At 45.8% G+C, this 130,782-nt stretch overlaps 1 protein-coding gene across 3 annotated transcripts; it reads left to right on the top strand.

Annotated features, from left to right (window-relative positions):
- The first annotated feature begins 15,418 nt into the window (after positions 1-15,418).
- Positions 15,419-123,341, top strand: TDRD5 (tudor domain containing 5). 3 transcript variants are annotated; one of them, XM_077277672.1, is made up of 16 exons: positions 15,419-15,546; positions 28,391-28,621; positions 53,615-54,019; positions 54,098-54,510; positions 55,532-55,615; positions 58,492-58,548; positions 59,937-60,105; positions 76,523-76,635; positions 99,248-99,459; positions 101,622-101,834; positions 102,808-102,874; positions 102,952-103,152; positions 114,530-114,670; positions 118,516-118,683; positions 118,778-118,928; positions 122,780-123,341. In XM_077277672.1, the coding sequence occupies exons 2-16, from the start codon at positions 28,393-28,395 to the stop codon at positions 122,974-122,976; spliced, it is 2,820 nt and encodes a 939-aa protein (XP_077133787.1). In that variant the 5' UTR covers positions 15,419-15,546; positions 28,391-28,392; the 3' UTR covers positions 122,977-123,341. The 3 variants fall into 3 exon arrangements, with proteins under 3 accessions (XP_077133787.1, XP_077133786.1, XP_077133785.1); XM_077277671.1 differs by lacking the exon at positions 15,419-15,546 and adding an exon at positions 15,771-15,920; XM_077277670.1 differs by lacking the exon at positions 15,419-15,546 and adding an exon at positions 15,775-16,046.
- The last annotated feature ends 7,441 nt before the right edge of the window (positions 123,342-130,782 follow it).

Raw genomic sequence — 130,782 nt, 5'->3', positions numbered from 1 at the left:
GTTTTATTTCGTAACGAGCTGCAGTTTTTATTGGATGAACAAAAATTTGGTATCTCCATGTCTAATCTATCAAAATATAAAATGAAATAAACCTACACTGTAAATGCCGTAATAAGGGGAAAAAAAATTGAAATGCAATACTCTCAGGGCCGTATTTGCCACTGCGCACTTGAGGGCACGTGCCTAGGGCGGGACGATGCGGGGGGGGGGGGGGCGGCACCTGAGCAAGTTTTTTGTTCTGTTTTTTTTTTTTTTTTAAATTTAAGTCCGGGGTCTCCTCACCTACTCCAGCGATGCCTGGTCTCAGCGCCTGCAGCTCGTCCTGTGTAAGCGGTCACGTGGTACCGCTCATTAAGGTGATGAATATGGACGCATATTCATCACCTTAATGAGGGGTACCACGTGACTGCTCACGCAGGAAGAAGCTGCCGCGCTGGGACAGAGCTGGATTCTGCGCGTTGTGGACAGGTGAGTATGACAGCCAGGGAGGACGGGGGTGGGGTAAGAATGAAGGAAGGCGGAGGAAGGATGGGGGAGCGAGCCATGCGTGCAAGATGGGAGCAGGAGCCGGGGAAAGCTGAGCCATTCATACAAGGGGGGGGGGGGAGAGCTGAGCCATTCATACAAGGGGAGGAAACTGAGCCATTTATACAAGGGGAGGAAACTGAGCCATTCATACAAGGGGGAGGAATGAAAGCTGGGCCATTCATACAAGGGGGAGGAAACTGAGCCATTCATACAAGGGGGGGGGGGAACTGAGTCATTCATACAAGAGGGGGGACGAAAGCTGGGCCATTCATACAAGGGGGAGGAAACTGAGCCATTCATACAAGGGGGGGGAACTGAGCCATTCATACAAGAGGGGGGACGAACGCGGGGCCATTCATACAATGGGGAGGAAACTAAGCCATTCATACAATGGGGAGGAAACTGAGCCATTCATGCAAGGGGGGTGACAAAAGCTGGGGCATTCATACAAGGGGGAGGAAACTGAGCCATTCATACAAGGGGGGAACACTGAGCCATTCATACAAGGGGGGGACGAAAGCTGGGCCATTCATACAAGGGGGAGGAAACTAAGCCATTCATACAAGGGGGAGGAAACAGCCATTTATACAAGGGGGAGGAAACTGAACCATTTATTCAAGGGGCTCGGAAACTGAGCCATTCATACAAGGGGGAGGAAACTTAGCCATTCTTACAAGGGGGAGGAAACTGAGCCATTCATACAGGGGGGGCTGAGCCATTCATACAAGAGGCGGGGACGAAAGCTGGGCCATTCATACAAGGGGGAGGAAACTAAGCCATTCATACAAGGGGGAGGAAACAGCCATTTATACAAGGGGGAGGAAACTGAACCATTTATACAAGGGGCTCGGAAACTGAGCCATTCATACAAGGGGGAGGAAACTTAGCCATTCTTACAAGGGGGAGGAAACTTAGCCATTCTTACAAGGGGGAGGAAAGCTGAGCCATTCATACAAGGGGGGAAGCTGAGCCATTCATATGAGAGGGGGGGACGAAAGCTGGGCCATTCATACAAGGGGGAGGACACTAACCCATTCATACAAGGGGGAGGAAAATGAGCCATTCATACAAGGGGGATGAAAGCTGGGCCATTCATACAAGGGGGACGAAACTGAGCCATTCATACAAGGGGGGGGGGGGGAAACTGAGACATTCATACAAGAGGGGGGAACGAAAGCTGGGCCATTCATACAAGGGGGAGGAAACTAAGCCATTCATACAAGGGGGAGGAAAATGAGCCATTCATACAAGGGGGAGGAAAATAAGCCATTCATACTAGGGGGAGGAAACTGAGCCATTCATACAAGGGGGGGGGGACGAAAGCTGGGCCATTCATACAAGGGGGAGGAAACTGAGCCATTCATACAAGGGGGAGGAAACAACCATTATTACAAGGGGGAGGACACTGCCGTTCATACAAGGTGGAGGAAACTGGGCCATTCATACAAGGGGGAGGAAACTGAGCCATTCATACAAGGGGGAGGAAACTAAGCCATTCATACAAGGGGGAGGAAACTGAGCCATTCATACAAGGGGGAGGAAACTGAGCCATTCATACAGGGGGGGGGGCGAAAGCTGGGCCATTCATACAAGGGGGAGGAAACTAAGCCATTCATACAAGGGGGAGGAAACTGAGCCATTCATACAAGGGTGAGGAAACTGAGCCATTCTTACAAGGGGGAGGAAACTGAGCCATTCATACAAGGGGGAAGGCTGGGCCATTCATACAAGGGGGGAAAGCTGAGCCATTCATACAAGGGGGAGGAAAGCTGAGCCATTCCTACAAGGGGGGGAAGCTGGGCCATTCATACAAGGGGGGAAGCTGAGCCATTCATACAAGAGGGAGGAAAGCTGAGCCATTCATACAAGGGGGGGGGGGGGGAAGCTGAGCCATTCATACAAGATGGGAGGGGGGAAGCTGAGCCATTCATACAAGATGGGAGGGGGGAACAATTTGAGTGGGGATGGGGGATTTATTATGTGGGTGGTGAGTTTGAGTGGGGATGAGGGGATTTATTATGTGTGGGGACAATTGGAGTGGGGATGGAGGGATTTATTGTGTGTGGGGACAATTTGAGTGAGGATAGGGGGATTTATGATGTGTGGGGAGAATTGGAGTGGGGATGGGGGATTTAATGTGTGGGGGGATATTTGAGGACACAAAATGAAGAGCAAAGGGGGAGATGGGGAAACAGTATGGGGGAATAGGGGGCATGTATGAGGAAACAGTACGGGGGGCATGTATGAGAAAACAGTACTAGGCAATGGGGGCATGTATGAGGAAACAGTATGGGGGAATGGGGGCATGTATGAGGAAACAGTAGTGGGGAATGGGGGGCATGTATGGACAATGGGGCGCATGTATGAGGAAACAGTACGGGGGATGGGTGCAGACAGTATGGGGAGCGAACTGGGGAATGTATGCGGGCACAGTATGAGTAGCGATGTGAAAAATGTATGTGCTCAGAGGACGGGGAGTGAGGGTGATGGGATGTGTGTAGACACAGTATGGGGAGTCAGGTGCACAGGCAGTATAGAAAGCGAGGGGGTAAATATATGAGGAGACAGTATGGTGAACAGGAGGGATGTGAGAGGAGACAGTGTGAGGAGGGAGGGGAATAGTGTGATGAGACAGTATGGGGGGAGAAAAGTGAGTGGGCACAGAATAGAAACTGAGTAGTGGGTTCGCAGCATGTGGGACAGTGTAAGGGCACAGCCAGGAGCGGACAGTATACCAAGGAGGGGGAGAGTGATGAGAGAGTACAGTATAAATACTGGGCCCTATAGGGGGACACAGTATGAGAGGACAGTGTGAAGAGGGGGCCGGTATGGAAAGGAGAGGTCAGTGTGAAGGGCATGTACCATAAGAGGGACAGTGTGGGGGTCATGTTTTGTGTAGACAATATAGTGAGGGGCAATTTTTAATTCAGGAGCATTATAATGACACTTGCATCTTTAAGGGCATCATGTGGAGATTTTCTGCAAATGAGCGGAGAAGATGGAAGTCTGCAGAGACGGCTGTGGATGAGAAAACTCATCATGGGGTCTGGACAAGATGAAGAAAAGAAGGAGAACGGCTCTAGAGGAGACGTCATCTATCAGGTACCTGGATGTAAATGTTATTTGTGATACTAACTCTCATGTTTTATGTTAGGAGCATTAAAGGGGATGTCCAGGTTTGTAATGAGTCTGCAGACATTCTGCACGCTGTCAGGATTCTCTCGTGCCGGCGATTTACATACATGCGGTCACGTGATGACTAGACATGTGTTTCCTCACTCTATGAAAATGAACTGAGCGAGGCCGGGAACGTCTAGTCGGAATGTGGTCAGAAGTATACAAATCACATGCTTGTGCTGACATGACTTTCCACCGGCAAGGGAGAATCCTAAAAGTGTGCAGTGCATTAGTTGTGAGAATTCAGAAGCTGCGATGTCAGGATTCAGCTCTGCAGGTTCCAGTAGTCGTCACATGGACACTTCACTCACATGCGACTTTTACACTTATGGTCCTGTGACAACGAGCTTCTCTTCTGCTTCTCTCTGTTTTTCACTGAACATTGAGAGTATTAGGAAGAGAAGCTCGTGGGTACATGACTAAGTGTGCAAATCGCATGTGTGCTGGGGCGGGAACCAAACTCAATTCTTTCCCCGGGTGCCAGAAACCTTAGATACACCTCTGCCGGTATGCCACTGCGAGCGGTGATTACCGGGTCCGGTGGAGGGATGTCTGTGCACAGGCAGTGAGGCAGGGACTGAGGGTGTGCTCAGAGAGAATGGAGACCCGGAGACTGCCCGTCCCAGTCTTCGCCGTAGCCTGGAGCCCTCATTATCAGAGGAACATGTCAGTTAATAAATTGTTTTTCTAAAACTTTATAGTGTAGTTTTAGGTCAGAGAGGGATGGTTAGGGATGAGCTAGCAAGGTGCAGGAACAGGTAGTGATGTCCATTTGCGGACATGTGTGGCACTTGCGGTTTTGCACTTGCGGTGAGACAAAGAAACACTGCTACCAGCATTTTTTTTCCATTGCTGCAAGTACCGCATTTGCCGGATCGCTGCAAAACCGCAAGTGCCGCACATGTCCGCAAGTTCCATAGGGAATTAATGAGGCCAAACGCAGTGTTGCCGTTAAGTGATCCGTTACGCGGCAGTTGCGGAAAAACTGCTAGATCTGCTGCAAATGGCGACTTTCACATCAGCGATTTTTGCCAAAGTCACTGCCGATAGTGTCATACTCACCCATGGGGGAGGCAGCACTAAAAGTGCCTAGGGCAGCAGAAACTCTAAATATGGCCCTGAATACTCTGTATAGTAATATGAATTGTGTCAAAACTGCAACTACAAATATGCCTGCAGAAGGCTATGTTGGCAGAAAGATAAAATAGGGGTAAAAAAAAAAACAAAACAAAACAAAAAAACCTCATAATGCAATAAATACACATTTATTTCCCTACAATATTTATTCGTCCCACAAGCGGACATGAACACATTATCTTTTGATTGCATAGAAAATAAAATACACTGCACTATTTGTGTAGTGCAGCTCGTGTAGTGCATGCCAATTGCTGTCCACACGTTCCATCTTCAGAAAAGTACCACTCTCATTCTCCAGGCAGCTTCATTTTGAAACTGCCCCCTCTATAAAGTTGAAAAACCAAGATAACGGTATGTTGGCAGCGGAGCCACCGGAAATAACAACAGCAAGTTTAGTCAGCAAAGCCACTTCAGGAAAAAGACGGCCGGCTTATTACTGAAGTGGCTTCGCCCAGAAAAGCCCAGATTGCTTATCTGACAGTGAGGGTAGGTTCACACGAGCGTATAAAATAATCGTTCAACATTTCATCAAGAAAACTGGGATGGTTTTTTTTCTCACTTATTATCGTGTACAACTTTTCTTCTTTTTTTTTTTTATTTACAGTTGAATCCATTAATCATTTATAGGACCTTTTACAATTTCCTATTTTCCAGTATTGCAATGTATCCGTAAATATTGTTTTTTATAAATTTTGCTCTGTGTGTAATCCTATTTTTTTTAATGCCAGCTCATATACCTGAACAAAAGAGAATCATCCGATTTACAGGACAAACTAGTGCATGCGAGTGCAGCCAGTAAAAACTAAAAATCGTTCATCTGCATTAAGCCATTGAACAATATGGTTGCGTGAACAAGCCCTATAGATGCCGCATCACCACTGATGCACTGGGTTAATCTAATTGCACAAGAGTCATCATTACTGCAGGTGCTGACCGTGCACTATGTTAGTCCTTCTGTGTGGGAAGGACTGTAGGGGAGAGCAGGGAAGAAATTGCTAAATTACATCTCTACTCCTCCATTCTAAATGGAAGGACAGTTTTACAGCATCTACATTATTTATATTATTAGCATTCACTCCCAACTTCTCGGATATCAGGGCCAAGGGGTCACCGCCGATCACCAAAAATGGAGCTACTGTCCACAGAATACTTAGTAAGCTCTCCTGCTCAGGGACCGCTCGTTAATTTGTTTGGATCATTTGTCACTAAACTTGTTTTACTACTCCCCGAATTATAAAGAGCTACAGAATCCATAAGCGCTATACAACTGTAGATTATTATGAGGCTGCACTCACATCCTGTTACTATCTGAGACGAAACAGAGACCATTTTACCAATTTCTTTTTTTTTCAGGCGTCATCTCAGTTTCATTCATTTTTTTCAATGTCTGAAAATTTTGAGTCCAGTTAACCCCTTAAGCCCCGAGGGTGGTTTGCACGTTAATGACCGGGCCAATTTTTACATTTCTGACCACTATTCCTTTATGAGGTTATAACTCTGGAACGCTTCAACGGATCTTGGCGATTCTGACATTGTTTTCTCGTGACATATTGTACTTCACGTTAGTGGTAAAATTTATTCGATATAACTTATGTTTATTTGTGAAAAAAATGGAAATTTGGCAAAAATTTTGAAAATTTCACAATTTTTGCAACTTTGAATTTTTATGTCCTTAAATCACAGAGATACGTCACGCAAAATACTTAATAAGTAACATTTGCCACATGTCTACTTTACATCAGCACAATTTTGGAACCAAAATTTTTTCTTGTTAGGGAGTTATAAGGGTTAAAATTTGACCAGCAATTTCTCATTTTTACAACACCATTTTTTTTTTTAGGGACCACATCTCATTTGAAGTCATTTTGAGGGGTCTATATGATAGAAAATAACCAAGTGTGACACCATTCTAAAAACTGCACCCCTCAAGGTGCTCAAAACCACATTCAAGAAGTTTATTAACCTTTCAGGTGTTTCACATGAATTTTTGGAATGTTTAAATAAAAATGAACATTTAACTTTTTTTCACACAAAATTTACTTCAGCTCCAATTTGTTTTATTTTACCAAGGGTAACATGAGAAAATGGACCCCAAAAGATGTTGTACAATTTGTCCTGAGTACGCCGATACCCCATATGTGGGGGTAAACCACTTTTTGGGCACATGACAGAGCTCGGAAGCGAAGGAGCGCCATTTGACTTTTCAATGCAAAATTGACTGGAATTGAGATGGGACGCCATGTTGCGTTTGGAGAGCCCCTGATGTGCCTAAACATTGAAACCCCCCACAAGTGACACCATTTTGGAAAGTAGACCCCTTGAGGAACTTATCTAGATGTGTGGTGAGCACTTTGACCCACCAAGTGCTTCACAGAAGTTTATAATGCAGAGCCGTAAAAATAAAAAATAATATTTTTTCACAAAAATGAACTTTTCGCCCGCAATTTTTTATTTTCCCAAGGGTAAGAGAAGAAATTGGACCCCAAAAATTGTTGTGCAATTTGTCCTGAGTACGCTGATACCCCATATGTGGGTGTAAACCATTGTTTGGGTACATGGCAGAGCTCGGAAGGGAAGGAGCGCCATTTGACTTTTCAATGCAAAATAAACTGGAATTGAGATGGGACACAATGTCGCGTTTGGAGAGCCCCTGATGTGCCTAAACATTACAACCCCCCACAAGTGACACCATTTTGGAAAGTAGACCCCCTAAGGAACTTATCTTGATGTGTTTTGAGAGCTTTGAACCCCCAAGTGTTTCACTACAGTTTATAACGCAGAGCCGTGAAAATAAAAATTCTTTTTTTTTTTCAGAAAAATGATTATTTTAGCCCCCAGGTTTGTATTTTCACAAGGGTAACAGGATAAATTGGACTCCAAAAGTTGTTGTCCAATTTGTCCTGAGTACGCTGATACCCCATATGTGGGGGGGAACCACTGTTTGGGCGCATGGCAGAGCTCGGAAGGGAAGGAGCGCCATTTGGAATGCAGACTTAGATGGATTGGTCTGCAAGCGTCATGTTGCATTTGCAGAGCCCCTGATGTACCCAAACAGTATAAACCCCCATAAGTGACCCCATATTGGAAACTAGACCTCCCAAGGAACTTATCTAGATGTGTTGTGAGAACTTTGAACCCCCAAGTGTTTCACTACAATTTACAACGCAGAGCCGTGAAAATAAAAAATCATTTTTTTCCCACAAAAATGATTTTTAGCCCCCCAAATTTTTATTTTCCCAGAGATAACAAGAGAACTTGGACACCAAAAGTTGTTGTCCAATTTGTCCCGAGTACGCTGATGCCCCATATGTTGGGGTAAACCCCTGTTTGGGCGCACGGGAGAGCTCGGAAGGGAAGGAGCACTGTTTTACTTTTTCAACGCAGAATTGTCTGGAATTGAGATCGGACGCCATGTCGCGTTTGGAGAGCCCCTGATGTGCCTGAACAGTGGAAACTCCCCAATTCTACCTGAAACTAATCCAAACACACCCCTAACCCTAATCCCAACTGTAACCCTAACCACACCCCTAACCCTGACACACCCCTAATTCTAATCCCAACCCTAATCCCAACCGTAAATGTAATCCAAACCCTAACCCTAACTTTAGCCCCAACCCTAACCCTAACTATATCCCCAACCCTAACTTTATCCCCAACCCTATCCCTAACTTTAGCCCCACCCTAACTTTAGCTCCAACCCTAGCCCCAACCCTAACCCTAGCCCTAACCCTAGCCCTAATGGGAAAATGGAAATAAATACATTTTTTTAATTTTATTATTTTTCCCTAACTAAGGGGGTGATGAAAGGGGGTTTGATTTACTTTTATAGCGTTTTTTATATCGGATTTTTATGATTGGCAGCTGTCACACACTAAAAGACGCTTTTTATAGCAAAAAAGTTTTTGCGTCTCCACATTTTGAGACCTATAATTTTTACGTATTTTGGTCCACAGAGTCATGTGAGGTTTTGTTTTTTTGCGGGACGAGTTGACGTTTTTATTGGTAACATTTTCGGACATGTGACCGTTTTTGATCACTTTTTATTCCGATTTTTGTGAGGCAGAATGACCAAAAACCAGCTATTCATGAATTTCTTTTGGGGGAGGCGTTTATACCGTTCCACGTTTGGTAAAATTGATAAAGCAGTTTTATTCGTCGGGTCAGTACGATTACAGCTATACCTCATTTATATCATTTTTTTATGTTTTGGCGCTTTTATACGATAAAAGCTATTTTATAGAAAAAATAATTATTTTGGCATCTCTTTATTCTGAGGACTATAACTTTTTTATTTTTTTGGTTATGATGACATATGGCAGCTCGTTTTTTGCGGGACAAGATGACGTTTTCAGCGGTACCATGGTTATTTATATGTCTTTTTGATCGCGTGTTATTTCACTTTTTGTTCGGCGGTATGATAATAAAGCGTTGTTTTTTGGCTCGTTTTTTTTTCTTATGGTGTTCACTGAAGGGGTTAACTAGTGGGACAGTTTTATAGGTTGGGTCGTTACGGACGCGGCGATACTAAATATGTGTACTTTTATTATTTTTTTTTTTAGATAAAGAAATGTATTTATGGGAATAATATTTTTTTTTTCTTCTTTATTTAGGAATATATATATATATATTTTTTTTTTTACACATGTGGAATTTTTTTTTTCTACTTTTTTACTTTGTCCCAGGGGGGACATCACAGATCGCCGATCTGATAGTTTGCATAGCACTCTATCAGATCGGCGATCTCACTCACCTCGCTGCAGGCTGCAGCTTTCATCTGCAGCCTGCTCCGGACCCGGAAGTACTCCCTGCAGGACCCGGATGCAGCCCCGCGGCCATTTTGGATCCGGGGCCTGCAGGGAGGAGACGCTCGGTACAAGGTGTGTACATTCCCTTGTACCGATCGTCTCAGGGAAGGCCGCAGGGAGCCCCCTCCCTGCGCGATGCTTCCCTGTACCTCCGGTACACCGTGATCATGTTTGATCGCGGTGTGCCGGGGGTTAATGTGCCGGGGGCGGTCCGTGACAGCTCCTGGCACATAGTGCCGGATGTCAGCTGCGATAGGCAGCTGACACCTGGCCGCAATCGGCCGCGCTCCCCCCGTGAGCGCGGCGGATCGGCTATGATGTACTATCCCGTCACTGGGAATTAAGTCCCAGGTCACCTTGACGGGATAGTACGTCATATGGGATTAAGGGGTTAAGGAGGACCTCTCAGCAGGATACTCAACACCTAATTACAAGTGTGAGAGTAAAGTATCTTTGAGGTCAAGTTCACACGTTCAGTATTTTCCATCAGTATTTGTAAGCCAAAACCAGATGAGGAACAATCAGAGGAAAAGTATAATAGAAACAGGTCACCACTTCTGCCTGTATATTTGATCCACTCCTTGACTTACAAATACTGACCAGATACTGAAGGTATGCACGCTGACGAAAGCTTATTACATTAATACCTTGCTTGGATAATAATAATGACAATAATAATAATAATAGGAGCAATTTTGGGAAATCTATTCTTGAAGTTTTATTCTCAAGTGAAGGAGAGCAGGCACTTCACTGCTTGGCTACGCTATACTTCGCCACCCAGGTTTCCTTTAAAGTGAACCTGTGAGCAGGATTGTGCTCAGTAAAGCCAGGTTCATACTGCGTTAATGCAGCCAGTTCAACGCATAGCGTTGACGGGCTGCGTTACCACTATAGGATACACGCCATTGTGTTATGCTATACCACTAGCGCAGATGATTCGTCTGTGCTAGCGGTGACGGAGCCTCAGACGCTGCAGCCCGCGTCCTTGGCTCCGTCACTGAATGACGGCACATAGCTAGCGCATGCCGATTATGGCATGTGTTGGCGATGCGCCTGATAATAGGAGTTAATGGCAGCGTTAACGGACTGTCATAACGCAGTGTGACCCTAGCCTAGCCTTAGACAGTGTCAGGTCGGCGTCCTTATACTGATTACAATGATACCTGGGTAATGAAATCTGTTTTGTGGTTGACCTGCCCACTATTTTACATAATGAATATTATAGATATATCTTGGAAAAAAAATCCCCTTCTGCAGGCAGGTGCCGGCGATGGCGCCAGTGCTGCAGAATGACCGCATCTATGTGTACGTAATTAATTTGTTTGATGTTATCCATAAATTCATAAAAATTAGTTTAAATATGGCGCCGCCTGCACAGGAGCAGCTATCCATGATCGATGATAGCTGCTACTTTTTTTTCCTGTAGCAAGTTGGCGTCGCCGGCGCCTGTACAATAGCAGCTATCGGATGCTACTGTACATGTGCCATTTTTAAACTGATTTTTTTTTTTCTTATGAATTTATGGATAACATTAAACAAATTAAACACATAAACATTTATAGATGCGATCATGCAATTTGAAAATGGTGCCGACTGCGCAGTAGAAGCTATTGGCACCATTTCATTGAAGGATCAGTGACCTGTCAGAAGTCACACACATGAATACCTAAGCAGAGGACTACATGAAGAATCCCCCACAGGCCGCCTCGGAACACGAGCATATCATTAACTAGAAACTGAAAATAAAGATTAAACAACAACCACAAGACAGATTTCACCAACCAAGGTGTCATTGTAATCAGTATAACGGCGCCAACCTGACACTGTAGGTTACTGTGCACAATCCTGCTGACAGGTTCACTTTAACGCTTAAAAGGGTTGTCTACTACTAGGACAACCCCTTCTTGATTAAAATGTTTTTTGACCCCAATAAAATAATAAAGCTTATACTCGCCTCCCATGCCAGTGTCGACAGTCGCTCTCCCCGGGGGCTCCCGTGTTGTGACACGTGAAATCGGTGCAAAATCAGCCCTGGCGTCACTGTCTTCGGACAATCGATCATGAAGAGGAAGTGTGGGCTGCAGCTGATCTCGGACTTCCTTTCATGTTCGATTAATCCAAAGGCAGGGACAGGGATGCCCGCACTGATTGGCCGCCAGCGTCAAAACAACTGCACGTGAGCCACGGGGAAAGCAAGTGCCAAAACCGTGGAAATGGCGCCAGCCCGGGAGCCGAGTATAGGCTTTACTATTTTAAACTTCTTTAAAAGGGTTTTCCGACCTCAGGGTAAAAATCTACTGACTTGTGCTGTGAGGATTCCCTGACCCCAGCATTGGAGCGGAAAAACAAAAATAACAAAAGCCCTTACAGGGCACACAATACTAATGAATTCTATTGCCTCCATTAGGATCCATCCGATTTCCATCATGGTGCCCAGCATTTTTGTCCTGATCTTCGATACCATTCTCAGTGCAAGACGCAGATGCAGGGCTGCCACTAGGAATTTCGGGGCCCCATACTGGCAAAATTTTCGTGGCCCCCTTGAGACTCCGCCCAAGCTCCACCCCAGCCCTGCTTCCACCCCTCGAACTGTCCACAGTCCCACCACTCTCTCTTGGAAAAAGTTCACTTCTCACCAATCACACACTAACAGTTCCCATCACCAGATCACACACATAGCCAGCAGCTTTTGTTTCGGCCAAAAGATCTTTCTAATCTGCCACCACGACAAGGTATGCCCTACTCTAACCTAGTAAAAAATTTGTTAAAATATGCAATACAATTTAGGTATATTTTTATTTATTTTTCAATTTTTAAAATGACCAATTATATCACATCCAAAGGGACAAATATCACAACACCATGACCAGACACTAAATTACCACCACATAGTAACCTATACCACATACAAGGAACAAATACTGCCACACCATGACCAGACCACATATTACCACCACATGGTGACCAATAGTACCACATACAGGGAACAAATACTGCCACACCATGACCATACCACATATTCCCACCACAGTGACCGAAAAATAGCACATACAGTACAGACCAAAAGTTTGGACACACCTTCTCATTTAAAGATTTTTCTGTATTTTCATGACTATGAAAATTGTAAATTCACACTGAAAAAAAACTATGAATTAACACATGTGGAATTATATACTTAACAAAAAAGTGTGAAACAACTGAAAATATGTCTTATATTCTAGGTTCTTCAAAGTAGCCACCTTTTGCTTTGATGACTGCTTTGCACACTCTTGATGAGCTTCAAGAGGTAGTCAACGGAAATGGTTTTCACTTCACAGGTGTGCCCTGTCAGGTTTAATAAGTGGGATTTCTTGCCTTATAAATGGGGTTGGGACCATCAGTTGTGTTGAGCAGAAGTCTGGTGGGTACACAGCTGATAGTCCTACTGAAAAGAAACAACACAGTCATCTAGAGCTCCGCTTGCAGATCACATTACTTAATTTTTTCCTAACTTCTACACTACACCAGATGAAGAAAAAAAGGCAACATAGTGTGGCTCTGCACAGTAACAAGACCGCCCCCATTTAAAACAGTATCTTCAAAAAATAAAATAAATACATCACTGCAGTAATAATATCCCTTAATTAGCCCCTGTGGTAATAATATTCCCCATCCTGGCCCCATGTATCTCATTAATGGCTCCAGCCATATGTTCTCCCATCCTGCCCTGATGAGTATCCATTCTGCCCCATATGATCTCCCCATTCTGCCCTATGATCCTGCCCATCTGTCCCATGATCCTGCCGCCCCATGTGTCTCCATCATATCCATCCTGCCCCATGTGTCTCCATCCTGTACCATGATCCTGCCCCATCTCTCTCCATCCTGCCCCTTCTGTCTCTATGCCCCATCTGTCTCCATCCTGACCCACGTCTCCATCCTGACCCATTTGTCTCCATCCTGCCCCACTGTGTCTCACGTCCTGCCCCGTGTCTCACATTCTGCCCCCGTGTCTCACATCCTGTCCCCGTGTCTCACATCCTGCCCCCTGTGTCTCACATCCTGTCCCCGTGTCTCACATCCTGCCCCGTGTCTCACATCCTGCCCCGTGTCTCACATTCTGCCCCCGTGTCTCACATCCTGTCCCCGTGTCTCACATCCTGTCCCCGTGTCTCACATCCTGCCCCGTGTCTCACATTCTGCCCCGTGTCTCACATCCTGCCCCCTGTGTCTCACATCCTGCCCCCTGTGTCTCACATCCTGCCCCCTGTGTCTCACATCCTGCCCCCTGTGTCTCACATCCTGCCCCCTGTGTCTCACATCCTGCCCCCTGTGTCTCACATTCTGCCCCGTGTCTCACATTCTGCCCCCTGTGTCTCACATCCTGCCCCCTGTGTCTCACATCCTGCCCCGTGTCTCACATCCTGCCCCCTGTGTCTCACATCCTGCCCCCTGTGTCTCACATCCTGCCCCCTGTGTCTCACATTCTGCCCCGTGTCTCACATCCTGCCCCGTGTCTCACATCCTGTCCCCGTGTCTCACATCCTGTCCCCGTGTCTCACATCCTGCCCCGTGTCTCACATTCTGCCCCCTGTGTCTCACATCCTGCCCCCTGTGTCTCACATCCTGCCCCCTGTGTCTCACATCCTGCCCCCTGTGTCTCACATCCTGCCCCCTGTGTCTCACATCCTGCCCCGTGTCTCACATCCTGCCCCGTGTCTCACATCCTGCCCCGTGTCTCACATTCTGCCCCCTGTGTCTCACATCCTGCCCCCTGTGTCTCACATCCTGCCCCCTGTGTCTCACATCCTGCCCCGTGTCTCACATCCTGCCCCGTGTCTCACATCCTGTCCCCATGTCTCACATCCTGCCCCCTGTGTCTCACATCCTGCCCCGTGTCTCACATTCTGCCCCCTGTGTCTCACATCCTGCCCCGTGTCTCACATCCTGCCCCGTGTCTCACATCCTGTCCCCGTGTCTCACATCCTGCCCCCTGTGTCTCACATCCTGCCCCCTGTGTCTCACATCCTGCCCCGTGTCTCACATTCTGCCCCCTGTGTCTCACATCCTGCCCCGTGTCTCACATCCTGCCCCGTGTCTCACATCCTGCCCCCTGTGTCTCACATCCTGCCCAGTGTCTCACATCCTGCCCCGTGTCTCACATCCTGCCCCCTGTGTCTCACATGCTGCCCCCTGTGTCTCACATTCTGCCCCCTGTGTCTCACATCCTGCCCCGTGTTTGCCGCATTCAATAAAAAAACAACTTTCTCTTTACCTGGCCGCGGCCCAGCGTTGACGTCCATCCCAGTTATTTCAGCACGGACTCGCCAGCGAATGACAATTACGTCAGACGCGGGCGACGTGCGCGCTGACGTCAGCTGCCAGCCTCCGATTTGCTGGTGGCTTTTACCTATTGCTGTGCGGGCCCAGGCCCGGACGGCAATAGAGTTTAACTGAACCGGTGTCTTGGAAGCAGGTTCAGTTAATGTACAGGCAGAAGCCTGCCGCTGGGGCCCGATGGGCAGATAAGACGGGGCGGGCCCCCTCTGCCCACCAGGCCCCATACACCAGCCTTGGCAGCAGTAATGCCCTGATGGTGGCCCTGAGCAGACCTGCACACTGTCCAGGGTAACTTCAGACCATGTGGGTGAGCTGCCGCTTTATAACGAATTGCTGCAGATTCAATGATTGTGATGGAGCGGATATTGTGCTACAAGGATAAATACACAACACTCATCTATTCAGTGCCGCTCTGGTGGTCCCTGCCAGTGCTGCAGGGATGACATCATCGCCGACATGACCGCTGCAGCCGATCATTGTCCTGAGAGAAGACGCCTGCAGGTGCATCGTGTGACTGCTCAGGCCAATCATTTGTCAGCCCATGAATGATGAACGACCTCTGAAGTTGTGGGCGAGTGAGGTAGTATTGCTTATAGTCATGTTTTATGCCATTAGGACTGGTTCACACTGAGGTTTTTGAAAGATGGATTTTGGAGCAGATGTTATTAAATTTAATTTAAAAAAGGACAAAAAACAATATCAGAAGATTTTTAAGAAGTCTGGACTTTACCATCAAAATAGCTGAGATGCCGTAAAGCAAACCACGGTAGTAAACATTCACCTTATCCGACTTGTCCAATGAGCACCTGACAAGAGACCTTTACTTCACTTCTTCTTCCTCCTACCGGTTTTCTGATGTGAGCGCAGGAAGACGGAGAGGAAAAAAAATCCATTTACTGTTTGACCCGACGCCATTTGTTTTCGCGCGGAAGAATCTACACAAACTAAACTGAGGTGATTGCAGTGCGGCGGAGGGATCTGGAGGCGTCTGAGTCCCGCGTTGGAGGAGACCGCGGTGCTGAGTAGCAGGAGGCGCAGTCTGCAGTACAGTCAGTGTCTGTGTCGCGGAGGAGTCGTCCAGTAAGCGCTTCAGTGTGCATTAGTGCGTAGCTTTACGCCGCTGTAGGACTGCAGGGAGGGATAGTTACTAACACTGGCGCAAAGTGGTCGGTATTTCCCAGCATGGCGCCCTCTGCTGCCAGTGCTGTACATCAGTGTCACTTTGCAGCCATACACAGGGTGCAAGAAGTGGTTGTGCAGCTGAGTCTGAACGCTGTTATGTCCTATTTCCCCCTATGGGAGGTCACATGGCGCTAATGGGTGACTAAGGCTAAGTTCACATTAGCGTCTCTGTGCGCAGCGTATCATCTGCATGCGCAAACGCATGCCAAAACATTTAAACACTTGGTTTGCGTTGATTATGCGCATGCGTTCGATATTTCCAGGAGGGCGTGTCAATGGGTGTGTCCTGGACATGCTTAGTCCGAAATACCCAAGCGCATGCGTACGCATGTCCTTGTGTACCAATGCATTCACATAGCCAGTAATGCGTTGTTTTGACGCAGCCATCCGCCTGCGTATGTCTGTGCTAAATTGACCCCTCAAAAAATGCAACATGTTACGTTCGCCGCACACGTGAAACAATGCATGCATATGCATCCGCATGCTAACGCATGTCCCTGCGTACACATTGTTAAATATATACAGGCGCATGTGGATCGATACGCAGTTATACGCTGCGCACACATGCAAATGTGAACCTGGCCTAAGGCTGCGCCGCCATGGAGCAAGGTGTGGGGGTTCTTTATAAATCGATCTCTGCTGGTCTCTTATTACTGGCAGTGCGGTGAGTCGCTGCACGGCTGCCCACCATTGATGGTTCACTATGGTCATAGCTGCCCACCATTGACGGTTCACTATGGTCATAGCTGCCCACCATTGACGGTTCACTGTGGTCATAGCTGCCCACCATTGACGGTTCACTGTGGTCATAGCTGCCCACCATTGACGGTTCACTGTGGTCATAGCTGCCCACCATTGATGGTTCACTATGGTCATAGCAGCCCTGAGCATTCTTCGCTGACCAGTTCCTTGCCATGTCTATGCAGAGACCTGTCAGTCGGCTGGAGAGGGGCTGGGAGAAGTTGGCCGGAGACTGCTCTGGACTAGTCAGCCGAGGACCGTCAGACCTGATTCATGGCAGCATTTACTCTACAATTCTGCATAAATCGTCTTGAAATTGAAAAGTCACCAATTTTTTTTTTTTTTTTTTTTTTGCATCGCGCAGTTTTCACGTTCATTTCATCTGCCTCTGCCAAAATGGCTGGAGCTGGGGAGTGACGCCGCACAAGTCCTCTAATTCATGACGAGCTGTGGTGTTTCTTACACCAGAAATACGTCGAGGGCTGGAGTAAGATTTGTGGAGATTCACACAGAGACGCACGCCACATCTCTGATGCTTCTCATTTATTAACCCTCCGTCAGGGGCAATATGTTTCATAACGAGTTTAGGGGCATTGCGCCTGTCCGGCACAGGCTAGAAAATTGGCTATATTTTCCTTTTTTAAAAATTTCAATGCTCTAAAAGTGATCAGTTACCTTAATAGGAATGTAATAAATGAGAATACACATAATCAGGTGTAAAAAAAAATGTTTAATAACCAGAAAAGTAATATGTTTCTATGTCTTGAGCATCCTCCTCACTCTCTCCATCTTGATCTGTATCAGACACATCTGGACATTCTTCCACATCATCTTCTGAAGCAATGTCACTTTCTTCCCCTAAATCTTCTAGCTGTAAGGGTCTGTCTCATCATCAATCAGTATATTTTGCACTTGCTCAACATGAAGGGCATTGGACAAGTCATTATTCTCCTCGCCATTTCAGAAGAAAAGCTGAAGCAAGAGAGAGAATGTGTTAGGGCGCAATGTGCCTGAGAAGCACAATCTTATTTCTAACAAAACCTTTTATGACAAATCCACAAAATTAGCACTAGCTATTCATAAAACAAGCTAAAAAAACAATTGGGATGAATGAAAACAGCAAATTCTAATCGTCAAATGTGTGACGCGTTCAGGGGCAATGAGCCTAAAGGCCCCGTCTCACATATTGATTTACCAACGATCACGAGCAGCGATACGACCTGGCCGTAATCGTTGGTAAGACGTTGTGTGGTCGCTGGGGAGCTGTCACACAGACAGCTCTCTCCAGCGACCAACGATCAGGGGAACGACTTTGGCATCGTTGAAACTGTCTTCAACAATGCCGAAGTCCCCCTGCAGCACCCGGGTAACCAGGGTAAACATCCGGTTACTAAGTGCAGGGCCGCGCTTAGTAACCCGATGTTTACCCTGGTTACCAAAAAAAACAAACAGTACATACTCACCTTCTGATGTCCGTCAGGTCCCTTGCCGTCTGCTTCCTGCTCTGACTGAGTGCCGCCGTACAGTGAGAGCAGAGCGCAGCGGTGACGTCACTGCTGTGCTGTGCTTTCACTTTACGGCGGCACTCAGTCAGAGCGGGAAGCAGACGGCAAGGGACCTGAAGGACACCGGAATGTGAGTATGTACGGTTTGTTTTTTTGTACTTTTACGCTGGTAACCAGGGTAAACATCGGGTTACTAAGCGCGGCCCTGCGCTTAGTAACCCGATGTTTACCCTGGTTACCAGTGAAGACATCGCTGGATCGGTGTCACACACAACGATTCAGCGATGTCAGCGGGACCTCAACGACCAAAAAAAGGTCCAGGCCATTCCGACACGACCAGCGATCTCACAGCAGGGGCCTGATCGCTGGTACGTGTCACACATAGCGAGATCGCTACTGAGGTCGCTGTTGCGTCACAAAACTTGTGACTCAGCAGCGATCTCGCTATGTGAGACGGGGCCTTAAGAAGCCAAAACACTGATATCTGATCTCCTGCAGCTCTGCAGCACAAGAGGCTTCTCAGGTTTCACACAGCCTTTAACCCCTTCGCGACATGCGCCGTACATGTACTGCGCATGTCGGGTCCCCTGCTTTGATGTGCGCTCCGGCGGTGAGCGCACATCAAAGTCGCGACATGTCAGCTGTTTTGTACAGCTGACATGTGCGCGCAATAGCGGCGGGTGAAATCGCTATTCACCCGCCGCTATTAACCTGTTAAATGCCGCTGTCAAACGCAGACAGCGGCATTTAACTACCGCATCCGGCCGTGCGGCCGGATATGACGTCATTGCCGACCCCCGTCACATGATCGGGGGTCGGCGATGCATCAGGAAGGTAACCATAGAGGTCCTTGAGACCTCTATGGTTACTGATGCCGGCCTGCTGTGAGCGCCACCCTGTGGTCGGCGCTCACAGCACACCTGCAATTCTGCTACATAACAGCGATCTGATGATCGCTGTTATGTAGCAGAGCCGATCGGGCTGTGCCTGCTTCTAGCCTCCCATGGAGGCTATTGAAGCATGGCAAAAGTGAAAAAAAAAAGTTTTTAAAAATGTGAAAAAAATATTAAAAATATAAAAGTTTGAATCACCCCCCTTTCGCCCCATCCTAAATAAAACAATAAAAAAAAAAAAAAACCTACACACATTTGGTATCGCCGCGTTCAGAATCGCCCGATCTATCAACTAAAAAAAAGCATTAACCTGATCGCTAAACAGCGTAGCGAGAAAAAAATCCGAAACGCCAGAATTACGTTTTTTGGTAGCCGCGACATTGCGTTAAAATGCAATAACGGGCGATCAAAAGAACGCATCTGCGCCGATATGGGATCATTAAAAACATCAGCTCGGCACGCAAAAAATAAGCCCTCACCCGACCCCAGATCACGAAAAATGGAGACGCTACGAGTATCGGAAAACGGCATTTTTTTTTTTTTTAAGCAAAGTTTGGAATTTTTTTTCACCACTTGGATAAAAAATAACCATGTTAGGTGTCTATGAACTCGTAATGACCTAGAGAATCATAATGGCAGGTTAGTTTTAGCATTTAGTGAACCTAGCAAAAAAGCCAAACAAAAAACTACTGTGGGATTGCACTTTTTTTTGCAATTTCACCGCACTTGGAATTTTTTTCCCGTTTTCTAGTACACAACATGGTAAAACCAATGATGTCGTTCAAAAGTACAACTCGTCCCGCAAAAAATAAGCCCTCACATGGCCATATTGACGGAAAAATAAAAAAGTTATGGCTCTGGGAAGGAGGGGAGCGAAAAACGAAAACACAAAAACGAAAAAGGGCCGCGGCATGAAGGGGTTAAAGTTAGGAAGGTACTGGGAGGAGGGTGTTTCCCAGACAAACCACTGAAAATAGAGAAATGAAACTAAGTGAGCTGCGCCTGTCAGATCAGTTGCCCCTGACGGAGGGTTAAGAGGTGTGCATCGCTAAAGGAATCGGGAGCGTCTGACTCCAATATCTCCAGTCCAATCGCCAATCAAGACCAGCGTGCACATCGCCGGGCAGGGCCGGCTCCAGGTTTTTGAGGGCCCCGGGCGAAAGAGTCTCAGTGGGCCCCCCCCTTTAAAATATATCACGATTCATGATGCCCAGATACAGCGGAGAAATATAGGTATAGTACAATGCCAGATTTCACTTCTTACATGAGTGATAGCTATTGTAAATTCTGCAGTGTATATATACAGGGGAGAGGTACTGTGCAGTGTATATATACAGGAGGAGTGGTACTGTGCAGTGTATATATACAGGAGGAGAGGTACTGTGCAGTGTATATATACAGGGGAGAGGTACTGTGCAGTGTATATATACAGGAGGAGTGGTACTGTACAGTGTATATATACAGGAGGAGTGGTACTGTACAGTGTATATATACAGGAGGAGAGGTACTGTGCAGTGTATATATACAGGACAGGAGGAGTGGTACTGTGCAGTGTATATATACAGGACAGGAGGAGTGGTACTGTGCAGTGTATATATACAGGACAGTAGAAGTGGTACTGTGCAGTGTATATATACAGGACAGGAGGAGTGGTACTGTGCAGTGTATATATACAGGACAGGAGATGTGGTACTGTGCAGTGTATATATACAGGACAGGAGGAGTGGTACTGTGCAGTGTATATATACAGGACAGGAGGAGTGGTACTGTGCAGTGTATATATACAGGAGGAGTGGTGCTATGCAGTGTATATATACAGGACAGGAGTGGTACTGTGCAGTGTATATATACAGGACAGGAGGAGTGGTACTGTGCAGTGTATATATACAGGACAGGAGGAGTGGTACTGTGCAGTGTATATATACAGGACAGGAGGAGTGGTACTGTGCAGTGTATATATACAGGAGGAGTGGTGCTATGCAGTGTATATATACAGGACAGGAGTGGTACTGTGCAGTGTATATATACAGGAGGAGTGGTACTGTGCAGTGTATATATACAGGAGGAGAGGTACTGTGCAGTGTATATATACAGGGGAGAGGTACTGTGCAGTGTATATATACAGGAGGAGTGGTACTGTACAGTGTATATATACAGGAGGAGTGGTACTGTACAGTGTATATATACAGGAGGAGAGGTACTGTGCAGTGTATATATACAGGACAGGAGGAGTGGTACTGTGCAGTGTATATATACAGGACAGGAGGAGTGGTACTGTGCAGTGTATATATACAGGACAGTAGAAGTGGTACTGTGCAGTGTATATATACAGGACAGGAGGAGTGGTACTGTGCAGTGTATATATACAGGACAGGAGATGTGGTACTGTGCAGTGTATATATACAGGACAGGAGGAGTGGTACTGTGCAGTGTATATATACAGGACAGGAGGAGTGGTACTGTGCAGTGTATATATACAGGAGGAGTGGTGCTATGCAGTGTATATATACAGGACAGGAGGAGTGGTACTGTGCAGTGTATATATACAGGACAGGAGGAGTGGTACTGTGCAGTGTATATATACAGGACAGGAGGAGTGGTACTGTGCAGTGTATATATACAGGAGGAGTGGTACTGTGCAGTGTATATATACAGGACAGGAGTGGTACTGTGCAGTGTATATATACAGGGGAGTGGTACTGTGCAGTGTATATACTTCAACAGCCGCCCAGCCCAGGCCCCCAGCACCTGTCCTGTATATATATTATATACACTGTATCTATACAGGCTGTGCTGGGGGCCTGGGCTGGGCGGCTGCTGTAGTATATATATATATATATATATATATATATATATCAGCTGCAGCCGCCCAGCCCATGGCCGCCCCAGGTCACCCAGTCCCAGACTGTCAGAACATACAGCGATATAGCATTGCACTCACTCAGGTGCTGGTAGGAGCTCCGTCTCCTCCATAAGTTCAGGAGTGCACACAGTCAGGAGATACAGAGCAGGAGAACTCTCCGCCCACAATGTCACGCTGGCTGTGTCCTTAATTAACCCCTATGTGTGCCTGGCCCTGCACTGACAGTGAGAAGATGCTTGTGCCAGCGCAAATTGAAAGGGTAGAAAGGGTTAAAGCAGCCAGATGGCTCTATGACTGTGTGAGTGGGCCCCCCTGTCTCGTCAGGGCCCCGGCAATTGCCCGGCTAGGCCGGGTGTTGACGCCGGCCCTGTCGCCGGGCCTAATAAATTAGGGTCATAGCCTTGGGATGACTTTTTCAAACTGCTGAAGGGAACGTAATCCTAGGAAAGGGAGTATCCCTCTATAAAAATGAGCATCTGTCACTTATACTGTTCCCACCACCCCTACACCAGTACAGTGTTTATCCCACAGGGGCTTCCTTCCGCTCTGTTAGGCTTATTTATCCAGTGGGTGCGTATCCCCAAGCCAGCCTCTGAATTCCCACTTGTCCCCTCAGTGCTTTAGGACACCGTGCCAATAGGGAACCACTCTTGGCTCAAATGCACCTTTGGAATTACAGTAGGGGTTCTCCTTTGGTGCCTTTTCCACAGGAGGACATTTTCATCCCTAGTGTCCCCGCCCTCTTAGTTTTATTTTATTTTTCAATTCTTTACATTTCACCAAGATAAAGCATTACTGTACCTAGGTCCCTCATTTTTGCCAAAGAGCTCTCCTCCAGTCCACTTGAATGAGAATGTCTTGTCCTCCTGCTCTTCCTCCATCTCAATCTAGGGGATTCCTTCCTCTACTATTTGGATATTCGACAGATTACAAGATTTACTGTCCTTCTATTTCTCTCTTCAATGGTCCAATACTACCAGTTGATTTGTAAATTATGTTCGCCCATGGTGATGGTCTGGTCATCCGTCACCTTTTTCACTTTGTCCTAAAGGCTGTGCACACCTTTGCAATCTTGGATGCCTCTTTTGGGCACAAGACCTTACAGACTGCAGGGTCTGTTAGTTTGTTTCTTTTTGTTTCCTGCCCCCCAAGGACTGCTTTGGAGTATCCTAAGTGCAAACCCACAAACAAGAAAAGTTAAATTTTGGTTTTTTTTCAGGCTGTGTGCACACGTTGCAGATTTGGGTGCAGAATTTTCTATCTGCACAAATCTATCAGAAAACGCAGCTGCATTTTTGATGCGTTTTCGACTTGTTTTTTTGCGCGGTTTTGATGCATTTTTTGGTGCAGTTTTTACAAATCGAGGAAATTTAGGAAATGAATAAGGACTAATCAAAATCAATTGTGCACATGTAATCCCTTTAAAACTTAGCTTTTAATATACTAATAAATGTAAAACCCTGACCCAAAGCAAACCTTGGTTTGTTACCATATACAATAAAAATACCACACATTAGGTCACCTATTAAGATACTGTACTATAACCTACTGTTCTCGCCTGCCTAACTGTGGAGGTTGGCACCCTAAGAAACGATTTTTTGGCGCCCCCACTCAACGCAGGCTGTCCCTCCCTTCCCTACAATGTCCCTCTGGATATAGGTGGGAAAACAATATTAGTAGAGAACAGTGGTGAAAAAATGAGATTTTGCAGATATATATATATATATATGCAGACAGTAAAGAAATTTAACAGGTGCCTCCAAATGCTATATTGATGATCCAGCACACAGCTAAACACCAATCAAGTAATGATATTCAGTCCACCAATCACTGTATTTGTCCCATGTCAATGATGAACACATCAATGTCACATATACAATACCAAAGGGACCAGCCCAAAAGGATCAGAATATACCAATACACAATATAAAATATAGAACGACTTAGCGTGTGCTGGTATTGCCCCGACGCGTTTCCCCGTTAGCACGGTTCATCAAGAGGGGATAATGTGGTCATCAGTGCCACCGGATGCCATATAGATGAATAGCTGGTCCCTTTGGTATTGTATATGTGACATTGATGTGTTCATCATTGACATGGGACAAATACAGTGATTGGTGGACTGAATATCATTACTTGATTGGTGTTTAGCTGTGTGCTGGATCATCAATATAGCATTTGGAGGCACCTGTTAAATTTCTTTACTGTCTGCATATATATATATATATCTGCAAAATCTCATTTTTTCACCACTGTTCTCTACTATATTGTTTTCCCACCTATATCCAGAGGGACATTGTAGGGAAGGGAGGGACAGCCTGCGTTGAGTGGGGGCGCCAAAAAATCGTTTCTTAGGGTGCCAACCTCCACAGTTAGGCAGGCGAGAACAGTAGGTTATAGTACAGTATCTTAATAGGTGACCTAATGTGTGGTATTTTTATTGTATATGGTAACAAACCAAGGTTTGCTTTGGGTCAGGGTTTTACATTTATTAGTATATTAAAAGCTAAGTTTTAAAGGGATTACATGTGCACAATTGGTGCAGTTTTTACTCAGTTTTTATGCGTTTTTGAAAGCTAAATAAAGATGTATTATTGAACAAAAAAAACAAAGATTTGTGATGTCATTATTGGCTAACCTCCTCTTTTCCATTTGTCCAACCCACACTCCATTACACACAGATAGATGGATAGACAGACAGATCTATAGTTAGATAGAAGGAATGAGATGGATAGATTAATCTATTGATAGATGTATGGATAGTGTAGGGTATGTGTCCACGGGCCGGATTAGCTGCGGATTGGATGCTGCGTACAACCGGAGTCTTCAACCCGCAGCGTCTAGATGTTACCGCATAGTGGAGGGGATTTTATGAAACCCCGTCTCCACTATGCGTGCGAACACGCATCTGGCGGCCCTGCGTTTACGGACATGCGACGCGTCTTTTTAGAACACAGCATGTCTGTTTACCACAATCAGAGTCCTATGTATGGGGTGCAGAGATTCCGAATGTGTGCAATGAACACATCCGGAATCACCGAGCATACTGAAGGGGCGGCTCTTTGGGCGGAGCGAGTTTTCCGCTCTGTCCAAAGCAGCGGCAATCTGGCCCGTGAACACATACCCTATAGATATATGGATAGATAAATCTATGTATCTATAGATATATCTATAAATATATCTATAGATAGATTATCCATAGATCTATAATAGCGAGGGCGATGTTTATTAATGAACGTTTAATTAAAAAAAAAAAAAATTGCGTCGACTCCCGCGCAATTTTCTGCGCCAGAGGGGGAAAGCCGACGGCCAGGGACCAATATTTGAAGCCTGGGAAGGGGGTGATACCCATGGCCCCCTCCCAGGCTATGAATATCAGACCCTCCAAAAAAAGACGTGGGGTCCTCCTACATTTTATAGCCAGAAAGGCTACGCAGACAGCTGCAGGCTGATATTCATAGCCTAGAGAGGGGCCATGGATATTTGCCGCCCCTGAAATGGCGCATCTGCAATTCTGGCACTTAGCCCCTCTCTTCCCACTCCTCCGTAGCAGTGGAATATGGGGTAATAAGGGGTTAATGTCACCTTGTTATTGTAAGGTGACATTAAGCCCGGTTAATAATGGAGAGGGGTCAATAAGACACCTATCCATTACTAATCCTATAGTAGTTAGAGTTAATAAAAGAAAAATAGACACAGCCAGAAAAAAGTATTTTAATATTCTTAATTTCACCATACTCGATCGCCTGCAAAAAAATTAAAAATAATAAACCAACCGTATACTCACTTTCTGCCGTAGTCGAATTAATAACGAGTGTCCCACGACGATCTCTCCTATACAACAGTGACATCGGGTGATGTCACTGCTCTATAGGGCCTCCAGTGACACACTGACGGGAAACAATGGCTCCTACAGTGCATCCCTGAAGAGGTTACCTGAGTTAATTTGTCTCAATTTATGTCAAAGCTGCGTGGGAATTTTCCCACACAGCAGTGCCACAAGTGAGAGTAGGAACTATTTCTCACAGTGGCGGAGGGATACAGTGCGGAAGGATACCTTCCATCATTGTATTCCTGGAGCCCCTGGAAAGCGGTCGCATCAGCTGATGTGGCAGCTCTCCACGGGAGATCGTCGTGGGACACTCGTTTTAATTGGATATCTGCGGATCAGAGAGTATATTGTTTGTTTATTATTTTAATATTTTTTACAGGTGACTATGGCTTCGGGGATCAAGGTGATGGTGAGTATGTACACTGTGTTGTATGTACTGTATGTCTATATGAATGTACTGTATGTTGCATGGTGTATGTACTGTACATGTGCATATGTGGTGTTTGTTTTTTTACGTTCAATACATTAGTCGGATGATGGGACTACTACTGTCCCATCATTGGCTAATGTGTCAGTCACTGTAGCAGGCATAGCCCGATGGGACTACACACAATGCTTGCACACTCCCGGACAGCCCCGCACACACCCGAACAGTGCCGCACACATCCAAACAGCCCGCAGACCCCGCCCGCACACACATACACGCACACAGTCACTGCCCACACTCACCCCACACGCTTCCCTCCTCCCGAACTGCAGCGTTTTTCAGACCCGCATCCGCAGCGAAACTGCAGATCTTTTTTACATCTGCGGTTTTGCTGCGGATGTGCCCGACTCAATTCAAGTCTATTGGTGCAGAAACGCTGCATTTCCGCACAAAAGAAGTGACATATTGCGGAAAGAAAGCTGCGTTTCGGTGCTGCTTTTTCCGCAGCATGTGCACAACAAATCTGCGGCTCCCATAAACTTACATTGGTTGTGCACTACACTGCGGATTTGATGCAATTCCGTGCGGCAAAAAACGCTGTGGATCCGCAACGTGTGCACACAGCCTTACCCTCTCTGTAAAATCCTTTCTAATTGGGGACACCTCTCCCATCAACATTCTTTGTTAACTCAGTCTAAAATGAAAGAATGAGCTAATTTGGTTATTTTGCCTCTGAACCTGGGCTCGGAGTTTAGTTTTCCTAGGATGCCTTTAGTTTCACGTTTCTGCTTTTACTACTGTACAAACTGCTTTAGTGGAGTGTCCGCAGGAGCTGCATATTCTGGTAATATGAGCTAGTGCCTTGTGGTAGCAGCCCATAACCAATGTTTGTATCACTATGCGCTCAACAAGAGGGTGATTTTACTCTTCATATTGAATAACAATTCTAAGACAGAGACATTATCATTTTTATGTTTCAAATGTCATTCTTATTCATTTTAATATGCACTTTGCAACCTTCTACTTTCAGCCTTTTCTCTTTTGACTATGCCCCTCTTGGTAATACATGGTAGCTATGAGATATGTATATCTGGGATTCTGCTGTTTAAGTCTCAGCACAACTTCATTTCTGTACTGCTTTCTTCTACAGCTCATGACTTTTGTCGATGGTTGGTTCGCGAATCGCGAACGATCCGGTATAAAGAGCCGGCTCCCCGCTGTGAATGATGGGAACCAGCACCCTAATGAGAGCTACTAAATTCTCTGAATATCTCAGTGGATGTAAAATTTAGGTGTTCAGCAGACATAATTATCACTGTCCACCAGAACAAAACTTCACCCACTCAATTTTATTGGCTAACCTCAAGCGGACGGAGTTTTGGCCGGGTTTCAGCCGCATTAACCTTAGCTTAAATATGTGTTCACTTACTGTGAACATGTATTTAATAGGGATCTATTTAGGATCCAAAGAGAGTCTGCTCTTTTTGGTTAGCGGAGCCAGGAAAGCCAGATCACCAAAAAGAGCCGGACTGCCCATCACTAATGACTAGAGTTGGGCAAAAATATTTGCAGGACCCTGGTGTCGCGGCCATGTATGTAGTGCGTGACTGACATACCGGAGCACTGCAAACTCCCCACTATTTGCAGCATCCCCAACAGGGACTAATCAGAAGAGGTACAACTCTATGTTGTGACGTGATTCACAAATGATGTTGCGGAGGCGAAGTAATCAGAAGAGGCACCAAGGATGCCACAGGTATTAGCTAGCCGACTTGCATTACTTGGATCCGGTGGCCATGGACTACCATGGTTTGCAGTGTTCCAGGGTTCTTGCAAATCTATTTTCCCCTGTGATGACGGACACAGACATTGAGTAGTATGTAATTTGCAACTGTGTTATATGCAGCTGTGTGTTAGCTTTAAGAGGAAAAAAAGTACTGAGACGAGTAATTGAATTAAGTCGTTTGATTTTATTACGCAGAAATGAACAAGGATCGGGTCTTGCAATCCCTGAAAAAGGAAGTCCGCTCGTTACTTATCCCTTCCAAGCTTGGCCTTAGTATTCAAGAACTCGAGCATGATTATCGCTCGATGATTGGAAAGCCCCTTCCACTCAGGTCCTTAGACTACAGGTCAACCTTGGAGCTCCTCCTAGATATGCCGGATGTGGTAAACATGCACAGTAAAGTCGATGGCTCTGTTGTGTTGTCAGGTAGGTATTCCTGAGTGTCTCCTCCTTTTTACTTCCAGATTATGTTCTCATCTTGCATGAATTGGGAGACTTTGCCTTCTGCTGCATTTTCGCCTAAGGCTACTTTCACACTAGCGTCGTGCACTGCACTTCGCAATGCGACGTAACGACGCTAGCGTTGAAAGCGCCGCACAATGGGGGCAGCGGATGCTGTTTTTCAACGCATCCGCTGCCCCATTGTGAGGTGCGGGGAAGCGGGGCGGAGTTCCGACCGTGCATGCACGGTCGGAAGAGACGGTGACGACGCACAAAAAAACGTTACATGCAACGTTTTTTGGTGGCGACGCAACTGTCGCACGACGGTTGCGACGTGTGGCAATGTGTAGCTAATGCAAGTCAATGGAGAAAAACCGCATCCTGCAAGCACTTTTGCAGGATGCGTTTTTTCGACAAAACGACGCATAGCGACGTGCAGTGCACGACGCTAGTGTGAAAGTAGCCTAACGTAGCTTATTTCAGGTGAATGACATGTACAGTAAATCCTAAATTACACTGTTTACTTTAGATGCCTATAGAATCTCTTTGATTATTCACAATAATATCACTTTGAATCAATTGTTGCAGTCTCATGTCCTGTTAATTCTCAGTGTTGGATTGCATCCATGGGGTGTCCTCTTTTTTTTTTTTTTTTTTCCCCCCACAGGCCCATTCATTAGATTGTGTTGAGTTTTGACTGCATCTTTCTCTATAGACGATAATGGATCCTCCTTTAGCAATCTGATTATAAAAACTGATAGCATACATACATGTGAACGAAGCCTTACAAAAGTGTGCTCTTGTGTTGAATTCTTACCTTGGTAAAACATGTGCAGATAGTTGAATGTTCTGCCTGTTTTTGTCTACTTTTCCTCCTGTTGTACTAAAACATACTTCTTACTTAAAGGGACCCTGTCGCCTGAAAAACACTATTAACCTGGGGATGTGGGGTCAATCTGCATGTTAACACCTTTTCGACATCGGGCTGAAATGTACACCGATTTCAGACTCCCTCCTTTGATGTGGGCACCGGCATTGAGCCCACATCTTTTCTGGTACATGTCACTTGCTATAAGCGCCGTGACATGTCACTGTGACAGCGGTTTTTGCACATTCTGCGGATTACAGGTTCAGGGCTCTTCCCATACCTCGCCGACTTTCTCATCATGGCTCTGTCAGTCATTCTGGATTCCCATCCTTTTGTCCGGTTACCTGGTCAGGGCGACGTGCATTTATCCGGCTAAGGTTGCTTCCCCCGTCTCCCTTTTTTGGAACACGGTCTCGTGCGTATAGAGACCTTCCGTTCTCTGGGTCAACGAATACTCCTTGGAGCTCAATTGCACTTGTAGGTTTACCTGGTCAGAGCAGAGCGCCTGGGTTTAAGGCACACTCTTTCCGGGCAATGGGTGCCTCCTGGCGGTACACATAGGTCCTCCGTCTTGCACCTCTGCAGAGCGATAATCGGTCCTCCACATGTTCGCAAAATTTTTCAGGGTCCATGCTTACGCTTCGGCGGATGCCAGCTTAGGTAGCAAGACCTTGCAGGTGGCGGTGGTGAGTCCGCCAACCTGATTGGAGTTGTCTGCTGTTGGTCGCCACAGCATTGCATTAAAATGCAATAACGGGTGATTAAAAGATCGTATCTGCACCAATATGGTATATTGTGTATTTTTCTGTCGTATAAAACGACTTTTTAATCCCTGAAAATCTTCTCAAAAGTCAGGGGTCGTCTTATACGCCGGGTACGGCATGTGTATAGCTCTTAAGTCGCCGCATATGGTGCAGGGAGCGGTCCCGGATGGTTCCCAGGGTCTGGAGGAGAGGAGACTCTCCTTCAGGCCCTGGGATCCATATTCGTGTAAAAAATAAAATAAAATATGGATATACTTGCCTTCCGACGGCCCCCCGGAGTTCTTCCGACTCTCTGCGATGCATGCGGCGGCTTCCGTTCCCAGGGATACATTGCGCACCGTATAAGACGACACCCAGTGTATAAGATGACCCCCGAAAAGTTGGGGGTCGTCTTATACGCCAAAAAATATGGTAAATAAAAGCGTCAGCTCGGCACGCAAAAAATAAATCCTCACCCAACCCGAGATCACGAAAAATAGAGACGCCTCGGGTATTGAAAAATTGCGTAATTTTATTTATTTATTTTTTTTCATTGCTTAAATAAAAAATAATCTATACATGTTTGGTGTCTATGAACTTGTAATGACCTGGAGAATCAAAATGGCAGGTCAGCTTAAGCATTTGGGGAACACGGTAAGGTAAAACAAAAAGCAACTGTGGGATTGCACTTTTTTTTTTTTGCAATTTCACCACACTTGGATTTTTTTCCTGTTTTCCAGTACACTACATGGTGAAACCAATGGTGTTGTTCAAAAGTATAAGTCGTCCTTCAAAAAACAAGCCCTCACATTGTCATTTTGAGCAAAAAATAAAAATGTTATGGCTCTGGGAAGAAGGGGAACAAAAAATGAAAATGCAAAACCAAAAATACCTCTGGTCGTTAAAGGGCTTAAAAACAATCATACTTATCCGTATCCCTTTTTCTGGTTAGTTTCCATTAGAACATCTGCCAGATGATGGACACTTTAATTGAAATCAGACAGGCCCACTCCCTGTTTAGCCTCCTCCCTAAAGTTCATCACTTTTTTTTTTTTTTTTTTTAACTTTTGCTGATCTTTTTTGCTGATAAAGGGTGGGATACGTTACGGGTCCCGTTACTATAGTCAAACTCATTTCTTTACTTTGGTGCTGAGGGTTTAACTGGGTGAGAGGGGCGCCATGAGCTCCATCTGCCTAGGGCACAAAGTACCTTATCCTGGCCCTGTTCCTGTGTATGGCTGGGGTCAGACTTGCGAGTGCAATGTAAGAGACTCACACGAGTCTCTCACCTCAATACCTGGCACTGCTGCCGGCACTCGGGACGGGAGCGTGCAGCTGCATAGAAATACATGCAGCCGCACACTCCAGTCCCGAGTGCCGGCGGCAGTGCCGGGTATTCATGAGAGAGACTCGGGCGAGTTTCTCGCATCACACTCGCAAGTGTGACCCCGGCCTATGAGTCTTGTGCAAATCCTTCTCTCTCTTCATGTAATCCCAGCCAGACATGATGATGAGATCATTGTCCTGAGGGGCCGTCTCATCATTTCAAGGACTCCATTCTTCTTTATGATGGATATATTTCTTATTAACCTCCCTGCTGAGTTCCCAACTAAGTACTTAGAAGAATTGATGCTCTGAGGCTGTTTTGAATACAAAGGGCAAATATTGATGTGGTTTTAGATTTCTCTTCTGTTCATTCACTTTGCATATTGTTTACTGATGAAAATAAACTATTAACACTTTTTTTTTTCTCCTTCGCCTCATTGGGGGACACAGACCGTGGGGGTGTATGCTGCTGCCACTTAGGCTACTTTCACACTAGCGTCGTACTCTGCCCGTCGCAGTCCGTCGGGCCAACGTACCGACGCTAGCGTTGTTTGCGGTGCACAACGGGTGCAGCAGATGCTGTTTTTAAACGCATCCGCTGCCCCATTGTGAGGTGCGGGAAGGAGGGGGCGGAGTTCCGGCTGCGCATGCGCAGTCGGAAAAGACGTTCTCGACGCAGCAAAAAAACATTGCAAGCAACGTTTTTTGCTGCCGACGGTCCGCCACAACTCGACGCAACCGTCGTACGACGATTGCGACGTGTGTCAATGCGTCGCTAATGTTAGTCTATGGAGAAAAAACGCATCCTGCAAGCGACGCATGCCAAAAAACGCTAGTGTGAAAGTACCCTAAGTGATACAAAGACAGTTCGCTCCTCCCCTGCAGTATACACCCTCCTGCTGGCTCTCTGCTAACCAGTTCTTGCTTAGTGTCCGTAGGAGGCACACGGACGGGTCTGCTATTCAGACCCAAAACTCTTTCTTATTTTATTTTTACCTTTTACATTTTTGATTTTATTTTTATGAATGGGGTGACCGATCCTTTCAAGGTTCCGATCTCCCCGAACCATCAACAGGCGAGCAAGGAGAGTGTCGCCTCTCCGTATCCTCTCCTGCAACGTGGGATGCCAAGCCTGGGCTGATTCTTAGGGGCGATGGGCCCCTTCAAGGGCACCGATCTCCCCGCACCATCAACAGACGAGCACATGGAGTATCGCCTCCACGTACCCTCTTCTGCAGCCAGGCCTAATGCCGGACAACTGGCCCTGTCCACCCGGGGGCTTGAACTCCGTGGATGTACAGAGGCCCCTCTCTTTGGCGTCCGAGCAGCCCCCACTGTCCCACCACTGTTAAAGTGGATGGCACAAGGAGGCGGACGGTTCCGCTCCACCTCTCTAACAAAGTAATGATGGATTGAGGTTTATCCCTCTATCCCTGCACCGTCCACGCTGCAATCCCTGACCTGCAGTCATCCACGGCTGCTCCATGTCGGGACGCACACCGATGGTGAGTGGATCCTGTCAGCGGTGGGCTTCTGCAGCAGGATATTCACATGCTCACAGGCAGTCTCAGGCTTCCCTGTGGCCCACCTCCATGAGGTAACGCTCCAGCCGGCTGCAAAAATTTAGCCCCCGGCTTTGGCTGATGTGTAGGCCGCACCCCGGAAGCGCACTATGGCGCCCTAAGGCGGCTCTGCCCGCTTTTCTGGCGCTTCTCGGCAGGGCTGTGGAGTCGGAGTCGTGGTGTCGGACTTAGTTTTGGTTGGAGTCGGTAGAAATATACCGACTCCAGCTTTAAAAAAAAATGTATTAATATTTCATAATTGAACTTTCATATGAGTTTTATAAATGTTACTCATATATATGTTCTATCAAACTATGAACAACAGTGATAAGCAGTTCTGCTGGAGATAGACATTTCTTACTTCTTGTGTGTCACTGTTCTCCACTGCCCTTATCTAATCTTATACTTGGTTAACCTCATGGTGCCCCAACCCCCCTACTTACAATGTATGAAACTGAAAGTGAAAATGTGTTGCAAATTCTTAGTAGTAAAGCTCCTCCTCTAGACTAGATGTTTACTAGGTGTGCGTCTTCCAAGCATCTCACAGCTGCTACTCAGAAGAGGAAGACTGTAAGAAGTATTATCCTTTGAACAAACTTTGCATCAGTTAACTGTGAGTACATGAGGAATAACAGTATTACTGACCACTATATCAGTTCTACGACCTGGCAATAATTTTGTACAATTGTTTTTAGGAAAAACAATTGTCATTTGGATTGTGAATGCAGAATTAAAAACCTGAGAATGTCAAAGAAGCGTCACATTAAATCAGCTGTATTTGAACATTTCACCATCACTCAAGATAGAAAACATTATGTCTGTCAGTGTATGACAAATGATCTAGACGAAAACAAATGCTGTGAAGCCAAGATCAGTGCATATTCAGGCAAAGATAAAAATGCTCCTACCAGAGCTTCTAATCTAAAGAGACATTTACAGCTCTTTCATCCAGAAGTACTGAAAGCAGTGGATGAGAAAGACTGCATCCAAACCAATGAACCAGTGCCCAGCTCTTCCAGCCAAACAAAGGAGCAGAGAACTTTGCAGCCATCAGTTGCAAGATATTTTGTCAGTGACATAGTTACTGTGACAATGAGAGTAGATACATTTAAAAAACAGATCATAGAGCTTGTTGTAAAGGATAGTGTTCAAAAACCTCTAAACAAATGCGATACAAAGTAGGGAAAAATTATAAACTGTGTAAACATGTATTCCCTTTAAAAATATCCTTTATTAATACAAATACTCTAAAAATACCAATTTCCCAGTGAAAAAACAGAAAAGCAAAACAGAATCCAAACTGTGCACCTATCCTCACATATAACCCTACACTTCACTGCTGTCCCTTCCCTTAGGTCTGCCTATCACTGCTGTCCATCATAGCACCTGGATCTATGCATCACTGGTTTTTATATGGCTGCCTCCTGATGAACCGTATTTCGGGGAAACGCGTTGAGGCGACTGCTGGGAAGCGAAGTGTTTCATTTGGGGCCATTACCCCCTCTTTGCTGTCCATAAAGCTTGATACTGATATTAGACTGTACATTGCTGATATTTGTTATTGTCAATTATATTTTGAAGGAACCAATTTTCAGCCGCATGCCTCTGGGACATAATTTTGCCCTTATTGCGTTATTAAATTGAATATATGTGGGAGGGTATTTTGCCTGAGGCTTGGTAAGGCTGCTTTGTACAGTTCGGTATATATTTTTTCTCTTTTGAACCAGATTTTTAATATTGGGTAATTTTATCTCCCCATGTTATTATTGTTCTTTGTGCATCTATCTGCATTCCTTAATAAGGTGTGTGACACCTATATATTTGGTGATTAGTAGGTGGAATGCTATGAGCGAATCTAGGTATATATCTATAACAGTGCCTATTCGCAATATATATACAACTATTGTTTGATATAGGACAATACATGGGGGTACATTCTGTGCACCTAGTTTGGTTTCTCTACACTGTACCTCATCTCTTCTACATGCTCATTGTTTTCCCATCTTTAGCGCATTAGCTGTTTAATAGGGTGAGCAGTGGATAGCCGCCGTTGAGTGGGGGCGCCAGAACCATTTCTATCAGGGTGCCAACCTCCACTGCTAGGAAGGGACAGCAGTGAAGTGTAGGGTTATATGTGAGGATAGGTGCACAGTTTGGATCCTGTTTTGCTTTTCTGTTTTTTCACTGGGAAATTGGTATTTTTAGAGTATTTGTATTAATAAAGGATATTTTTAAAGGGAATACATGTTTACACTGTAAAGGATAGTGTGCCTATTTCATTATTTTCACGACCAGCTTTTATGTGTCTTGGTGTTTCTCTGGAGAGAGAGTATTAGAAAATTAGTAATCGAAGAAGCTTTTAAACAAAAGGAAGAACCTAAAAAAACTCTCAAGGGACGCTTTCTGTTTCTTAAAATGGATGCCTGCACACGTCACAGAGTGAACTATTTTGCCATCAATGTCTGATTTGTTTGTGACAAAAATGAAATAGTTACCAAGACATTGGCAGTAAAAGACACCAAAGCTCATCACACCAGTGAGTTTCTCCATGTCTTGGTGGAAAAGGTTCTGCAAGACTATGAACTTAAAAAAGAGCAAGTTCTTTCTGTCGTAACTGACAATGCTTCAAATATGATAAATACTATTAAGCTAATGAATGAGAGTAATGATGGTGACCAGCAGCTAGAAGAACATTCTGGGGCCACAGACACAGAAATGTTTGAAATAGAGGAACACAGTATTGTAACTGAGGAGCAAACTGAAGTTGCTTCAGATGAACAGCAACATGATAGTTTAGATGATCTTGTTGAAACTGTGTCAATACGTTGTTTCATTCATCACATGCGCTGTGTTGTGCATACGCTACAGCTGGCTATAAGAGACAGTCTTCAAGAAGGACATGCTGCTGCACTGATTGCCAAGGTGAGAAAATTGGCTACTGTTGCCAGAACCCCTAAAGTTGACTCAATTTTGAAGAGACGTGCTGGAAAAGGGGCAATCATTATCAAGCCACACAATGGGGCAGTACTTACTTAATGATTCAGCGCTTGGTTGAACTGAAAACCTTTCTTGTAGACATGGCTAACCCTCAACTGATGCTAAATGAAAGTCAGTGGAATCAGGTGACTGAGCTGGAAAAATTGCTAGAGCACCCATTTACAGTGACTAAAAAAATTAAAAGCAGAGGACTTAACTCCAGGTATTTTCTTAAAGGAGTGGAAGAACCTGATGTTTCGCCTGTCCCAAAGAGGAGGGTTAATTGCAAGTGGCATTGCTACATCAATGAAACGGAGAGAGGAGCTACTATTACAAAATAACATTCTTTTGGCAGCTGTTTATGTAGACCCAATGCATCGGATTCTTCTAGATGATCAACAGCTAACTAAAGGAAAAGAAGCTCTTTTGAAATAGCAGTAAGGATGAAAGGGTTGCAGAACAGTCAGGAGGAACAAAAATAATTTGGTCGTCCTGCCACATCTTCACCCTCATCAACTGATGAAGAATTTAATTTCGAAAAATATTTGGATCACAAGGACCGTGCAAAGCGTTCCCGCATAGAAGAAGAGTCATCCCCATCAAAGAAGACAGCCAGTACATTTCAGCAGAATTTTTCATGTGCACTAAAAGAAATTGAGAAATTTGACCGTTCATCAAAAATAACAGTGCAACAAGCGATTCCTCTGTATCCTGACATTGTCAGAGATGTTGCCCGAGTGGTTACTGCTTTGCCACCAACCCAAGTTAAGGTACCCTCACACTGAACGATATCGCTAGCGATCCGTGACGTTGCAGCATCCTGGCTAGAGATATCGTTGAGTTTGACAGGCAGCAGCGATCAGGATCCTGCTGTGCCATCGTTGGTCGGAGCAGAAAGGCCAGAACTTTATTTCGTCGCTGGATCTCCCGCAGACATCGCTGAGTCGGCGTGTGTGACACCGATTCAGCGATGTCTTCACTGGTAACCAGGGTAAACATCGGGTTACTAAGCGCAGGGCCGCGCTTAGTAACCCGATGTTTACCCTGGTTACCAGCGTAAACCTAAAAAAAACCCAAAACACTACATACTTACATTCTGGTGTCTGTCCCCCGGTGCTGTGCTTCTCTGCACTGTGTAAGCGCCGGCCGGCCGGAAAGCAGATTACAGCGGTGACGTCACCGCTGTGCTTTCCGGCTGGCGCTTACACAGTGCAGAGAAGCACAGCACCGGGGGACAGACACCGGAATGTAAGTATGTAATGTTTGTTTGTTTTTTTACGTTTACGCTGGTAAAGCGGCTCTGCGCTTAGTAACCCGATGTTTACCCTGGTTACCAGGGGACTTCGCATAGTTGGTCGCTGGAGAGCTGTCTGTGTGACAGCTCTCCAGTGACCACACAGCGACGCTGCAGCGATCGGGATCGTTGTCTAGATCGCTGCAGCGTCGCTAAATGTGACGGTACCTTAAGTGTAGAGAGGTTGTTCTCTGCTCTCAAAATAATTAGATCAGATTTGAGGGCATCCATGAAGGAGAATCTGACAGAGGCAATACTTTTTCTGAGGACAAATTTACAGATTTCTTCTTAACTGCATAACAGTGTTTATTGCATATTTACTTACAAGAGTTTAGAAAAGTTTATAAAAGTTATTTGCTATATTCTAATTGTATTCTAATAAATATAGTTTTTGCTCTAAGTGGTCTGATTACTTATATGATGGTGAGAAACTGAATAAGCACGATGTTAATATTTTACAACAGTAAATTTATTGTTACGAATTGGCCATTTATGAAGGAGTCTGAGCCGGAGTCAGAACTTGATAAAATCCAGGAGTCGGAGTCGCAACTGTGGCTTACCGACTCCACAGCCCTGCTTCTCGGCCACTACAACGCCCCTCACTTCTACCACTGGTATCGCTCCCGCCGGCTGCAGAAATTTGGGCCCCGGCTTGGGACTATTCATGGAAGTCTCGAGGCTCCGCCCACATCATGCCTCTGGCTCCGCCCCCGAATTGGCACTTCTCGCTCTCTGCGAGATTTTATCACCTCTGCAACTCCCGGTGGCCATCTTCGTCCACCCGGCCGGCTCACACAGTGGTGACGACTTTGCATTAAAGGGGCACAACGACTCTGCAACATGACATGACCAGTGTTCCCTGGTCTTCAAGGCACATGACCAGTGTTCCCTGGTCTTCATGGCACATGACCAGTATTCCCTGGTCTTCAAGGCACATGACCAGTATTCCCTGGTCTTCAAGGCACATGACCAGTATTCCCTGGTCTTCAAGGCACATGACCAGTATTCCCTTGTCTTAAAGGCACATGACCAATCCGAAGCCGGTCACCCTAAATGAGCCCAGGAGCCCTCCACCGCTGATCCCAGTTTATGCCAGAGTACCTAGTTCCCTCAGTGGACTTCGTCACTGACCGCAATCCGTTGTTTCTCTGACCAAGAGATTGAATCCCTCCGTGATCCCTCTGTGGCTCGGAGTGCTCGCACGACCGATATACATGGTTCCTCTCCTACATGGGAGCTGTCTGCTAGCAGGGGCCACGAGTATTCTAGAAACGTACAGGCATCTAGAAACCTACAGGCATCTAGAAAACGGAAGTTTTACTATCGCCACAACAGCACCCTACGAGAGAGGGGATCCGCCCACCATCAGGACAGGAACCTACAGGTTAAAAAGGGGCGGTCCCCTCACCACTCCAGTTTGGGTTCCTGTCCTAGATGGGAACAGACAGGTGAAGTCTTACCCGGTCTATCAGCCTCTGTGCGGTATCTATGGGAACGGCAGAGACGGGGGCACTGGAAGCAGCGTCGGGGGTGTCCTGCTCGCAGACCCCTCCTCATCTGAGCACATGGATGTCGCAATCCCAGGGGCCGGGGAATGCCACCCTGGGTCGCATGAGCGCTGATCCCGGCGTCTCATCCAGGAATGGAAGCACTCGTGACCCGGAAGTGAATCCAGGTACTTCCGAGGGAGGCCGGGGAGGAGGCACGGCTGCATGTATTAAAGGGAACCTGTCACCCCCCCCCCTCCCCCCCAGGCGTTTGAAACTAAAAAAGCCACCTTTTGCAGCAGCAATGCTGCATTCTGACAAGGTGGCTCTTTTAGTTATTGGTGCTATAAATGCAGAAATAATCCGTTTTGTAATTTGTCCTAAATACCTTTCTTCAGTCATGGAGGCAGGCCTTTCCAACCTGCTACACACGCCACACAGCCGTCGCTCACGTCTTCTCGGCGCCGGGCGCCGCCTCAGCGCTGTTTTGAAATCTGCCGGCGCCTGCGCTCTTTTGTCATGCCTGGGGCAGGCGCAGTGAGCGCTGCCCGTCTGTCCTCATATGCGGTCTCGCTGACTGTGCCTGTGCGGCCGCCCTGCTTGTGAATCCCAGCCCCACAGTGTGAATAAATCTTAAGACACTGCGGGGCTGGGATTCACAAGCAGGGCGGCCGCACAGGCGCAGTCAGCGATACTGCCTGGGGGGTGACAGGTTCCCTTTAAGGTGATCTGGAGCTGCAGGACAGTGTGCGGCAGGATGTCCTCTGTGGAGGACACAGAGCACCTTAAGGTGGAGGTGCCCTAGCAGCACAGGAAGAGCAGCAGCGTGCAAGCGCCCCAGCGTCACATGGCAATTCACCTCCTCCGGAACCGGTACTATTTGGGTCAGCCTTTGGTGAATGTTATAAATACACCTAGTAGCTGATGTGGTCCGTTTCTTGTGCTTTTTTTGTAGGTCAAAAAAACGGCCAAACTAAACACAAACAGTGTGCGTTTTGCACAGTACCTTTGCCAGATAGCTATGTTAAAAAGCTTTGTCAGGCTTGTATTTGCCGAACTTTAGAGGAAGAAGCTCCCCTCCGTACATCAGACCTAAGGGCTGTTATCAGGGAAGAGATCAAATATTCCCTTAAAAGCAGACGGCATGAAAAATCTACGGGGGGTGTCACGCCGTAAGCGGCGATAAAGGGGCAGGACGGCGTACTGGGACCCGCACCTGTCTCTGCCACTTTAATGGGGCCCTGGCTTTCCCTTATCTCAGAGGTACCTATGATGGTTAGGAGGCCTGAGCCGACAACGTATCCCTGTCTCCTGTGCAGGCCCTATCAGTGGCCCCCTCTCCCCCCCAAAGGAGGTGGACTGCACCAGTGTAACAATACAACAAATAATAGGGTATACAGACAAGGTAACTAAAAGTCTCAAACTCACCAAATGCTCACACAACCACAGAGGAAACACAGAGAAGGGAAGAGAAGGAATAAATTAGGAAGGAAACAGGTTTAACATGCAACCAAAACAGCAGACCCCAATCTCTGTAAATAAACCTCCAACACTACGCTCCTTCAACCTCCAAGCCAGGCAGTAGAACTGATCACTGACAATAGCTGAAGTCAGGACTGGGTCTATATAGAGGATCAGATTACAAAATCCACTTCAGCTGAGAGACCCAGCTCTCAGCAACTCAGCAATAAGGTTAACTCCTGCACTGCTGGCACACAGCAACCAGGTCAGAATACAGGTGAAGAGCTTCTGTTCACTGTGTGTGAACGAGGCCCAGAGCGCTGCGGTTCTCTGGAACCTCTCAGTCGTGGTAGCCAGTGACAGGGGGCTTATCGCCAGATTCTAGCGCATCTTTACAAGAGGGCGAATTTTCAGGCTCTTCATCGCCATCCTCTTCAGACGAAGAGGGAAGACCATGCTTTTCCATAGAAAATATGGATGTATTAGTTAAAGCGGTTCGCACGACCATGGGGGTTGCAGAGAATAAGGAACCCAGATCAACCCAAGATATTATGTTTGCAGATTTGTGTCAGAAAAATCATAGATCATTTCCGGTGGTTGACACAGTTAAAGATCTTCTTAAGCGTGAATGGGATAAGCAGGATAAGGGGTTCTTACTATCATCTGCAAGGAGGAGATACCCCTTTGATGACGAAGTTTTAGCTGAGTGGGTAAAAGTCCCTAAGGTGGGCGCAGCGGTGGCTTCCAGTCAGTCAGCCACCTTACCACTAGAAGATGTAGGCCTTCTTAAAGATCCATCTGACAGAAAGGCGGACATGTTCTTAAAGAAATATTGGGAGTCGTCGTCTGGAGCATTTAAACCTGAAATTGCTAGTATCTGCACTGCCAGATCAGTTATGGTCTGGGTGGGTCAGCTAGAGGAGCAGCTTAAAGCTAAGGTCCCTAGAGATAAACTACTGGATTCTCTATCTCAGATCCGTGAGGGTGTAGCATACTTGGCAGATGCATCTGTAGACTCTTTAAAGTTGGCAGCCAGATCGGCAGGCCTCTCGAATGCTGCCCAGCGAGCTCTCTGGCTTAAGACCTGGAGAGGTGATGCTCTAGCTAGAGCAAAACTATGTACAATTCCATGCAGGGGTGAGTACTTATTTGGCCCTGTGCTGGATGACATCCTCGCGAAGGCAGAGGATAGGAAGAAGGGATTTCCTAAAGTGTTTAATCCTACTTTCAGAAATGCCTTCAGGAGACGCATGCCCTTCCAGAGAGCTTATTCAGACCGGGATTGGGAACCGAAGGAGCCAAAGAAGAAAGGTGCATACTTCAGTGGCTCTTCATCATCGAGACGTAGACACGACTACCGATAAATCAGACCTTCCAGTGAGGGGTAGATTAAAATATTTTTTTAACGAATGGGCCAAGATAACTTCTAGCAGCTGGATCTTGGGTATAGTTGCGTCAGGGTTAAAATTGGAGTTTCGGGAGGTACCTCCGAGTTACTATGTATTAACTACCCTTAATTCTCCAGATCACCAGCGGGCCCTGGAAATACAAATTCAGCTGTGGAAAGAAAAGGAGGTTATTGTAGAAGTACCAAAGGGTCAAGAAAAGGAGGAGTTTTATTCCCCTTTATTTTTAATTTCCAAGCCTGATGGATCCTTTAGGACCATCATAAATTTGCGGAAATTAAATAAATTTCTACAATATCATGCCTTTAAAATGGAGTCCATTAGGTCGGCAACTAAACTTCTATTTCCCAGGTGTTATATGACTGTCCTGGATCTAAAAGATACATACTACCATCTACCCATTTACAAGGATCACCAGCAGTTCCTCAGAATGGCGGTATGGCTAAACGATCAGGTCAGGCACTTTCAGTTTACGGCAATGCCATTTGGGCTGTCTATGGCACCGAGAGTGTTCACTAAGATTATTGCAGAAGTAATGGCCTATATCAGGGAGCAGGATACCCTGGTTATACCCTACTTGGACGCCTTCCTCATAATTGGGAATTCAGTTTTCCAATGTAAGGCCCGCCTAAACTGTATAATATCATCTCTGCAGGACCTTGGTTGGTTGATCAACTAAAAGAAATCAAAACTAGAACCATCAACGCGTCAGATTTTCCTCAGCATTCTTCTAAGCTCAGAAGATCAACTATGTTTTCTACCAGAGGACAAAAAAGAGAGGATTATTCACAAGGTCAGAACCGTGAGAAGGAATCCAGATCTAACTTTGAGAGACGTAATGTTCCTGCTGGGGTCATTGACATCATGCATACCGGCTTTTCGGTGGGCTGAGTCCCACACTCGTGTATTACAATCTGAGATCCTCAACGCAGAAATGAATCTTCAAGGTCGTCTAAATGGAGGACTCAGATTGTCAACCGCCACTCTCTCCAACCTAAAGTGGTGGCTGGATGTTGGCCATTTGTCAAAAGGGGTGCAGTGGAGCATAATACCAGGCAACACAGTCACAACCGATGCCAGCCTAGTAGGTTGGGGAGCTCATATGGGAGACGTTTTGGCCCAAGGGCGGTGGTCACTTCGGGAAGTCCAAAACTCTTCAAATTTGAAGGAACTCACAGCAGTCAAATATGCGCGGCTTCAGTTTCTACCGGCCTTGCGGGGTTCACATGTACGGGTGCAAACCGACAACATGACAGTAGTGGCCTACCTCAACCATCAAGGGGGGGACAAGATCAGTCTCTAATGTCCACCACTGCAGACATACTCGCCTTAGCCGAAACTCACTTCCTTTCTTTATCAGCACTCCACATACGAACACAATGTGGAAGCAGATTATCTCAGTTGTCATTGCTTACGTCAGGGGGAATGGTCTCTGACCCGGCAAATATTCAAACAGTCAGTCTCTGGGGATTACCAGTTATAGATCTGTTTGCTACGAGGAGAAACAGGCAGGACAGGCAGTTTGCATCACTTCAGGTAGCAGACAGACCATGCATAGTAGACTCCCTTCAAGTCCGTTGGGATTTTCCCCTAGCATATGCGTTTCCCCCAATGTGTCTGATTCCTCCAGTTCTCAGGAAGATCAGGGAGGAGGGTGGCGAGGGTAGTTCTAATCGCCCCCTTCTGGCCCAGGAGACCATGGTTTTCTCTACTCAGAGCGATGTCAGTGACCGACCCTTGAGTGTTGCCCTCGAGTCCAGGGCTCCTCTCTCAAGGTCCATTTCGTCATCCCAATGTGGAGGGCCTTCATATGACGGCGTGGAATTTGAGAGGGAGTTGCTAAGACGGAGAGGATTTTCGGAGGCCTTAGTATCTACCTTGCTAATAGCTGGAAGGAGGTCACTTCCAAAATTTACTCTAGGGTCTGGAAGAAGTTTCTAGCATTCCATCAGCATCCCCTAACAGACCATGTTCCGATTCTGGCAATTCTGGAATTCTTGCAGAAAGGCCGAGAGTTGGGGTTGGCAGTTAATACCCTTAGCGTTCAAGTGTCAGCTTTAGGAGCCCTATACAGGTCCTTCTCAAAAAATTAGCATATAGTGTTAAATTTCATTATTTACCATAATGTAATGATTACAATTAAACTTTCATATATTATAGATTCATTATCCACCAACTGAAATTTGTCAGGTCTTTTATTGTTTTAATACTGATGATTTTGGCATACAACTCCTGATAACCCAAAAAACCTGTCTCAATAAATTAGCATATTTCACCCGTCCAATCAAATAAAAGTGTTTTTTAATAACAAACAAAAAAAACATCAAATAATAATGTTCAGTTATGCACTCAATACTTGGTCGGGAATCCTTTGGCAGAAATGACTGCTTCAATGCGGCGTGGCATGGAGGCAATCAGCCTGTGACACTGCTGAGATGTTATGGAGGCCCAGGATGCTTCAATAGCGGCCTTAAGCTCATCCAGAGTGTTGGGTCTTGCGTCTCTCAACTTTCTCTTCACAATATCCCACAGATTCTCTATGGGGTTCAGGTCAGGAGAGTTGGCAGGCCAATTGAGCACAGTAATACCATGGTCAGTAAACCATTTACCAGTGGTTTTGGCACTGTGAGCAGGTGCCAGGTCGTGCTGAAAAATGAAATCTTCATCTCCATAAAGCATTTCAGCCGATGGAAGCATGAAGTGCTCCAAAATCTCCTGATAGCTAGCTGCATTGACCCTGCCCTTGATGAAACAGTGGACCAACACCAGCAGCTGACATGGCACCCCACACCATCACTGACTGTGGGTACTTGACACTGGACTTCAGGCATTTTGGCATTTCCTTCTCCCCAGTCTTCCTCCAGACTCTGGCACCTTGATTTCCGAATGACATGCAAAATTTGCTTTCATCAGAAAAAAGTACTTGGGACCACTTAGCAACAGTCCAGTGCTGCTTCTCTGTAGCCCAGGTCAGGCGCTTCTGCTGCTGTTTATGGTTCAAAAGTGGCTTTACCTGGGGAATGCGGCACCTGTAGCCCATTTCCTGCACACAGTGGACTCAGTCCACTGCTTCCTCAGGTTCCCCAAGGTCTGGAATCGGTCCTTCTCCACAATCTTCCTCAGGGTCCGGTCACCTCTTCTCGTTGTACAGCGTTTTCTGCCACATTGTTTCCTTCCAACAGACTTACCATTGAGGTGCCTTGATACAGCACTCTGGGAACAGCCTATTTGTTGAGAAATTTCTTTCTGGGTCTTACACTCTTGCTTGAGGGTGTCAATGATGGCCTTCTTGACATCTGTCAGGTCGCTAGTCTTACCCATGATGGGGGTTTTGAGTAATGAACCAGGCAGGGAGTTTTTAAAAGCCTCAGGTATCTTTTGCATGTGTTTAGAGTTAATTAGTTGATTCAGAAGATTAGGGTAATAGGTCGTTTAGACAACCTTTTCTTGATATGCTAATTTATTGAGACAGGTTTTTTGGGTTATCAGGAGTTGTATGCCAAAATCATCAGTATTAAAACAATAAAAGACCTGACAAATTTCAGTTGGTGGATAATGAATCTATAATATATGAAAGTTCAATTGTAATCATTACATTATGGTAAATAATGAAATTTAACACTATATGCTAATTTTTTGAGAAGGACCTGTATAACAGCAATGTGGTGGGAAATAGATGGGTGTCCAGATTTATTAAGGCTATTGAATGTAGTAACCCAGTTTATATTGCTAGATTGCCGCCATGGGATTTAAAGTTGGTATTAGATGCTTTAACACAACCCCCTTTTGAGCCGTTAGGTTCTGCCTCAATTAAGATTCTGACCCTAAAAACAGTTCTTTTGTTAGCCTTAACTTCTGCTAGGCAGGTCAGTGATATTCAGGCGTTATCAGTGGACCCTCCCTATCTAATGGTCTTTCAGGATAAAATTGTTTTGAAGCCAGACCCAGCTTATTTACCAAAGGTAGCTTCTAGGTTCCATAGGAGCCAGGAGATATATTTACCATCCTTTTGCGATAATCCAGTTTCAGCAGAAGAACAGAAATGTCATACGCTAGATGTTAGAAGAGCAGTATTGGAATACTTAGACAAGACACAAACTTGGAGGCAGAGTAGGGCTCTGTTTGTTTCTTTCCAGAATCAGAAGAGAGGTGCGAGTATCACAAAAAGTTCTATCACCAGATGGATCAGAGAAGCAATATGTCTAGCCTATTCCGCCAAGGGGGAGACTCCTCCAAAAGGCATCAAAGCCCACTCCACTCGAGCCATGGCCTCATCCTGGGCAGAGAAAGCGGATGTCTCCATTGACATGATATGTAAGGCGGCAACGTGATCATCTCCTTCCACCTTTTATAAGCACTACCGTCTTGATCTATCTTCCAATTCCAGCCTAGACTTTGGGTGATCAGTACTTAGTGCTGTGGTCCCTCCCAGGTGAATAGTCTCTGAAAGTCTCTCTTAGGGTGCTAGGGTGCTGTCGTGGCTATAGGAAAACCGGTTGTTACTTACCGGAAATAGGATTTTACAGAGTCCACGACAGCACCCGCACATTCCCCCCCCCCCCCCCCTGTTGTTAATCACTGGATTTCTGCACTCTATTGGAAGGTGTGCTTTTAGTTTTCACTCTGTAGAGGTGATTGTATTTAGTATTGTTTAAGAGTCCCTTATACTCTGAAACACACACTGGAGTGGTGAGGGGGACCGCCCCTTTTTAACCTGTACGTTCCTGTCCTGATGGTGGGCGGATCCCCTCTCTCGTAGGGTGCTGTTGTGGCGATAGTAAAACTTCCGTTTTCGTAGGGTGCTGTCGTGGACTCTGTAAAATCCTATTACCTGTAAGTAACATCCGGTTTTCATTTCATGATCTCTCTCCCCAAGGATTTGCTGAGAACAAGACTCTGAATATGGATCGGATATTGCCTTGGACCTGGACTTGCCAGAGCTTCAGTAAAGGATGGACTCGCCTATTTATATCATCAACCAATCTCTGTACATTGACGAGGACTCTGGTTCTGCTCTAGACTACACAGTGTCCCTCATAAGGAGACTAAACTCCCTCGTAGAGCATTTGCCATTCAGTCCAGATAAGCGATTCACTGGACAGAAGCCTCTACGTTGGATGCCATGCCTGGTCTGATTTTTAAGGGCGACTTGTCCTTTAAAGGACACAGATCCCCCCACACCATCAACAGACGAGCACACGGAGTGTCGCCTCCATGTATCCTCTTCTGCATCCAGGCCTAACGCCAGACAACCTGTCCTGTCCACCCAGAGACCTGAACTCTGTGGATGTACAGAGGCACCCTTTTTGGCATCCGAGCATCCCCCTCTGCATCACCACTATTTAGCAGATGATGCAAGAATGCGGACGATCCCTCTCCACTTCCCTGTTAAGAGGATGGTGGATCGAGGGTTCCTAATTTTTAACTCTGCACCATCAAAAGACAGCGGCGATGGCAAGAGACTATGACCTGCTGGATGCAGCTGCGCATTCTGCCACTTGGCAGATTAACCGGGTAGAGTCTCCTGTGGTATACCTACCAGTATCCCTGCCCAATGTATCGTCAATTAAAAATACCACGGACTGTCAGATAGCAAATCTGGTTCGTTCAGTCTTGCGGCTTAGGATTCAGCGCTCTACCCTCCCTAGCCCGCCGCATGGATTACTAGAGCAATGATCTCCTGGCTGGAGACCCTAACTACCGTATATACTCAAGTATAAGCCGAGATTTTCAGCCCACTTTTTTGGGCTGAAAGTGCCCCTCTCGGCTTATACTCGAGTCATACCTAGGGGTCGGCAGGAGAGGGGGAGCAGAGCTGTGTAATAATACTCACCTGCTCCTGGCGCGTCCCTGCACATCTGTTCCCCGATGCCGGCAGCTTCTTCCTGTAGTGAGCGGTCACATGGTACCGCTAATTACAGTAATGAATATGGACCCGACTCCACTCCCATAGGGGTGGAGCTGCAAATTCATTACTGTAATGAGCAGTACCATGTGACCGCTCAGTACAGGAGGAAGCTGCCGGCGCTGGGAAACAGATGTGCAGGGTCACGCCAGGAGCAGGTGAGTATGGCGGGGTCAGTGCGCGATGTTCACCTGCTCTGTTATGACCTGGTGGTTAAGAGGCAACATGGGACAAGCTCTGAGGAGGTGGTATCTGTACTGACCGCAGTTCCTAATCCTAACACCAACACTAGAAGTAGCCGTGGGATGTTCCTGTCACTCCCTAGACACGTCGTCACAGCCTGAGAACTAACTACCTAAATAGACAGAACAGAAAAGGCTACTGTGCGGTCAGTATTAAAAGCTAAACAATTCCACGCAGAGTTTACAAAAATAATCTCCACACCGACTCACGGTGTGGAGGGCAAATCTGCTTTCTCAGAGCTTCCAGCTAAGTTGAATATATCATACTGAAAAGCTGGACAAGAAAAAACATAACATGAGCTGAGCGATTAAAGTCCACAGCAGGTGGACAACAAAAGAACAAGCAAGGACTTAGCTTTGCTGAAATGGACCGGCAATCAGAGAAATCCAAGGAGAGATCTGAATCCAACCAAGAAACATTGACAGCAGGCACTGGCTGAAGCCCAGAGCCAGGTTAAATAGCAGAGCCAGAAGAGACGATCAGTGGAAGCAGCTGCTAATGCTAAACCCAAGGAGCAGCAGTTCCACTCAAAACCACCAGAGGGAGTCCAAGGGCAGAATTCACAAAAGTGCCATTCACAACCACCGGAGGGAGCACAAGAACGGAATTCACAACACTGCTCCCCATTCCACCGTCGGCGCCGCTGCTTCTTCCACGTCCTCTGCAGTGACGCGCAGGTCAGAGGACGCGATTAGTGCACGCCGCCCTCTGCCTGAACAGTCAGTGCAGAGGACGCTTAAGACAGCAGCGGTCGGCGGTGGAACAGGAAAGGTGAGTATAGCAAGTGCTGGGGGCCTGAGAGGTGAGTATGTCATTTTCTATTTTTTTAATCGCCGCAACAGCATATGGGGCAAATGTCTGTATGGAGCATCTTATGGGGCTATGTGCAGCATTATATGGGTCAAATATCTGTATGGGGCCATGTGCAGCATTATTTGGGTCAAATATCTGTATGGGGCCATGTGCAGCATTATATGGGGCAACTATCTGTATGGGGCCATGTGCAGCATTATATGGGGCAAATATCTGTATGGAGCATCTTATGGGGCCATGTGCAGCATTATATGGGGCAATTATCTGTATGGAGCATCTTATGGGGCCATGTGCAGCATTATACGGGGCAAATGTGTCTATGGAGCATCTTATGGGGTCCTAATCAACATTTGTGCTGGATTATATGGGGCATATTTTAATATGGATCATCTTATGGAGCCTATCATAAATTGTATGGAGTATCTTATGGGGCCCATCATGAACTGTATGGAGCATTATATGGGGCTCCTGATTCAATATGGATATTCAAAAACACAACCTACTGATGTCTCAATTAATTTTACTTTTATTGGTACCTATTTTTATTTTTGAAATTTACCAGTAGCGTCTGCTTTTTCCACCCTAGGCTTATACTCGAGTCATTAAGTTTCCCAGTTTTTTGTGGCAGAATTAGGGGGGTCGGCTTATACTCGGGTCGGCTTATACTGGAGTATATACAGTACTTTGATTCACACCAGTAACCTTTTCCCGAAGACAGTACAACTGGCCAAGCAAATCTTTTGAGCGGGAGACTAAAAAATGATCGTATGTTTCCTACAGACCCAACCAGCAGTGGAAGGGTTATCCAGGACAGTCTAGTTCTAAGATATCTTGGTTCCAAAAAGGGGAACAAAAAGTAAGACCAATCCTTGACCTCAAACTTCTAACAGCCTTTGACAAGGTCCTCCTTCTTCGGATGGAGTTCCTCCGCTCAGCCATTACTTCAACAGAAAAAGGTGCAGTTTCTGGCATCCATCGACATTCGGGGATGCTTACCCTCACATTCCTATTTTTACCTCTTCAAAAATTCCTTTGCTTTTCCATTCGTGAACAGCACTTTCAAGTAACGACCTTGTCCTTCGGCCTTGCTACCGCACCCAGAGTGTTCGCAAGGGTCATGGCGGCTGTCATGTTCCTCTTGCACCCTAGAGGCATGGCCGTCCTGCCCTGTTTGGTCAACTGTCTAGCCGCTCTTCCAGGATTACGCTGAGTCGTCTATATCACTTGCGATACCCTCTCACCTGGTCTGGCAGCTAAACTTAGAAAAGTTCTCCTCATTTCCAGCCCAGCAGATATCCTTTTTGAGGATGATGATCCTGCACACTTCCAGAAGGATGGTAATTCTCCTTCGAGACAAAGTCATGGCCCTTTAACAGGGAGCTTGCGCACTTGATCACTCATCCCCTCATTTCATTCGATTTGCTAGGAGGGTTCTGAGGAAAAATGGTGACGACAATAGAAGCAGTTTCCTTTGCGCCGCTCGTTTTCAGCAAGTCAAACAGACTTTCAGACGGTAGTCTCTGAGCTCCTTCTTCATCCAGGGCCTTTCTCCCGGTTCAATGGTTATTAGTAACTACCAATGCAAGTCGTCTTCTCCCGATCATTGCTCTGGAGATCCGAACTGTACTCCTACAGCAGGTCCACTGCCTTCTGGCTGGTCACCACATCCGAATTCAATTGGATAATGCCACGGCTGTGCCACACGTCAATCATCTAGCAGGTACCCACAGTCAGGCGCCATGGCCGAGGTACCTCACATTCTCTGATGGGCTGAGATCTATCATTCGGTGATCTTGGCAGTACATATCCCAGCAGTAGAACTCTGGGCGGCAAACATTCAGCCTTCGGTTCCACCTCAAGTGAGTGGGAACTTCACCCGGAAGTCTTCCATCAGATCTGCCTTCACTGGAGCTCTCCAGTTATAGATCGGATGGTGTCCAGACTGAATGCCAATGTTCTCGAGTTCGTGGTTCAGCCTTGAGATCCAAGAGCCATCGCACTGCATGCTCTGGTTCTTCCGTGATACCAGTTTCCATAACTCTCCTTCCACTACCCCAAAAGCCTTTCGGAAGCAGAAAGGGCCCCAGTGATCCTCGGAGATCTGCACTGACCACGTCAGTTTTTTTTTGTTTGCGGAGCTAGTATCTTTCCGCCTTATTGCAACAAAACTGCAAGTGACTTCCTCGCATGGAGTTTTCACATGTGGTTCTTCCCTATCGCATACCGTTAGATCATTGGAACCTTAATGGTCCTAGGAGTCTTACAGTAGACTCCTTTTTATCCGGAAGACTTTACTATCAGGGAAGGTCGCCCTTTTTTCTCTGCGATATTCTCATTCTAACGAGTCTTCGGAGCTAGCTGCTCTGTTCTTTCAGACTTTTTTCCCTTATTAACTTCAAGGCAAGGTTGTCCTCAGGCAGTCACCGTCCCTTGTTACCAAGGTGGTATTGTATTACCACTAGTGTTGAGTGATACCGTCCGATACTTGAAAGTATCGGTATCGGAAAGTATCGGCCGATACCGGCAAAGTATCGGATCCAATCCGATACCGATACCCGATACCAATACAAGTCAATGGGACTCAAGTATCGGACGGTATCCCTGATGGTTCCCAGGGTCTGAAGGAGAGGAAACTCTCCTTCAGGCCCTGGGATCCATATAAATGTGTAAAAGAATTAAAATAAAAAATATTGCTATACTCACCTCTCCGACGCAGCCTGGACCTCACGGAGGGAACCGGCAGCGTTCTTTGCTTAAAATTCGCGCGTTTCCTTCCTTCTGTGAAGTCCCGGCTTGTGATTGGTCGCGTGCCGCCCATGTGGCCGCGACGCGACCAATCACAGCAAGCCGTGACGTAATTTCAGGTCCTTCAGTGATTTTAAAATTACGTTCTGGCTTGTGATTGGTCGCGTCGCGGTCACATGGGCCACGCGACCAATCACAAGCCGTGACGTCACGGGAGGCAGGAAACGCACGCATTTTAAAATTACGTCCTGGCTTGTGATTGGTTGCGGCACGCAACCAATCACAAGCAAGCCGTGACGTAATTTCAGGTCCTGAATGCAGAATTCTGCATTCAGGACCTGAAATTACTCACGGCTTGCTTGTGATTGGTTGCGTGCCGCAACCAATCACAAGCCGGGACGTAATTTTAAAATGCAGAATTCTGCATTCAGGACCTGAAATTACGTCACGGCTTGCTTGTGATTGGTTGCGTGCCGCAACCAATCACAAGCCGGGACGTAATTTTAAAATGCAGAATTCTGCATTCAGGACCTGAAATTACGTCACGGCTTGCTTGTGATTGGTTGCGTGCCGCAACCAATCACAAGCCGGGACGTAATTTTAAAATGCGCGCGTGTCCTGCCTCCCATGACGTCACGGCTTGTGATTGGTCGCGTCGCCCATGTGACCGCGACGCGACCAATCACAAGCCAGAACGTAATTTTAAAATCACTGAAGGACCTGAAATTACGTCACGGCTTGCTGAGATTGGTCGCGTCGCGGCCACATGGGCGGCACGCGACCAATCACAAGCCGGGACTTCACGGAAGGAAGTTAACGCGCGAATTTTAAGCAAAGAACGCTGCCGGTTCCTTCTGTGAGGTCCAGGCTGCGTCGGAGAGGTGAGTATAGCAATATGTTTTATTTTAATTCTTTCTTTTACACATTATTACATTAATGTTGTTTCGATACCGATACCACAAAAGTATCGGATCTCGGTATCGGAATTCCGATACCCGCAAGTATCGGCCGATACCCGATACTTGTGGTATCGGAATGCTCAACACAAATTACCACTGTTATGAGGGCATCATTCTTCCATCATCTCTTTCAGCACCAGTCCACAAAATGGAATGCGTTCCCCATATTCTGGACGAAGTGAGTGCTCTGAGTAGGAACATGTTGAGGACGGCATCCTTCCGAAGATTGGACGCTTTATTTGAGCTTCCTGAAGATAAGAGAAAGGCTTCCTGACATTTACAGGAAGGGTTTAGCTGTTTCATCGGCCATGTTATCCTGATGGATTCGTTACACCATCCAGGAGTCCTTCCGTGTTAGATGTCAGCCTATCTCCCTGTCTATCAAGGGTTCTGGGCACCAGGCGTTTGCAAAGCATGCCTGCAAGCTGGCGGATTCGTCCAGTCCGCATGCATTCTTGAAGCACTATAATTCCCACACTGCCACAGATGTGAGTCTGGGCAGGCGGACTCTGCAGGCCGCGGTGGTGCACTTGTAAGTATCGGTTACACAGGGCCTGATCTGATGTTGTCCCCACACAGGGACTGCTTTGGGACGTCCCACGGTCTGTGTCCCCCAATGAGGCAAAGGAGAAATGGGGATTTTTGTGTACTCACCGTAAAATCCTTTTCTCCAAGCCATTCATTGGGGGACACAGCTCCCACCCTGTTATTAGCTTATGGTTGTTTTATAATCTGACATGCTATACTCTAATATATAATATGACATGCTATACGCTCATGTTATTGACCTCCTACTGCTTTTGCACCGAACTAGTTAGCTGAGAGCCAGCAGAAGGGTGTACACTGCAGGGGAGGAGCTAACTTTCTTTGTATCACTTAGTGTCAGCCTCCTAGTGGAATCAGCATACACCCACGGTCTGTGTCCCCCAATGAATGGCTCGGAGTAAAGGATTTTACGGTGAGTACACAAAAATCCCTATTTTTAATACATTCTTACTTTGCAGCCTTTTTCCCACATCTGCCTACATTTTTTGCACCATACCATATACGGTATACTCTTTTTACTCTGTATCCTGCCATTGTTTTGTTAGTTATTGGAGCAGATGTATAATGTTTTTTTCCTCCTATAAATATTTGTATACTGTGTTTACTTACCCATCCTCATTCTTCTTCTATTCACTGTAATGAAGCTGTGGTTAATGAAGAAACAAAAAGTATGGCTGACATGGTGTCTAAACAGAAGACCAGTGCCAAAAGGAAAACGATTTATAAGCGGCGCGTAACAAGACCTGTGTGTCACATGGACTTAGTACGACGTGGTAGATTCACCCCTGTACTTCCGGCATCTGTGAAAAGTGAATTACGGGACCTTCTCTCCATCTCGCCGTTGCTGGTTTCCGAATTGGAGAGTACTTTCTATAAACGATTTGGTCGGAGTTTCCAGTATACCCGTTATGGCTTCTATTCTCTGCTAAATGTCCTCGGGTCAGTGTCTGACTTTGTGCAGGTGCAGCAGACTCGAGCAGGATCATTACTGATGCTTAAGACTCCTGTCACTGATAGGACTCCTACTGTTACTAACAGAACATTAAAATGTGAGTATCCATTATTATTAATGTTATTGATATTATAAATTGGAGGTTTGTTAATATCTGATACTTTTCATCTCCTAGGCTCAAATCTTCAATATTCAAATCTTGGAAACCTCTTTAAAGGGTCAAACAGTTCTATAAATGTGGAACAAATTGCTGTCAAAAAGTCAGTTGTTGGGAACAGTCCATTGCCTTCTGCAGTCCCCCAGTCAGCTGGACTTACAGCCTTGGATAAGCTGTTTATGGCAGCAAAGGAGGAATTCATGGCCAAAAACAGTTCTGCTGCTCCTAGTCTCAGAGCAGGAAAGACACATTCTGAAATTGTTTCTCATGAAATAACTGAAAATTCAGTTTTAGTGAATAGTATTTCAAGCTCTCTGCCATCTGATATAGCCCCGGACATTGCAAACAGACAAGTTGAAACCCTAAGGTTGGACACAGGTCCTATGAAGACTGATGTAACAGATGGCAGTCTACACGGGCTAGAAGAAAAGGTACATGTTGTGTGTCTTCATGGGATTGTCTGGTTCAAGAAGCCTGTCTTTAGGTACCCTATTATGGCATTCTGGATTAAATAATTACTTTTAAGGGTAGAATTGCAAAGTACCGTACTTGTAAGAACAAGCAACTTTGCAGTAAACTTTTTATTAAGAAATCTTTACTCTCAAGAATGGAGTGCTTTTTAATTTCACTATTTTTAAGCCTTGTTATCAAGGCTAGCAGTTTAGCAGCAGTGGGTAGACATCTGCAGTGCTTACAAGCTCTTTCCAGTAGTGCTTGTAAGTAGAGTTGAGCAAATATGTTCGTAATCGGTCGCTGAATCTGAATTTGCCATATTCGTGCCATATTGGTAACCTATTCGTACCGAATTTATGTTTGATGATCAACTCCTAACATATTCGTTCATTTCTACTCCCATTGACTACAATGGCATTCGGCTGTGTTCGGCGAATATTGCAAAAACAATATTCGTCACCGATCATAATCGGAACCGTACTGCGACGAATTTGCTCAACTCTACTTGCAAGCACTACTCTGAGGCTGGCCGGGATCGCTAGAGTGCACTTTTAGCACTTGGTCCCAGCCAGCCTCATTGCCACTGTGCTCCTAGGATGCTGCAGAGGTGGTGAATATGCTTGACCCTTTTTTCCATTAAGTGGTTGGCAAGGCGGATTTAGATGAATTTTCTTAAGGGTGCAGTCAGATGAAAGTATAACTAAGACAGGGATCACAATGTAATGCTCGTACTGGCTGGTGCCTCTCCAGACCCAAGTATGTCAGCATGTATTTCTATGCAGCTGTCCCTCTCGGGTCAGGAGAGCCGGTGACCAGTCCCAGCTTTGTGTTGTGATCCCTGCCTCGTGCGTGTGTGTGTGTGCGCTGTAGGAACTTGGCGAGTATCTTCATGTCCAGTTATTTTGTTTAACTATGTAGCAATTTATATTTAATCGCTCCTATAAAATGTGTATTCTTTATTTATGCTTGTATATGAAGTGAAATTCTGTTTTGTTTCAGTTTAACAAGGATTTGAAACTCTGTTTATCACAGACAAAAGCAGGTTTTGTTATCAGCTGCGATCTTCGACAAGATATAAAACATGTAAGTCTAATAACATCTTATTAGACAAAAAGATGATAACTCAGTGGGCAGATTTTCTAACCAAAATGAGTTCCAAATGATGATACTGCAAGACAATCTCTGCTGATTAACCGCAATTTACATGGAGCAATCATTGGCATTGTATGTGATTGGTAATTCGCATAACTACTTATTGTTGGCAGCATATGAATATCTATGATAAACAAGTGTATACCTTTATTTTTTATTTATTTGGGGAGGCTAACGTGTTTACTTGGACCAGTGTTGTTTCATCTCCTACTGTAAGTGGTCCTATAGACTGATTCAAGAGATATTGGCAAAAAAAAGTCTGGCATCCAACTGGAATGTCTATGGCTGTCTATATATGGAGTCAGAGGCAATATTTAGTTTGGAAAAACGAAGGCTAAGGGGTGACTTATGTTAATGTATAAATATATGAGGGGACAGTACAAAGACCTTTCTGATGATCTTTTTAATCATAGACCGGTGACAGGGACAAGGGGGCATCCTCTACGTCTGGAGGAAAAAAGGTTTAAGCATAATAACAGACGCGGATTCTTTACTGTAAGAGCAGTGAGACTATGGAACTCTCTGCCGTATGATGTTGTAATGAGTGACTCATTACTTAAATTTAAGAGGGGACTGGATACCTTTCTGGAAAAGTATAATGTTACAGCGTATATATATTAGATTCCTTGATAGGGCGTTGATCCAGGGAACTAGTCTGATTGCCGTATGTGGGGTCGGGAAGGAATTTTTTTCCCCATGGTGGAGCTTATTCTTACCACATGGGGTTTTTTTTGCCTTCCCCTGGATCAACATGTTAGGGCATGTTAGGCTATGGGTTGAACTAGATGGACTTAAAGTCTTCCTTCAACCTTAATAACTATGTAACTATGTAATATTTTGCATATACTACTATTCATGTCTTATAAAGTAATTAGATGGAGGCCCGACGCTATCGCATCGGGAGGGCGGTAATGTCACGATGGGGGCAGGCTTTGCAGCGTTGAGAATCGCTCACCCACCTATCCACTCTCTCTTTCCCCATGTGCTCTCTTCTTTGACCTGTCTACCCCATGTGCTATCCCCCTTGTCTGCTGTCTCTCCTTCCTGTGCTGTGTTCTCCCCTCATGTTTTGTCCTGTTCGAGCTGTCTCCCCCCTGTGCTCTGTCTCTCTCACCCCTGTGCGTTTTCTCTCTCCCCCATCTGCTGTCTTCTCCTCTCATGTCATCTCTTATTTCACCTGTGTACCCCATGTGCTCTCCCCCTTGTCTGCTCTCTCTCTCTCCACCACTGTGCTGTCTTTTTCCATCTGCCGCCGGGATCAGCTGAATGATTTACTGCGCCTGCGCGGAATTCGCGCAGGTGCATTAAGTCAGATCGCCGCCATCTTTGTACAGACATATAGCGGCGGTCACATAAAGTGCGCATGCCCTCCTCCTGTACAAAGATGGCGGCGGTCAGTGAATCATTTGGCTGATCATCTTTTTATTAACAGAGGGCACCAACCTGTTGTGCATTTCCTTCACTAGTTTAGACTACACATCAGTACCCTGTCAAGTACAACTGATGTACAGCTCTGTTCAAATGAATAGGGCTCGCTGTATTTTTCTCCATCGCCACATTGGGGGACACAGGACCATGGGTGTATGCTGCTGCCACTAGGAGGCTGACACTAAGTAAATACAAAAAGGGTTAACTCCTCCTCTGCAGTATACACCACCCACTGGCTCCGGATAATACCAGTTTAAGATTAGTGTCCGTAGGAGGCACACTGGGGTCTGTCATTCAGACTACATTTTCTTTATTTTTATTCTTTATTTTTTAACACCTTTTGCACAAGAGGAAGACTGGGGCGACAGACCCTTTCAAGGGGCCGATCTCCCCCAAACATCAACAAGCGAGCACGGCGAGTGTCGCCTCCCCGTACCTTCTACTGCGACGTGGGATGCCTCAGCCGGACACAGCTTTGTGAAATCCTAGGGGATTGAACCCTTAGGATACACAGAGACCCCCTGTATTTTTTAGTATTAGTTAGGGGTCCCAGAGCTCAGACCCCCACTAGAAAGTGTTGACATATCCTAGCAGTATGCCTTCACTTTACAAGATGGGTTTACCCATTTAATGCATTGCTGTTAAGATAGATCACTGTATATGGTTTGTATTCTGTCAACATTATGAGACCCATATCCCGTAATATATGTATACTGTGTGAACATTTTGTGCACGCTGCTGAATTTGAAGAGGACAATATAATTAGTATCTTAAGGTTGTCCGCTTTCATTTTTTTCTTAAAAAGATAACAGCATTTCCCATAAGTTTCAGCTGCAAAAAGGGAAGAACTTGTGAAAAATCTGCAGCAAATTTTCTCACAATTTATGTGACACAAAAATGAACCCTTACCATACAAATAGAAATAAAAAATGGAAAAGTCAGCTCACCCGTAAGGTCACAAGGGAGTCAAATAGGAAACCAAGGATTTCCAGTATCAGAATCTTCTTTTAAAATCTATGATTTTTTTCATATAAAACAATAAAAGTCGTTATACCAACAATACCGTGGAAAACTGTAAAAATCTTAGCAAATGCGTTACATACAACTGTCTTTAGTCATTATATGTAATGACTAAAGATGGTTGCCTGAAATGCTTTTGCTAAGATTTTTACAGTTTTTCCACGGTATTGGTGTTCCGACTCTTCTATTGCCTTGTATGAGTAAAAATCATGGATTTTAATAGAAAATTCTGTTGCTAGAATTCTTTGGTTTCCTACTTCACATGCAAATGGTTTACATGTACTGCTGCCAACTTTTTTTTTTAAGTGAATTTTATAAAATTATGTTAAAATGTGTATTTAAAAATATTTATTCAACAGGTTATTTGTAAGCACCCAGAAGGACTCCCTGTTTCACATCTGCTAGCTGCATTTAAGGTGAGTTTGCATGTTTTAAAGGGTTGTTCCAATGTTTAGACGTTTCTTACTGATCGGTGTAGGTCCAACTGCTGGGATATCCTCCAATGCAAGAACATAGAGCCTAGCTGAATTGAGCCGTGGCTGGACATGCACACCTCCACTTCATTCATTCTCTGATACTGCTGGAAAAAGCCAAACTTTGTGCTCAGCGATCTCTGGCAGTCCCATTGATTATGAATGGAGCAATGGTGCGCATGTCTGGGTCTGCTACATGCAGTCTCCATTTTGAATAGAGAAGAGAATATTTGAATTTCTGATCACTTCCAAATATACAGAGAGATTCGTTTTTTTTGTTAAATGTTTGTTTTTTTTTAAAGCCTGTACGTTCTGTGATTTGGGCAGACTAAAGGCTGCCATAAATTGTAACCTGCTGTCTTTTAACGGTTTTGCAGTTTGTTACTTAGGCTACTTTCACACTAGCGGTTTTTGCAATCCGTCGCAATGCGTCGTTTGGCCGAAAAAACACATCCTGCAAAAGTGCTTGCAGGATGCGTTTTTTCCCCATAGACTAACATTAAGCGACGGATTAACACACGTCGCAACCGTCGTGCGACGGTTGCGCCGTGTTGTGGCGGACCGTCGGCACAAAAAAACGCTACATGTAACTTTTTTGCCGCCGACGGTCCGCTTTTTCTGACCGCGCATGCGCGGCCGGAACTCCGCCCCCCACCTCCCCGCACCTCACAATGGGGCAGCAGATGCGCTGGAAAAATGCATCCGCTGCCCCCGTTGTGCGGCGTATACAACGCTAGCGTCGGTAACCTCGGCCCGACTCACTGCGACGGGCCGAGCCCGACGCTATTGTGAAAGTAGCCTTAGGCTACTTTTACACTAGCGTCGGGCTCGGCCCGTCGCAGTGCGTCGGGCCGAGGTTACCGACGCTAGCGTTGTATACGCCGCACAACGGGGGCAGCGGATGCATTTTTCCAGCGCATCCGCTGCCCCATTGTGAGGTGCGGGGAGGTGCGCATGCACGGTCGGAAAAAGCGGACCGTCGGCGGCAAAAAACGTTACATGTAGCGTTTTTTTGTGCCGACGGTCCGCCACAACACGGCGCAACCGTCGCACGACGGTTGCGACGTGTGTCAATCCGTCGCAATCCGTCGCTTAATGTTAGTCTATGGGGGAAAAACGCATCCTGCAAGCACTTTTGCAGGATGCGTTTTTTCGGCCAAACGATGCATTGCGACGGATTGCAAAAAACGCTAGTGTGAAAGTAGCCTTACACAGAATCTAGCTTAGTGAATTGTGTTATATGGGCAGAAATAATGTATACCTGTAATTATTTTACTTTTTTTTTTTTTTTGGCCAGCTCCTTTGGTTATAACTTTTCTTTTTGTTTATAGCAATACACAGGCAAGGACCTGCCATTTCGAGAGATCGGATTTATGTCTGTTTTGGACCTTGTGGGATCCTTGGGCGACATGCTTTATTTAGAAGATCCAAAAGGTGGGCAAGATTGGTGTCTTTTTGACATTGACTCAAGAGGCAAGAAAAGTGGACATGGTGGAACTGGTAAGCTGAATTTTACATATCCGTATTTTATTTTAATAGAAGGAAAGAATAAAAACAATCTTTCTCCTACGCCTCATTGGGGGACACAGGACCATGGGTGTTATGCTGCTGCCACTAGGAGGACACTAAGTAAACACAGAAAGAATAGCTCCTCCACTGCAGTATACACCCTCCTGCTGGCTCTTAGTGAACCAGTTCTTGCTCAGTGTCTGTAGGAGGCACTTGGGTCTGCTTTCAGACCCCACCGTTTTTATTTTAGCTTTTTACTTTTTATTCTATTTTTCCTTAACGGGACGAATGGGGGGGACGGATCCTTTCTAGGTTCCGATCTCCCCCGAACCATCAACAGGCAAGTACGTGGAGCGTCCCTCCCATAACCTTTCCTGCAACGTTGGATGCCAGTCCTGAGCTCACCTTACGGGTGACAGTTCCTTCTCGTTCCGATCTCCCCCCTCCATATCAGGTGACCACATGGAGTAGCCCTCCATCTACCTCTCCTCTAGCCAGGTGCATAGCCGGACATGATATATATGGCGTCCGTGCAGCCCCCCTCTGCATCTCCACTGATATAGCGGATGACGCATGGCCGCAGAAGCTCTCCACCCCCTCCCTGACTAAGGCGACGGTGGATTGAGCACAAGCCCACCGCATCTACCATGAGTACACTGCGGGGCCAAGGCGCTGGGGGGTCCTGGTCCCCGGGGTATGGGAGGTCCGCACCTTAAACCTGTGTCCGTGGGTGGTCCGGAGTGCAGCAACCCCGCAAAGGAGTGCAGCTAATGTTGGCGCCAATAGCGGTCGCAACCGCAGAGAAGTTTAAAAAAAATTAAAATTTCCCTCATTTCAGGCCGGCGTTTTGGCCACACCCACCGACAGTTAGCCCCGCCCACTTTTCCTGGCGCTTCTCGTTCCCTGTGATGAGCTCTCACTTCCTGGTCTTGGCGGCCATCTTGGGACACCCACAACCCTGATGCTGCAGCACTGCTCCAGCGTTTCCTATCACAGCCCTCAGGACTAGCGTTTTTTCTCTGCCTACACTGTGGACCTGCCCTGGGGACTCAAGAAAAAGGACCTGGGTAAGCTCCAGAAGCATAGCTAAACCCTTCCCCTGCTAGTAAGCGCTTTCCTCCAGGCTTTACTATGTCCCAACCAAAGCCTCACAAAATGTCTGGGAAAACCCACACTGTATTTTTCGCTGCATGTACCTCTTGTAAGGTATCATTACCCCGGGGTCACAATACTGCATTATGCACAGCTTGTGAACCGGTGACGGCTCAGGAACCACCTGTTGCTGATACTGAACCCAGTGAGCCTAATCCCCCTGAGTGGGCTACCTCCCTTTCCCGGTCTATGGCATCCCTGGCAAAAGCGTTAGACTCGTTCCGAGACACTTCCTCTAACCAGGGCACTAATCCGGATAATACGGACGACGCTTCCGATGGTCAGAACCCCTCGTACTCCAGGGGTCGTACCTTGCCAAGGAGTTCTCACTCTTCCAGGAAAAGGACTCGTGCCATATCCCCAGACCATCACTGGGATTCGGGTTCTGAGAGCTCCATTTCTCGCTCCCCTTCCATTGGGGCTAGTAGAGAACCTGTTTCAGAGGACGATCTGACACGTCCCTAGATCAGGAATTTCATCACGATCAGGAGACTCTCGACACTCTAATTGAGTCAGTGAATAAGGCTTTGAGACTTGAGGAGGAACCTTTACCTAAAACGGATCATGCCGTGTCCTTTGAGAGGACCAAACGAGCTCACAGAGTGTTCGCCACTCATCCCGAGTTTAAGCAAATTGTTGAATCTCACAGGATCCGTCCATATAAATGATTCACAGGGCAGAAGCCCATGGAGTCCAAATATCTCTTTGCCCAGGATCTAAGAAAAGATTGGTCACAATCTCCCCCAGTAGATCCTCCGGTATCGCGCCTGGCTACGAAATCTGTTTTATCCTCCTCGGATGGCGCCTCTATTAAAAATCCAACCGATCCTCAGATCGACAATATGGCGCGTTCAGCTTTTGAAGCCTCAGCGGCCGCACTCTTTTCATCTTTGGCCGCTACGTGGGTGGCTAAGGCTATGACCCACTGGGCTGAGGTTTTTTCTTCAGCAGTACTGGATACCAATCTTCCCCCCGAGATAGCAGACCTCGCTACTCAGATAGCCAGAGCTGGAGATTTTGTAGTGACCGCGTCCCTGGATGCCGCTGACTGCGATTCTCAAGCAGCAGCCAATGCCATCACCATCCGGAGGCTCAGGGACTGGCGTGCAGATTCTACTTCTAAAAAGTCATGGACTTCTCTCCCATATCAGAGCGGTCGCCTTTTTGTCGAAAAGCTCGACCAGTTAATTTCTGACGCCACTGGAGGGAAGAGTAAATTTCTTCCACAACAGAGACCCTCTCGGCCCTTTTGGAACCCGCAACCACAGGCTCGGTCCAGTTTTTGTTTCGTTACAACTCAAACTGGTCCTCTACTTCCACATCTCCCGGTTCCGGCCGGACACAACGTGGAGACAGAGGTTCACAGACCTCTTTTAAGCCTTCCCCTTCATGGAGAGGCAGGCCAAGGCAGCCGGGATCCAGAGGCGCCAGAACGGGCAGACCTTCCACACAATGACTCACTGCGGTATCCGGGGGACACCCTCAAAGTAGGCGGCCGCCTGCTTTCCTTCAGTGTCGCGTGGCTCTCGGTCGTTCACGACGAGTCGGTCCGCGGACTAGTGTCCTCCGGATACAAGATAGATCTCTTATCGCGTCCTCCAAACCGTTTTTTCCTGTCTTCTCCTTTCAGGGCAAAAGCATCAGAGTTCTTCAAAGCTATAAGCTCTCTGAGAAAAGATGGAGTTATTATTCCGGTCCCTCAAAACGAAAGGTTTCAAGGTTTTTATTCAAACCTCTTCATTGTTCCAAAGAAGGAAGGTACAGTACGGCCCATCCTGGACCTAAAACTGCTGAACAAGTTTGTCTGGGTGCGACGGTTCCGGATGGAATCGCTTCGTTCTGTCATCGCCTCCATGGAAAAAAGGCGAGTTCCTGGCGTCTATAGACATCCAGGACGCATACCTCCACATTCCCATTTTACCTTCTCACCAAAGGTTTCTTTGCTTCGCAGTTCAGGAAGATCACTTCCAATTTGTTGCTCTGCCCTCCGGCCTCGCCACCGCTCCCAGGGTATTTACCAAGGTCATGGCGGCTGCCGTGGCCATACTCCACACCCGAGGCCCCTCTTTCCGCTCCTGCAAGGAAGCTGTGGCCATCACAATAGATACCTTTTCTCGCCTGGGTTGGAAGATAAACTTCAAAAAATCATCACCAGTACCGGCTCAGCGAATTTCCTTTCTAGGAATGATACTCGACTCGTCCCGGGGATTGGTTCTTCTTCCCCCGGAAAAGATCTGTCCTACAGCGAGAAGCGCAGAAACTCTCTCAGCCTCGCTCTCACTCTCTGCGCTTCAGTATGAGTCCTCGGCAGGATGGTAGCAGCTATGGAGGCGGTTCCATTTGCCCAACTACACCTCCGTCCCCTACAGCATGCCCTCCTGGCTGTTTGGGACAGGAACCCATTCTCCCTAGACAGTCGGTTCCTCCTTCCCCAGCGAGTCAGACAGTCTCTCAGGTGGTGGACATTGAAATCCTCCCTGAATCATGGGAAGTCTTTTCTTCCAGTACACTGGCTGGTTGTGACGACAGACGCCAGTCTTCTAGGCTGGGGAGCAGTGTTCCTTCATCACACTGCTCAGGGCCGCTGGTTCCCCCAGGAATCACGCCTTCCAATCAACATCTTGGAAATCCGCGCAATCAGGCTGGGACTTCTCCAGTTCCATCCCTTTTTAGCAGGTTGCCCAATCAGGATTCAATCCGACAATGCCACTGCAGTGGCATACATCAACCGCCAAGGAGAAACCCGCAGCAGGGCGGCCATTACTGAGGTAGGCCACATTCTCCGATGGGCCGAGGAAAACCGTTCAATGATCTCTGCTGTTCACATCCCGGGAGTGGACAATTGGGAGGCAGACTTCCTCAGTCGGCAATGCCTCGACTCCGGGGAGTGGTCTCTCCATCCGGAGATCTTCCACCAGATCTGCTGTCGTTGGGGAACCCCGGACGTGGATCTGATGGCCTCACGACTGAACTCCAAGGTTCCCGACTTCATGGCTCGGTCCCACGATCCGGCAGCCATCGGGGCAAACGCTCTTGTACTCCCGTGGCATCATTTTCAGCTTCCGTACATATTTCCCCCGCTTCCTCTCCTGCCGAGAGTCATCAAGAAAATCAGAGCGGAGAGGGTACCAGAATCCTGATTGCTCCAGATTTGGCCGCGCCGGGCGTGGTTTCTCTCCAAAAGTCATAGCTACCATGATCAGCGCTAGAAAGCCTACGGCTATGCGTACCTATCATCGCACTTGGAAGACTTTCTTTTCTTGGTGTAGCGACCGAAGATGTTCTCCTCTACATTTTTCCATCCCTTCCATTCTCGAGTTCTTACAAACGGGTTTGGACTTGGGTCTCGCCCTTAGTTCTCTCAAGGGGCAGATCTCAGCCCTGTCTGTTCTCTTCGAACGCAGGATTGCCATCAGATTACAGGTCAAGATGTTTATTCAGGGAGTCTCCCATCGGGCGCCCCCCTATAGGATGCCGATGGAACCATGGGATCTTAATCTGGTCCTCGGAGTTTTGCTACAGGCTCCTTTCGAACCTCTACAGGAGGTTTCCCTGTCTCTTCTTTCATGGAAAGTTGCTTTTCTGGTTGCGGTCACCTCTATTAGACGAATCTCCGAGTTCTCTCAAGTTCCGTTCCTGAACTTTCATCAGGATAAGGTGGTTTTGAGGACATCCCTCTCTTTTCTACCGAAAGTTGTATCCTCTTTTCATCTCAATGAGGAGATTGTCTTACCGTCACTCTGTCCAGCACCAGTCCATCGCATCAAGAAGGTCCTTCACACACTGGATTTAGTCAGAGCTCTTAGGAGATATATCTCGCGGACAGCGTCTTTCCGCAGGTCAGATGCCCTATTCGTGCTCCCGGAAGGAACGAGGAAAGGGTTTCCCGCTTCCAAGGCGACAATAGCCAAATGGATTTGTTCGGCTATTCAAGAGTCCTACCGAGTCAGAGGTCTTCCTGTCCCAGCAGGGATTAAGGCTCACTCCACTCGGTCAGTGGGTGTGTCTTGGGCTATCCGGCATCACGCTTCGGCAGCACAATTTTGTAAGGCTGCGACTTGGTCCAGGCTGCATACCTTTACAAAACGTTACCATATTCACTCTCAGGCCTCGGCAGATGCGACCGTCGGCAGATGAATTTTGCAGCCGGCTGTGCCACATCTGTAATTTGTGGGTACAACCAGCAATTGCAGTTAATTGTTTCCCATCCAGGGACTGCTTTAGGACGTCCCATGGTCCTGTGTCCCCCAATGAGGCGTAGGAGAAAAGGAGATTTTTGTGTACTCCCCATAAAATCCTTTTCTCCGAGCCAATCATTGGGGGACACAGCACCCACCCTGTTAGCCTATTGGCTTTGGTTTTTTTGAGTTAACTTGGTTTTGGCATAGTTCATCCTTGTTAAATATTAAGCTCCTACTGCTTTGTTACCGAATTGGTTCACTGAGAGCCAGCAGGAAGTTGTATACTGCAGGGGAGGAGCTATTCTTTCTGTGTTTACTTAGTGTCCTCCTAGTGGCAGCAGCATAACACTCATGGTCCTGTGTCCCCCAATGATTGGCTCAGAGAAAAGGATTTTACGGTGAGTGCACAAAAATCTCCTTTTCTGCAGACACTGCAGGCAAACAGAACTACAGAAAAATCCAAGTGGGCTTCATGATGCTGTTATTTTAACTCCCATGGAAGTGACCTGGAGTTATGAAAAAAAGCAGAGTTTACTGTGATCAAATACAGTACTGGCATTGATGTCCGCATTTTTTTTAATGTCTATAAATGACAATGAACCAAATTATGCACTTAATAAACTGCTATTTCTCTCTCGCTGCATTGGGGGACACAGAAGACCATGGGTGTATGCTGCTGACACTATGCAAAAAAAAGTTAACTCCTCCCCAGCAGGGTACACCCACCAACTGGCACGAAGGTAATCAGTTTTCGCTTAGTGTCAGTAGGAGGCAGACATGGGTCTGCACTTGGCTCCGTTTCTACCTTAAGTTTTTGTTGTTTTTTTTTTTTAATTAATGACTTCCTTTTTTGTTTCAAATAAGGCTTGTGAGGGCGACAAGAGTCCCCAGCCTCAGCCTGAGCCGCCTTTGGTGGTTGTGAATCATGCGCGCCAGTTTTTCAGTGGGTCCTGCCCTCTGCTCAGCGTAACAGGGCACTCGGTGTATTCTGGCGCTCGGGATCTTTGTGCATACTTTTCTAGCACCGCCCCTTTTTCCTTCTACCCGGTGCCATCTTCATTTGCTAGCTCATACAAGCTGCCTCAGCCCACGTGGTATCTGCAGCCTCCTCACCTGGTTCCTCCTCGCCCTCTGTTTTTCCTTTTTACCGCAATGCGAGTATCCAAGGTGGTGTGGGCTTGGGCAAAGCTCCTTCCCCAAGGTTTCCTGTCAGGTGCTCCGTCTTCTGAATTTGTGGATCTAGCGGACCAAATCGGTCAAGCAAAGAAGTACTTCCTTTTTATCGGTCGTCCATGACAGCACTACGGAAAGAGGGGATCCGCCCTTCAGGAACAGGAAACCTACAGATACATAAGGGCGGCACCTCTCCCACGCATCAGTTGGTTTCCTGTTCCTTCAGGACAGGATTCCCTTCAGATACGACTTCGTTCTCCTATCAATACCCAGGCCGGCTGTCTGACCCAGGTAGCGAGGGGGTCTCCTACCTCGGGCAGTGCGGGTCCCTGGAAGCGCCACGGTGGGTCCGGGTAGGGCTCCACGACAGTGAGCGATGCAGAGTGGAGCAGCGTCCGGAGGAGGTCTGTCTCCAGAGGCCAGCGAGGTGAGTATGTCTCCCCCCGACACCCCCCCCCCCCCCCAGGTCCGTTCGCTCTCCTGGGCCTCTGTCTTCCTTGCCTCTGGTCCTGTCGGTGCGGTGCAGGCTTCCTGGGGCGCCCCTCTGTGCTCCTTTCGGATCGGAGGGGGGCGGGGCCGGAGCCGTGGGCGGCGATGGTGTAGCGTCGTGCGGCTGGGGGGGTCCGGCGGCGCCGTCCCCGGTTTCCAAGCGCGTCCCTGAGTGCGCTGCCCGATACCGGAAGTGACACGCAGGGGGCGGGGCCGGGACCGGAAATCAAACGCCGGCCGACTTTAGCTGGGAACGCCGCGGTCCTGCTTGCGGCGCGGGGGGGGGGGGAGCGGTCAGAGGCGGAGGGGGGTGGAGCAGTGACCTGCACATGGGGGGGATGGATTCTGGCCACACACCTGCACATGTTCCGGATCCGGGGGAAGGGCTATATATAGCCGAACAGAACGCTGCAGGGCTGCTTGTGAGCCCATCTGCAGCTATGCATGAGCCGGAAGCTACCGTCGGTCTGCTGGAGCAGGAGCAGGACAGATCCTCGGAGAGGTCCCATGTGAACCCCCAGGCGAAGACCCACAGACGCAGTAACCAGGCTGGTCGCAGATCTAAACAGAAGGATTTGGACCGACCCCCCCAGTAATCCGGTACCTACCGCTACTGCCTGGGTAAGAGATCTTCGTGAACGTACCCTGATGCAGTCTTTTCCTATGTTTATTTCCGTAGGGGAAAAATGCGCTGGTAAGGTTAAAAACAAGGAGTGCGCGTTATGCGCTTGCCCTTTGCCAGACGCCTACCCTAAGAGGCTTTGTCAGTTGTGTGTGCGGCAGACTGTGGCGGAAGAGTCTCCTGAGTTTACGTTAAATCTTAGAGAGATTATCAGGAAGGAGGTGAAAGATTCCCTGAAATCCCTGTCCCGGGGGGAGCCTTCCAAAAGAAGGAAGCCTAGCGCCTCAGATTCGGATACGTCCGCTGGCCCTGGAAGAGAGAATGATTCAGACACCTCTGTCTCCTCAGCGTCCTCTTCGGAAGAGGAGTCTAGTCATTTGTTTCCCGTTGGACCAGATGGACAAGCTAATTAAATCAGTTAGATCCACCATGGGGGTGGCTGACGAAAGGCCAGAACTTTCAACGCAGGACTTAATGTTTGGCGGTCTAGACCCCAAAAAAGTAGGTCATTTCCGCTTAATGACAAGGTTCAGAACCTTATCAAAAGGGAATGGAAAAAGCCAGAGGAAAAAGGCTCCTTTCCACCGGCCTTTAAACGTAGATATCCCTTTGAGGACCCCCTGGTGAATACATGGGATAAGGCACCAAAGTTGGACGCAGCGGTGGCTAAGGCGTCTAAAAACTCATCTATCCCCTTTGACGACATGGCTTCCCTAAAGGATCCTCTCGATAAGAAGGCTGACTCGTTCCTTAAGGGGACATGGGAAATGTCGGCGGGTGCCCTGAGACCTGCTGTAGCTGCGACATGTGCAGCCAGATCGATGATGGTCTGGCTGGATCAACTAGGGTCCAAATTGGAAGAGGGAGTCTCCAGAGATTCTATGTTAAAATTCCTGCCAACAATTCAGAATGCCGCTGCCTTTCTCGCGGACGCATCTGCAGATTCTGCAAGAATGGCGGCTAGAGCGGCAGGATTATCAAACGCAGCACGCAGGGCCCTATGGCTGGAATGTTGGCCGGGTGACCTTCAATCCAGATCCCGTCTGTACTCTATCCCATGCGAAGGGGAATACCTGTTTGGTCCAGTCCTAGACGAACTGCTGGAGAAAGCCAGAGACGAGAAGAAGTTGTTTCCCAATCTACCAATTACTTCTTACAGGCGTCCCTTCGCAGGGAAAAGATTCTTTCGAAGGAGACCAGCCAGAGACCAGAGCAGATGGGAAGATAAAAAGAAGAAAGGTACTGGATTTATGTTTGGAGGTGGAGGACGTCAGGAGCCATCCCGTGAGGTCAAAAAACCACCCCAATGACTAGTCGCCCCGGTGGGAGGTAGACTATCTGCCTTCTACCCGGCCTGGTCCAAAATCTCCAGTAGCGATTGGATTTTGGGGTTAATAGCTACGGGTCTGCGGCTAGAGTTCTCCTCTATCCCTCAGAACTTCTTCAGAATTACCCCACTCAGGTCCTCTCCAGCAGAACAGGCAGCCCTGGAAGCGGACGTTCACGACCTGCTAAATAAGAATGTCATGTCGGAGGTTCCGGAAGGAGAACAGGGTAGTGGATTCTACTCTCCTCTATTCCTAATAAGTAAACCCGACGGCTCCTTCAGAACAATTATTAACCTTAGAGCTCTTAATAATTTCCTGACCGTTCAATCATTTAAAATGGAAACTATTAACACCGCAATAAAGCTACTGTTTAAAAACTGCTTTATGGTAGTATTGGATTTGAAGGACGCCTATTACCATATCCCTATTTATGCAGGTCACCAACGATACCTGAGGGTGGCGGTGCGGTTGGATGGGGTAGTCAGACACTTCCAGTATAGGGCCCTCCCCTTTGGTATATCGGTCGCCCCTCGGGTGTTTACCAAAGTAATGGCTGAAGTGAAGTTATGGCACACCTGCATGAGTCCGACATTCTAATAATCCCCTACCTGGACGATCTCCTTATCGTAGGTAAAACGTCGGATCACTGTCTGGAACAGTTACATAAAGTGATGTCCGCTCTGGAGCGTCTGGGGTGGATGCTAAATGTTAAAAAATCACGGTTACAGCCCATGACGGTGCAGCGATTTTTAGGCTTGACCCTGGATTCCCAGGTTCAGGAATGCCGTTGGCCTCAAGAGAAAATTGATCACCTGCACCTTCAGGTGCTGAATGCCTCTAAAAACCCCACCATGTCCCTTAGAAGAGCCATGTCTCTGTTAGGCTCTCTCTCGTCCTGTATTCCAGCGGTCCGATGGGCCCAGTATCATACGAGGATACTTCAGGGCGAGGTGCTGTTACAACAAAAAAGGTTGGGGGGATGTCTGGAGAGCCTGCTGACCCTATCCCATGACGCTATTGTATCCCTCAGATGGTGGCTAGACCAAGAGAACCTGTCCACAGGGGTCCCCTGGGAATATAATGTAACTCGTATAGTCACCTCGGACGCTAGCCCTTCTGGGTGGGGGGCTCACATGGGGGATACATTGGTCCAGGGGCTTTGGGATCGGGGTCAGATGGAAATGTCCTCCAACCTGAGGGAGTTAAGGGCAGTGGAACAGGCAGTTAAAACACTCCTTGTCTATCTACAGGGCCACCACGTGCGGGTATTCTCGGACAATCGGGTCACCGTGGCATACATAAATAACCAAGGCGGGACTCGTTCCAAATCCCTAATGTGCGTAGCAGATCGTCTATTCCATCTAGCAGAGCAACATCTTCTCTCGTTGACGGCTCTTCACATAAGAGGGGCAGAAAACACTGCGGCGGATTTCTTAAGCCGCAACACATTGAGGCAGGGAGAGTGGTCCCTGAACGGCTCCATCTTCAACCTCATCGTGGAAAGATGGGGTCAACCAGAGGTAGACCTGTTTGCCACAAAAGAAAACAGGAAAGTAGCACAATTCTGCTCTCTGAACCCCAGAGAAAATCCTCTGTCAGTAGACGCCCTCCTCATAGACTGGAACTTCAGGCTAGCCTACGCCTTTCCTCCCCTGTCTCTACTTCCTCTGGTGGTGAGGAAAATCAGGAAGGACAAAGCCACAGTGATAGTAATTGCCCCCTTCTGGCCCAGAAGAACGTGGTTTCCATGCCTGAGGGCTATGTCGATATCCGACCCATGGGTCTTGCCAGACATCCCGGATCTCCTATCCCAGGGCCCAGTCTACCATCCTCGGGCGGTTGGCCTTCATCTGACGGCGTGGATTTTGAGCGGGCGCTGTTAAAGGATAGGGGGTTCTCTCCGGCCCTCATTAACACGCTGCTGAAGAGCAGGAAAATAATCACCACAAAAATCTGTCAGAATCTGGAAGAGATTTCTTCAGAACTCAGGGGCAATAGCTGGACAGTCAATACCGATTGACCAGATCTTGGAACTCTTACAGAAGGGGTTAGATATGGGATTATCCCCAAATACTCTTAAAGTGCAGGTATCAGCCTTAGGGGCCCTCTTTGGCTGCAACATTGCTGAGAATCACTGGGTCAGCAGATTCATCAGTGAGACAAAACGGTCTAGGCCAATGGTGAAGAATAGAGTCATGCCATGGGACCTGAACCTTGTCCTCTCAGCCATGACAGAGGCCCCATTTGAGCCAATTTCTTCGGCCTCTATTAAAAATGTATCTCTTAAAGTAGCCTTCCTGGTGGCCCTAACATCGGCACGTAGGATAGGTGACATCCAAGCATTATCCAGGGTTCCCCCTTACATGCAGCTTAGGGATGATAGAGTGATACTATCCCCTGATCCAGCATATCTTCCTAAAGTAGTGTCCAGATTCCACAGAACACAGGAAATAGTTCTTCCATCTTTCCTCCCCAATCCTACTAACGATAAGGAAAGGAAGCTACACACTTTAGATGTAAAAAGATGTATCCTGGAATATCTAGCAGTAACTGATCCCTGGAAAATAGATAACGCCCTATTCATGTCCTATCAGGGTAGTAGGAAGGGTCATAGGGCATCGAAATCTACTTTAGCTAGATGGATCAGGGAGCGCATTCCACTAGAGCTATGGCGGCCTCGTGGGCGGAAAGATTGGAGGTGTCGATCGACCAAATTTGTAAGGCTGCTACTTGGTCTTCCCCAAACACATTCTAAAACCACTATAGATTGAACCTGGGTGCCTCTTCTGACCTCTCTTTTGGTGTAAGGGTGCCGCAAGCTGTAGTCCCTCCCTAGTTAGTTAATGTAATTCTCTCCGTAGTGCTGTCATGGACGACCGATAAAGTCTTAGTTACTCACCGGTTAACGGTGTTTTTCGGAGTCGATGACAGCACCTGTACATACCCTCCCATCTTCTTAAGTTCTGGGTGTACACCTCTTCCTTTATTTATATAATTCACGGTTAGTGAATAGTTAGTTATTGTATCATTGTTTATTATGTATGCTATTAACCTTGGTGGTCCTCTTGTGCTCTGTAAACCAACTGATGCGTGGGAGAGGTGCCGCCCTTATGTATCTGTAGGTTTCCTGTTACTGAAGGGCGGATCCCCTCTCTCCGTAGTGCTGTCATGGACTCCGAAAAACACCGTTAACCGGTGAGTAACTAAGGTTTTGGCTTTCCTAGATGCAGCCGTCGGCTGTGCCCTGGCAGCCTGCAACATCATCACCATCTGCAGCGTCCTATGGCTGAAGGCATGGAATGTGGATGCAGCTTCCAAGAAGTCCCTTGCCAACCTCCCTTTCCAGGGCTCCCGTCTTATTGGAGATAAATCGGGAAAGAGAGGATTCCAGCGACACAGTGTGAGGAAGGTAAAAATCCATGTTTATTGATTCATTTTAAAATTGTGTAAATGTTCACCATGTCCAGCAGCTAATTTTTCATATTTCAGCTGTTGCCAGCCCCATACTCTGAAACACGTAGGGTTCTCATATGTGCTGCTGGATGTGGTGAACATTTACACGATTTTTAAATGAATCGATAAACGTGGATTTTTACCTTCCTCACACTGTCAAGCTGTATCTTTAAGCCGCACCCTGGGCTGTTCGGTGCGAGACAAAAGACTGCAACTGACCTTCACACCAATGGTGAGCTGACACTCCCTCTCCCCTAACCCTGCACATGATAGATCTTATTGGAGAGGGACCAGATAAGATAATTTCAAGCGCCATGGTGGGTAAGCGTACTTTGCTTCCTCAACACAGTATCAAACACCTACCACCCAAGCGACGCTCAGTAGTTTTTAGTTACTTTCTGAGGTTTTCAGTTCAAAACAACAATCTGCAGGACAACTTTCCAGTTCGCCAGGAAAAGAAAAGACCTTCCTTCAAGTCAGCCCCCTTCTGGCGTTCATGAACCCAACAGCGCTGGTCTTCTAGGCCCTGTTGCAACAGATTCTTCGCCTCCACCTGGGAAGTCTCTCTGGGTGGGCATCAGTCTCTTTCGGTTCCGGGACGAGTTGCTCTCAGTACTTGACGTAGTCACTTACTGCTACAAAATAAAATTTAACAGACCCGTCCGCCAATCTGCTCAGTTGGGAAGCATTTTTTCAAGATATAACAGTACAGGACCGATGGACCGCCCAGGAATTGACCCTTCCCATCAACAGTCTAGAGCTCAGGGCAATCTTCCTTGCCTTGACCCACTGGCAGGACCTTCATTCCAGCTTTCCGATACGGGTTCAATCCGACAATGCTACGACAGTGGCATACATCGATCACCAAAAGTCATAAAGTGATGTCAGACGTGACTCAGATCCTTCCATGGGCCGAACGGAATGTACCATCCTGGGAGTGGACAACTGGGCCGCAGATTTTTCTCACTGCGAAGGTCTTGCAACTAGCGAATGGTCCCTGAATCCATCTGTTTTGCAAAAGATCTGTTTCAGATAGGGGTCTCCCAACGTCGATCTGATGGCGTCCAGGCTGAAATACAACGTTCCTCAGTTCGTATCCAGGTCTCAAGATCCTCTAGAGCAGGGGTGGGCAATTAATTTTCCTGAGGTGTCACATGATAGAACGTGACTGTTGTAGAGGGCCGAACCAATAGGCCTAAATTAATTCTCAATATTAATATCAATATATTGTAATTATATTATTGATAATTATATTAATTGTCACTTAATATTGAGCAGAATTAAGTATGCTGACATCCTCCTAAATATTGTTTGAACCCAAGTACAGCCCCTTTTGTATATTTTTTGAGCCCCCACACAGCCTCCCTATATACAGTATGAGCCCCAGACAGCCTCCCTATATAGAACATGAACCCCACACAGCCTCCCTATAGGTACTGCATGAGCCCCACACAGCCTCCCCATATACATCGTGAGCCCCACCCAGCCTCCCTATGTATAGCATGAAACCCACACAACCTCCCCTTGTGCAGCACAAGGCACCCATAACCTCCCCTTGTGCAGCACAAGGCCCCCATAGCTTCCCCTTGTGCAGGACAAGGCTCCATAGCCTTTCCTTGTGCAGCATGATGCCCCTACAGCCTCCCCTTGTGCAGCATGACACCCCCATTGCCTCCCCTTGTGCAGCACGACACCCCATTGCCTCCCCTTGTGCACCATGTCACCCCCATAGCCTCCCCTAGTGCAGCATGGCGCCACCATAGCCTTCCCTTGTGTAGCACAATACCCCCATAGCCTCCCCATGCCCACCCAAACGTCTCATGCACATGAAAAAAAAATGAACACCACATACTCACCTCGGTCCCGTTCCCCGGCACTCTGATTCTCTCACTGCCTCCGGTGCGCTGACTCTCCAGAGCACACAGCTGATGCAATGAAATGACGTCATCGCATCAGCTGTTTCACACACTGATTGATGAAGGAAGTGGCCAGAGGCCCCTCCTCCACCAATAAAGTCAGCGCAGATGGAGACCATGCAGCTCTTGGACCTCTGTTTTCCAGTCCCTCGGCTGTCTCCGTTCGCGGGCCGCATTTTGCCCAGGTCTGCACTAGAGATTGGAATTGACGCGCTGATGACCTCTTGGTCTCAGTTTTCCCTCCCATACCTTTTTCCTCTCTTCTACTGATCAACAAGGTGGGAAAGAAGATCAAGGTAGAGGGAGTGCCCTTCGTGCTCTTCGCTCCCAACTGGCACAGAAGATCCTGGTACTCAGATGTAATCCATCTCCTTGTGGACACCGAGGAATTTTCCAGATCCGATCTCGCAGGGACCTCCTCTTTCACCAGAATTCTGTCCCTCGATTTAATGGCATGGCTGTTGAGGCCGCAGTATTGAAATCCGCCGTATTCTCCTATCAGGTTAATTAAATCATGATCAGAGCAAGGAAACGTCTTCCTCTGGCATTTACCACCATAAGTGGAAGGCGTTTTTTGATGGTGCAAGGTCATCTGGATTGCTCTCATGGTCTTTACTCCATTTTTTCTTTTCGTTTTTGGAATCCTTGCTTGTCTCTCCGTTCCCTTAGGGGTCAGGTGTCTGTGCTTTCCATTCTTTTTCAAAGGAATCTGGCATCTCGCTTGCAGATTAGGACCTTCTTTTAAGAGGTCGCACACTCTGTTCCCCTTTTCCAGTCCCTGGTAGAGCCTTGGGAACTCAATTTAGTGCTCAATGTTTTTCAGGTGTCTCCATTCAAACCTCTACATAAAATCTTGCTTTCCTTACTCTTGTGGAAGGTTGCCTTTCTGGTAGCCATCACCTCAATGAGATGAGTGTCCAAACTTGTCTTTCTTGTTGTTCCCCTTACCTTGTGTTTCACTGAGACAAGGTGGTTTTACACCATCCTTTCTCCCTAAGGTGGTTCCTACATTTCACCTCAATGAACATTTCATACTTTCTTCCTTTTGCCCCTCTCCCTCTCATCCTTGGGATGGATCTAGTGAGAGTTCTCCTTCTCCGCATTTTCAGAACACCCTTCAAACATATGGAGTCTTTGTTCATAAGTCCCAAAGGCCCTTGAAAAGGCCAGTCTGCTTCCAGATCTATTGCCCGCTGGGCCTGTTTGGCCACTCTGTTAGTCTATTGGCTTAGAAACAGAGTGCGTCCACTGAGACTTTCTTACTGTCCTTTGCCCATCCCTGGGACTGCTTTTGGATGTCCCAGGGGGTCTCCAGTGCCACCCCAGTGAAGTGAGGGAGAAATAAAGATTTTTGGTACTTGCCACAAAATTTCTTTCTCGAAGCCTTCATTTGGGGGAGACAGTACCCGCCCCGCCGTTGAATAAGGTTGTGTTTGTTTCTTTTAGGATGTGTGCACACGTTGCAGATTTTTCACATTTTGTTCGCGTTTTTTCGCTATTAAAACGTGAAAAAAACGCATACATTATGCATCCCATCATTTAGAATGAATTCCGCAATTTGTGCACATGATGCGTTTTTTTCCAGGAAAAAAACGCATCGCGGTAAAAAACGCAGCATGTTCATTAATTTTGCGGATTTTTTGCGGATTTCCCACTATATTGTTGCATTGGGAACCTCCGGAAAAATCTGCAAAAAAAAAAACGCGGTAAAACATGAGAAAAACGCACGCGGATTTCTTGCAGAAAATGTCCAGTTTTGCTCGGGAAATTTCTGCAAGAAATCCTGAACGTGTGCACATAGCCTTATGGTTTGTTGTGTTCATGTTGCTTCTACTGCTTTCTCACTAACTGATTAGCTTTGTGCCATTCGGTAGGTGTACACTGCTGGGGAGAGCATTTTTTGGATAGTGTCCGCTTCCTAGTGGTAGCAGCATTGACCATTGTCTCCTGTGTCCCCCAATAAAGGCTCAGAGAAAGATTTTACAGGGAGTACCCCAAATTTTTATTTTTGTGTTCCAAATGTTCATCTTCTCTCAACTACAAGCACATAGGGAAACTGAGATACAGGGTTCTTTTTGTGTTCTATCCTTTTAGATGAAAAAGAAAGAGCTGCTAATGACTTGACTTGCACATGGAATGTCTCTACACAGAAATCTGAGAGGATGAAACTACCAGTGATCATTTCTCCAGCAGATGGGACAATCTTGGTATCCTCTTTTTTTTTTTTTTTTTTTTTTTTTTTTAAATTGTAACTTTTATTATTTTAGCATTTGTTGCAGCCCTTTAAAGCATATCCACAGCAATGATCTTTAGGAATAAGCCACAAATGCAGTTTTGCATGCTGCTACTCATCAGGTGAAGCAAATAATCCATTAAGTATTACAGCGAAATAAAAAGAACTGCAGCATCTATTAGGCAATGTTTGCACATTGTGTTTTTGCTGCTTCTTTATGCAAAGTAAAAGCTGCTTTTTACAGTACCAGCAAAAGCTGAGATTTCAGAAATCTCATGCACACTCATGTGCAGCATGTCAATTCTCTCAGCGGTTTTTTTCACCCAAGTACAGAAGAGCAGCAAAAAAATGTTGCCAACAACATTTGCAGCATTTTAGTTGAAACAAAAGCAGGTACAGCAACTCATTTATTTTTTTATAACTAAGTTTAAACCAAAATATCTTAGTTCTAAGAAAAAATATAGAAAAAAGTCAGCTCACCCATCTATCGGTCCCAGTATTCAAGCAGTGAAGCAGGAACAAGTAAATCATAATAATAATAATAATAATAATAATAATAAATAATCTTTATTTTTATATAGCGCTAACATATTCCGCAGCACTTTACAGTATTCTTTGGAATGTAGGAGGAAACCGGAGTGCCCGGAGGAAACCCACGCACACACGGAGAGAACATACAAACTCTTTGCAGATGTTGTCCTGGGTGGGATTAGAACCCAGGACTCCAGCACTGCAAGGCTGCAGTGCTAACCACTGCGCCACCGTACTGCATGAAGATATGATCCAGCTCAGAAAGGTCCGTTAAAAAAAAAAATTGAATTCTTTAAAAACGTAAAGACTAAGAACTGTTGTTCGAAACGCGTCTGCCCACATTACATTCCCATATGGAGGTTGTGACTTTTTAAGATATGTAACGTTTTCATGGAAGATATTTTTCTAATAAAATTTGTTTTTTTTTTAAATTCTTTAACGGACCTTTCTGAGCTGGGTCATAACTTAATGAAAATATCTTAGTCTCCTCACCTGAGCATGGTGGTTATGATTAGTGTAATTGAATTAGTGATGTGTGTTAAAGTAAACAATTCCTGCCCAATGTGTGACATTGAACAATGCCCAACCAACTCAATGGCCTTACCAATGTGTAAAAGTAAACAGTGCCTGACCAACTCAGTGCACTGCCACTGACTTAAGGTACCGTCACACTAAGCAACGTCGCAGCGATATAGCCAGCGATCTGTGACGTTGCAGCGTCCTAGGTAGTGATATCGCTGTATTTGACACGCAGCAGCGATCTGGATCCCGCTGTGAAATTGCTGGTCGCTGCTGGAAGGTCTGAACTTTATTTGGTCGCTAGGTCGCCGTGTATCGTTGTGTTTGACAGCAAAAGCAACGATACCAGCGATATTTTACACTGGTAACCAGGGTAAACATCGGGTTACTAAGTGCAGGGCCGCGCTTAGTAACCCGATGTTTACCCTGGTTACCAGCGTAAAAGTAAAAAAAACAAACAGTACATGCTCACCTGCGCGTCCCCTGCCGTCCGCTTCCTGACACTCTGAGCGCCGGCCCTAAAGTGAAAGTGAAAGTACAGCGGTGACGTCACCGCTCTGCTGTTAGGGCCGGAGCTCAGTCAGTGTCAGGAAGCAGACGCTGGGGGATGCGCAGGTGAGTATGTAGTGTTTGTTTTTTTTACTTTTACGCTGGTAACCAGGGTAAACATCGGGTTACTAAGCGCGGCCCTGCTCTTAGCAACCCGATGTTTACCCTGGTTACCCGGGGACCTAGGCATCGTTGGTCGCTGGAGAGCGGTCTGTGTGACAGCTCTCCAGCGACCAAACAGCGACGCTGCAGCGATCGGCATCGCTATCGCTGCAGCGTCACTTAGTGTGACGGTACCCTTAGGTAAACTATGCCCCACAAATTCAACTCTCCCCAATGTTTTTACATTTGCAATTGTGTATTTTTTAATGAATTCATATGAACGTTTTTGCTCAGAATAGTCACAATCTTTTTCAGACATACATTTTTTTTTCTCCACTAAATAATTGAATCAAATTGCCCTTTTCCCCCAAAAGTTGTTTCATGGTTTCACCTATCGCCTTCAATTGTTCATACTTGCATGATGGAATCAAAGCTGAACTTTCAGAGTTTGAAAAGTGTCAAAAAAGCCAGCTGAGCTTGCTTTTCGCCTGCAACTTTTTTTTTACTGCCAAGAGATCAGGTTTTGGCTGCAGAAAAAAGCAGCAAAAAAGCAACATGTGAACATAGCTTTTGTTTCCAAGACTAAGGCTAACCCACTGAATTAAATACGACAAACACTAATTTTTTTTTTTTTTTGGGGGGGGGAGGGGTTTCCACAAGTAAAATTTCTTGGTGCTTTAAAAAAATATTTAGAATTGAGTCCTCAGTGGTTGATACCTTTTAATGGCTAACTGAAAAGATGGTAACAAATTGAAAGCTTTCGAGACTACTCAGGTCCCTTCATCAGGCATAGACTGTTACAAATTCTGAAGAGTCACATATTTATACACAATACAGCCCAGAAATAATGCCATAGATAAGACAGGTGATGTGAAGTGGAGCTACCATTATGTGAGAATGATAAACAGTTGTGTCCATAAATATTGGAACAGTTCATAGATAAGGACAACATCTGCGAAGAGTTTGTATGTTCTCTCCGTGTTTGCGTGGGTTTCCTCCGGGTTCTCCGGTTTCCTCCCACATTCCAAAGACATACTGATAGGGAATTTAGATTGTGAGCCCCAATGGGGACAGCGATGATAATGTGTGCAAACCTGTAAAGCGCTGCGGAATATGTTAGCGCTATATAAAAATATAGATTATTATTTATTATAAGGAGGGTGAATGTTTTATTGTCCTCTGATTGGGGTCTGGTTCTGTGTTGTGATGTCCTTACACGGTCTGAGGAGCAAATTCCTTAATTGATGTAAAAAGACATAAATCCATGCGACACATTAATTCCTGCACTGAGTGTGTCAAAGGCCGTCATCAGTTTATATTCTCAGACTCTTCTGTCTCTCTGAGATTTGAAATTACCCTTTAATACACGTAATCTCATGTCCATGGTGCTGTGATCAGGGAGACAAAAATGTTTTGCCACAGGTAGATCTATCCTTTTTTCTCTTATTGTGTGGTGATAAGAGTTCATACTTGTCTTCAGTTTTTGCCCTGTCTCCCCTACATACAGACCCCGAGTTGGACATTTAGTACAAATAATTAAGTACACCACATTAGATGTGATGCAGCTGAAAGTACCTTGAATCTTGTAGTCCTGATGTGAATTAGGGATCTTTATCTTGTCCGTGGTCATTGTGCATAAATGCGATTCTTCAGAATTTGTATTAGTCTATGGCTGATGAAGGGACCGGAGTAGTCTCGAAAGCTTGCAATTTCTTACCATCTTTTTACCTTTCGCCACGACAGCACCCACATGAGAGAGGGGATCCGCCCATAGGAACAGGAAACCTACAGAATCAAAGGAGGCGGGTCCCCCTCTCCTCCTCAGTTTTGGTTTCCTGTTCCTATAGGAATCCCAAAATACCTTCAGTAAGAAGAGGATTCCTGGGCCAATGCATCTGCCTGCGTGGTATCTGAGAGAACAGCAGGGGCTGCGGTACCAGAAGCAGCAATGGGGGAGCCCCTGCTTGCAGCCTCCCCCTTGTCTGATCGCCAGCATCCGTGTAACCTGGTCCGGGGTGGGCCGCCCAGTTCACATGGACGCGCGCAGGAGCTCCCAGCAGTCGGACGCCAGCCGGCTTTTTCATATCTCCCGGTGTCTGTAACACTGCGCAGAGAAAGGATCCGGCGCGTCTGACCCGGAAGTCATTGGAGCGCTTCCGAGGGAAGGGTTGGGGAGGCAGGGAATGTGGCACCAGATTTAAAAATGGTATGTGCAGTATAGCTGGCGTGTGCATCATGTCGGCGGCTAATGAAGCGCACTCTCCCGTGGTAGCGGTACGGCCAGCCAGCAGAGGTGGTAGCGGTAGCAGCCCAAAGAGCATCAAAAGCAGCAGTGGATGCCCCAGAGAACAGCGATCCACAGCAAGGTAGAGAGGATGAACTACCTGGATCCCGTATGGCGCCCCCGCCTCCAGAATCGGTACCGTTGAGCTTCACTGGGTGAGTGTAAATATTTCTCTACCTATTAAGCTGACCAATTCCTTCTATATACTCCTTCTTCCTAGACTAAGAAGAGAACACATAAAGCCAAACATAAGGAATGTGCCTTATGTATGCAGCCTGTTCCGGACTCGTATATTAAAAAAATATGCCCAGATTGCATTAGTCAGACCTTACGGTAGGAAAAAGTGATGACTCACATGGACATCAGAGCCATAATTAGAGAAGAAATTCAGGCTTTGGGACAGTCCAGTGCTATGAGAGGGCAAACTAGTGGTAGAACTATTACTCCTGCTACCAGTTCAGATTCTGATGAGATTCAGGCTCGATCCTCTGATTCCCTTAGGTCACAGTCAAGTTCTTCAGAGTATGAAGGTCGTTTCTGCCTCCCTATTAATAGCATTAATAATTTAATAAAATCCATCAAAAATACAATGGGATGTCCTGACACGAAGGAATCTAAATCTGCACAGGACATAATGTTCGCTGGACTAGCGCAGAAAAAAACGCAGAACCTTTCCGGTAATTTTCCCCATAAAAGAACTAATTAAAAAGGAGTGGGATAGACAGAACCAACATGGGTTTTTGCCATCATCCTCCAAGAGGCGTTATCCCTATAGTGATGAGGAGCTAACTACCTGGTCTAAGGTCCCAAAGGTAGATGCCGCTGTAGCATCTTCATCAAAACAATCAGTGTTGCCAGTGGAGGATGCGGGAGTTTTGCCAGATCCTACGGACCCTGAAAGCGGAGGACATGCTTAAAAGATCATGGGAGGCTAACACAGGGGCATTCAAACCAGCCATTTCTAGTACATGTATGGCTAGGTCATTGCTAGTCTGGGTAGATCAATTGGAAGAACAAATCAAAGGGAAAGTAGCAAGAGAGAAAATTCTACCTACTATTCCATTAATTAAAGAAGCTGTAGTATTTTTGGCAGATGCATCGACAGATTCCCTGCGTCTAACAGCCAGGTCAGACGGCTTAGTGAACACAGCCTGGCGAGCACTCTGGTTAAAGAGCTGGAAGGGGGACGCACAGTCAAAATCAAAACTTTGTGCAATCCCGTGCCAGGGTGACTTCCTGTTTGGAAAGACACTAGATGATCTGCTAATCAAAGCGGGAGAAAGAAAGGATTCCCTAATCAGAGTCTTCCTTTCTACAGGAGAGTGTTTAGAAGACGACCGTTTAATAAGGGTAGGACATATGAACCCCAGAAAGATCGTTGGGAGACGACACAAAGCAGAAAGGTGCCTTGTTTGGTGGACCCTTTGCAGCAAAACATAATAAGTACCGTTGATCCTCCAGTGGATCCTTGACCTAATAGGCTTTGGGTTAAAACTGGAATTTGCACAAATTCCCCAGGATTCATTTATAGTAACATCTCTTAGAGGGCCGGAACAACAAAAGGCTCTTGAATCTGAGGTTTTGACCCTACTGTCCAAAAGTGTTTTGGTAGAGGCACCAAGGGATCAGGAAGGAAGGGGATTTTATTCCCCTTTATTCTTGGTCGCAAAACCCGATGGTTCATTCTGAACCATTATAAATTTAAAGAAATAAAACACCTTTCCGTATAATCGTACCTTTTAAATGGAATCCATCAGGTCTACTATCAAACTTTTGTTTCCCAGATGTGTGATGGCAGGAGTAGAATTGAAAGATGCCTTCTACCATCTTCCCATACATACCAAGCACTAACAGTACCTAAGGGTGGCAATCTAGTGGTGGGAAAATCTGTCTCTCCGTGAAGGATCGTCCGTGAAGGTTAGCAAGGAAGAATCCTAAGATGTCACTAAGTGAGGCCATGTCACTATTGGGATCCCTTACCTCATGTATTCCAGCAGTCCTATGGGTCCAATAATATACTAGAACCTTACAACATGAAATTTTATGTGCACATGAATATTCACAGGGGTGTCTGGACAGGAAGATAACTTTCTCATGGTGTATTAGAATCTCTGGTCTGGTGGCTTGATAGAGACCATCTTTCCAGAGGAGTCCCGTGGATAATAGAGCCTTCCAAAATAATTACCATTGACGCCAGTCCTTCAGGATGGGGCGCCCATATGGGGGATAGCCTAGGACAGGATTGCTGGAACTCTGAAGAGTTAAATTATTCTTCTAATTGGAAGGATTTTAAGGCGGTTAGTCATGCTTTGAATCATTTCCTTTCACAGATTCAAGGGGCCCATGTAAGAATCCTATCCGACAATACCACCACAGTAGCATATGTAAACCATCTAGGCGGAACGCGGTCGTAAAAACTAATGTCAATAATAGAGGATATTTTTCAGTTGGCAGAAGTCCATCTACTTTCCCTGACGGCCCTCCATATCAGAGGAGTGGAAAATACAAAAGCTGACTTTCTCAGTCAAGGCATGCTACGCCAGGGAGAATGGACTCTTAATGGCCACATATTCAAAAAGATAGTGGACTTATAGGATCTTCCACAAATAGATCTGTTTGCCAACAGGAAAAACAGACCAGTACAAATATTTGCCTCACTAAACAAAATAGATCGGCCGGACATACTGGACTCTCTTCAGTTTCCCTGGAAGTTCGATCTAGCATATGCTTTCCCTCCAATAACACTAATTCCGCTGGTGCACAGGAAAATCAGGAGGGAGAAAGCAAGGGTGATACTTATCGCACCCTTCTGGCCGAAGAGACCCTGGTTCTCTTGTCTCCGAGCCATGTCAGTATGCGACCCCTGGATTCTTCAATGAGACCCGAAGCTGCTCTTTCAAGGTCCATTCTTCCACCCTCAAGTGAAGGGCTTACACTTGATGGCGTGGAACTTGAGAGGCAGCTATTAAGTTGAAGAGGGTTCTCTAATGACCTTGTTAACACACTTTTACTAAGAAGGAAAAAATCTACTACATTAATATATAGAAGAGTGTGGAGAAAATTTCTAAACTTCCATACAAGAGCTTTATCTAGAGAAGTCCCAATTTTACCCATCCTAGAATTTTTACAAAAAGGTCGAGAGCTTGGTTTATTAGTGAGCACTTTTAAAAGTCCAGATTTCAGCGTTGGGGGCTCTTTATGGCTGTAATATAGTAGGAGATAAATGGGTCACAAGATTCATTAAGGCATGTGAGCGAAGTTGGCCGATCCACATTCCACGTTTACCACCATGGGATTTGAATTTGGTTCTTGAAGCTTAAACTAGTTTACCGTTTGAGCCATTACAATCTATCCCCTTAAACAACGTGTCATATAAGGTAGCTCTACTAGTAGCTTTGACATCAGCCAGAAGTCAGTGACATCCAAGCTCTCTCCATAGACCCCCTTTTTTGTTAGTATTCCAAGACAGGACAGTACTCAAACCAAGACCCATCTGTTATGACCTGGTGGTAACGGAGCAGCACTGATGTTACCTGGTGGGAACGAAGCAGCACTGATATGACCTGGTGGGTATGGAGCAGCACTGATATGACCTGGTGGATATGGAGCAGCACTGATGTGACCTGGTGGGTAAAATAGATCATGGACTAGCTCTGAGGAGGTGGTAGCTTTACTGACCGCAAACCCTAATCCTAACACAAACACTAGAAATAGCCGTGGGACATTCCTGTCACTCCCTAGACTCCTCTTCACAGCCTAAGAACTAACTACCCCTAAAGATGGAAACAGAAAACTATCTCACCTCAGAGAAATTCCCAAAAGGTAAGATAGCCCCCCACACATATTGACTGTGAGTGGAGAGGGAAATGACAAACGCAGGGATGAAAACAGATTTTAGCAAAGGAGGCCAACACTGACTAGATAGGCAGAAATAGGAAAGGGCACTGTGCGGTCAGTATACAAAACCCTAAAATCCACGCAGAGATTACAAAAAGACCTCCACACCGACTCACGGTGTGGAGGGGCAACTCTGCTTCCCCAAAGCTTCCAGCCAGCCTGAATATTTCATAATGACAAGCTGGACAAAAAGAGACATAATTTTAAACTGAACAGTAAGTACTAGAACTAGCAAGAACTTATCTTATGCTGACATGGACGGCCATCAGGGAAATCCAAGGAGAGGACTGAGTCTAACCTAGAAAAACATTAACAGCTGGCATGAACTGCAGACCAGAGCTCTGTTAAATAGAAAGGCCAAGGGAGCCGATTAGTGAAGTCAGCTGCCAGGCCAAACTCCAGGAGCAGCAGTTCCACTCGAAACCACCAGAGGGAGCCCAAGGGCAGAACTCCCAAAAGTACCATTCATAACCACAGGAGGGAGCCCAAGAACGGAATTCACAACAGTACCCCCCCCTTGAGGAGGGGTCACCGAACCCTCACCAGAGCCCCCCCAGGCCGATCAGGACGAGCCAGATGAAAAGCACGAACCAAATCGGCCGCATGGACATCGGAGGCAAAAACCCAAGAATTATCCTCCTGGCCATAACCCTTCCACTTGACCAAATACTGAAGTTTCCGCCTCGAACGACGAGAATCCAAAATCTTCTCCACCACATATTCCAACTCCCCGTCAACCAACACCGGAGCAGGAGGGTCAACGGAGGGAACCATGGGCACCACATATCTCCGCAACAAAGATCTATGGAACACATTATGAATGGAAAAAGAAGCAGGAAGGGCCAAACGAAAAGACACTGGATTAATAATTTCAAAAATCTTATAAGGACCAATAAAACGAGGCTTGAACTTAGGGGAAGAAACCTTCATAGGAACATGACGAAAAGACAACCAGACCAAATCCCCAACACGAAGCCGGGGACCAACGCACCGACGGCGGTTAGCAAAATGTTGAGCCCTTTCCTGAGACAACGTTAAATTGTCCACCACATGATTCCAAATCCGCTGCAACCTGTCCACCACAGAATCCACACCAGGACAGTCCGAAGGATCAACCTGCCCCGAAGAAAAACGAGGATGAAAACCGAAGTTACAAAAAAAAAGGCGAAACCAAGGTAGCCGAACTGGCCCGATTATTAAGGGCAAACTCGGCCAACGGCAAGAAGGCCACCCAATCCTCCTGATCCGCAGACACAAAGCATCTCAAATAGGTTTCCAAGGTCTGATTGGTTCGCTCAGTTTGGCCATTTGTCTGAGGATGAAATGCCGAAGAAAAAGACAACTCAATGCCCATTCTAGCACAAAAGGACCGCCAAAACCTAGACACAAACCGGGAACCTCTATCAGGCACAATATTCTCCGGAATGCCATGCAAACGAACCACATGCTGAAAAAATAATGGAACCAAATCAGAGGAGGAAGGCAACTTAGGCAAAGGTACCAAATGGACCATCTTAGAAAACCGGTCACAAACCACCCAGATGACAGACATCTTCTGAGAGACAGGAAGATCAGAAATAAAATCCATGGAAATATGCGTCCAGGGCCTCTCAGGAACCGGCAAAGGCAAAAGCAACCCACTAGCACGAGAACAGCAGGGCTTAGCCCGGGCACAGGTCCCACAGGACTGCACAAAAGAACGCACATCCCGCGACAAGGAAGGCCACCAAAAGGACCTGGCAACCAAATCTCTGGTACCAAAAATCCCCGGATGACCAGCCAATACAGAACAATGAATCTCAGAAATTACCTTACTAGTCCATCTATCAGGAACAAACCGTTTCCCCACAGGACAGCGGTCAGGTCTATCAGCCTGAAACTCCTGAAGCACCCGCCGCAAATCAGGGGAGATGGCAGAAAGAATCACCCCCTCCTTGAGAATACCAGCCGGCTCAAGGACTCCCGGAGAATCAGGCAGAAAACTCCTAGAAAGGGCATCCGCCTTCACATTCTTAGATCCTGGAAGATACGAGACCACAAAATCAAAACGGGAGAAAAACAAAGACCATCGAGCCTGTCTAGGATTCAACCGCTTGGCAGACTCGAGGTAAATCAGATTCTTATGATCGGTGAAGACCACAACGTGATGCTTAGCTCCCTCAAGCCAATGACGCCACTCCTCAAATGCCCACTTCATAGCCAACAACTCTCGATTGCCGACATCATAATTACGCTCAGCAGGCGAAAACTTTCTGGAGAAGAAAGCACACGGTTTCATCAACGAGCCATCAGAACTTCTCTGAGACAAAATGGCTCCTGCCCCAATCTCAGAAGCGTCAACCTCAACCTGAAAAGGGAGAGAAACATCTGGCTGACGCAACACAGGGGCAGAAGTAAAACGACGCTTAAGCTCCTGAAAGGCCTCCACAGCCGCAGAGGACCAATTCACCACATCAGCACCTTTCCTCGTCAAATCGGTCAGAGGCTTAACCACAGAAGAAAAATTAGCAATGAAGCGGCGATAAAAATTAGCAAAGCCCAAAAATTTCTGAAGGCTCTTCACAGATGTAGGTTGAGTCCAATCATGAATGGCCTGGACCTTAACAGGGTCCATTTCAATAGCCGAGGGTGAAAAAATGAAACCCAAAAAAGAAACCTTCTGAACTCCAAAAAGGCACTTAGACCCCTTCACAAACAGTGCATTAGCACAAAGGATCTGAAATACATACCATCCTGACCTGCTTCACATGAGACTCCCAATCATCGGAGAAAACCAAGATATCATCCAAATATACAATCATAAATGTATCCAGATACTCCCGGAAAATATCATGCATAAAGGACTGAAACATAGATGGAGCATTAGAGAGCCCGAAAGGCATCACCAGATATTCAAAATGGCCTTCGAGCGTATTAAATGCTGTTTTCCATTCATCACCCTGTTTAATACAAACAAGATTATACGCCCCTCGAAGGTCGATCTTGGTAAACCAGCTAGCCCCTTTAATCCGAGCAAACAAATCAGAAAGTAAAGGTAAAGGGTACTGGAATTTGACCGTGATCTTTTTGAGAAGGCGATAATCTATACAGGGCCTCAAGGAGCCATCCTTCTTGGCAACAAAAAAGAACCCCGCTCCCAACGGTGACGAAGACGGGCGAATATGCCCCTTCTCTAAGGACTCCTTTACATAACTCCGCATAGCGGCATGCTCTGGCACAGACAGATTGAAAAGTCGACCCTTAGGGAACTTACAGCCAGGAATCAAATTAATAGCACAATCACAGTCCCTATGAGGAGGCAGGGAACTAGACTTAGGCTCATCAAATATATCCTGGAAATCCGACAAAAACTCAGGAACTTCAGAAGAAGGGGAAGAGGAAATTGACATCACAGGAATATCACTATGTATCCCTTGGCAACCCCAACTAGTCACAGACATAGATTTCCAATCCAGCACCGGATTATGTATCTGTAACCATGGAAAACTCAGCACAACATCATGCAAATTATGCAACACCAAAAAGCGAATATTTTCCTGATGTGCTGGAGCCATGTACATGGTCAAATGTGTCCAGTACTGAGGTTTATTCTTGGCCAATGGCATAGCATCAATCCCCCTCAAGGGAATAGGGCTTTGCAAAGGCTCCAAGGAAAAACCACAGCGCCTGGCAAAGTCTAAGTCCATTAAGTTCAGGGCAGCGCCAGAATCCACAAATGCCATTACAGAAAAGGACGACAATGAGCAAATCAGAGTAACAGACAAGAGAAATTTAGGCTGTATAGTACTAATGGCAACAGACCTAGCGACCTTCTTAGTACGCTTAGGACAATCAGAAATAGCATGAGCAGAATCACCACAGTAAAAACACAGCCCATTCTGACGTCTGAATTCCTGCCGTTCTGCTCTAGTCTAAGTCCTATCACATTGCATAGGCTCAGGACTCTGCCCAGAGGACACCGCCATATGGTGCACCACCTTACACTCACACAGGCGCCGATCAATCTGAATGGCCAGAGACATTGATTCGTTCAAACCAGCAGGTGTGGGGAACCCCACCATAACATCCTTAAGGGCTTCAGAAAGACCCTTTCTGAAAATAGCTGCCAGGGCATCCTCATTCCATTTTGTAAGCACAGACCACTTTCTAAATTTCTGGCAGTAAATTTCTGCTGCTTCCTGACCCTGACACAGAGCCAGCAAAAATTTTTCTGCCTGATCCACAGAATTAGGTTCATCATAAAGCAGTCCGAGTGCTTGAAAAAATGCATCTACATTGAGCAATGCAGGATTCCCTGGCTCAAGGGAGAATGCCCAGTCTTGCGGGTCTCCACGGAGCAGAGAAATAACAATCTTCACCTGCTGAACGGAGTCACCAGAGGAACGGGGTCTCAGAGCAAAAAACAATCTGCAATTTTTTTTGAAGTTCAAAAATTTAGATCTATCCCCAGAAAACAAATCAGGAATAGGAATTCTAGGCTCAGAAACCGGAGTCTGGACAACACAATCTTGGATACTCTGTACCCTTGCAGCGAGATGATCAACACGCGAGGACAGACCCTGAACCTCCATATCAGTACCCAAATCCTGAACCACCCAAAGATTAAGGGGGAAAAAAAAGACAAAACAAGCTACAAAAAAAAAAAAAAAAAATGACTCAGAACTTTCTTTTCCCTCTTTAGAGATGTATTTAACACATTGTGGGCCAGCTGTACTGTTATGACCTGGTGGTAACGGAGCAGCACTGATGTGACCTGGTGGGAACGGAGCAGCACTGATGTGACTTGGTGGGTATGGAGCAGCACTGATGTGACCTGGTGGGTAAAATAGATCATGGACTAGCTCTGAGGAGGTGGTAGCTTTACTGACCGCAAACCCTAATCCTAACACAAACACTAGAAATAGCCGTGGGACGTGCCTGTCACTCCCTAGACGCCTCTTCACAGCCTAAGAACTAACTACCCCTAAAGATGGAAACAGAAAACTATCTCGCCTCAGAGAAATTCCCAAAAGGTAAGATAGCCCCCCACACATATTGACTGTGAGTGGAGAGGGAAATGACAAACGCAGGGATGAAAACAGATTTTAGCAAAGGAGGCCAACACTGACAGGGAAATCCAAGGAGAGGACTGAGTCTAACCTAGAAAAACATTGACAGCTGGCATGAATTGCAGACCAGAGCCCTGTTAAATAGAAAGGCCAAGGGAACCGATTAGTGAAGTCAGCTGCCAGGCCAAACTCCAGGAGCAGCAGTTCCACTCGAAACCACCAGAGGGAGCCCAAGGGCAGAACTCCCAAAAGTACCATTCATAACCACAGGAGGGAGCCCAAGAACGGAATTCACAACACCCATCATACCTTCCTAAAGTCGCATCTAGTTACCATAGTTCACAAGAGATATTTCTTCCTTTCTTCTTTGATACTCCCTCAGGCCCAGAGGAAGAAAAGTTCCATACTTTTAGATGTAAAAAGAGCCGTCCTGACCTATATAGAGAGAACTCGCCCCTGGAGGCAGAGTAGGAGTCTGTTTGTGTCCTTTTAGGGCCACAAGAAAGGACACGGAGTCACTAAAGCTACCTTGTCCCGATGGATCAGAGAAGCTATCTGTCTGGCCTATTCGTCAAAAAGCGAGAGTCCTCCGGAAAGAATAAAAGCACATTCTGCACGGACCATGGCATCCTCTTGGGCTGAAAAAGCAGACGTGCCAATTGACTTGATATGTAAGGCTGGTTTTTACATTTGCGGTTGTGTCCGCAGCGTTTGTGCCGCAATTATCCTCATGCGTCGTGTATTCCTATCTTTAACATTAGGGACACAAGTGGCTGCGATCAGTTACGTTTTGCCTCGTTAGACGATGCATGCGTCGTTTAGTCGTCTGCGGTTTGGCGCTGTAAACGCTACATGTAGTAATTTTAGAGGGGTCAATTTGCCGCCTAGAAACGTATGCGGTTGTTAGCGGAAGGAATGCAGCAAAAAAACGCATTGCTGTCTACGTGAACGCATGCGTTCGCAAGCACATGCGTTTGCTTGCATTTGTGAACGCATGCTTTGCACCATAGGTAAACATGTCTAGACACTGATTAGCCACCTTCCACATTCAAACTGATAAAAGAAGGGAGTGGGCATTTGCAGTCCACAACTCAGCAGACTGGGAACAAGAGCAGACAGACGCAGGAACTTGGGAAGAATCAACACTCTGAACAATGTGAGTATCAAAGCCAATGTCTTTATTTTCTGTCTTTATATGTCCTAATTTCTGCCATTTTTTTCTTTCTGCATGTATCCTAATGTCATCTTCTGAGGAGCAACGTCCTGGGCCTGCACAAGCCGAACATGTCAGTGAAGTGAGTACTCACCTCCTCAGATTGGTAAGTATTCACTGTCACATCTACACGTGACAATTTATTTTTCCTTTTTTTTAGAGCACTTCTTCCACTGCGGCAGAGGCTGAGCAGGAGCAACTGGTTCACGGTTGGGTGGCAAGGCGGCAGCGTGTAAGTATACCTGGCTGACTGTTAATTGTATTCTCACTTTACTATTCTTGAATGTTCATTTCTTTAGTTTCCTCTTTCTTTACCTTTTTCTTCTTGACTCCTTTTTTTTCTTGACTTTCAATATTAATGCCAGTTTTCTGTCTCTGTTTTCTTTCTTTTCCTTATGTTAATCTCTCCAGCATTAATGTCTTTTTTTAATTTTTTAGGTTCTAGAACGGGATGAGGACCTAATTGAAAATGACCTCCTAATCTCCCTGGTCCATGAGCGAGTCCCGTTGTGGGACACCTGGGTTCCGCAGCACTCGGACAACGTGACGATCCAGCGGCTATGGAATGAGGTGGCCAAAGCGATGTTGAATGGCTGGGACAACGCCCCGACTTGTGTCCGAAATGCATTTTGTAAGTATTGCAAGCAGTGTGATGCAGCAGTGACCTTGGCCATGCTCACACAACTGTGTGTGATGAGAGAAACTCTCAGGAGTTTCTCTCATCACACCCAGTTGTGTGATCACAGCCAAAAGTCCATTGTCTAACCATTCTTTTTTGTTTTTTCAACAGTGCTCAAAGTCAAAACACGTTGGCGTTCGATGAAGGATCGCTTCAACAAGGACCTTCGTCAAGAGAGCCGGGTTCCTAGTGGTTCTGGAGCAAGAATCTGAAAATATAAATGCCACTGCATTCTGACATTTTTGAGACCGGTCCTTGCCCAGAGAACGTAAGTATTTTTTTGGTGTATTAGGTTGTGTTGTATTGCCTTAATCTGTATGTTTCTGTTCCACAGGAGTTGGCGCTTAACTTTTGTAAATGTTTGGTAGTAATGTGTTTTTTTTCTTCTTTTTTCACAGCACATGGAGCAGCGCTCTTGACCCTTGTTCTGGAGCGGTCCTTCATCAGACAGCCACGGACCCATCCCAGCCATCCAGCAGCGCTGCAGCAAGTCGGCCTGCCACACTAACTGGAGACCAGGAAGCTGGTCCATCAGGTGTTCCCCTTTCCCAGTCCTCTGCCTCTGCCCCTTTTTGGGGGGGCTCTTCCAGGCAGAGGGCCTCGGACAGGTCACTCATCCCCGAGTTTTTGCACTTGAGCTCGGTCTTTCATGATGGACTCAAGGCGATGGGTGACCGACTGGATACTGCCATTAGTCATATGAATACATGTATCCAGGAGATCACCAAAAGGCTTGACCAAGTGAAAGCCGACCTCCAGAGGCCAGCACATCACTTTTTTAATCAAATTGAACAGGGCATGTCGAAAAACACCTTACTCCTGATCTCCAGCTTAGTGTCATTGCAGGCCTGCAATGCTGCTTACGTGCAGGCTATGCAGCAGAGTCGGTATTTTCAGCAGACAGTGGCGGCATATCCACCTGTGCCAACACTGACGCTTGACATCAATGCCGAGCTCTGCTGCATACCACTGCACGGCCACCTCCATTCCAAGCACTGCCGGACACCGCTACAGCACCACCACCATGCCGAGTGCTGTTGGACAGCCCACCGCCACCACCATGACAACTGTTACTCCTGCTTGGACCACCTCCACTGCCACCACCATGCAGCAGCAGCACCCGGATCAGGACAGGTCGGCCACCATCACCAGATCCCAGCTGCAGCAGCACCCGGATCCTGGCATGCTTTTCAGCACCAGCATGCAGCAGCACCCGGATCCTGGCATGCTTTTCACCACCAGCATGAAGCAGCAGCAGCACCCGGACCCTGGAATGGCTTTCAACAGCACCAGAATGCAGCAGCAGCACCCGGACCCTGGCATGGCCTTCCCCACCACCACAACCATGCAGCGGCACATGGACCCTGACAGGTCGGCCACCACGACCAGGCCGCAACAAATGAGCCCACCAAGGCTCTCCAGACCGCAGCGCCGTTCTCAAAAAGGGAAACAAAATAAAAAGCACAGGACGATCTCAATTCCTCCCCCCTCACCTCCCAATGTGTCTGTAATGTCAGGTTTGTCTCACCCTTTCAGTGTGCCTCTGCCCTTTCGTGCATCAAGTCCCATCCCCGAACTCCCAGACCCCACTACTTTAATTGCCCCTTCTCCTGCCACCCCTGCGTCATCCACATTAAGCCAGGCCTCACAGCTACACACACCCCATTTCCGTCACTACCCCAAGCAAGCATAGTTAAATTAATTTGTTTGTTAAAAAATAAAAATGTTTTTTGCCCCCAATAATGTTTGGTTAATTGTGTATTTCGCTGCCGGCAACTCACACCGTGCACCGAATAAAACACTGCGCTGCACACTTTATTTTTTGGCCTACTCATAACTCCAGTAGTTATTAAGTAGAACACTGCACCTTTGTTTGGTATAGAGCTATGAGGTGGCCAAAAAAAAACAAAATTACTTGTATTTTCTCCATAATCTCTTCAGTCTGATTAATCTGTGTCGCAGACTGAAGAGAAAATGGCGGTAATACAAAGCAGAACTATACTCAACAGGTCATGTGTCATAAATAGTGAGTTCATGATGCACAAAACTCTGCGTCATGAACTCATTATATATGACACCTGACCTGGTGAGTAGAGAACTGCCTTGTATAACCTCCATTTTTTCTTCAGTGTACATAATCTATTTCACACAAACCGAAGAGACGATGTAGGTCATACAAGGCATATCTATACTCACCTGGACAGGTGTCAGAAATAGTTAATTCATGAGGCTATTTTTCCCTCATGAATTCATTATTTCTGACACCTTGATGAGTGTAGATCTGCTTTTTATTATACCTCCATCTTCTCTTCAGTCTGCGTCCCATAGATACTGCAGAACAGAATCTGGACGTAATGATGTCAACTACCTTTCCACTATCAACATAAGTGGTTTTTAGAGGAAATACATAGGAGACTCGGTCATGATAGCAAAACACACATTTTATTAACAAAAAATATTATTAACATTTAAAACATAACTGGTACAGGCCAAAACCCAACAGGAAATTTTACACAATATTGTCTTGCCATGCCACACGTCCAGTATCACAATCAAAATAGGCAGCAAATTGGTCCTGCATGTGGCCAACTTCAACTGTTGACCGCAGCGGGTGATGCTGGTAATCTGGCAGTTGGTTTGCAACAGGTTTATCCAGTTCAATGTTGGGTCACTCCTTAGCCATGTAATTGTGGAGAACCACACGGGCTTTGACCACCTCATCGACTATCTCCATTTTTAGATTAATGGCTGTCGCAAGAATGCGCCATTTTGAGACAAGAATCCCAAAGGTGCACTCCACTGTTCTTTGGGCCCTGGTCAGTCTGTAGTTATAAATCCTTTTAATGTGGTTCAAGTCCCGACTGGAATATGGCTTCAGTAGGTTTTCACACATCTGAAAGTCCTCATCCCCAACCATAACAAATGGCATCAGTGGGCCTTGAGTGTTGGGGAGAGGTCGTGGCAGTGGAAAATTAAAATTTCTTCCATACACACGTCGGCCCATATCAGAGTTCTTGAAAGTCTATGAGTCATTCCCACGGCCAAAAGCTCCAATGTCCACGGTGATGAAGCGACAGTCCGCATCTTCTATTGCCTTGAGCACAACTGAAAAATATTTTTTGGAGTTGAAGTACTCTGATCCAGTTCTGGCGGGTTTGATAATGCATATGTGCTTTCCGTCCACCGCTCCCAAACAGTTGGGGAAATCACACACACTCCAGAATTTTTCAGCAATTTCACTCTGCATGTCCTCCGTGGGTAGGGGTATAAACTCATCCCAGAGAACATTCCACAAAGCTCGGCAGGTGTCCGCAGCTATTCCAGACAGGGTGGAATTTCCAAGCCGGTACTGAAAGTGGAGGGATGATAAACTCTCTCCGGTTGCCAGAAATCTGAAATAAGAATAAAAAAATAAATTTACAATCAATTCCATTTATGGTGGTGTTTAGCTAAAGACCTAAAGGAAAATACAACTACATGGCAGACCAATAATAATTATGACTGGCATTTGTTTAGAATTATTACGTACCTTAATGTAACCAGGAGACGTTCCTCTGCTGGAATCGCTCTACGGAGCTGGGTGTCCTGTCTCCGGATGGCTCCTTGGACACGACCAAGCAATTCCCGGAAAGAGTCTTCAGACATCCTGGTATATTCTGGGAATTTGTCCGGGTTGGCATTAAGCTCGCCATATAGCGTGTGGTAGGCTCCACGGCTCTCCCGGAATTCAATAATGGGGTGTCTCCAAAAACGCCTACGCCGTGTCCTTCTCTGTCGTTCTCTATTTCTTTGTTGCTCCCAAGCAAACGCACAGGCAAGAAACAGCTTGATGCTTAAATCCCAGGTTGAAATAAAAGCTCTCCATGCGAAGATCCATCATGACACAGGATACAGTAGCAAACTGTGAAGATTTCAGCAGTCCAAGGGTCTATATATAGATATCCCATAATACACGCCCACTGTAGTCCCATTGGCGGTGTCTATCTAGATTTTGTTTCTGTTAAATTTTTCGCCATGCGTACAAAAAATGCAAACGCATGCAAAACGCATGGAAAAGCGTGAAAACGCCACATTTCTTTTAACACATGCGTTAATGTATGCGTCTAAAAAACGCGATTGTAAGCGGTTTTTCTTTCATTTGCGGATTAAACGCTGCCGATTCTTAACGCAAATGCAAAACTAGCCTAAGGCTGCAACCTGGTCAACGCCTTCCACTTTCTATAACCACTATAGACTTGATTTATCCACATCGTCTGACTTAGCTTTTGGTAGAGCTGTCCTTAGCACGGTAATCCCGCCCAGGTGACTCTTTCTCTGTAAGTCTCTCATGTGGATGCTGTCGTGCCAAAGGGTAAAAAGCCGGATTACTTACCGGTAATGCTCTTTTAGAGAGTCCACGACAGCACCCACTCACTACCCTCCCTAGTTATATATAGTTTCGAAGATCACCCGCTAATGGCTTCTTGTATAGTAAAGTATTTTTAAGTTATTAGCATTATCTGATAAGAATTGAACCAACACTTTGCGGTTCCTCTCGTACTCTGAAAACCAAACTGAGGAGGAGAGGGGGACGGCCTCCTTTTATTCTGTAGGTTTCTTGTTCCTATGGGCGGATCCCCTCTCTCATGTGGGTGCTGTCATGGACTCTCTAAAAGAGCATTACCGGTAAGCAATCCGGCTTTTCAGTTAGCCATTAAAAGGTATCAACCACTGAGGACTCTCAATTTTAAATATTTTTCTATCTACTGGCTAACACTGTATCAAGATGTATATCTTTCCTATATCAAATTGGTGCTTTAAAACATTAAATGTGCAGGCATTCTTATTTTAATTTCTTCATTTATATTTTTGGCTGTACATATCCTCTGTGAATTGTTTGTGTAATATAAATAATAATAATTTTATTATTTTAAGTTTCAGTGCCTGATCCTTTTGTTACTTGGGAGATATTTGTCAGAGAAGTTTTACTGAGGCATGCTCTGCTTTCCCATTTGAAAACGCAGGTTAAGCATTAATAACTTGCGTAATTTTTATCAGTATTGCTGCTTGGGTTTTCACATCATTAACTAATTTCTGTAAGAGCTTGCAATAACTAGGCAGAGCTCAGATGTAAGCGGAGCTGTGTTTGTTGCCTGCAACATACAGATATGTGATGTGAAACTGTAAATACTTCTCTGTTGGTGCATATGGCAGAAGATAATCCTCTGCCATAACCATCAACACAGCAGCATTTGCAGTCTCACATTGTTGATCTGACAGCAGCAGGCAAAAAACACATCTGTCTTTGCTCTCTACTGCATAGTTACTGCAAGCTGTTTTATTAAGAAGTTGAGCTTAATTGGAAACCTACTAAAAATTACTAAAAGAAAAAAATGAAAAGAATGAAAAGGACGATTGGTAGAGCAAGAGATCATTTTGTCCAATCACAGATCAAAAAGACTGGGAATGCACGATTGCAGACAAGTATTTTTCTGAAATGCTCTGGCTGTTAGTGCCAGAGAGTGGTTACAGCAGGCCCTTTCTATGCACTGAACAGTGACCAAAGCCGTGCCTTTATGATTGAAAGCCCGAGGCTGCTCAGAGGAATAAAGTTTTTCTTCCTGGCAGTGTGGCTTTTAATCCGCACACCGGCAGCTTTAGAACACTATTAAACTACAGATTAACTCCATATCTGCATGTTAATAGTGTTTGAACAGGCTCTGTGCGAATTTCCTGTTTGTGCGCTAAAGCTTAAAATGAAAAAATGGAATAGCGATCACTGCACTAAATACAGTTTAAGGAATAAACACTTTAGATTTTAAATGGATTGATAATGTACCGTACATACTTATCAGTTAAAGGAAGATTTCAAACGTTCTTCTTGATTGGTGCACTGGATATGTATGATGTAGTTATATGACTATTAGTATTGATAATTGCCACACTTGGTTTAGATGGCTATGATAAGATTAGGACTTATATTCAATACATATGGCTATAATATAAGCCAAAATGAAGGTACCTCACTTGTAGAAGCGTTGGTGGTACAGTCTGCTTCAGTCCATGAGGCTACCCATTTGACATCTTCCATACTTTATTGAATCCACATAGGATCAAGTAAGTGAACCAGCATAGTCCCTTGAAGCAGGGCATTTTTAGGGTTAATATAACTAAGTCAATATATATGCATCCATTACTGGTTTTTAATAAACACTGGATCATCTGGACTATCCACGGTGGACCAATAACATATTCTACCGTCTGAACCAATATATTTAACAAATACTAGTCTCCACTACCTTCTTACGGTGGACCTACAGTCTAGTCTACTATCCTACTGGTACACTAAGTAATTGCATCAATACGTAGAATATTCAAATACAGATGAAACCTGAACCTAACTGGTTTAATATATTACAGGTACTAACATCTAGTCGGGGTAGTACAAATATAGTACTCATCAGACTCACCACTCACCCATATAGCCGTACATCCCACACGTAGTGGATACACTCATCACCATGTCTGCATAAGTAAGTACATTATCAATCCATTTAAAATCTAAAGTGTTTATTCCTTTAACTGTATTTAGCCCGCTGATCACTTTTCCATTTTTTTTTTCATTTTAAGCTTTAGCGCACAAACAGGAAATTCGCACAGAGCCTGTTCAATCACCAGCAGCTTTTTTCTGTTTTTTTCTACATCCATATTCCTTTTGGTGGAGCGCCAGTGTATATATTTGTATAGTAAATACAGTGAACACAGTTCTGTGCTTTTAAGCAGGTCTGTGGAGTCGGTAAGCCAAACCTCCAACTCCTCAGTTTCCATGACTCCGACTCCACAGCCCTGTTTTTAAGCCACACGTTAAAGGAGTTGTCCACTACTAGAACAACCGATAAAATAATAAAGCCTTTACTCTCCTGCCGTGCCAGCACCGTTCCCGCGGTGTCTGCACTCTCTATCCCCAGGGCTGTGATACGGTGTTGTGACTCCGGCGCCCAATCAGCGCTGGCTTCACTATCTCCACCTTCTTATAAATTGAACATGGAGATGAAGCCAGAGATCCGCTACAGCCCGGACCTCCTCTTCATGTTCATGTTGTCTGAAGGTTTAGACACTGACATGCCACTGGATCACAGCTCTGGGATGTTGAGTGCCGACACCACTGGATTGGAGCCGGCACCAGCTTTATCATTTTATCATGGCCGAAGGGTTTGTCCTAGTAGTGGACAACCCCTTTAAAAAACCCTGCAAGTTACAATTTAGATACTGTTGGGTAAAAATAGTGAGAAGTTGTCGAAAAGTGAATTGTAAGCGCTGAATGCAGAAATTTCCTACAGCAACAAATGGGGTTTGTTATAATGAAATAATTGTTGTGAAGTGGTGCGTCCATCCAGACCTCTGCAATACGTGCAGTGTGTCCTCAAGAGCAGAAGCAAAATGGAGGCCCCTAGCTGGAGGCAACCCTCTGTAAGGACTAATATGGCATAATAGAGAGGTATAATACAAATCCACTATGAGGGGTCCCATGCTTTAGTATAACTGTTTAATTGCACGGTTTCCATAATTTGGAAAGACAGATGGTCAGTGCCAATATTAGAATAGATAACTTATTTGTGTGGTACATATATCCATACTTGCCATTTCTTCCACCCTAAGGCACTCCACTAAACCAACCTTCAGAAAAAAAGTCCTTTCGGACCTCCATACAATTTTGGTTTAGGAGATACTATTTTTCGCAACGTACAGTCCATTACGGAGTGTAATCATTTGTTTTCTTGTCAGTGGGACCCTTTGGATATTCCAGTATCCGTCTCTCAACATGAGATCCCGCCTGATGCTGTCAGAAATCAAAAGCTTCACAGTTTACCTCGTATGAAACGTGACTTTATGATTCAGGTCCATGTGGAGAATGTGGCTTCTCCAAGTAACTTCTACATCCGGTGTTCTAGTAAGGACATTTCTCAGAAGCTGGAAAACATGATACTAGACATGAGGTAAGAAAGAACTTAAAGGGAACCTGTCACCACGTTTTTGGAAGATGGGATAAAAATAGCGTTAAATAGGGGCAGAGGTGGGCGTTACATTAGTGTGTGTGTTATGCGTTTATTACCCACCTAAGTTGCCGAAATAACTTTGCAAAGTCTCCGTTTTCGCCTGTCAATCAGGCTGGTCAGGTCACATGGGCGTGGTGTCTTCACCCAGATTTGGCGTAGTTTTCCGTTGGTGGCGTAGTGGTGTGCGCATGCCCAAAGTCCGGAATCCTCTTCCAGGGGATTTAAAATAGCGCGGTGTTCGTTATTGCATTGGTGATCGGTGGGCGCGGCCATCTTCCTTTGGCCGCGCGTGCGCAGAAGCGGCGCTCTGCTGGCCGCGGCTTCAGGAAAATGGCCGCGGGATGCCGCGCGTGCGCAGATGGATATCGCGGCGGCCATTTTCCTGAAGCCGCGGCCAGCAGAGCGCCGCTTCTGCGCACGCGCGGCCAAAGGAAGATGGCCGCGCCCACCGATCACCAATGCAATAACGAACACCGCGCTATTTTAAATCCCCTGGAAGAGGATTCCGGACTTTGGGCATGCGCACACCACTACGCCACCAACGGAAAACTACGCCAAATCTGGGGGAAGACAACGCCCATGCGACCTGACCAGCCTGATTGACAGGCGAAAACGGAGACTTTGCAAAGTTATTTCGGCAACTTAGGTGGGTAATAAACGCATAACACACACACTAATGTAACGCCCACCTCTGCCCCTATTTAACGCTATTTTTATCCCATCTTCCAAAAACGTGGTGACAGGTTCCCTTTAAAGGGAACCTGTCACCAAAAATAATGCTGTTAATCTGCAGTTTAATAGCGTGATGATGGTGTCCACATGCAGCGGGGAGAAAATGATCTTTATTCTCCCTGCCAGCATTTGTTTGTCAGTCATAGAGGAGGGGGGTCACTGATGGTTCAGTCATGGCTCTGAGAATACAGAGCAGCCGCTGACTGACAGCTGGCCACAATGTAGAGCAAGGGTCAGTCAGGGCCAGGGGCACGGTTACAGCGACTCCCCCCTCCATGACTGAAACAATGCTGGTGGGGCGAATAAAGATCATTTTCTCCCCTCTGCATTCGGAAGTAATTTCTAATAAATTTGTGGATTCAAAGAATCTGGAACACATCTCCTTTTTCTCATCAGTCATCTGGTGTGGCTTTGGAAAAATCTGGCTGAGGGTGGCGGTGGACTAGTTTTGATCTGTAAACTTTGTTTTCTGTATAACATAGAGCCATTTCAGAGAAAAATATACCTAGCTGCAGCCAGGATCTGATTTTGGCAGCTCGTAGTTTGGTATAATGCCATTTTATTGTGATTTAGTTGATTTACGTCCACTCTATGCAAATCGGTGATACACTGTTCAGTATTGGCATTAAAGGGGGTTCTCTGCACTTATGTTATTGATGAACTAGGTCTAATTGCATCAGTTATTTTCGGGTGCCAGCATTGGAAAACAGCCGTCCTGCGCACTGTATAGAGCAGGCTCTGTGACTGAGCTCAAGTTGTATAGCAGCAGGACTCAATGTCAAGCAGCAGTTGTTAAAGCAGATAGTAGGGTATATAAAAAAAAAAAAGAGATAAAAAGGTTTGATCCCTATTTAATATTACCCTTTTATAAATTTCTTGTACGGTCACACCTTGGATATGGCAATGGGCCTCATGTATCACACAGGCTGCATCATTTCAGCCAGTTATGGTTTACTTGCGTAAATGAGGCCTGATTTCAGAAAAAAACATACATCCGACCACGTACCTTGCGGCTCGGTGATTAGGACAAAAAAGTAGGTCCACGGCAGCTTCTTCCTGCTCTGCTCCACTTGAGTGATGGGTCTCTCCCATGTGTTAATAGTGGAGTGGGGGAGGAGAAGCCTCCTTGGACTGGCCTATTGGATTACTGGACTAGTCGCCCATATGTAATAGTCCCTGGCCGTTTTTAAGTGTATGTTATACTCTGAAATGCTGCTGCATTTCAGAGTATAACATACCTGGCTGAAAAAATGCCTGTATCAGCTGTCAAGTTCCCTTTAAAAAAATATATATTTTCTATATAAATGTAATTCCACATATGCTATAAACAAATTACATTTCCATATATAATACATATTTATTTCTTTTAGATTCTGTTATTCAAATGAATATGTGTCCACCCGTTATGTTGTGCCTGACGAACACGTCGAAGTCGGTGAAATCTATGCGCTTAGTGTAGATGATGATGTGTGGTGGTACAGGGTGATCATCCATGCGGTCATCAGCTCTGAGGAAGTTCAAGTTTTCTATCCTGATTTTGGTTCTTTGGTAACAGTTAAAAGATGTTGGCTGCGATTTCTCAAGTAAGAGGCTACAATGTAATTCTGAAAATCAGGTCCTTACCTGCTGTTATTCTGCTACACATTGCCCCAACCTGATATGTCGCATATTTAGCATTGTGTGGAAAAGATTAGTTCAGCCTATATCGGGTTCCCTTTTATAGAGTGCAGGATCAGGAGCTGAGCACCTTTAGTCTGAAGCAACCGCACAAACATTCCCAACCAATAAGGTGTCTTTTCTGTAGTTTATCTAGGCCTAAGGCCTCTCGATTATATATGATAACTACACAAGGGAAGAAGTGGATCTAGCAGGTATATATAGATGGAAGATATTTTATACTACTTGCTATCACCTGGCCTTTGTTCCAGGAGGATAATAGTCAGTCACTGCTGCATGTATTGTATATACATGGGCATAGTCAATAGCTATAACAACCAACAGTCACTATCCAATACTTGCCGAGCTGTTTTTAAGATTCTTTTACACTTGCTTTGTTAAATGATGTATTTGATTTTATATGTACATTTTGGTCCCATCTATATATTGCATATTACTCCTCCTCGACATATGGCATACTGGTACATCTTATGTTGAATCCCTGTCTTTGGCGCAGGCGGAGAAAAAAACAAAACCAGAAAAACACCCAGTGGGGACAGGGTTAAACAACAATAGTAACTTTGTTCTGCATGCCTCTGTACATTTGATAAAGCGGCTCCCGAAAACTGCTGTACTTTGAGATTTTATTTGCAGTAAATACAACTTGTTTTTCATCATATTGACTTCCACTTTGGATCTATTTGCGCTATCATGCGTACGGTCCTGCACTGCTGACTCTACATGTAAGTAAGGTTTTCAACACAGTTCTACCTAATACAATATAATATTCAGGAGTTTTTCCTTAGCGCTGATATGAGTTGTCATCCTGTATTATGATGCGTTTTCCTTTTCTCATTTTATTGTTCTTGTCTTGTCTTTTTTATTTCTGTAATGTTCCAGAGCCTGCTACATGAAATTACCAGCCCAGGCCGTGCCATGTACATTGCCTTACTTGAAGCCTGTGGCGGTAAATAATTTTGCAAACATTTTATCCAGGCTTTTTCTTTGTTTTTCACAAGTAAAAAGCTTTATGTTTTCTTATAGGATCAATGGTCAGTTGAAGCCATTAAGAGTTTCCAAAGGCAGTGTGCACGTGGCCCGCTGGTTGGCGTGGTAGTACAGTATGTGTTAGACCAGTTGTGCCTGTTACTTTGCGATACCTCAACTGATAAGGACATATACCTGAACGAAGTTTTGGTGGATAAAGGACTTGCGAGCCCAACCCAAGAGCCTGTGTTTTACAAGGCAAGTGAGAGTCAGGTTACTTGTAAGTAAATGTATCATGCGTGCCGACATATTTAAAGTCCTGACAGTGCACTATATAAAGCTTACCTTTTTTCTAAATAAAGGTAGCGTATTTAGTAAAAATTTGTAATATTTAAATGTTTTATTTAATTACATTTCTCTGAGAACCCATTTAATCATGTTAAATAAAATATCCTTCAAGATACTTTGACATGGATGTAATTTATCAATGTGTCAATTGGAAAGCTGGCCAAGCACATTACGCAAAAAGTCACTTGAACCTGCCAGTTTGGCAGAATTGGCCTATTGTCTACAGGGGTTCACGACTGATCTCAGATGGCAAAGGGGGGAAAAGCCCTGAATATTTCGAATCTTGACGTGGTCAATCCTTTGTTCCCCAAATAAATACAATAGGCTTCTGCAAAAGAGATCCTTCTACCCCTTGAAATAAGCATGTGTGCTCTTACAGTTGAAAAAGCATGAATTTTATGATGAATTAGGTAAATTAGCAGTGATCTTAAAGGAGTTGTCTGAAATTAACATTTTTTCAATCCTAAATTTGTCTATTCAGATCATAATCTAATCTCTTCTAATATGTTAATCAAAAATTCCTTATCGTTACCTCGTCAATCTAAGGGTACCGTCTCACATAACGATTTACCAACGATCACGACCAGCGATACGACCTGGCCGTGATCGTTGGTAAGTCGTTGTGTGGTCGCTGGAGAGCTGTCACACAGACCGCTCTCCAGCGACCAACGATGCCGAAGTCCCCGGGTAACCAGGGTAAACATTGGGTTACTAAGCGCAGGGCCGCGCTTAGTAACCCGATGTTTACCCTGGTTACCATCGTAAAAGTAAAAAAAACAAACAGTACATACTCACCTTCGCGTCCCCCGGCGTCCGCTTCCCTGCACTGACTGAGCGCCGGCCCTAACAGCAGAGCGGTGACATCACCGCTGTGCTTTCACTTTTCGGCCAGCGCTCAGTCAGTGCAGGAAGCGGACGCCGGGGGACGCGAATGTGAGTATGTACTGTTTGTTTTTTTTACTTTTACGATGGTAACCAGGGTAAACATCGGGTTACTAAGCGCAGCCCTGCGCTTAGTAACCCGATGTTTACCCTGGTTACAATCGAACGCATCGTTGGATCGGTGTCACACACACCGATCCAACGATGACAGCGGGAGATCCAGCGACGAAGTAAAGTTCTAAACGATCTGCTACGCCGTACGATTCACAGCGGGGTCCCTGATCGCTGCTGCGTGTCAGACACAGCGATATCGTATGGATATCGCTGGAACGTCACGGATCGTACCGTCGTAGCGATCAAAGTGCCACTGTGAGACAGTACCCTAACATGTATGTGTACAGATACTTAATCAGCCTAATGATCCAACAATAATATGTGCTGTCAACAACATGTAATTCCGTTTGTGTCACCATAAGCTCCCAAAGGAAGTGAACAGAAAAAGCACAATATTCACCAATATCAATAAAATCAATTTTTTATTAAATAGACAAGTCACTTCTGGGTGGCGGTTGAACGATTCGGTGCGCCGGAGATTCTGGGCAATCCCCGCTTGCATGATTAACAATACGGGCAGATTATTGGCCACTATTCTGGTTAAAAGACCGGATTTCCCTCTTCCCCGACACGCCTCCTGAAGAAGTGTGGACGAAACGCGCGTCAGGGTAGAGGGACTTGGCACTCATCTCACACATAGTAAGTATAGCGCTCAGTAGTAACTTATTGATTTATGCACTTTGCTCATTTCATGGCAACATAGAGTTGACCTCTTGATTATTGAAGTTCAATATGAAATACATTGCTGTGGCTTGAGAAATCTATATTGATCCGACCCTGGGATCATGCATTTCTTTCTGATATGTATATTGAGGGCGGTTAAGCAAATGTGCTGCTAATTTTGGATTTATTGAGTATGCGCTTTGTGTTTAAAGAGATCAGTAGCTGGATAGTCCCTCACATCTGAGGTATTTGGTTTATTGTTATTTATTGTAGTTTAGTTTACATCTTAACATTATTTTATAAAAAAAATTATGGATTATATACTTGACGAGCTTCAAGAGGTAGTTTACCGGAAATGGTCTTCCAACAATCTTGAAGGAGTTCCCAGAGATGCTTGGCAGTTGTTGGCCCTTTTGCCTTCACTCTGCGGTCCAGCTCACCCCAAACCATCTCGATTGGGTTCAGGTCTGGTGACTGTGGAGGCCAGGTCATCTGACGTAGCACCCCATCACTCTCCTTCTTGTTCAAATAGCCCTTAAAAAGCCTGGAGGTGTGTTTGGGGTCATTGTCCTGTTGAAAAATAAACGATGGTCCAACTAAACGCAAACCGGATGGAATAGCATGCTGCTGCAAAATGCTGTGGTAGCCATGCTGGTTCAGAATGCCTTCAATTTTGAATAAATCCCCAACAGTGTCACCAGCAAAGCACCCCCACACCATCACACCTCCTCCATGCTTCATGGTGGGAACCAGGCATGTAGAGTCCATCCGTTCACCTTTTCTGCGTCGCACAAAGACACGGTGGTTGGAACCAAAGATCTCAAATTTGAACTCATCAGACCAAAGCACAGATTTCCACTGGTCTAATGTCCATTCCTTGAGTTCTTTAGCCCAAACAAGTCTCTTCTGCTTGTTGCCTGTCCTTAGCAGTGGTTTCCTAGCAGCTATTTTACCATGAAGGCCTGCTGCACAAAGCCTCCTCTTAACAGTTGTTGTAGAGATGTCTGCTTCTAGAACTCTGTGTTGCATTGACCTGGTCTCTAATCTGAGCTGCTGTTAACCTGCGATTTCTGAGGCTGGTGACTCGGATAAACTTATCCTCAGAAGCAGAGGTGACTCTTGGTCTTCCTTTCCTGGGGCGGTCCTCATGTGAGCCAGTGTCTTTGTAGCACTTGATGGTTTTTGCCACTGAACTTGGGGACACTTTCAAAGTTTTCCAAATTTTTCAGACCGACTGACCTTCATTTCTTAAAGTAATGATGGCCACTCGTTTTTCTTTACTTTTCTTGCCATAATACAAATTCTAACAGTCTATTCAGTAGGACTATCAACTGTGTATCGACCAGACTTCTGGTCAACACAACTGATGGTCCCAACCCCATTTATAAGGCAAGAAATCCCACTTATTAAACCTGACAGGGCACACCTGTGAAGTGAAAACCATTTCCGGTGACTACCTCTTGAAGCTCATCAAGAGAATGCCAAGAGTGTGCAAAGCAGTCATCAAAGCAAAAGGTGGCTACTTTGAAGAACCTAGAATATAAGACATAATTTTCAGTTGTTTCACGCTTTTTTGTTAAGTATATAATTCCACATGTGTTAATTCATAGTTTTGATGTTTTCAGTGTGAATGTACAATTTTCATAGTCATGAAAATACAGAAAAATCTTTAAATGAGAAGGTGTCCAAACTTTTGGTCTGTACTGTATATATCCCAGCATGCATTAGTAATTCTCAAGTGGAGCACCAAACAGGAAGTAGGTAAAAAAATATATATTTTTTTTACCTACTTCCTGTTTAATGCTCCATTTGAGAATCACTAGTGCATGCTGGGATAGTCAAATGAGACGCAGTCACTGTCCCCACTCTGAAACTAAGGGTCATTAGTGACTTTGAGTCTCGGGCTGGGCTAGTCCCTGCTCTACTGATCATGAGAAAATGGGGGTAGCCAGCTCACCAGTGATCACCGCAGGTGCACGGAACTCCGCTGCAGGCAGACGTAATGTTCATCGAAAAAGGAGAAATTGAGTTCCAGCTCCTTAAAACAATTTGTTTATTAAATCCAAATATAAAATCCAAATGTCCATGGTGTGCGCACTCCCACCGATAAGTGCCTTGGTAACAGAGCTTATACGGCAACGCGTTTCGATCAGAGTGATCTTTATCAAAGCCATTATCAAAGTTGGCTTTGATAAAGATCACTCTGATCGAAACGCGTTACCGTATAAGCTCTGTTACCAAGGCACTTATCGGTGGGAGTGCGCACACCATGGACATTTGGATTTTATATTTGGATTTAATAAACAAATTGTTTTAAGGAGCTGGAACTCAATTTCTCCTTTTTCTACTGATCATGCATCAGCTATCGATTCCAATGCATGCTCAATAGGATCTTATCACTGTGCAATATTCTTCTCATTGCACAGAGCTCATGCGATCCCTCACTGGCTCTGATGGGAACAGACGAACCCACAGGAGTGCACTGTCAGAGCGCATTGTAAAGAGAGAATTCAGCTACCAGAGACCAGCCTGGCCCCTGCAAGTGACATCACTGATGACGCTTCACTTCAGGGTGGGGGCAGACACGACAGTTACCGCAGCCTCTGCCCCCTGATGAGAGCTCGTTTGACTATCCCAGCATGCCCTGGGATTTTCAAACGAAGTGTCAAACGGGAAGCGGGTTAAAAAAATAAGCAGAGTAGTGTGGAAATGTTAGGGATGAGTTTTTAATTGAAGTATATTAGGAAAGAGATTAGATAATGGCAGTAGATAGGCATTTAGGATTAAAATAAATGCTGATTTTGAACCACCCCTTTTAAAGTTATTGCATGTGTACAGCCAGCTTAAGTGACCCCTTTCAGTAACGAGATATTTCATTTCTGCGCTTTCCTCTTTTTATTTTAATTTTTTTTTTTCAGTTGATGTTGCTGTTTGTATGTATTGCTGGAGACTTTTTAATTTTTGCTGGATGAATTTTTGAATTACTCCTTTTTACTCCTTTCATTTTACAATACAGTGTACTGAAAAACCGGGAAAAAAATGGGTTGAAATAGTGTGTGGGGGGCTCTTTTTCACGGCATTCATTTTGTAGTCAAATGACCGGGAAACATGATTCTAAAGGTCAGTACAATTACGGCAATACCAAATTTAGGTTATGTGCACGCAGCTTATGCCGAGTTGTACATGATACTATTATAATTAATACTTATAAGCTACGCTTGACTCGGCTGTCTAGCATCTTATACTATACTAGATGGCAGCCCGATTCTAAAGAATCGGGAGTCTAGAATCCATATATACTTTATTTATTCAAATGTAAGAATAATTTGGTGGGCGGGGACCCTCGGCCTCCGATTTGGTGGGCGGGGACCCTCGGCCTCCGATTTGGTAAGCGGGGCCCCTCGGCCTCCGATTTGGTGGGCGGGGACCCTCGGCCTCCGATTTGGTGGGCGGGGACCCTCGGCCTCCGATTTGGTGGGCGGGGCCCCTCGGCCTCCGATGTGGTGGTCGAGGCCCCTCGGCCTCCGCTTTGGTGGGCGGGGCCGGGCCCCTCGGCCTCCGCTTTGGTGGGCGGGGCCGCTCGGCCTTCGATTTGTTGGGCGGGGCTCCTCGGCCTCCGATTTGGTTGGCGGGGCCCCTCGGCCTCCGATTTGGTTGGCGGGGCCCCTTATCCTCCGATTTGGTGGGCGGGTACTCTCGGCCTCCGATTTGGTGGGCGGGGACCCTCGGCCTCCGATTTGGTGGACGGGGCCCCTCGGCCTCCGATTTGGTTGGCGGGGCCCCTCGGCCTCCGATTTGGTGGGCGGGGCCCCTCGGCCTCCGATTTGGTGGGCGGGGACACTCGGCCTCCGATTTGGTGGGCGGGGCCCCTCGGCCTCCGATGTGGTGGTCGGAGCCCCTCGGCCTCCGCTTTGGTGGGCCGGGCCCCTCGGCCTCCGCTTTGGTGGGCGGGGCCGCTCGACCTTCGATTTGGTGGGCAGGGCTCCTCGGCCTCCGATTTGGTTGGCGGGGCCCCTCGGCCTCCGATTTGGTTGGCGGGGCCCCTCGGCCTCCGATTTGGTGTGTGCTCTGCCTGGGGCCACTGTGCTCTGCCTGGGGCCCCATATGCTGCCTGGGGCCCCTGTGCTCTGCCTGGGGCCCCATATGCTGCCTGGGGCCCCTGTGCTCTGCCTGGGGACCCATATGCTGACTGGGGCCCCTGTGCTCTGCCTGGGGCCCCTGTGCTCTGCCTGGGGCCCCATGTTCTGCCTGGGGCCCCTGTGCTCTGCCTGGGGCCACTGTGCTCTGCCTGGGGCCCCATGTTCTGCCTGGGGCCACTGTGCTCTGCCTGGGGCCCCATAAGCTGCGTGGGGCCCCTGTGCTCTGCCTGGGACCACTGTGCTCTGCCTGGGGCCCCATATGCTGCCTGGGGCCCCTGTGCTCTGCCTGGGGCCACTGTGCTCTGCCTGGGGCCCCATATGCTGCCTGGGGCCCCTGTGCTCTGCCTGGGGCCCCATATGCTGCCTGGGGCCCCTGTGCTCTGCCTGGGGACCCTGTGCTCTGCCTGGGGCCCCATGTTCTGCCTGGGGCCCCTGTGCTCTGCCTGGGGCCACTGTGCTCTGCCTGGGGCCCCATATGCTGCCTGGGGCCCCTGTGCTCTGCCTGGGGCCCCATATGCTGCCTGGGGCCCCTGTGCTCTGCCTGGGGCCCCTGTGCTCTGCCTGGGGCCCCATGTTCTGCCTGGGGCTCCTGTGCTCTGCCTGGGGCCACTGTGCTCTGCCTGGGGCCCCATATGCTGCCTGGGGCCCCTGTGCTCTGCCTGGGGCCCCATATGCTGCCTGGGGCCCCTGTGCTCTGCCTGGGACCACTGTGCTCTGCCTGGGGCCCCATATGCTGCCTGGGGCCCCTGTGCTCTGCCTGGGGCCCCATATGCTGCCTGGGGCCCCTGTGCTCTGCCTGGGGCCACTGTGCTCTGCCTGGGGCCCCATAGGCTGCCTGGGGCCCCTGTGCTCTGCCTGGGTGTAGGACACTGGTGACGTCACTTATCTCCGGACATTAGCTCCGGACATTATCTCCGGACATTAGCTCCGGACAAAGCCACGGAAGTTGGCACAAATTGCAGGAAGTAGTATTCTAGGCAATTATATATTAGACATTCCCATGAGCCTGTACCATGTATGTTTTATGTTAAGCTACACTGACCTAGCTGTGGTGCAGTGCCTTCTGTTGGTCATTTTTCTGTATTTCAACCCTCTTCATATCTTCAATTGATTTGAAACTAAAATATAAAACGTACAATATTAAAGATTGAAGGAAGCCGTGAATTTTCAGTGGCAGTATAGTTTTATATGAAAAAGATAACTACAGGGTGATTATAAAAGATTCATCAGGTATTGCATTCATATTACTGCAAACATATACAGCTCTGGCAATAAAGAGACCACTGCACAGTTTTATAAAAAAAATAATCTTCTCTACATGTCTGACAGCCATTCCATTCCAGTGTTAGTTGAATTCCAACCAGAGTACACCTCATTCTACTTAACGTGCTTTTGATTAGGTGATCACCTGATCCAAATCTTACTTAACGAAGGAAAGTATAAAAAACACTGCTGTGATGTGGTGTCCACAATCCTCTTGCACTAGGACAAGCTGGATGGAAAAACAAGTGCTATTAATATCCCAAAAGTAATAGGAATGAAAAAATATCTTTTAACCCTACCAAACGAGTTGAAAAGATAAGTCTTGCGAGAAGAAAAGAAGGTCTCAATTCTAGCTTTACTAGCAGAGGGACACAATGAGCATCATGTTGCCTCCATCCTTAAAATTTCTAAGACAGCAATCCATTACAACAAGGTCAAGCAGCAAGGATTAGGGACAACAAAGCTAACAGAGCAGCAGAGGGTGAAAACGACTCTCCGCTGACCAGGATGACAGTCCTCTTATTCGAATGTCACTCGGCAACTGCAGGAGGACATCAAGTGACCTACAAAAGAATGGCAGCTGGGGCTGAAGTTCATGGCAAGCACAGTTTGTAACAGGCTCCTAGAGGCAGGACTAAAGTCATGTAAGCTAGAAAAAGCCTTTCATTAATGAGAAGAAAAGGAGAGACAGGCTGAAGTTTACCAAAGACCTTAAGGATTGGACCATAGAGGACTGGAGTAAGGTAATTTTCTCTGAGTCTGATTTTCAGCTTTGACAACACCTGCTCGTCTAATGGTTAGACAGAGACTGGAGAGGTGTACAAGCCACAGTGTCTTGCACCCACTGTGAAATTTGGTGGAGGATCGGTGATGATCTGGGGATGCTTCACCAAGGCTGGAATTGGGCAGGTTGTTCTTTGTGAAGGACGTATGAATCAAGCCGCATACAAGGTTATTCTGGAAAAACAGTTGATTCCTTCTGCTCAGGCAATGTACCCCAACTCTGAGGACTGGTTTTTCCAGCAGGGCAGTGCACCATGCCACACAGCTAGGTCAATCAAGGTGTGAATGAAGGACCACCACATCAAATCCCTGTCACGGCCAGCCCAATCTCCAGACCTGAACCCCATTGAAAACCTCTGGAATGTAATCAAGAAGAAGATGGATAGTCACAAGCCATCAAGCAAAGTAGAACTGCTTAAATTTTTTTTGTCAGGAGTGGCATAAGGTCACCCAAAAGCAGTGTGAAAGACTGGTGGAAAGCATACCAAGACGCATGAAAGCTGTGAATAAAAATCATAGTTATTCCACAAAATATTGATTTCTGATCTCTTCCGGAGTTAAAACATTAGTATTGTTGTTTCTAAATAATTATGAACTTGTTTTTTTTGCATTATTTGGGGTCTGCAAGGAAGGCATTTTTTTGTTATTTTGACCATTTCTCATTTTCAGAAAAAAAATACAAAATGTATTGCTTGGAACTTTGGAGACATGTTGTCATCAGTTTATAGAATAAAATAACAATTTACATTTTACTCAAAAATATACCGGTACCTATAAAGCGAAAAATCAGACAAACTGAAAAATTTGCAGTGGTCTCTTAATTTTTGCCAGAGCTGTACATTTCACCCGTTTGTAAATATAGCCTATGGAAAGGTCATATCTCAGAGTTTGTAACTGGTGCGTACAGACTCGCTTGTGACTCATCAGGTGGCAGGGTGGCATCAGATCCCAAAATGGTGACTATGCAAGAGAAAGCATTTTGTGTTTTAGTATGAGAAGTGAAAATCACTTGTTACCGTGCAGCGAGCATTCTGAAGATGGTATGAAAGTGACCCACCTGCTCACCAGAGCATTCTGTGGCGGTATGGAAAATTTAACGATACAGGATGCTTGTGTAAACATAAAAGCCCCGGATGACCGAATGTTACAGGCGAAGCAGTGGAGAGGGCTTGAGAGACCTTTGCACACAGAAATAAAGTCATGATCTTGGCATTCCTCAGCCGACTGTTTGGAAGATTCTGCACCAGACACCATATCACATACTGCTATTGCAGCATTTATGGCCAGCTGAACTCGACATCCAATATGAATTCTGTGCACTTTTTCAGGCAGCATTGGAAGATGACGAATTCGCTTACCAGCAGTGTTCAGTGCCGATGCAATTTTCCACTTAAGCAGTAATGTGAACAGTCACAATGTCCAAATATGGGGAACACATAATCCCAATGCCACTATGTAAATCGAAAGACTTTCTCCAAAGATAAATGTTTTCTGTGCAAGCTCGAAAACAAAGGTGTACAGGTAGTGATGAGAGAGTACTCGTTGCTCGTGTTTTCCCGAGCACGCTCTGGTGATCTCCGAGTATTTGTGAGTAGTGTTGAGCGATACCTTCCGATATTCAAAATTATCGGTATTGGATTGGATCGGCCGATATCCAAAAAATATCGGATATCGCCGATACCAATACAAGTCAATGGGACACAAATATTGGAAGCTATCCTGGATGGTTCCCAGGGTCTGAAGGAGAGGAAACTCTCCTTCAGGCCCTGGGATCCATATTCATGTAAAAAATAAAGAATACAAAATATGGGTATACTCACCCCTCCGACGGACCCTGGCTCTCAGCGGTGCAAGCGTCTGCCTCCGTTCCTAAGAGTGCAGTGAGTGAAGGACCTTCGATGACGTCGCGGTTACGCGACCATCACAAAACCGCGACGTCATCGCAGGTCCTACACTCACTGCATTCTTAGGAACGGAGGCAGACGCTTGCACCGCTGAGAGCCAGGGTCCGTCGGAGGGGTGAGTATATCCATATTTTTTATTTTTATTCTTTATTTTTTACATGAATATGGATCCCAGGGCCTGAAGGAGTGTCTCCTCTCCTCCAGACCCTGGGAACCATACGCACCACACACACCTGGGAACTTACAGGAACTTCCGATTTCCGATATCACAAAAATATCGGAACTCGGTATTGGAATTCCGATACTGCGAATATCGGCCAATACCCGATATTTGCAGTATCGGAATGCTCAACATTATTTGTGAGTGCTCGGAGATTCAGTTTTCGTTGCCTCAGCTGCATGATTTACAGCTGCTGGACAGCCTGAATACATGTGGAAATTCCCTAACAGGCATTCCTCACATGTATTCAGCCTGTCTAGCAGCCGTAAATCATGCAGCTACGTTGACAAAAACTAAGTCTCCTAGCACTAACAAATACTCAGACCATTTTTTTGTCATGGAAATGTCTGTGACTGGTACATCATACCTCGATATGTTACAGTTCTGGTTGTTTCTGCAACTGACAACTGATTCCATAAACTTAATTTCCAACAAGACTGTGCTCCACCACACTGGCATTCAGAGGTGCGTTGCTATCGCAATGAGGAACTTCCAATTCTGTGGGTTGGGTGCTGTACTGGTGTTGACTTGTCATTCTTCAGATCCCTCCCCCCCAGTTCTCTTGATCTGACAGTGTGTGACTTCTTCATTTGGGATATGTCAAAGACATTGTTTACGTGTTGTCTTTGCCACCAACACTGCATGAGTTTTGGGACCCCACCCATTACCAGCGCTCTAATGACCATCAACGGGGACATGCCGCAGTGTGTTTGGGTCGAACTGGATTACCGCATAGATGTGTGACAAAAGGAGGAGACGTGGGACATTTGTAAGCATTATGTGCTAAACTTGGAGAGTTTGTCTTTATCACTTGCCATTAACTGCAACCCAATAGCCTCCAAGACTTCTCCTGAATATTCCCCATCCTCTGGACTTCTGCACCCCAACACATCTGACTATTCAGCACATTTGGATCCTTCAGATGGATCCTGAAAACCCACCTCTTCAAGGAAACTTGCAGCCTGCAATGACCCCTCTGCCTCCTCACCACTACTGGAGCTGCTGCAATCCCCCCACCCTATTGTCGCCTTCCCCATAATCCTGTAGAATGTAAGCCCACAAGGGCAGGGTCATCTTCCTTCTGTACCAGTCTGTCATTGTTAGTTTGCTTACTGTAAGTGATATTTGTATTTTGATGTAACCCCTTCTCATGTACTGCACCATGGAATCAATGGTGTTATATAAATAAATAAGAACTCTTGTACATGTAATACATTTTGATATATACCTCTTTGAAACCTGGTCAATCTTGTAATTACAGTACAGGACTCATAAGTGCTGAATTAAAACCTGAGATACTGCTTTTTCTTCCTTTACAGATGCATAATCCATTTATGCACTACCTAAACCAGTCTTCGTATGTAGCACAAGATGTATCCCAAGAAACTTCAGAGCAGAGTGAAAGCAGAAGGGCAGATCCTCACGAGATCCCCCCACAAGAGCCTGTATTACAGACTAGAGTATGTGTCACATAAGACAATTAGATGTTAATCACGTTTATTTTTTTGTTTGTTTTATTCATTCCATTTTTTTCTCCCCACTACATTTTGCATGTACACTATAAAGCTTGGTGACTGCTTCCATATTTTATTATTCTTGGGCTGCTATTATTATTTCTTATTTAACCTATCAATTCATGAACATTAAAGGAAGCCAATAATGAAGAATTCTGCATGTGTCTTTTGTAAGCCGAAATAGTCGACAAATCTATCCATATAACAGGAATTCTTAGGTCATTTTATTCAGAAGTTTCCATAACTATTACAGCCATAAGATCACACGGACCTCATGTTTCCAGTGATGCCTACCACTATTCCTGATCATGATAAAACCACTGATCCTGGGAGGGAAAGCACTGTCTGTACACTCACTGGCCACTTTATTAGGTACACCTGTCCAACTTCTTGTTAACACTTAATTTCTAATCAGCCAATCACATGGCGGCAACTCAGTGCATTTAGGCATGTAGACATGGTCAAGACAATCTCCTGCAGTTCAAACCGAGCATCAGTATGGGGAAGAAAGGTGATTTGAGTGCCTTTGAACGTGGCATGGTTGTTGGTGCCAGAAGGGCTGGTCTGAGTATTTCAGAAACTGCTGATCTACTGGGATTTTCATGCACAACCATCTCTAGGGTTTACAGAGAATGGTCCGAAAAAGAAAAAAAATCCAGTGAGCGGCAGTTCTGTGGGCGGAAATGCCTTGTTGATGCCAGAGGTCAGAGGAGAATGGGCAGACTGGTTCGAGCTGATAGAAAGGCAACAGTGACTCAAATCGCCACCCGTTACAACCAAGGTAGGCCTAAGAGCATCTCTGAACGCACAGTGCGTCGAACTTTGAGGCAGATGGGCTACAGCAGCAGAAGACCACACCGGGTACCACTCCTTTCAGCTAAGAACAGGAAACTGAGGCTACAATTTGTACAAGCTCATCGAAATTGGACAGTAGAAGATTGGAAAAACGTTGCTTGGTCTGATGAGTCTCGATTTCTGCTGCGACATTCGGATGGTAGGGTCAGAATTTGGCGTAAACAACATGAAAGCATGGATCCATCCTGCCTTGTATGGAGCATCTTTGGGATGTGCAGCCGACAAATCTGCGGCAACTGTGTGATGCCATCATGTCAATATGGACCAAAATCTCTGAGGAATGCTTCCAGCACCTTGTTGAATCTATGCCACGAAGAATTGAGGCAGTTCTGAAGGCAAAAGGGGGTCCAACCCGTTACTAGCATGGTGTACCTAATAAAGTGGCCGGTGAGTGTATATATGGTCCATATGGAACCGCTGATGAGATTAACATGCAGAAACACACAGGCCCCAGCAGTGGCTCTGTGTGTTATTGCGGTGGTCTTCCTCGACTTGCAGGCAACACTGATATTCCCAAACAAGACCAAAAAAAGAGGATGACTGAATGAATAGGAAAGGAATTGGAATGGCCATTGCTAAACTATAGGTTCAGACTAATGCGTAGTCAAACTTGTAACAATAGTAGTGAATTAGTTTAAAGGGAACCTGTCACCAGGAATATCAATTTTAAACTAAAGGTATGGGAAGAATGACGCTGTTATACTTATTTCATACATTTTAGTGTAAAAATCTGCAGCCTGGTCGATTTGCGCATGCGTCGGCACCATTTTCTTGTAGACCGCCACCAGCTTAATCTGCGAGAGTGCAGCCCACAGGTAGGATGGTGCCAGCTCAAAATGAAACCCCTTCACCACCTTAGGTTTTTGCTTTTTCGTTTTTTTGCTCCTTTTTTTCCCCCACAGCCAGAACTTTTATTATTTTTCTGTTAATATTGGCCATGTAATGGCTTGTTTTTTGCGTGACGAGTTGTAATTTTGAATGACACCATTGGTTTTACCATATAGTGTACTGTAAAACTGAAGAAAAATAAAATCCGTGTGATGCAATTGAAAACCATTCCACAATTTTTTTTTTCACCAAATGCTAAAACTGAAACTGACCTGCCATTATGATTCTCCAGGTCATTACAAGTTTGTAGATAACAAAACATGTATAGGTTATATTTCATTTAAGTAGTGAAAAAAATACAAAGTTGTGGTGTTGTTTTTTGTTTGTTTTTACAAAAAGTCGCCATTTTTGTGATCTGGGGCTGGGTGAGGGCTTAATTTTTGCTTTACTGAGCTGACTTTTTTATTTGCACTATTTTGGTGTAGATACAATCGCCCGTTATTGCATTTTAATGCAATGTTGCAGCTACCAAAAAAAAATTTCTGGCGTTTTTGATTTTTTTTTTTCGTTCCACCGTTTACCAATTGGATTAATTATTTCTATATATTGAATTATGACGATTCTGAACACGACGATACCAAATGTGTATTTCTTTTATTATTTTTTTGAATGTGGTGAATAGGGGGTGATTAAAATGTTTGTTATTTTTTTATATTTTTTAAAAACGTTTTTTTTTACTAGCTTCAATAGTCTTCATGGGAGACTAGAAGCTGTGATCTTATGATTGCTTGTGCTATACACAGCAGGGCTGAAGCCCTGCTCAGTGTAACAGAAATGCTCACTTGCTTTGAGTGCCGGCTAGTGGACAGCGCTCAACTATCTGGCGATAACAACCACAGGGGTCTCCTGCAGATCCCGGGTTGTCATGCCAACCCATCAGCGACCTGCGGTCATGTGACATAGGTGCCGATGGGCGGGATTTGTGGCAAGCTTCCTGCGTGATAATATTAAATGCTGCTGTCAAAGATTGACAGCGGTATTTAACATGTTAACAGCTGATTCCTCCCGCGGCTTTTAGGGGCATGTCAGCTAATGAAATCAGCTGACATGCTGGAAAAATTGTGGGCTCATCGCCGGGGACCACAGCAAACAGGGTGAGGCGACCTTGGACATACCTATACATCCAAGGTCATAAAGGGGTTAAATAAGATGATGAATTCAACGGTGGAGCCGTGGCTGAGCCCTCTGAACCAAATACCCTACCTACAGTCCCTCCCTGAAGCACTACGGAAACTGAAATGTATCATGATTTAATTAAAACCAGGCTGCAGCTTTTTGCACTGAAGGTATGTATTCTATCATTATGCCATCGCCATTCTGCCCATACCTTTAGTTTAACCTGGATATTCCTGCTGACAGGTTCTCTTTAACAAACTGACTGAAAAGCATGCAGTTGCCTCTCCATGTAAATGGCTCAAAAATTAGTGTAATATGTGACTTGACTTTACAGGAATATGATTTCCTAGAGTGCTAACAAACAGTCTGATTTATCCTGGAAAGGGCAAATTCTAAAAACCTAAATAATAATAGACCTATCTTTTGAGCGTTACATGTTCTTGAGTATTAGAGACTGGGAAATCCATTCACCCTAGTCCAGTGGCCACGTCAGTCGTCCGAAGTTGTCAATCGGTGGTCCTCATCCTTATTGCCCCTTCTGATTTGTAACCCTGATGCAATGTAATTGTTGCGGCTTGACGTTGCGCCAGACCGACAAATTAGAAATGGCAGTATGGATTCCTGCAACTAGGAGGCCGTTTGCAGGACTCACATCCAGCTCCTGTGGCCATCAAATACTAATGTGGCGTTGGACCAGTGTGCTGCGAATATGTTCACTCATCTCTGCTGTATATGTGTGATTATATGTGCATTCATGTATAATATATCATGCTTGCCTATCTGTTGTGTAAGCACCATAGTCACCATCTTCCCTGAGAACATGTGGTAGGAAGATTAACCCAAAGACAGGAGGGAGGGTGAGTGTTTTCTTATGATCATCCTAACTACTGTTTAAAAAAAAAATAGATATTCCCTTATATATACACATATAGGTAAGAGAAGAGGATGAACCTGATTTACCCTACCTTGAAGCCTTTCCTATTGGTGAAGATCAATGGGATGAAAAGTGGTCTTTTTCTGGGAGCATGGCATCTCTTAATGATGTGTTTGGACAACCTCCACAGATCGTAGGTAATCAGGAGGAGAATCCCAAGCTAGAGGTTAGTATTCACAAATGTAGTGATCTATGGGCACGTTGGGGTATGTGAACTGTCCATTCAACTGATTTTTTTTTTTTTTTTTCTTTTTTAAAAGGAAAAAATTGAGCTGAAAAAAATAAGTGAGGAATTTTATATCTCTCTAATTGAGTCTAAAAACACATTAGAAAAGTCTCCAACTCTTCAGTCTCCACCAAGAATATGTCAAGAGTTTGAGAAGACCGCTCACCCTGCTGAAAATCATCATGGTAAGAAGCTGATGACTGGGAGACTTTAATGCCTTTTATGTTTATTCATATCAATATTCGATTTATTTATTTATTTTACTGTAATTTTGGATGCTCATTTCAACAAGGTTTCACTATATAAGGCAACAATATAATTTAAGACTCCGGAACCAGCAGCTCTTGTGTGCACACTGTGTACTCTATAGGTTATTGTGTAAAAGTTGCAAAATAGATACGTAGATGGAAGTCTACAAACCCTATTACCAAAACTCTAGAACAGGGATGTCAAATACACAGAGGGACAAAATTAAAAACTTGGACAAAGTTGCTGGCCACTCCAGCAGATTTTTTTTATTTTATTTCAGTGCTGGAGTGGTGCCTTCAGGTCCTCCTGATGCCGATTTGGTTCCACGCTGCAACTTCTGACTGACCAGAAGTCAGAGGTAAAGGTCACAAGTAGTGATGAGCGAGTATACTCGTTGCTCGGGTGATCTCCGAGTATTTGTGACTGCTCGGAGATTTAGATTTCCTTGCCACAGCTGCATGATTTGCGGCTACTACACAGCTTGACTACATGTGGGCATTCCCTAGCAACCAGGCAACCCCCACATGTACTCAGGCTGGCTAGTAGCTGTAAGTCATGCAGCTGTGTCAACAAAAACAAAATCTCCAAGCACTAACAAATACTTGGAGACCACCCGAGTGTGCTCTGGAAAACAAGAGCAACGAGTATACTTGCTAGTCACAAGCTCTCATAAGTCTGAGAACCTCATTCTGGCTCTCATAGACTTACATTGGGAAGTGACGTCTGGATCGCCCAGATCCAGCGAACATAAATTGCACCACTCCAGAGCTTAAATAAAAAACAAAAACGCTAGAATGGTGCTTTAATCCGATCCATCATAACTAATATTCTGGGCTGAAAAGTTTTGAGTGTCTGTAGTGGAGGAGTGGGAGAGAAGTTTGCTTTATTTTTTTTTTAACAGAACATTACTTTTTGGGTTCGCTCACATAAGTGTTAAAACTCGGCAAGTGCAATGTGAGAAAACCTTGCACTGCACTCGCTACAGTTTCAGTCAGTGAGGAAGTGCTCATCTGTGTTATTTTTCCTCACCTGGAATTAGGGTGAGGAAAAATTTGCAGTATGCTGCGTATGGACGTGTGAGGGTATGTGCACACATTGCGGATTTGGCTGTGGATCTGCAGCAGTTTTCCATGCATTGTACAGTATTACAGTTAGGTCCATATATATTTGGACAGAGACAACATTTTTCTAATTTTGGTTATAGACATTACCACGATGAATTTAAAACAAAACAATTCAGATGCAGTTGAAGTTCAGACTTTCAGCTTTCATTTGAGGGTATCCACATTAAAATTGGATGAAGGGTTTAGGAGTTTCAGCTCCTTTACATGTGCCACCCTGTTTTTAAAGGGACCAAAAGTAATTGGACAGATTCAATAATTTTAAATAAAATGTTCATTTTTAGTACTTGGTTGAAAACCCTTTGTTGGCAATGACTGCCTGAAGTCTTGAATTCATCTCATGGACATCACCAGACGCCGTGTTTCCTCCTTTTTGATGCTCTGCCAGGCCTTCATTGCAGTGGTTTTCAGTTGCTGTTTGTTTGTGGGCCTTTCTGTCTGAAGTTTAGTCTTTAACAAGTGAAATGCATGCTCAATTGGGTTGAGATCAGGTGACTGACTTGGCCATTCAAGAATATTCCACTTCTTTGCTTTAATAAACTCCTGGGTTGCTTTGGCTTTATGTTTTGGGTCATTGTCCATCTGTAGTATGAAATGACGACCAACCAGTTTGGCTGCATTTGGCTGATCTGAGCACACAGTATGGCGGCTCTGAATACCTCAGAATTCATTCGGCTGCTTCAGTCCTGTGTCACATCATCAATAAACACTAGTGACCCAGTGCCACTGGCAGCCATGCATGCCCAAGCCATCACACTGCCTCCGCCGTGTTTTACAGATGATGTGGTATGCTTTGGATCATGAGCTGTACCACGCCTTCACCATACTTTTCTCTTTCCATCATTCTGGTAGAGGTTGATCTTGGTTTCATCTGTCCAAAGAATGTTCTTCCTGAACTCTGCTGGCTTTTTTAGATGTTTTTTTAGCAAAGTCCAGTCTAGCCTTTTTATTCTTGATGCTTATGAGTGGCTTGCACCGTGCAGTGAACCCTCTGTATTTACTTTCATGCAGTCTTCTCTTTATGGTAGATTTGGATATTGATACGCCTACCTCCTGGAGAGTGTTCTTCACTTGGTCGGCTGTTGTGAAGGGGTTTCTCTTCAACATGGATCATCCACCACTGTTGTCTTCCGTGGGCGCCCAGGTCTTTTTGCATTGATGAGTTCACCAGTGCTTTCTTTCTTTCTCAGGATGGACCAAACTGTAGATTTTGCCACTCCTAATATTGTAGCAATTTCTCAGATGGGTTTTTTCTGGTTTCGCAGCTTAAGGATGGCTTGCTTCACCTGCATGGAGAGCTCCTTTGACCGCATGTTTACTTCACAGCAAAACCTTCCAAATGCAAGCACCACACCTCAGATCAACTCCAGGCCTTTTATCTGCTTAATTGAGAATGACATAACGAAGGGATTGCCCACACCTGCCCATGAAATAGCCTTGGAGTTAATTGTCCAATTACTTTTGGTCCCTTTAAAAACAGGGTGGCATATGTTAAGGAGCTGAAACTCCTAAACCCTTCATCCAATTTTAATGTGGATACCCTCAAATGAAAGCTGAAAGTCTGAACTTCAACTGCATCTGAATTGTTTTGTTTAAAATTCATTGCTGTAATGTCTATAACCAAAATTAGAAAAATGTTGTCTCTGTCCAAATATATATGGACCTAACTATGTAAACCTATGGAAAACCAAATCTGCAGTGCACATGCTGCGGAAAAGCTGCGGTTTATTTTCCGCAGCATGTTAATTGTTTGTGCGGATTCCGCAGCGTTTTACACCTATTCCATTATAGGAATCCGCAGGTGTAAAAACGCAGGCGAATTCTGCACCAAATCCACAGGTAAAATGCAGGGCGTTTTACCTGCGGATTTTTGAAAATCCGCAATGGAATCCGCAACGTGTGCACATACCCTGAAACTGCTCAGGCTCACCAAGGAAAGCCAATGCGTGTGAGAGAAAAAAAACCAATGCACTGATGATATATCTCGAGACCTTTACCCATGAACCATCTATCTATATCTGTATATAAGATTGTTTTATTAGTTAATAGAACAGCTTGAAATGACAGAGAATTACTATGTCACATGGATGTTAGGTGAGGGAAAAATCGCACACTCGGATAGCACTCGCATGACATACACATGACATTATGGCTGAGAATCTCTACTACTTTTCACACGCAGATGTGAGCTTATCCTTCGGCTCCATTCACACGAGCATGTAGAATTGATCAATTTTTATCCAGAAAAAAGGGAATTTTTTTTCCCCCATTTGTTATCCATTTACAACCAGTGTGAAGCCTGAATATTATTCAGCAGCAGTAATTTACAAGACTAAATAAAGATACATTTTAATTTTTTTAACAAATGTATCCTTAAAAGATGGATGCCACCATACTATGGCTCCGCATGGTATCCATTTATTTTTTTTTGGGGGGGGGAGGTGTTGAGCACCAATAGACTTGAATGAGCGAGTCTCGTCTAACCTATGGAAGAAACTAGTGCATGCTGACATAACGGCTTGTTTTTTTGTGGGACGAGTTGTAGCATGTGGCTTCCTATTTTCTGATGTTAGGAAGGTATATGGCTTTTGACAAAATGTTGAATTGTGGAACAACCCCTTCAAAGTATTGCTTTGTAATTTTGTTTTTTTCTTTTTCTCTTGCAGACCAGTATTTGCCTTTAACCTCAGAAAAAGAAAAGCTGGAAAATAACAGTCAGAATAATGAACCCTTATTTATGAATCAAACAGCAAGAGCAAATAACCCACTTATAGGGTTTCCAAGACGATCAGCAACAGTAGCCCTTGGCTCTGCAGCACGATTAGCCGCCACTCCTGAAAGTCTCTTACGCTGGGTTACTTAGCCAGGAAAGTGTCATGGATAATTTACATTGGGAGTATATGCATTAGTTTCTTAGTGTAATGTTCCCAGTTTGTTCTGTTTGTGTGGTTTACATAACGACTTTTTTTTTATATTGTTCGATTATTTTAATGATTGTAAGATAAAGATTTTTTTTGGGGGGGGGCAGGGTGGTTGTATTTTTGTGAAGAACTTTGACCTGAAATGATTAACCTGTAGCTGAGTATTGTTGGTCATGAAAAACTGTTTCACGAAGTCTGCAGACGTTGGTTAGATAATACCACCAATCCATACTAGTCTGCTCAGATACCATAATGTGCGCAGTGCAATGTGTACAATTATTGCTGTGGATTAAACAGAGATATAGTACAGTGGAGTGAATTTTCTCATTTCTTGGTTACGATGAGCTGGAATTTATTTTGGTGTTGGTTTACCCTTCTTTTTAGCACTTTAATTCTGCTTTGTTCATTGTTTATAAACTGATCATTTTTGCAGCCCTATATTCACCAGTACATTAAAGTGAACCTGTCACCAGGTTTTGCCAATATGAGTTACGGCCATCAACTTTAAGGGCTGGTATACAGCATTCTATAATCCTTCATTTTCTAATAACCCCCCTAATCCCTACACCTAGTAAGGAACTGTTCATCTCTTCTTCAATCCTCCCCATCCATCTCACCTCCTCCTCTGAACTGTTCCTTAACATACAATACTCTGTCTCCAAGCACAGACAGCCACCTCATGCCCTCTCCTGCTCCCACCTGCTAACACTTTCTCTGCTCCTTCTCACTGCTGGTGATATCTCTCCAAATCCTGGTCCTCCTCACCACATCCCCACAGTCATTTCTACCTCCCATCCACGTTCTATCGCAAATTTCCATAACCTCTCAAACCTTATACCCATTCGCCCAGCCCCCCGCTTCCCCAGTCCCACTAACAGGAGCTCTGTGGAATGCTCGCTCTGTCTACAACAAGCTTTCCTACATCCATGATCTTTTTGTTAAACTTTCCTTCCTCACCATCACCGAATCCTGGCTCACCCCTTCTGACACAGCCTCTCCTGCTGCACTTTCGTATGGTGGATTCCACCTTTCTCTCACACCCCGCCCCAGCAGAAAGCATAGTGGAGGAGTTGGGTTTTTTCCTTTCAGATAACTGCACCTTCACGCCAATCCCACTGCCACCCTCTGTTACCCTCCCTTCCTTTGAGGTGCACTCTGTGCACATCTACTCCCCCTCCAACTGTCTGTCATTTACTGCCCCCAGGGCCAGCTACCACCTTTTTTGACCACTTTACCACCTGGCTACTTCATTTTCTTTCTGCGGACATCCTCGCTATCATCATGGGTGACTTCAACATTCCCATTGACACTTCCCTCTCAGCTGCCACTAAGCTCCTATCTCTCACTTCCTCCTTCGGCCTCACTCAATGGTATTCTGCAGCTACTCACAAATATGGTCACACACTGGACCTCATCTTCACCCGCCTCTGCTCCCTATCTAACTTCTCTAACTCACCTCTCCCTCTTTCTGACCACAACTTACTCACATTCTCTTCCCTCTCCACTCTTTGTCTACAATCCCCAACCCACAAACTTGCACACCCTCGCAGAAATCTTAAACACCTTGATCTACACTCTCTGAATCCCTCCACCCTCTCGCAGACATACATTCCCTACACAATGCGGATGACACTGCCGCTCTATATAACACCACAATAGCTGTAGCTTTGGAATCTGTTGCCCCTCTCACACATACCAAAGCTCGCAAAATCAGCAGACAGCCCTGGCACACCAGCCTGACAAAAGAACTGAGGCGAGCTTCCAGGGCTGCTGAGCGGAGATGGAAAAGAACCCACTCCAACGAGCACTTCATCGCATTCAAACAGTCCCTCACTACTTTCAAGGCCACACTCTCCACAGCTAAACAAACCTACTTCTCATCTCTCATATCCTCCATCTCGCAACCCTAAACAGTTATTCAACACCTTCAATTCTCTCCTCCGTCCCCAAGCACCTACTCCCTCCCCACTCATCTCAGCTGAAGACTTTGCCTCATTTTTCAAGCAGAAGATTGATAACATCAGAGACTGTTTTGGTCGACAACCCTCAGAGCCCTTCCTCCCAATTGCCCAGCCCTCCACCTCCAAAACCAACTTCTCCACCATTACAGAAGATCGACTCTCCACTCTACTCTCAAGATCGCATCTCACCACCTGTGCACTTGACCCAATCCCATCCCACTTCATCCCAAACCTTGCCACAGTCTTAAGGTACCTTCACACTCAGCAACTTTACAACGAGAACGACAACGATCCGTGACGTTGCAGCGTCTTGGTTTTTTTTTAAACCAAATATTTTTTATTATGCAAAAGATATACAACAATATCCATTCAATAACAATATACATCAATATTTTGATTTTTACAAGAAACAAACCCCCCCACCTCCCTCCCTCCCCCCTTAACGACCAACTCCAATCATACAATTCTCTTGGAAAGAAAAGATTAAGCAGTACATGCATATTTATTATTAGCATCATTTTGCCACCTCCGTTCAGTTATTCCCATCCAGCCATGGCTGCCACAGCTTTTGAAAAAATCCCATCCTATTCCTCTTATTATATATGCTTCTCTCGAGCTGGACAATATGATTCGCTTGTGCGATAAACTCCCGTCTAGTAGGAGGTTCCTCCCTAATCCAATACCTTGCGATCACCTTTCTTGCAATGAACAATAATCTAGCAACTGCCATTTTGGCAGTTTCGTCGGTCAGGATTTCCTCCACGTACCCAAGTACACACACCACCGGATCCCTAGGAATCGTACACCCATAAATCACCCCTATCTGGTTCAGCACTACAACCCAGTATGCGAACAATCTGGGACACAGCCACAACATGTGCAGTATACCAGCCTGAGACTGGGAACACCTGGGGCACCCAGAATCGTCTCTCAGCCCGGCTTTAAACAACATGTCAGGTGTCCTGTAGGCCCTATTTATCACATATAATTGCGACAGTCTCCCAGGCTCACTCATCGACAACTTAGGTATGTATTCCAGTATAGACTCCCACCTATCATCATCTATTTGCCCCAGTTCATCCTCCCATTTCCTTCTGGCCTTAATAGGGTAATCCAATAGAAAGGTATGTAACAAATCGCCATATACTTCGGATATTGCCCCTTTTGTTCCGTTGTTATTTAATATAAAATCCAACATTAAATCCTTCTGAATCACCATAGGCCCTCTCTTTTTTTGTGCCTGAAATGCGTGCTGAACCCTTCTATATTGATACAACTTTAACCCCGGGAAATGGAATTCCTGCTGCAGCGCATCAAAAGATTTAAGATTCCCGTTGTGAATCAACTGACCTATCAACCCAATGCCTTTTTCCCTCCACTCTCCCATTCCTTCCATATGATTGAATTCTTGAAAAGAGAGGTTATCCCATATAGGCGAAAACTCAGTGAATGTCACAACCCCCCTTATACCCTTAATCGTCTGCCATACCTTATGGATCAAATTTATGGTATGAAAACAAGTTCCCAACTTCTTAAATATGCCAGCTTCTAAACCCTGACCCAAGGGCCACCTGCCAATTATATGTACCAAGCTACTATGTCCCTGACCTTTCTCAAGTCCATCCCCCCAGCCCCTAAGATGTTGGCTTTGCGCAGATAAAAAATATAACCAGGGATTAGGCAGAGCAAGTCCCCCCTCATCTTTAGGCCTCTGCAGTATCTCCTGCCTAATTCTAGGGTTCTTCCCACCCCACGCCAATTCCCCAAATAATGATCGTAGTTTACGAAATCTGGTCAGAGGGATCCATACCGGAGAGTTATGCAAAATATACAAAACCTGTGGCATCACCACCATCTTAAGTAGGTTTACTCTACCCACCACCGACAAATGTAGCTTATTCCAAGCTGTGATTTTGACGCGTAGTTTGTTTATTAAAGGCTCAAGATTAAGTTCCTCAAATCTAGTTAAGGGAAGAGAAACCTGAATCCCCAGATATTTAAATTGTCACCACCCTTAATTTCGTATTCTGCTCCACCTCCCTTGTACAATCTACTTCCCTATCCACCTGCATAACACTTGATTTATCCCAGTTGATAATCAATCCAGAAATTTGCCCAAATCCTTCAATTAATGAAATCACATTTCCTAAAGACTCCCCAGGGTCCTCAAGAAAGAGCAAAATATCATCTGCATATAGAGCAACTTTCTCCTCCATTTTCCCATATACAAACCCCTTTACTAATTGAGACCTTCTGATAGCCGCTGCCAGTGGTTCCACTGCCAGAGCAAACAGCAACGGGGACAACGGACACCCCTGCCGAGTACCTCGAAAGAGCTGAAAGCTCTCCGACAGTGCGTTGTTCACCCTAAGTTTAGCCACTGGAGAGGAGTATAGGAGTCTCACCCACGACACAAAAACTGGCCCAAACCCAAAGCGACCCAGAACCGACCACAGGTATTGCCATTCTATACTATCGAAGGCTTTATGTGCGTCGAGGGAAACTACTACCCTCCTACCAGCATTCTCCGCCGGTATCTGCATATTGAGGAATAACCTTCTCAAGTTGATGGCAGTGGATTTATTAGGCATAAAGCCAGATTGGTCCGAATGAACCACCTTTTCTATCACCTGAGTCAGTCTGTTCGCCAAGGCCTTAGCCAGAATCTTAACATCTGTTGTCAGAAGTGATATCGGTCTGTATGACTCCGGCAACCGTGGGTTTTTATCAGGTTTAGGAATGACCACAATAGTGGCCTCTCTCATGGAGGCAGGCAATATTCCCCTCTCCAGTGACTCCTCAAACACCCCCAACAATCTGGTCAACAACTCTTCAGAAAGGACATCATATATCTCAACAGGGACGCCGTCAGCCCCCGGAGCCTTCCCCCCTGCCATCGACCTCAAAGCACCCTCCAACTCCTCCACCGTAAGCGGCCTGTCTAACATATCTCTTTCCTCAGCTTCCAGCCTAGGTAATTTTGCCTCCTCTAAAAATCTATTAATTTCATCTTCCCTTTGCCCCGTATGCGATGCATATAAAGCACTATAAAATCCCTTAAACCCCTTCAAAATTTGGGCCCCCTGTGTTACAATATTACCATTTGCTAGTTTCAGAGCGTGTACATGTGTCGAGTCCCTCTGAGCAGATGTTATCACCGACAGTAGATGACCTACTTTCTCCCCTTCCGCATAAAATGCCTCTTTTTGGAAAGCTCTCGCCCTCTCTGCTTTGTGTAAATGTAGTTTGTTAACCTCTACCTGGGCCATCTTCATACGGTTCATGGTGTCCTGAGTGCGTACATTACTCAATTCAGCCTCCGCTGCCTTCAATTCCTCCAGTATAATTTTGTCGGACTCCCTTGTTTTTGTTTTATGCCTAGTGATCTCTTTAGATAGTATTCCTCTCAAATAAGCTTTCATGGTGTCCCATACCACATGCTTCGCTGCACTACCATCGTTAAATTTAAAAAATTCCCCTATCTCTTCCCCGATCTTTCCCATATCAAGAATTTTTAACCAGAAAGGGTTAATTTTCCACCCCAATTTAACTACCTCCCCAGGGCCTTCAATTTGCAGTGTTACTACCAATGGACTATGATCCGATAGTATTCTAGGCATATAGTCTATCTCCTGTACCATCCTATCCATTCCTTCATTACCCAGAGCCAAATCAATCCGGGATAGAGAGCCATATGTCGCCGAGTAACAGGAGAAACAGTACACGCCGTTATTACGAACTCTCCACAAGTCCCTCCATGCCACCTCTTTTAGATAGCTACCAAATGCTGTCAAATTCCCCTCCTTCCTCAACCTAGCATGCTGCCCCCTATCCCAGTGATCATCAATAATATTGTTCATGTCTCCCATTATAATTAACGGAACTCCTCCCCACCTGCCGGATAGATTTAGGATTTCCTGTAGTTTTTTCCCTGAGTACGGTGGAGGAATGTACACTGACACGACACACAACAACTTAGCATATATCTTACACACAAGGAATACATATTGTCCATCACTATCTATTACCACCTCTACCTCCTCGATCGGTATGCTTGTATGTACAAGTATTGACACTCCTCTAGCATAGGCTGAGAATGTCGCATGATATGCCTTCCTCACCCATCTTTTCTGCAATAAACCCGTCTTTTCTTTTACTAAATGAGTCTCTTGAAGGCATATCAGCGAGGGTCTCTGCTTCAAACTATATTGCAAGATAGCATTACGTTTGGTATCATTCGATAGACCCCTAATGTTCCAGCTCAAAATTTTTACTTTATCCCCCATCATTTTGCATTATGATAGAACTGCTCAGCTTCCTTCCGTTGGTCTCCCTTAACCCCCCAACCTGGGCCCACCTACCCAAAACTCCCTCCATTATAACAAAATAACCCCTGGCCCTACCCTTCCCTTCCCTTAATAACTTCTCCCCCAACAACGTTATAACAATCAACGTATAAACTCCTACTCCCTCTCTGTATGAGAAAGGGGAACGCGCTGTTGCTATCCCAGCAGTGGCTCAAAAGCCGATACCACCACAAATAGATTTCCCTCTATCTTCCAGTCGTTCCTCCCCCCGCCCTTTAGAAACAGGATATATAAACAGTTGCGCCGCCGAACACAACCTTAGCGCACAAGGACCATACCCCAAATTCTTTTAGTAACAGATCACTATTAACCATCAACTCAATTTTCTCCCCCCCATTTATCACAATAGCCAGAAGACCGCATTTAAACCTCTTCAGCGTGTCTTTTCTGCTCCAATACGTTTGGCATTCAAGTCCAGCCAATGTGACACTTCCTCAGGATTTTGAAAAAAGTGAACCCTGTCCATGGCCACCACACGTAATTTAGCCGGATACAGCCTAGAATAGGCCAGTCCTAATTCACGCAAGCGTCTTTTCGCCTCTCCAAACTTCATCCTGAGCTTCTGTACAATTGTAGAATAGTCAGGATATATAGATACACGGTTACCGTCAATAGTCAATTCCTCCATATTTCTCGCCTTCCGTAGCAGAATATCCTGATCTCTGTAATTTAGGATTTTAGCTAGAAAGGTCCGTGGGGCGGAGCCAGGGGGCAGAGGTCTAGTCGGCACCCGGTGAGCTCTTTCAACCGCAAAAAGATTTGTGAGACTGTCCCCTCCAACCTTAGTTTTTAGCCATGTCTCTATGAACTCAGTGGGATTATTTCCTTCTGCCTTTTCAGGTACGCCAATAATTCTCAAATTGTTCCTACGCGAACGATTCTCCAAATCATCAGTTTTGAACTCTAACTCCGCAATGCGCTGGACATATTTTTTCTCTCTTTGCCATTTCAGCAATCTGATCTTCCGCAACTCCCACACGTTCCTCCAACAGTTCAACTCTCCCCTCCATTTTATGCATAGCTGTGCGAAAAGAGGCAACTTCCCCTTTAAGGTCGTCCACCTGGACAGTTAGGGTTGTCAATGCAGTTTTGCAGAATACTGCAGAAAATATATCCTTCAGGGTTGGCTCCCCAGTCCCATCAGCACTGCCAGTCTCCATTTGTGAAACATATTCTGGAGTCAGCTCAGCTACATCGTTCAATGGAGGATTTCTCACATCTCGTGTAGTAATAGGTGCTATAGGGGATCCACTCACCATCCCCTCTGCCTGTGCCCCAGACCTCATCCCAACCTGCTCCCCTGAGATCCCCTCTTCTTCTGTCACCTTTCCAGCGGCTCCCTGCATCATCCGTCCTGCCTCCTCTGTCCTCGCGAACTGCTCCAACCTGGCGATGACCTCCAGCCTCTTCTGGTATGCAG

The sequence above is a fragment of the Ranitomeya variabilis genome, chromosome 8, assembly GCF_051348905.1.
Source record: "Ranitomeya variabilis isolate aRanVar5 chromosome 8, aRanVar5.hap1, whole genome shotgun sequence".
In the NCBI taxonomy this organism is placed as follows: Eukaryota; Metazoa; Chordata; class Amphibia; order Anura; family Dendrobatidae; genus Ranitomeya; species Ranitomeya variabilis.
Note: the sequence above shows the minus strand (reverse complement) of the source record. Positions and strands in the feature narration are given on the sequence as shown.

Bases quoted from the DNA above. Each gene is read 5' to 3' on its own strand.
- TDRD5 (XM_077277672.1), top strand. From the start codon at position 28,393: ATGAACAAGGATCGGGTCTTGCAATCCCTGAAAAAGGAAGTCCGCTCG. The intron at 54,020-54,097 runs GTGAGTATCCAT...TTCATCTCCTAG, and splicing joins TACTAACAGAACATTAAAAT to GCTCAAATCTTCAATATTCA. The intron at 101,835-102,807 runs GTAAGAGGCTAC...GTAATGTTCCAG, and splicing joins TGTTGGCTGCGATTTCTCAA to AGCCTGCTACATGAAATTAC.